Here is a 127,412-nt window from a genome sequence, read left to right as displayed (position 1 = left end):
TTTAAAAAAAAAAAAAAAAAAAAAGAATATTTAAATATTTAGAAAATAAATCATCAAAAACAGTTATTAAGGATAATAAAGGCCAAATTTAATTTTTAAAGAGCTTTATTTTCATGGAGGAAACAAAAAATGAAGAAAAAAATTAGTTTTTGTTGGAAACCACTTTTCTCTTGTAACTCCAAAAGTTAAGTAGTTGTTTCTAATATTAATCCTGCATATTTTTTGATCACTTTCAATTATATTCAAAAGATCAAAAAAGAATGCTATTATGAGCCTAGATGAGGAAAATCAAGTGAAAACAAAGCAGAATATTGGTATCTAAAGTAGTTTTATTCATATTTGGTTATAAATAAGTTTACCTCCCTTACTGGATCTTAAACATTTAAGTTATTTTATCTTGAGATCAGTTATTAATATATACTGTTTTGTTTCCCACTGAATTTTATAATTTTATTTATTATGTTGATGATATTTGGAGGTGAAAGAACAAAAATGATTTTTTAAAAAATTCTAAAATCTACTCACTAATTTAACTGATGGTATAATATTATAAAAATATTAAAAATGTATGGGCTTATAAGTTTTTAAAAATTGATACTATTCCTTTGATACATATCACTTTTTCATCTGTATGTGTGATCAAGCTTACCACAGCTAACTGGCCTATATATTATTATTTTCTAAAGATTTTTATTTATTTATCTGAGAAAGAGACAGAGAGAGCACGTGTACACACAAGTGGGGGGATGGGTAGAAGCAGAGGGAGAGGGAGAAGCAGACTCCCCACTGAGCAGGGAGCCTGACATGGGACTCAATTCCAGGAGCCCAAGATCATGACTGGAGCCAAAGGCAGATGCCTACTTGACTGAGCCACCCAGGCGCCCCTAAATGGCCTACATGTTAAAGAGGTAAGCACATGAATAATGTTTTGGCAGAGAATAGAGGATACAAAAGTAACAAAAAGAATGACATAAATCAAAGAGCTGTCCTCCCACATAGATCACTTCTATTTCATGACATTATACTCTTACTGTTCTTTTACACTTATAAAGGATGTATACCTCACCATCTGGGAGACCAAAAACTCAATTATATACCATTATCAAATCTTCAATATCAGTATAACAAAGAAAACATATCAGAACCAACCCCAAGATCTGTGAAATTATTTCCCCTAGGTATTACAAACTTAGAAGACTTCAGGGACCTGCCACATAACCTAAATGAAGGAGACCAGATAAAAGAAAAATTAACAGGCAGAAACATAATCAACTGTACTTTTACTGAAATAAAATGTGCTAGTTTCCATTTGCCCTTCCAGATCTACTCTACACCTTTCCCTGCTTTGTCATTCTAGAGAATGACTCATGGACAACATCTGCCAGGGTTCTTTGTCTCTCTATCTGGCAGTTGGGTTTAGCCAATGGAAGACACTGGCAGTCTATCAAAGAGAGGAAGAACAATAAAATTTAGGCTTTAGTAGTAACTGTATTCCTTTATAAGGGCCCCAGCTACTCTTAGGCTCTCCTAAAACTCTCTGGATTCTAGCAAACTCCCTCCTCTTACACTTCAGGCCTAAGGCTGTTGCAAATTTGTCATGATTCACCAATGCTGGTCTTTTATAATTCATTACTCATCTGGTTTGGAACTGACACCTGACACCTTTTTCTTCTACAGCAAGATGTTAATGTGAGGTTGGAATTGATTGATTGCAGTATGAAATACAGACTTCAGTTCTGGGAGCCATATTTTTAAATTAGTCTCATGGCCAAAAAAAAAAAAAAAAAAGAAAAGTGTTCACAAATACAAGAACTTTAATTATGGATAAAATCTTTCATAGTAGTTTTTACATATTACTCCGGAATGTCTATAGAATTCTGGTATTCCAATGTCACTTTATTTAATTTTCAATTCACTAAATTCCATTTATAACTATTCATTCTCTTGATGGATGGACATCTGGGCTCTTTCCATAGTTTGGCTATTGTGGACAGATGAATGGATAAAGATGTGATATATACATACAATGGAATATTACTCAGCCATCAAAAAAATGAAATCTTGCCATTTGCAATGACATGGATGGAACTAGAGGGTATTATGCTAAGTGAAATAAATCAATCAGAGAAGGAAAATTATCATATGATCTCACTCATATGTGGAATTTAAGAAACAGGATCATAGGGGAAGAGAGGAAAAAATAAAACAAGACAAAATGAGAGAGGGAGATAAACCATAGAGACTCTTAATTATAAGAAACAAACTGAGGGTTGCCAGAGGGGAGGTGGGTGGGGGAATGGCGTAACTGGGTGATGGACATTAAGGAGGGCACATGATGTAATGAGCACTGAGTATTATATAAGACTGATGAACCACTGAACTCTACCTCTGAAACTAATAATACATTATATCTTAATTGAATTTAAATAAAACATTAAATAAATAAGTATAACCATTCATTCTCATTATCAGTATTAAAAAAACTAACTGCACAATTAGTTCATATTCATAAAGTTTGAAATCATGTAAACATTGAAATCTAGTCTTTTACTCCATATATTTAGAGGTGTCATACAGGCCATCACTTGTTTTTCTGGAAATTAATTTCAGCCTAGGTAAGGGGGCCAGACTACTCCTTGTCAAACTTGCAAAGATAAAATTTCTCTACAATTGAGTAAAGTAAACCATATGTCTGTATAACTACTAGTGGATGTCCTTCCAGAGGAATTTTCAGAGAATTTAGATGTAGTATCAGCCCAAAAGGCTGTCCTTAAACCAATCTTCATTTGTGATCTGAGCCAAGAATTTTGTGGATGATCTGCACAAATCAGTTTTCCTGGTTGAAAAAACTCTCTTCAAAACCGTGCTTGACTAAGCACCAAACCAACTGTGCAGCACAGCAATCTACAGTATTGTGCATCCAGTTCATTTAAGCTCCCAGCCCCACTCCACCCCCAACTCTACTATGGATTTTTTTTCCCCTCGATTGTCGGTAATTTACTATTTTGGACTGAAAGCCTAAAGAATTCTTTTTCTTCATTATTAAATCTTTTTTTTTAAAAGATTTTATTTATTTATTTGAGAGAGAGAATGAGATAGAGACAGAGAGAGCATGAGAGGGGGGAGGGTCAGAGGGAGAAGCAGACTCCCTGCTGAGCAGGGAGCCCAATGCGGGACTCGATCCCGGGACTCCAGGATCATGACCTGAGCTGAAGGCAGTCACTTAACCAACTGAGCCACTCAGCCGCCCTCATTATTAAATCTTATTAACTATAGCCCTACGCCATGCTCCAGAATTTTTCTGTTTCCTTTATTGTCAGCCCGTATTTAAAGTTTATGGTTAGGTCCTTCTCTGTGGTTGTTGATGGTGATTTTTTTAATTGTTTCTGTTGTTGTAGTTGTTAGTTATTTTGTTAGAAATTGGGGGACAGTGATTCATTCACCTATCTAGAAGTTCTTACATGAAGATTTTCATGTCTTTCCTAAACACAAAAAAGTAATTCATGTACAAGTTTAGTGTCTAAAATACTGAGTAAAACTGTACAAATTTAAAGGGAACCTAGTGTATTAAAGATTGGTTTTTATCAAGGTAGGTAGAAATAAAATGAGCTTGATTAGTAAATTCAAGAAGTGTATACATAGAAACTTTGAGGAAAGTTAGACAAAATGGGAAACCCAACAGAAGTAAAGAATGTTTTGCATTTTTTCAACCCAAGGAGTAAGAAAGCTAAGGATACTACCTACCAAGGATTAAGGTTTTGGTAAAGCCTCATGACTACTTTTGGTTGTCCTGGCAATGGGAGCCCCACCATTTGAAAGTGGTATTATAATGAAAACAAAAACAACCAAACTCATGCACATGAAGTACATGAGAATTAAAGGCAAAGTAACTTATGGTCTCACTAGCTCTATCTTGGGAAAATGTCTGGGGATGTTAAGTTTGGGAGCGTTTGTGCTCTATATAATCAGATAATGTAATCAAGTGTGATGTATCCATAGTAAATGATCCATTGTACTTATGGCAGTCACAACCTGGAAGGTTTTTACATTGAGAAAATGAAGGAGCTTATTATCTTCCTGTCAAGTATAAGACGGCTGGGGATTTAGGGAGTTCCAGCTCTTTGTCGTTTACATAGCTTTCCCCATCCTCTGCTATGGACCCAGGTTTATTCTGCACAAAGAGAAAAGTGGGATTAGAACTAAGAGTCAACATAGGAGTTCCTTGCTCCCATCAAGAATCATACTGACCCCACAAATAAATAGAGATAACTGGATTGTACATCTGTGCTCTTCTCTGCAAAAGTAGAAAATGCCACAAATTATTTAACATTTGCACACAGTTTTCCCTGTAACTTTCATAAACATCTCCACCATTTCTTTAACTTACTGATGAAAAGAATTTCTAATCAGGTTCACATTTACAAATCTTCGTTACTAATCAGAGTACATAATTTTCTCCTGCACTCAATAGACTGTGTGGCATAAGAAGAAATCTATTCGGTCTTTATCCCTGGTTTCTGACACAAAGCTCCTAAAACCCTTGGAATTTTCTGAGTGATGAGTATCTTTTGTCATTCATAAGGAGCCCCTTTAAAGCACACCTGAGTTTATGTTAATGAGTTGACAAAGAGTGGGGCTCCTAGATAGCATCAGGATGGAACTGGTCACCAGAAAGACGGAGTGATTAGAGGGTTAGAACTTTCAGCCCCACTCATGACCTCTGGGAAGAGGAAGTGGGGTAGAAGCTGGAGATCACAGCGCTGTAACAACTCTTCATGATGAGCTTCCAGCTGTTACACAATCCGTATGGCAGGATGGTTGGCACACCCCAATTTCATAGGGACAGAAACTCCTGCACTAGGGACCCTTTTGGACCTTGCTCTATGTACCTCTTCTTCATCTCTATCCTTTATATCTTTTATAATAAAATGGCAAACATAAGTAAATGTTTCTCTGAGTTCTGTGAGCCACCCTAGCAAATTAATCTAATCTGAGAAGAGGGTTGTGGGAACCTCCAATTTATAGCCAATTAGTCAGAAGCACAGGTAACAACCTGAACTTGAGGCTGGTATCTGAAATACGGCCAGTCTTGTGAGACTGAACTCTCAACGTATGGGATCTAATGCTATCTCCAGATAGATAGTGTCAGAATTGAGTTAAATTTGTAATACACCTAGTCAATCTACTAAGAATTGGAGAATTGCTTGGGGGTATGGGGAAAAAACACATTGGAACATGTAAAGAATACTGATGATTGTGGCAAAATACCACAGGTAATCGTCTATGAATACTAAAATTAATAGATGGCAGTATAACCAGGATATTAGAATGGCCTCTAAGATTTCCCACAATATATTTTAACTACAAAGAGAAAGATAGTAACTTCACAGTGGGAAAACCTGGTAAATACCACTTTAAGTGATCAGAGTTAACATCACCAATAATAAGATGTATCAATACCCTGATATGATGCACTGATAGTTCTGTGGTATTCTTGCCAAAAATACATAAACTGATCATGAGAAAATATCAGAAAGACCCAAACTAAGGAGCATTCTACACGTAACTGGCCAATAACTCTTCAAAAGGGTCAAGGGCATTGAATAATGAAAACAGAGGAACTATAATAAATTGGAGAAAACTAAGGAGATATAACAACTAAGTGTAATATATGGGATTCTGGATTGGATCTTGGACCAGGAAAAGGACGTGAGTGGGAAAACTGGTAAAATCTGTTAAGGTCTGTAGATTAGTTAACAGTATTTATCAATGTGAAAAGCTCACACAATCAATAGAAAGGCTGGAAAACCAGGCTATATAATGAGCTCCATGGAAAGCTGAGTGGTCATAATTATAGGCAATGTCATGACACAGGAATAATTTAATTATGGCACCACTGCCTTGCAGCTACATGGGTGCTACTGGGCCCTGGATGTTCCTGCTGCCATCAGAATGAATTCTAACTATCCCTGCTTCTTTGCTTCCCATGATTACACTGAAAGCCCCAGGAAGATAGCCAAACTTACACTGCCTGCCAAAACCTTAGTTATAAAAGTTTAAAATAAGCATCAGTATTTGTCAACTGTCCAGGTGGGACCCCGCTTTCCCACTAAGGCTGCCACAGTGGCAAACAAAAGGAAAGGATTCAAATGTTGGGCAACTAAAAGGCAACAAATACGCAGTATGTGAAATAATTTAAACTATTTTAATGGAGTTGAACAGGTACATTGATGTTTAGAATTTTTAAAGTGGCTTCACTATAAAGGGGGTATAGTAAACTATGGAAGTTGTTCTTTTCGTCTGCCCAGACCATTCTCCTACCTTCTTTCTTCAGATTCCTTTGGGAAACTCCTTCTCAACTCTATGTTAGTGTTGGGGCTGCCAATGATAGGGGTAGGCATACAGGACCTGAAATTGAGATATGGACATTGGGAGAGTGATTTATTTCTTCCACTGCAATTGCTTAACTGGGAGGGTGTGAGTGTGAAGCCTTTGAAAGCATTTGTCTGCCACTAGGAGAGAATCTATTTGAAGAATAAAGCAATGCAAACCAAGAGTGGAGAAAGTCCTGACAGCGGTCTTTGAGGCTCTGGATGCAGTCTCAAGATCTACCCTTGGACCTCCCAATTACATGCGCTAATAAATCTTTTGGGGAATTCAATTGCTGTCATTCGTATCCAGAAGTGTTCTGACATAGTGCAATGCATAAGATGTAGAAGATAATATCCTTTCTGTTTTGAGTTCTACAATTAAAGAGTAATGAAGAAATACAATTCCCCCACTTCCCATAGTGGGGGTAGGAAGGATATTTGGTCATCAATTCATATAAAAGTTTTAAAGGTAAAGAAAAATGCAACTTCTCTTAGGATCAAAGGGAACTATGGCCTGGTAAAAGAAAAGCTGGGAAGTTAATTGCTTGAGAAAGTCAAAATCAGGAGTAAAAGACGTATATTAAAGCTATACCATAGGAAATTCATGTTTGTTATAAGACTTTCTTAATAGGAAAGAAATAATTGAATGTTTCATAAGGTTATTTTTTTTTAAAGATTACAATTTGGGGGCGCCTGGGTGGCTCAGCTGTTAAGCGTCTGCCTTCGGCTCAGGTCATGATCCCAGAGTCCTGGGATCGAGCCCCACATCAGGCTCCCTGCTCAGCGGAGAGCCTACTTCTCCCTCTCCCACTCCCCCTGCTTGTGTTCCCTTTCTCGCTGTGTCTCTCTCTCTCTGTCAAATAAATAAAAATAAAATCTTCAAAAAAAAAAAAAAAGATTACAATCTGGCCTGCATGAGGTGGTATACAACTTAAATAATGTTGTAATAAAAGCCAAAGGATGCATTACAGTCAGATTTATCATTACCTACCTATTAAATCCTAACTTCTCTGGACCTCTGGTTTCTCACTTTTAACACAAGCATCTCTTTACACCTCTAAAATTGCGATTGAACATTAAAAGTTCATTTAGTCTGACAATTACATTTTTTTGCTACTACCAACATACATGAGCTTAGACAAGCATGAAGAGTAAGTAGAACAAATTTCAAATCATAAATTTGAACATAATACAATAGAACTTGGTGATACTCAAAATTATTTTTCCAAATGGCACAAAAACAGACACATAGATGAATGGAACAGAACCCTCTTACACTGTTGGTAGGAATGCAAGCTGGTGCAGTCACTCTGGAAAACAGTATGGAGACTCCTCAAAAATTTAAAAATAGAGCTACCCTATGACCCAGCAATTGCACTACTGGGTATTTACACCAAAGATACAAATGTAGTGATCCAAAGGGGTACCTACACCCCAATGTTTATAGCAGCAATGTCCACAATAGCCAAACTGTGGAAAGAGCCCAGATGTCCATCAACAGATGAATGGATAATGAAGATGTGGTATACATATATATATATATATATACACACAATGGAATACTACTCAGCCATCAAAAAAATGAAAGCTTGCCATTTGCAAAAACGTGGATGAACTAGAATATTATGCTAAGCAAAATAAGGCAATCAGAGAAAGACAATTATCATATGATCTCACTCATATGTGGAGTTTAAGAAACAAAACAGTATTATAAGGGAAGGGAGGGAAAAATAAAACAAGACAAAATCAGAGAGGGAGACAAACCACAAGAGACTCTTAATCATAGGAAACAAACTGAGGGTTGCTGGAGGGGAGGTGGGTGGGGGGATGGGGTAACTGGGTGATAGACATCAAGGAGGGCACATGATATAAGGAGCACTGGGTATTATATTAGACTGATGAATCACTGAACTCTACCTCTGAAACTAATAACACATTATATGTTAATTAATTGAATTTAAATAAAAGAATAAAATAAAAATTCTTTTCCCAACTGCTTTATGTATTTCATTTTTTTACTGTACTGTGCTTTTAAATCTATTGACTAGCCCTCTTTTCAACTTGTGATGCATATCTAGAAATCCATCCATTGCTTCAACCACTTAAAAAAACTTTTTATTGTAGTAAAATATACAGAACACAAAATTTACCATTTTAATCTTTCTTTGCTTTTTCAAATGTGGTGGAATACACATAAAATTTACCGTCTGAACCATTTTTAATTGTACAGATGAATGGTATTAGGTACATTCACAGTGTTGGGTTACCATCACCACCATCTATCTCTAGATCTCTTTTCACCTTGCAAAACTGATACTCTGTACCCATTAAACAATAACTCCCTATTCCCTCTTCTCTAAGCCCCTAGCAACCGCCATTTTATTTTCTGTCTCTATGAATCTGATTACTCTCATATAAATGGAACCATACAGGATTTGTCTTTTTGTGACTCGTTTATTTCACTTAGCATTATGCCTTCAAAGTCCATCCATGTCATAGCATGTATCAGAATTTCTTTCCAAGGCTGAATAATATACCATGGTATATACATACCACATTTTGCTTATCCATTCATCCATCAATGGACAGTTGGTTTGCTGCTATTATGAATAAGGCTGCTATGAACATTGGTGTACAAATATCTCTTCAAGTCCCTGCTTTCACTTCTTTGGAGTATATACCCAGAAGTAGAATTTCTGGATTATATGGTAATTCTATCTTTAACTTTTTGAGGAGCCACCATACCATTTTCTACAGCAGTTGCACTACTTTATATTCCCATAGGCAATGCTCAAGGGTTCAGTTGAGAACTACTTTTATACATTAAAATGTTTTATTATTTTTAAATAATATGCATTTCAATAACAATCACTGAAATAATCATCTAACCATGCTAATACAGCTATTATTTTCTAAAACCCAAAAGTTTTCTCATTTGTATAATTTTACAGAACAGTAATATTTTATATAATTTTTTTCTGCATTATACATCTAAGCATTTTCCATGACATTACAACACCCCAAATTATCATTTTAATGTCTGTATCATATTCAACCAAAGGGAAATACTATTGTTTTCTTTTTTTTTTTAATTTTTTTTTTTTAAGATTTTATTTATTTATTTATTTGAGACAGAGAGAATGAGAGAGAGAGAGCACATGAGAGGGGGGAGGGTCAGAGGCAGAAGCAGGCTCCCTGCCGAGCAGGGAGCCCGATGCGGGACTCGATCCAGTGACTCCAGGATCATGACCTGAGCCGAAGGCAGTCGCTTAACCAACTGAGCCACCCAGGCGCCCTATTGTTTTCTTAATCATTGAACCTTTGAACATTCAAGTTGCTTCCAATTTACATCATTAGAAATATACAAAAAACACATATGCTCACATATCCTTTTTTTCTGTTGAATACTTTCCATAGGAAGGTATCAATGTTAAAATGTTTACACATTTTTATATAGTTGTTGACAAATATCACTAAATTTATTTCCAAAGGATAACAATTTGTATTACCCTAGCAGTCTCACCACAGTGACCCATGACTAGAGGGAGTTATCCTTTTATGCATCTCTAATTCCCTAACAAGCTGCCTATCACCTGGTAAACACACAATACATGTTTACTAATTGAATTCAGGAATGAATAAATGAGAATGCCATTTAACTGAATCCTTACCATTACTGAATCTTATTTTTTTGCTAATTTATGATAGCCAGTGCATTTTAGACTGGCTTAAACTATTTTAAAGCAATAAAAATTGGGGCACCTGGGTGCCTCAGTCGGTTGGGTCTTCGGCTTTGGTCATGATCCCAGGGTCCTGGGATCGAGCCCTGCATCAGGCTCCCTGCTCGGCGGGAAGCCTGCTTCTCCCTCTCCCACTCCCCCTCCTTGTGTTCCCTCTCTTGCTGTCTCTCTGTCAAATAAATAAATTAAAAAAAAAAAGGCAATAAAAATTGCAGGCATTGGCCTGCAAATCACAAGGCCCATAAAAAATGAATCTTCTTGCTGGCATAAAAGTCTTTCTTGGTATGTAAACATTTTCCTATACATTGCCAGGTGTAATGTAATTTCACTCAATTATAACCTTTCATTCTAAACATAAAATAGTATTGTGGGGTCACTTTCCTTACTTGCCATCTTTTGTGGTATTGGGTAGATATAATCTCTATTTAGTATTTATGTATTAGCAAACAAAATAGTATCAGCCATTCTTAACTCATCATAACCAAAATGTCATTGGCTCTAGGTTTTCTTTGTCTTGTTTTTTGTTGTGAATTTTCTAGCCATTAAACTGTGAGTTCTTTGACATTAAATAATATTTCTATTTCATCTTTGTACCTGCCAAACTGACAAAACTTTGCATGATAGGAATCAACAAATATTTTTGGTATACATATTATGCTATATATTTTGTTTGATTTAATTGAGAATAATTTTAAAGAATCATGATAAAAATCAATTATATATGTATTAAAAATATACATTATAAGGTACCCTCTTTATGTTAGGGTACTAGAATAAAATTACCAGATAAAAAGGAAGATTTAAACTATCCTGAAATTCAGTGTAGTAATTCTTCTTCAAATTATAATGGGAATGTTACAAAACTGTCAAATTCTTCCCAAAGCAATCTTCAAGTTAATCAACATAGACAATCATTCTTTTCATTTCTATGGCAATAAGAAAATTTTAAGCAGTATCTTTTGATTGGAGTTGTCTTGAAAATTACTTTGTTGGAGGCCTTTATTTTAAAATGCAACAAGACTGAAATATTAAATGTAATTTGTCATGCAGCCTAGAGAAAGAATGAAGCATTTGGTACATTTTTCCTAATTGTTTCTGATTGCTGCCTGGGTAGCTCCAGCACTTCTCCATCTTCAAAATCACCTTCCAGGGCTTCAACATCTTTGACCATTACTTTTAATCAAAGGGGCTAAACATAAAATAAATTTGACTATTATGTAGCAGAAATCTTAACAATACTGGCTTTCACATTTTTATTTAATTGACCTTAAAGAGAGAGGCCTCAGAAACTAAACTGTTAATGAATTCTGATTAAGGTGACAAATTACCTAATGTTAATACTGACAGAAATCACTGTCCCAGGAAAAGTGGTCAATACTAAAGTCAATGGAATTCAGTTTTCCAATGATAATCATGTTTCGTGAGGGCCTGTTTAACAATAAATAAAGCTCATTCGTATGTTTAAAGTGTGATTATTTAGAAAACTTATACACCTTAAAAATTTGCATGAATTTCCTTCACACTAAGAGCACTGTTTTCTTAAATTTCCACATTGTAATCTGATACATATTGTTAAGCAATACATATTGTTAAAAATACATTAACAGGATGAAGCAGGGAGCCGTGATTCCGCGGGCAGATATTGGAGGATAAACGGCAGCGGGAGGGTGCCTGGCGCTGGGGATCCTACACCGCTGGTGAGCGACAGCCTTGCGTGCTGGGGACGGGCACAGACTCTCAGACTGGTAGCAGTGGGGAAAGGACTTTAGGGCAGCCCCCGGGGTGGAAACCCGGAGTGGTGGGGTCACGCACGCGCGAACTGGGAGCGGCTGGCAGTTTTAGAAGCACAAAGGGCAGAGACGTGCCCCGACCTGGAGGCAGGACTGGGAGCACTACGGAGGGGCGCACAACCCAGGACGCTGCAGTTTATAGCAGCATGGACAGAAATGGAGACGGTGTGGCCTGGAGAGCTCACTGAAGAACAGACTGCAGTCTCTCTGCTCTGAGGCAGAGGGTTGGAAATGGTCTCTTCTGCTCTGACTCGCAGAAGAGATGCAGAAAGCCGCCAGGGAAAGCCGCCAGAGAACAAAAGCCCCAAAAACTGATTCCCGCTGAGCCCATCCCCCGCCACAGGGGCACAGGGCAACTCCGCCCAAACAGGGTTGCCTGAGTAACAGCGCCGCAGGCCCCTCCCGCAGAAGACAGGCTGGGAAAACAAGAGGCCAGCAACCCTAAGGTCCCAAGAAAACAGGCGCATCTTGCTTGGGTTCTGGTCAATAATTTGGACTCTATACATTCCCTCAAACACCCATCAACAGAATGACTAGGAGGAGGAGCCCCCAAAAGAGAAAAGACTCAGAGATTATGACTTATGCTGCAGATTTACAAATGGATGCAGATACAACCAAGATGTCGGAGATGGAATTCAGGCTAGCAATTGTGAAGACAATGGTTAGAATGGAGAAATCACTTAATGGCAACATAGAGTCTCTAAGGGCAGAAATGAAAGGTGAATTGGCAGAACTTAAAAATGCTATCAATGAGATCCAATCCAATCTAGATAATCTAACAGCTAGGGTAACTGAGGCAGAAGAGAGAATAAGCAACCTGGAAGACAATATAATAGATAAAAAGGGAAAAGAGGAGGCCAGGGAAAAACAACTCAGAATCCATGAAAATAGAATCAGAGAAATAAGCGACACCATGAAGTGTTCCAATGTCAGAAAAATTGGAATCCCGGAGGGAGTGGAGAGAGAGAGAGGACTAGAAGATGTATTTGAGCAAACTGTAGCTGAGAACTTCCCTAATCTAGGGAATGAAACAAACATTCGTGTCCTAGAGGCAGAGAGGACCCCTCCCAAGATCAAGGAAAACAGGCCAACACCCCGGCATGTAATAGTAAAACTTCCAAATCTTAGAACCAAGGAAACCATCTTAAGGGCAGTTAGGGGGAAGAGATTCCTTACGTACAGAGGGAGGAACATCAGAATAACGTCAGACCTATCCACAGAGACCTGGCAAGCCAGAAGGGGCTGAAAGACATATTCAGGGTACTAAACGAGAAGAACATGCAGCCAAGAACACTTTATCCGGCAAGGCTGTCATTTAGAATGGATGGAGAGATGCAGAGCTTCCACGACCGGCAGAAACTGAAAGAATATGTGACCACTAAGCCGGCCCTGCAAGAAATATTAAGGGGAGTTCTATAAAAGGAGTAAGACCCCAAGAGTGATATACAACAGATATTTACAGGGACAATCTATAACAACAACGTCTTCACAGGCAACATGATAACAATTAATTCATATCTTTCAATAATCACTCTCAATGTGAATGGCCTAAACGCTCCCATAAAACGGCACAGGGTTGCAGACTGGATAAAAAGACAGGATCCATCCATATGCTGCCTACAAGAGATTCATTTTGAACCTAAAGATACATCCAGACTGAAAGTGAAGGGATGGAGATCCATCTTCCATGCCAGCAGATCTCAAAGGAAAGCTGGGATAGCAATTCTTATATCAGACAAATTAGATTTTTTTTTAAATTTTTTATTGTTATGTTAATCACCATATATTACATCATTAGTTTTAGATGTAGTGTTCCATGATTCATTGTTTGTGCATAACACCCAGTGCTCCATGCAGAACGTGCCCTCTTTAATACCCATTACCAGGCTAACCCATCCTCCTACCCCTCTCCCCTCTAGAACCCTCAGTTTGTTTTTCAGAGTCCATCGTCTCTCATGGCTTGTCTCCCCCTCCGATTTCCCCCCCTTCATTCTTCCCCTCCTGCTATCTTTTTTTTTTTTCTTAACATATATTACATTATTTGTTTCAGAGGTACAGATCTGAGATTCAACAGTCTTGCACAATTCACAGCGCTTACCAGAGCACATACCCTCCAAATTAGATTTTAAACTAAAGTCTGTAATTAGAGACACAGAAGGACACTATATCATTCTTAAAGGATCTATCCAACAAGAAGATCTAACAATTGTAAATATCTATGCCCCCAACAAGGGAGCAGCCATCTACATAAGCCAACTGTTAACCAAAATAGTCATATTGATAACAATACGTTAATTGTAGGAGACCTCAATACTCCACTCTCAGCAATGGACAGATCATCTAAGCAGAAAATCAACTAGGAAACAAGAGCTTTGAATGATACATTGGACCAGATGGACCTCATAGATATTGACAGAACATTCCACCCTAAAACAACAGAATACTCATTCTTCTCGAGCGCACATGGAACTTTCTCCAGAATAGACCATATACTGGCTCACAAATCAGGTCTCAACCGATACCAAAAGATTGAGATTATTCCCTGCATATTCTCAGAGCACAATGCTTTAAAACTGGAACTTAATCACAAGAAAAAATTGGCAGAAATTCAAACACTTGGAAGCTAAAGACCACTCTGCTCAAGAATGTTTGGGTCAACCAGGAAATCAAAGAAGAACTTAAACAATTCATGGAAACTAATGAGAATGAAAACACATCGGTCCAAAACCTATGGGATACTGCAAAGGCGGTCCTAAGGGGGAAATACATAGCCATCCAAGCCTCACTCAAAAAAATAGAAAAATCCCGAATTCACCAACTAACTCTACACCTTAAAGAACTAGAGAAAAAGCAACAAACGACGCCTAAGCCATGCATTAGAAGAGAAATAATTAAAATTAGAGCAGAAATCAATGAATTAGAAACCAGAAACACAGTAGATCAGATCAACGAAACTAGAAGTTGGTTCTTTGAAAGAATTAATAAGATCGATAAACCACTGGCCAGACTTATCCAAAAGAAAAGAGAAAGGACCCAAATTAATAAAATTATGAATGAAAGGGGAGAGATCACGACTAACACCAAGGAAATAGAAACAATTCTTAGAAATTCTTATCAACAACTCTATGCCAATAAACTGAGCAATCTGGATGAAATGGAGGCCTTCCTGGAAACCTATAAGCTGCCAAGACTGAAACAGGAAGAAATTGACAACCTGAATAGGCCAATAACCAGTAACGAGATTGAAGCAGTGATCGAAAACCTCCCCAAAAACAAGAGTCCAGGGCCTGATGGATTCCCTGGGGAATTCTACCAAGCATTCAAAGAAAAAATAATACCTATTCTACTGAAGCTGTTTCAAAAAATAGAAACAGAAGGAAAGCTTCCAAACTCATTCTATGAGGCCAGCATTACCTTAATCCCCAAACCAGGCAAAGACCCCTTCAAAAAGGAGAATTTCAGACTGATATCCCTGATGAATATGGATTCCAAAATCCTCAACAAAATCCTAGCTCATAGGATCCAACAATACATTAAAAGGATCATCCACCACGACCAAGTGGGATTTATCCCCGGGATGCAAGGGTGGTTCAACATTTGCAAATCAATCAATGTGATAGAACACATTAATAAGAGGAGGGAGAAGAACCATATGGTCCTCTCAATTGATGCAGAAAAAGCATTTGACAAAATACAACACCCTTTCCTGATTAAAACTCTTCAGAGTATAGGATAGAGGGAACATTCCTCAAGTTAATAAAATCCATCTATGAAAAACCCATAGTGAATATCATCCTCAATGGGGAAAAGCTGAGAGCCTTTCCCTTAAGATCAGGAACACATCAAGGATGCCCACTCTCACCACTATTGTTCAACATAGTATTAGAAGTCCTAGCAACAGCAATCAGACAACAAAAAGAAATGAAAGGTATTCAAATTGGCAAAGAAGAAGTCAAACTCTCTCTTTTCGCAGATGACATGATACTTTATGTGGAAAACCCAAAAGACTCCACCCCCAAATTACTAGAACTCATCCAGCAATTCAGTAATGTGTCAGGATACAAAATCAATGCACAGAAATCAGTTGCTTTCTTATACACTAACAACGCAACTGTAGAAAGAGAAATTAGAGAAACGATTCCATTTACGATAGCACCAAAAACCATAAGATACGTCGGAATAAACCTAACCAAAGAGGTAAAGGATCTATACTCTAGGAACTACAAAACACTCATGAAAGAAATTGAAGAAGACACAAAAAGATGGAAAAATATTCCATGCTCATGGATCGGAAGAATAAACATTGTTAAAATGTCTATGCTACCCAGAGCAATCTATACCTTCAATGCCATCCCGATCAAAATTCCAATGACATTTTTCAAAGTGCTGGAACAAACAATCTTAAAATTTTTATGGAATCAGAAAAGACCCCAAATCGCCAAGGAAATCTTGAAAAAGAAAAACAAACCCGGGGGCATCACGTTGCCCAATTTCAAGCTATATTACAAAGCTGTGATCACCAAGACAGCATGGTACTGGCACAAAAACAGACATATAGACCAATGGAACAGAATAGAGAACCCAGGTATGGACCCTCAACTCTATGGTCAAATAATCTTTGACAAAGCAGGAAAAAACATGGAATGGAAAAAAGACAGTCTCTTCAATAAATGGTGCTGGGAAAATTGGACAGCCACATGCAGAAGAATGAAATTCGACCATTCTCTAACACCATTCACAAAGATAAACTCAAAGTGGATGAAAGATCTCAATGTGAGACAGGAATCCATCAAAATCCTAGAGGAGAACATAGGCAGTAGCCTCTTTGACATCGCCCACAGCAACTTCTTTCAAGATACATCTCCAAAAGCTAGTGAAACAAAAGCAAAAATGAACTTTTGGGACTTCATCAAGATAAAAAGCTTCTGCACAACAAAGGAAACAGTCAACAAAACAAAGAGGCAACCCACAGAATGGGAGAAGATAATTGCAAATGACACTACAGATAAAGACTGGTATCCAAGACCTATAAAGAACTTCTCGAACTCAACACCCAAAAAACAAATAATCAAGTCAAAAAATGGGCAGAAGACATGAAAAGACACTTTTCTGAAGAAGACATACAAATGGCTAACAGACACATGAAAAATGTTCATCATCATTAGCCATCAGGGAAATCCAAATCAAAACCACACTGAGATACCACCTCACACCAGTTAGAATGGCAAAAATGCGATTAAGAATTCCTCGTATCAGTGAGGTCATATGATACATGTCTTTCTCTGTTTGACTTATTTCGCTCAACATAATACCCTCCAGTTCCATCCACGTCGTTGCAAATGGCAAGATCTCATTCCTTTTGATGGCTGCATAATATTCCATTGTATCTATATACCACATCTTCTTTATCCATTCATCTGTCGATGGACATCTTGGCTCTTTCCACAGTTTGGCTATTGTGGACATTGCTGCTATAAACATCAGGGTGCACTGAGGGTTCTAGAGGGGAGGGGGGTGGGAGGATGGGTTAGCCTGGTGATGGGTATTGAGGAGGGCACATTCTGCATGGAGCACTGGATGTTATGCACAAACAATGAATCATGGAACACTACATCTAAAACTAATGATGTAATGTATGGGGATTAACATAAGAATAAAAAAAATTAAAAAAAAAAAAGAATGGCAAAAATGGACAGGGAAAGAAACAACAAATGTTGGAGAGGTTGTGGAGAAAGGGGAACCCTCTTACACTGTTGGTGGGAATGCAAGTTGGTACAGCCACTTTGGAAAACAGTGTGGAGGTGCCTCAAAAATTTAAAAATAGTGCTACCCTATGACCCAGCAATTGCACTACTGGGTATTTACCCCAAAGACACAGATGTAGTGAAAAGAAGGGCCATATGCACCCCAATGTTCATAGCAGCAATGTCCACAATAGCCAAACTGTGGAAAGAGCCGAGATGCCCTTCAATAGATGAATGGATAAAGAAGATGTGGTCCATATATACAATGGAATATCACTCAGCCATCAGAAAGGATGAATACCCAACTTTTACATCAACATGGATGGGACTGGAGGAGATTATGCTAAGTGAAATAAGTCAAGCAGAGAAAGTCAATTATCATATGGTTTCACTTATTTGTGGAACATAAGGAATAGCATGGAGGATATTAGAAGAAGGAAGGGAAAAATGGGGGGGGGGAAGTGGAGAGAGAGATGAACCATGAGAGACTATGGACTCTGAGAAACAAACAGGGTTTTAGAGGGGAGGGGGGAGGGGGGATTGGTTAGCCCAGTGATGGGTATTAAGGAGGGCACATACTGCATGGAGCACTGGGTGTTATACGAAAACAATGGATCGTGGATCACCACATCAAAAACCAATGATGTATTGTATGGTGACTAACATAACACAATAAAATTAAAAATATATATATATATTAACAGCACAAAAGAGTAACATAAAAAGTAAAAGTTCCCCTTCCCATCAAACCCCAATTAACTTTTAGAGGTTAACTTCTATCATAGTTCCTTAGGTATCCTTCAAAAATAAACATATATAAAGCATGCTCATGCATACATCTAGGTTTTAACATTTTTAAATTATACAAATTGTAAATTTTAAATTTTTTACTTTAGACATGTTTGCATAGCAATACACATAGATATTCCTTACTTACCTAACTTATTTAACCTGCTGTCTATTGAAGAATGTTTTGTGTTTTGCTACATTGTAAGTAAATCTTTGCACAAATATCGTTGCATACTTAGGTGAGAAATCTGTAAAGGTGGGATATCTGTAAAGTATATTTCTAGAGATGAAATTTCTCTGTCAAAGGGAACTGCAGAGCCAAGCTAAGTTTCAAAGTGTACCTGCAATCTACTATCCCACCAACATCAATTATTGTTGATATTGTTATTTATATTTTATGTATAAATTTTGTTGTTGATATAGTTTATGTATAAGGTTTTTGTGTTTTGTTTTGTTTTGTTTGCTAAATGTGGTTTAATTTCCCTTACATATTTATCTGTGAATAACCTCCAGTTTTCGTATTTTTAAATATATTAACCTAAAGAGGGCATCACAATGTAAGCTGTAGGAAGTCATTCTAACCATTCTAACCAGGACTTTTCCATTCAACAGCAATAGTATCTTGAATCTGGAAAGATTTTGAGAGGATATATAAACTTTCCTCTACCTTCAGACAAATTACACTAAACTCCCTCTCTACCTTACCCCCCCCACACACATTCAATTACAATTTCAAACAAAAATTTTATCAGGCAATTTGTTCATTGCACTTCCTTATATATTCATTCTAAAGGAAAGTAAATACTATGTTCACATGATCCTAAACAGTTGGTACATTTATAAATAAAGAAGTTAGCAGGTAAATGCCAGAAAAGGACATCTAAAAACTTCAGCTCTAGCTTTACAAATTAGTATTACTAAGACATATCCTTGGTAACAGTTTCAATAGAAGATGTTAATTTATGTCCCAACCTTAGTGTAGGACACTGGGAATAAAGACTATGAAATCTCATCTGCACAGTCAGCTCTTATTTACGTGTGCCAAAATAAGGGGGAACTGTTGTAAGTAATGCAGATCTATGTGTACCTTAATTTTTGTAAAGAGTCAAATTGTGAATATGCATGTGGATATTTAGAGTTTGATCTTTCAGTGAAGGTTACACTCACAAACTCTTACAAAATTTAACATAATTTTAAATATTCTAATTTAGTGATTTTCATTCTATCAATAATTCTACTGTGCTCTTTTATTTTTTTATTTTATTTTAGTTTTAAGATTTTATTTGTTTATTTGACAGAGACACAGAGAGACAGAGCAGCAGGCAGAGGGAGAGGGAGAAGCAGGCTCTCCAAGGACCAGGGAGCCCGACGTGGGGCTTGATCCCAGGACCCTGGGGTCATGACCTGAGCCTAAGGTGGATGCTTAACCAACTGAGCCACCCAGGCGCCTATACTATGCTCTTTCTAAACAAATACCTAAAATAAGTTTCCAGTGGTGACAACTTTCTAAAATAATATTAACTAAAACACTCCTAAAATTAAAAATCTAATCTGTGAAGTTATTGATGTGAAATAATAATGAAATTTAAGAACTACACAAGAAAATTAAAAATTCTTAAAACCAAAATCTGAGAAATTCTACCCTTTTCACCCTACACTCATCAGAAATTAATATAAACTTTTTGGAATTGTAGGGGCGCCTGGGTGGTTGTCGGTTAAGCAGCTGCCTTCGGCTCAGGTCATTATCCCAAGGTCCTGGGATTGAGCCCTGAGTCAGGCTCCCTGCTCAGCGGAGAGCCTGCTTCTCCCTCTCCCTCTGCCTGCTGCCTCTGCCTACTTGTGCTCTCTCTCTGTCAAATAAATGAATAAAATCTTTAAAAAAAGAAAAAAACTTTTCAGAATTGTAATTTAAAATATATATTACAACAAAGTTTAAAACTAATTAATGGCAAGCTATGATTACATTATACGTCGTTTATTTTATAGTCCTACTTATGTTTACCTAGTATGAAATTTTTTTTTTATATTAAAGGAAGTTTCAATGTGAAACTTCATAATTAGCAACTGGTCACTCCTTGTCTTTATTTTATTGAAGTATAGTTGATACACAATGTTACATTAGTTTCAGGTGTACAACAAAGAGACTGGACAAGTTTATAAGTTATACTATGCTCACTATAAGTGCAGCTACCACCTGTCACCATACTACCTTATAACAATACCACTGACTATATTCCCTACGCTGTACCTTTTATCCCTGTGACTTATTCATTCCCTAATTGGAAGCCTAAATCTCTCACTATCTTTCACCCATTTTGCCCATCCTGTCATCCCCCTCCCCTCTGGCAACCATCAATTTGTTCTCTGTATTTATCGGTCTGTTTCACATATTTCACATATAAGTGAAATCATGTGGTATTTGTCTTTCTCTGACTTATTTCACTTACCATAATACCCTACTCCCTGTCTTTAATGTCCTCGTAACTCAATGTCACCCAACCCATATACCTGTGAACATACTAAAGTTGCTACCCACCACATGCCCATTCATATGGTCTTTATATACATTTATATGCATACATTTTGTGACATAAAGAAATTAGATCAATTTCAACAAGCCATGTAAAAAACTGATCATCTCATTTTATAGTCCCTTTTTTCTCTCCCAACGGTTTTCTTCATGTTTACCAATATCCAAACCCTGGCATTCTCTTTTAATCTCATGATTTCAAATAATTTTTTTTTAAATGTAGAATACTTCCAAATCTCTATGTCTTGACCTGTCTCTCCCAAGGTCCAATCCTATATCTGCAACTGGACATACCCCACAAGCCCTTAAAACACATAATGTCTCAAAGTGGTTTATCTTTCCAAACCTATTCTTCCTCCTATGCTTATTTTAAGGGTACCTCAAACTTTGTGGTCACACAGCTCATCTTTTGAAACTTAGCTCATCTTTTTCTTTGGTCTCCTCACCCCCACCCATTCCCCACCCTAATCCAAAGCTTTACAAATTTTAGCTTTTCTATTGCCTTGCCCTGGAAGTTCAGCTTTCAAATTCCCTGAAGCCACTTTTCCACTTTAAATCATCTTACCCCGTGCTGCAGCTCTCTATTATTTTCAGAGCCCTCTAGTCAGTGGCCTGTGGGCAATGGGGCAGAGTGAGGATTTTATAACTGGCTTCTTTTGTTTTTTTACTTTTTGGCAAGAGGACTAACTTGAAAATGGGCAAAACCATTACACAAAAACATGTATGCCGTGATAATGGCTGGGTAAACATTTTCTCTGGCTAAAGAAGCAGCTCCAGATTTTTGGTAATGTTTCACTTTATGTCAATCAGCAGGGTTAACAGAAAAAATGTGGATCTTGAAGACATACAGATATAGGCTCATTTCCAAATCTCATTTGTTTTACTTTTCTGAAGCTCCAGATTCCTTGTATTTGAAATGAGAATAACAATAATCTACCTCCGTAAGGTTAAAATTAAATAAGGCTCATAGGTATCTGACTTATGCTCTAAATATTTGCTAAATGAATGAATTATGGTCTCCATTCTGGAATACCTCTTCTCCTGCATCTTCATCCAGCTAACTTGTACTTATTTTTTATACCTCTGTTGCAGCCATCCTGAATTTCCCTAGAATGACTCCTATGTCCCACTTCTGTGTTTCTATGGCTCCAGTGCCTCTTTATCACATACTCTGTAATTACTTATGTCTCATTATATTTTGGTAAATTCCTTGATGATAGGGATCATGTGTTATTTGACTTTGTATCTGCAGCAAATAGGTGTGGTTCCTGGCAAACATCATCTACTATTTCAATAAATACTGAATGAATACTTTTTTTTTTTTAAAGATTTTATTTATTTATTTGACAGAGAGAGACACAGCGAGAGAGAGAGCACAAGCAGGGGGAGTGGGAGAGGGAGAAGCAGGCTTCCCGTGGAGCAGGGAGCCCGATGCAGGGCTCCATCCCAGGACCCTGGGATCGTGACCTGAGCCGAAGGCAGACGCTTAACGACTGAGCCACCCAGGCGCCCCCTGAATGAATACTTTTTATGTACAAGTAGCCAAAGGCCTTGTACCATAAGCTTTACTAATTTTATTCCAAGTGCAAAGTAACAAACATACTGGAAAAAAAGAAAAATTTAACAACCAAATATCTACAGCAGGTATTACAACAACAAAAATATTAATTCTGATTGAATTATACGTTTAGGGTGACAAAAATACAGCCTCTCTACATGAAGAGAATAGCTCATTCTAAGCACTTAAGCTGTGCCTAACTAAGCGATCTACAGTTATTTAACCCAATCTACCCAACTCCCTGCAGGATAAATTTTGTCTCCATTATTAACCCTATTTTATAAGATTTGGAAACTGAGCACCAGGAAGATTAGGTAACCCCTGTATCACACAGGTAGTGAGCTGTGATGTCAGGGTTCCAACAACTTAGGACTTCCTGACTCCAGAGCCTCAACTCTTAACCACACTACACTGACTTCCTAGCAATTGCAGATGCCTCAAAGATGCTTAATGTGGTACCCTGACCCATGACGACTAAGGTTATGTCTTCCCCCAAAGTATGGGAAACATTAAGTCCATTTCCCCATCAGACCGAACTATGAAAGGTTTACCCACTAATTGTGTCTTCGAAGTATATGTACGTCATTGAAACTCTGCACGAGGTTTTCTTCCACATACTTAATAAACTACATTTTCCCTCTGAATAGAGTAGCATTTATCTATCTATCTAAGCTTTGGATTTCTTTTAATATTAACACACAAAAATTTTTCCTATTATGGCCTGAAAACCTAGATGTTTAAGAACTAAGCCATCAATTCCAGTAAAGCCAGAAAACAAAAAAGGCCGCATTTATAGTCTTGAGGTAAGGAGATCCAAATAAGACAGTCCTTGAACACTCAGGAGGCCCAAGTATGCAGAATTGCTAGAGTGTCAATCACTTAGGGAAACACAAGTACCTGACACAAAATACTGACAAATTGGCTTCGGAGTTCCCTTAAATAGCCTCTAAATCATTTGAGACCAATTACCAATTTAACGCTCTAAGGGGCCGCCTTGTGGACTTCCAACTAGCAATCTGAAAGATGTCCAGAACATGAGGAAGAAATCAAACTTCATGGAAAATGGAGGCGGTGGGCGTCTAACTTTAAACTAGCAAAACTGGGACTCCGTGGCCATCCTGCAGAGATTCCCCGACCTTAAATTGCCTCTAAGTATTAACAGTCCGCTACGGGTTTTTTTTTTTTTCCTCCCAATTAGGATACGTGGACTTTGCCTTATTTTATTAATAAACAGATACCTTCTTAGTAGCATGATTCAATGATGGACATTGTGGTTCCTTGCATTTAAAAATCTCCTCTGGGAGAAAAAATATGCAATAAAGGGCAATAGCTAGCACGTATATTCAGTTCCAAATCTTCCAAGCCGAAGAGGATGTATGAAGTGTTACTTAAAAGCATTTATTACCGTGGGTGTGCTGGGTGGTGATGGCCAAAGTGCTGATACAGTTAACGGAACTTGCGAGACGGCGAGCGGTTGGAGTCACACTACACGCCTGAGGCTGCAGTCAGACCACCCTCAAGCCAAAGCTCGCGAAATGGCGGCCGCACGTCAATCTGCCAGAAAGCACTACCCACTCCCTTGGACACGTCACGTCACCAGGGAAACGGCGCTCTTGCGTAGGGGCGCGGCCCTGGGTGAAAGTTCAGAGCTTGCTGAGATCCTCTCCCCTCGCCTCGGTGGAGGCCCAAAGCGAGCCCAGAGCGGGAGAGACTCCCACGACCCCTAATCAGGGGAGCGTGGGCCCACGCCTGGAGTGAACGAAGCGCGCCTCTTCCCCACCTCCGCCTCGCCTAGCGGGCGGGTGGGGAAGCGCCCCAGGGCGAGCACAAGCTGAGGGGCGGGGCGAGTCGAGCGCCCGAACCGCCCCCGAGCGAGGTCTCGGTTCAGCGGCGGTGGCGCCCGCTAGAGTTGACGTTAGCCATGGAAACGCGGAGAAGGCTCAGGCGCGATCGCGGTGAGCCGGTTACCTGGCCACTAGAGCTTCTCTGCTTCTGCATTCGGGTCGCAGGCAGCCTCCGGGCGGGATCGCCCAACCCGGGTTTACCTGCAAAAATGCAGTTCCCGGGATTCCTTCGCATCGCCTCTTTCCTCGGGTGACTCGAGGTACGTTCCTTCCCCGACACCCACCTGGGGACGTCTTGGTCACCTAAATTTCAAAGCCTATGCAGAGCCACGTTGTTCTGGCAGTTTTAATTGCCACAGATTTCTCGTTCTTCGTTATAAAACCTTCAAGTGCGATTATTGCACTTTAGACGGAAGGTGAACTCAGTGGCTAGAGGAATCAATCCAATGTGACTTTAACTTTCTTTCAAAAGACTGATTTAGCTTGTTGAGTTACAGCATTTTGTTTCTAAGGGACACTTGCGAAATGGAAAACGGTCCATTGAGTCTTGATTTAGTGATGTCCTTGTTACCCCAATAAAGTGTACAAATTGCATCCCTTAGACAGTACTGTACTCTTTCCTTACCTCGAACTAAACCGCGTTTGCCCCAACTTGGTCAACTTCTGGCCCCTGAACATGAATAACTCTTCCCCCGCGCCCCCCATCTGCTGCCTCTTTTCACGACTGTCAAGGACCGATGTTTACATCAATGAATCTACAACATCAGAGGTTATTTATCAAATCTGTGAAATGATTATCTGCTCTTTACCAATCATTTCTCTTTTATTCAGCGATATATAATATTAGGTGGATTCTTGTTGTGTGTGTGTGTGAATCACTCTTACAATTAGGGCAAAGACCATCCTTTATATTATTGAGTGTCCACTACCACCCATGTCAGATCTCCAAACCCTTATAGCATCCAGAGCCAGACTCATGACCAGATATTGCCATTTTAGTAATTTAACTGCGACATTTGTCAGCCACTCTTAAACTTCCTACTAGTTATTAACAGACAGTACCGGGTTAGGGAACTTTTCTGTTTCTTTTTCCTTTGTAAGAACTTTGTTGAAATGGAGTTCACATTCCATACAGTTCACTCATTAAAAGTGTACAATTCAACAACTGAAACTAATACACTGTATGTAACTAACTGGAATTTACATTTAAAATTTTTAAAAATGTATTAAAGATTTTAAAAAGTGTACAGTGGTTTTTAGTATATTCACAGAATTGTGCAACTATTACTATGGTCAATTTTAGAACATTTCATCACCCCTTTAAAAAGCCCTTTATCCTTTAGGAATTACTCCCTCCCACCCTTGTCACTATCCCCACCAGCCTTAGGCAAACATTAAACTGTTTTCTGTCTTTATAGATTTGCATGTTCTGGACATTTCATATAAATGGAAGCATACAAGTTTCATCCATGTTGTAGCATATGTCAGTACTTCATTCTTGTTTATAGCCTAATAATATTCCATCGTATGGATATACCACATTTTATTTCATCTGTTGATGGACATTTTGGGTGTTTTCACTTCTTGGCTATTAATATTTCTGCAATGAATGTTTGTGTACAAATTTTTGTGTAGACTTATGTTCTCATTTCTCTTAGGTAAATACCCAGGAATAGAATTGCTAGGTCATATGGTAACTTTATGTTTAGCCTTTTTAGGAACTGCCAGACTGTTTTTGAAAGCAGCTGCACCATTTTGCCTTACAACTTGGGGGTTCGGTTTTCTCCACAATCTCACCAATACTATTTTGATAACCAGTCAAGTGGATTTGAAGTGATATCTCGTTGTGGTTTTGGTTTGCATTTTTCTAATGAGTGAGTAATGATGTGGGGCATTGTCTTGTGTGATTATTAGCAATTTGTAAATTATCTTTGGAGAAATGTCTATTTTAATCCTTTAAATTGGCTTATTTGTTTTTTTCACTATTGAGTTGTAAGAGTTCTTTATATATTCTGGATGTAAATCCCTTATCATATATATGATTTGCAAAAATTTTTTCCCATTCTGAGTGTTGTTTTCATTTTCTTGATGGTGAGAACCTTTTCTTCTAGACACTTTCCCATTTGTGTTTCTTTATCTCTTATCAAGGAGTCCTACATGCCAGTGCCCTCATGCTGGCTTAGCTAACAAAAGTTTCCCATTTGACATTTTGGAGATTCCTCTCAGGCCCACTTTTCCCTGAAAACTCTCCCAAATTATCCTTCTATTTTTCTAGCCTCAAAAATAAAATTCCCTTTCATTTGGCAGTGGCTTGGTATGATTGAAAAACTCAGTCAGCCACCAACTGACATGGTGTGTTGGTTAAGTCACTTAATTTCACTGGTTCTCAGTTTTCTTTTCTGTAAAGTAAGTTGGTTTATTTCTGGTAATTCATGTGAATGGTAGACTTCATTCACCTGATACTTGATTTTGAAAGAAAAACTTGTTAATTGCTTTGAATTTATAATTGGTAAGATGTATGCAGTGTGGGAAATGTAGATTGGAAGAGAAGTGTTAGCTGGGCCTGCTGCATATTTGTGAGGCGCTGATGTGACTTTTGGCTATTTTCTACCATCTTATTTTTCCAAAAGTAATGGAATGTTAATAATTCATATTCTAGTGTTGTACATTTGAGAAGGGTGAATCATAGAACTGACAACTCATCATTCTACCTATGAAGCTTTCCCAGTATCTGCACTAAATAGATCCTTTGAGCTATCTACTTAGCCTTTCCATCCAGTCAGTTTTCTCTACAAACCAATTCCTGTGAATATACAGAAAACTCTTAGATTCAAAGACCCTCCTAAAATCTTGAATTTGAATAAATACCATTTTGTAGATCAAAGAGATGTTATTGTGCTTGTTCTTTCACTTTAAGACTCTTTTTAGGTGCTTGAGTAGATTTTCCTTTTATTGGTGGGTAGAAGAGACTGCTTACTACATAATTGATAAACTATAACATGAAATATGTTTTTCATGTTTTAGCACTCAATGTCTTTCAAAAGGTTCTTCAAGAATTTAGTTGTTTGTCACTGGTATGGCATTTAGTTAGGATTCATAGAGTATTTTCAGAATTATAGGGTTGGCTATCTTTGCATCTCTAGATTCCTGCTAATATCCTCAACAGTTAGCACTTGGCTATCAAAAAAGTCCATAGATGCTTTTTTGTTAGAACTGCTCTGACAGGAACAGGTCATTTTATCCAGGGTAAATGAGAATAAAGTTGTGTCATAGCATGTTTTTTGAGTACTCAGGTGTAAGCCATTTTGTTTCTTTTCCAGACCTGAAGTTTTTTGTTTTCCAAATTAGTAAAGGTGTGAAAAGTAGAACTTCAGTATATTTCCTTTCAAATTTTTAAAAATACTTTTTAGGAACATGGATGAGGACATTCTATATATTACTGACAGAGTTTGTGTAGACATTTTTTAAACAAGCAGGAATTACTTTTTCTTGACAAGTTAATTTTGTTTAATAATTTTATGTTATTTATAGACTAACTTTGTGTATCGTTTATTCTCTTGATAATGAGAATTAAAATAATTTCGGAGTTTTTACCAGTAATAATTATTTGAGAGGGAAATAATCTGTATCCCACTGGATTATAAACTTCTTTGGATCAGCCTTATTACCATTACCTAGTACATCATGGGTATTCAAAAGCTTAAATGTGTGGAAAGTACTAAATTTTCATTTAGCTATTTCTCTATGAAAGGAAGGTTAACACATTTGTCTATATTAACAGCTGTCAGAATGAACTCTTTAATCTTCACCAGCATCTTCTAACAGTGCTTCAAGAGCAAGTTAACATAGGGGGAGAAAAAAAGATTATAACATATGTCAGAGCTAATATCCTTCATATGTAAAAAGTCCTTTCAAATTAATAAGAGACGTGAACACTTTAAAAGAAAAAGAGACAAAGGACCCAAAAAGGCAATTTACAAAGAAATTAAATGACATTTATCTGCATGTATACACACGTATGTGTAGTGAATATTCTCAGAAAGATAGACCATGCTAATGAAATAATAATAGGATTCTATAAAAAGGAATATCTAGGGGTTAAAGGTGTACTCTTACAAATTAAAAATATGAGAGCAAAGATTTAATAAAATTTGACAAATAGGAGATAGTAAGTTTCCTGAAAGTATAACAAAAATACAGTTGAGGCACAGTGCTGAAGTGTCCAATAAATATGTGTGGATTCAATGTCACCTTATACCTGTTAGGATAGCTATTAGAAAAAAAAGAAAGAAAAATAACAAATGTTCGCAAGGATGTGGAAAAATTAGGACCCATGTAAAGTGTTAATAGGATGCAAAATGTTGCATTTGCTATGGAGAACAGTGTGGAAGGTCCTCAAAAAATTAAAAATAGAGCTACCATATGATCCAGCAATCCCACTTAAGGGTATTTATCCAAAAGAATTGAAATCAGAATCTTGAAGAGGTATTTGCCCTCCTGTGTTCATTGCAGCATTATTCACCATAGCCAAAGAGCAGAAGCAACCCAGTGTCTGTCAACAGATGAATAGATAAAGAAAATGTGTTATATACACGCAATGGAATATTATTTAGCCCTAAAAGGGAAGCAAGTCCTGCCATTTGTGATCACGTGGATAAGCCTTGAAGACATGCTAAGTGAAATAAGCCAGTCAGGAAAAGGACAAATACTGTGTGATTCTACTTGTATGAGGTGTCTAAAATTGTCAGACTTACAGAAACAGGGTAGAATGAAGGTTGCCAGGAGCTTGGGTGAGAAAGAAACAGGAGGAAGATTTGCTATATAAATCTTTAGTTGTACAAGATGAATAAGTTCTAGAGATCTACAGTACAACATTGTATTGCTACTTGACAATACTGTATTATATGCTTAAAAATTTGTGTTAAGTGTTCTTATAAAAAAATATGAATCTAACAGAAAAGAAAAAAGTGTAGGTTCAATGAATGAAATTAACCAATTAATAAAAATAATATGATAGGTTAAAAACAAGTAAACTTCACTAAATAAAAATCAGACAATTGGCTAAACTTCTGTTTTTAAGAATTCTGTTTGCCAAACTAAGAAGACTGTAAATTTATTGTGATCCCCCCAACCTGCTACTTTTTGTTATCTTTTGTTTTGTTTTGTTTTGTTTTTAAGGGATTTTTCAGGTTGATATCTTGCCTGATTCCTGAGTTAAAGTTGAAAACTAAGAATTCCTTCCTGGTACATCATCAAATTGATCTGTTTCTCACCCTTCTGAATAATGCATAAGAAACATGGCTCAAATTCCAAACAAAGCAGTGTTTCTATGGCTACTTTGTTGGCCCACTTTCAGAGTAGCATACAAAGAAAACATATGGCCAAAATCAGTGTTGTGATGCCATCTTTATCCCTTAACCTTTCTTTTCACAGCATTTTTCTTTTCCTAAGCCTTGAGACATTTTTCATTTTACCATGTTGGAGGCAGCAGCCATATAAGTGCATCAGTCTGTTTGGGAATTATCTCTGAGAATGTATGCCAAAATCTCATTCAGGAACTGAGTTTTAATTATTCTGATTTTATTTTCTCTTCTAGTAATCCAGATTAGGATTTAGAAGGTCTTTCTGTATAAATGTTAAGTGTTGCTTCCTATAAAGAAAATATTTTTTAAATATTCCAGGATCTGTAATTAAATTAAAAATCACACAGTACCAGTTTATCATAATTTTTGCTTTAATGAATTTCTAGTATCTGTGCTACAATTTCTTTTATCCTTAAAATGTTAGAAAATACCCATACTAGAAATAACCTTTTCAGGAATCTGATATTCTTGCTACTTGTCAGCTTGCCCTCATAATCTTTTTCCTTGTGTATCTTTGTTTATGACATTCCTACTTGATTGGTGTATCTTTTTAATTCTCCTTGGCTTAGATAAATTTTTAAAATTGTAATTGAAGCTCAGGCCAGTATTTCTCAAAGTAGTTTAAATAGAACACTATATACATGAACTGTTACTAGGTATGTGGGAAAGATGGGCTCCCTGTTCAAGTAAGTTTGGAAAATTCAAATGATACATTTTAAGCAGGTTTGCAGTGGTGGTGTTTTTTTAACTTCAAAGATGTCTCAAAGTCTTCAGTTTGCTGATAGCCACTGTGACTCTTCAAGGTGACAGTCTAGTGGGTTATTTCTCAAACTTCTTTGACCATGGATCCCCTTTTAAGAAACATTATATAAGGCAAATAATTCTGTATCCTTCAGCCTTTCTTTTAATATCACATTAAAATAATTCAAATCACCATCTAAGTGTCCTCCCACATACTTCTAAGGTATCTTGAGGGAATTCAAGTATGAACATTCTTTTCATACTTCTCGATGTGCTTTCACTTCTTTTTTCGATTACTCTTGCCTCATTTTGACTCTTGTACCTGCTATTTTATCTCTGCTTTTCTCTCCTAGTATGAACTAGCTTCTCTTTCCTGATAGTGAAGGAAGTTAAAATGTAGCATAATGCAGGGAGCAAATTAAAGTTGGATTTCTGACTTGTTAAAATTCTCTAATCATTTCCTTTTCTGTTACAGAAACCCAGCCATGTTTCTTCCTCAGGCCCATCCTGTTCCTGTTTTGCTTTGGGACATACTGCTCTAGGCAAAAGTCTTCTCTGAGCCAATAATACTATCAATAAATGCTGTTATTTATTCCATATTTAAAAAAATTTAAGATATTTTCTAAACATTTAAAAACTAAGAATAAAGAGTTTATGAGTTTACTGTTTTGACTGGGGCAGGATATGCAGGAAGAGGTTTTCAAAAACAGTAAATACTCCCAACTTCCCTTTTAAACAGCAGCGTTTAATGTTTTCTTTTAATTTTAATCATCTTATTTAAGCTCTACCATTAATGTATTATATTCCTCTCTATGCCAAGGTATTTTACTAAATATTACGGAGAATTGGAAATGTCTCAAGATTTGGCCCCTGCCCACAAATAACTTATTGGTAGAGAAAAGACATACATATGAAAAAAAATAACACGTGAAGAGGTGAACAATACAAGAAATGCCCTATGTTGATTAATGTTACAAGATGAGTAGTTTGAACAAGCAATGTTTGATATGCAGAGAGAAGAGAGTGTTCTGGGAATTTTCAGAAAGAATTAGACTCAATCTTGAAAGTTGACCAAGAATACCAATTAGGAAAGGGAAGAAAGGACATCCTCGGCAAAGGAGAGGGCATGAGCAGAAGCACCATAAGGAAAAGGGCAGGATGTTTTTGCAAGGCATGGGGCTGAGAATTCTAGAGATTATTTGGTAATTTGAAGAGGTATCAAAATGTTCTATGTACGGGGCGCCTGGGTGGCTCAGTCGTTCAGCGTCTGCCTTCGGCTCAGGTCATGATCCCAGGGTCCTGGGATCGAGCCCCGCGTTGGGCTCCCTGCTCGGCGGGAAGCCTGCTTCTCCCTCTCCTACTCCCCCACTTGTGTTCCTGCTCTCACTAACTCTCTCTCTTTGTCAAATAAATAAATAAAATCTTAAAAAAAAAAAATTACACATAAAAAAAAACGTTCTATGTAAAATACACAGTACTTGCAGGGCTGTCATGTTCAGTAAAACCTATGACTTGTTCTGTGTAGAACTAAGACCAATAGCCGGAAGACAAAAAATGGTAAGTGTTTACCCTAACAGTGTAACAAGAGATGCTCTAAGGTAGTAATTCTTAATGGTGACCCCCAAACCTTTCGTGATGCCTGGAAGCTCTCTCTAGGACTGATATTGGTTGGGTAGAACTGACCTATAGGAAGACTGTTTTAAACTGAAGAAAGAACAGGAAGGAAGGGAGGGAAGGAGGGAGGGGGAGGAAGGGAGGGAAAAAAAGAAAAGAAAGACTTAAGATGGCTTTAAATTTATGCATGTATGGTAAAATACATATAATGTTTACTATCTTAACCATTTTTAAGCATATAGTTCAGTGGTATTAAATACATTCACATTATTGTGCAGTCAACACCATCATTCATCCCTGTGACTCTTTTCATCTTGTGAAACGTTATGCCCATTAAGCAGTAACTCCCATTCTCTTTCCTCAGCCCATGGCAACCACCATTCAACTTTCTATGATTTTGACAACTCTAAGTACCTTGTCTTAGTGAAATTATGCATATTTGTCTTATTGTGACTGAGTTATTTTGCTTAACATAAGTTCTTTAAGGTTCATCCATGTTATAGCATATTGCAGGATTTCCTTCCTTTTTAAGGTTGAAAAAGTATCCATTGTATGCATATACCACATTTTGTTTATCCATACATCCTTTGGTGGACATTTGGGTTGCTTCCATGTTTTAGTTATTGTAAATAATGTTGTTGTGAACATGAATTACAAATATCTTTGATACCCTGCTTTCAGTTCTTTGGGGTGTATAGCCAGAGATAAAAAAACCTAGATCATACAGTAATCTGATTTTTAATTTTTTGAGGAATCACCATACTGTTTTCCACACAGCTATACCATTTGATATTTCCACCAACAGTGCACAAGGGTTCCAGTTTTCCACATCCTCACCAATACTTGTTGTTTTCTGTTTTTTTGATAGTAGCCATCCACATAGGTGTGAAGTGGTATTTTGTTACAGTTTTGATTTGCATTTCTCTAATGATTAGTGGTGTTGAACATCTTTTCATGTGTTTATTGCCATTTGTATATCTTCTTTGGACAAATGTCTATTCGAGTCCTTTGCCAATTTTTGAATTGTTTGTTTGGTTGTTAAGTCTTAGGAGTTCTCTGTATATTATGGATAGCGATCCCTTATCAGATAGATATACGATATGCAGATATTTTCTCCTATTCTGTGAGTTGCCTTTTCACTCTGTTGATAGTGTCTTTGATGCACACAATTTTTAAATTTTCATGAAGTCTAATTTGTCTGTTTTCCTTTTGTAACCCTTGTACCTTTGGTGTCATATCCAAGAAGTCACTGCCAAATCCAGTATTGGAAGCTTTTGTCCTGTGTTTTCTTCTAAGAGCTTTATTGTTTTAGGTCTTACCTTAGACATTTTGAGTTAATTTTTGTGTTTGATGTTAAGGGTCTAATTTCATTCTTTTGCATATGGATACTCAGTTTTTCTGGCACCATTTATTGCAAAGACCATCCTTTCCCCATTGAATGGTCTTGGTACCCTTGTCAAATATTTTACCATACATATGAGGATTTATTTCTAGGTTCTCTATTTCATTGGCCTTTGTGTCTTGCTTTATGAAGATAGCTTTAAACTTAATTTTTCTTTTCCAGCCCAATATATGATCCCTGAGTAATACTTTGTTAGCTATCTTGTGTCAGGCAAATGTGTTTTCAGAATAAACTACTGAGTATATCCCAGGAAAAGGAAAAGTTGAAGAGAAGAGAATCTGTGCTGATATTTAGATTTTTTTTTTAAAGATTTTATTTATTTATTTGACAGAGAGAGACACAGCGAGAGAGGGAACACAAGCAGGGGGAGTGGGAGAGAGAGAAGCAGGCTTCCTGCTGAGCAGGGAGCCCGATGCGGGGCTCGATCCCAGGGCCCTGGGATCATGACCCGAGCTGAAGGCATACACTTAACGACTGAGCCACCCAAGCGCCCCTTGATACTTAGATTTTTAAAAAATATTTTATTTTTTTAAAGTAATCTCTACACCCAAAGTGGGGCTCAAACTCATGACCCTGAGATCAAGAGTCACATGCTCTACTGACTGAGCCAGCCTGGCACCCCAATACTTAGATTTTTGTGGCCCTTAAATGAAAATAATCTAGACTACAGCACATACAGGTCCTATTATTGTTTCATGTTTTCCTAGTTTGGGTAGATTTTGGAAACTGATAACAGGGAAAGTAAAAATTGAATCAAAAAGTGGTTTGCTTATGGTAACATAGCTAATAATAAGCATTTAGTCAGACACCTGGAGTCTTTTGATTTCCAGTTTATTGTTCTTTCTACTGCATATTGAGCTGCCAGTGGCTTTTTACTGAAATGTTACTATTTTAGCAGGATTTGACTTTTAAATTCTTAGAAAACCCTAAGTTTACTCTAATTGCTAAATGGTGTGACTAAGTATTTCTATTTCTTTTTCCACTTCTATTTTCATTCCAAGTCAAGGGAATTAAAGAGAATGTCCTCATTTTATAGAGCAGGGTTTGGCCAGCTATGGCCCACAGGCTGAATCTGGCCCAGAGGTACAGGTAAAAATACCATAAAGCTTTACATGGAACACAATTACTCCTACTATTCATTTATTTATGTATTATCTGTGGCTGCTTTTCTGCTATGACAGCAGAATTGAATCATTGTAGTGAGATCATATTGTCCACAAAGCCTAAAATATTTACTCTTCAGCCCCTATAGAAAAATTTTGCTGACCCTTAATAATAGAGGAAAAATTTAAAAACAAACATCAAAAACTCTTAGAAAACAATTAGTTAAACCACTGGCAGATTTGAGTTGAGAGCACTGGCTTTTTGAACTTTTCTTTGACTTTAAAATCTAAAAGTGTTAGTTAATTTAAGATCTAATCCTAAATATTAAGTTCTAGATAAATTAATAATTAATATGAATCTTTTTCAAGTAAAAAACAACTTCACAACTATTTGTTTAGTGCCACGTGTGCATCAGGCAATGGGGAGGAGCTAGAGATGTGAAGTTCTAAACCCTGCCCTTGAAGGAATTAAGGAGAGAAAAATAGAAATGTGCCCCCTCCCTCCATCTTTTAAGTATGACATTGTCAAGTAATGACTTTTTTCTTTTGCTTAGAGACTGCTATGTTCCAGAAGAGGATGTGACTTTCAGAATAATCCTGAATGAGAAGGATGAGTCCAGATGTGCCTCTGCTGAATGATTACAAACAGGACTTCTTTCTGAAGCGCTTTCCGCAGACTGTTCTTGGAGGCCCTCGATTCAAATTAGGCTATTGCGCCCCTCCTTACATATATGTTAATCAAATTATCCTTTTTCTGATACCATGGGTTTGGGGTGGACTAGGAACACTCTTGTATCAGTTGGGCATTTTGGAAGACTATTACACAGCAGCGCTTTCAGGTGGACTAATGCTTTTTGCTGCATTTATCATCCAGTTCACAAGTTTGTATGCCAGAAACCAATCGGTGACGGTAGAAAGAATGCTAACCACAGATATCTTAGCAGAGGAAGATGAACATGACTTTACAAGTTGTGCTGGTACTGAGACTATCAAATTTCTAATTCCTGGCAAGAAATATATAGCCAGTACAGTTCTTCATTCTTTTCTTGCTGGGTTAATGTGTGGTCTTGGAACATGGTATCTGCTCCCGAAGAGAATATCCCTGCTGTATGGCAGCACAGGAGGCACTGTTCTACTGTTCGTCTTTGGATGGATGACATTATGTATAGGAGAATATTCATTAATTGTAAACACAGCTGCAGAGACTGCGACTTTCCAACCCCAGGATACTTATGAAATCACTCCTCTTACGAGACCTCTTTATATTTTTTCCTTTGTTTCTGTAGATCTTGCACACAGGTAATAAGCTATCAGATACTTTATAACTTGCTTTATTTTTAAGCATTCATAGTATGAGCTCTCCTTAGTATTAAAAAAAGGAATCTATGAATTGAAAGTCATCAAGACCAAACCATTGGATGATAGGTTGTTCTGATTATTAATCTCTTAGGAGTAATCTCTATTAAACATTCATACGAAAGCAGTAATTAAACCTTATTGTAGAGTAAAAAGAAAACCCTTTAAAGGTAAGATAAATAAGCAAAATTTCAGTTCTGTGTTTCACTTTCAATAACGAGCTATGAATCTATAAGCTAGCCTGGCTGAGACCTATGAAAAGAGATGGAACTTTCCTATGAGGGTCTAATGAAGAATTTGAAATTTATACACATAAATATTATGTACAGATTGAGTGAATTTAAGATGAATAACTTATTTCTAATTTTGTAGCAACTATATAGAAGGAATATTAATTTTTTTGATTTGCTATAGTAGAAAAATAGAAAACAGAGTTTTTAAACAAAATTGTTTACCAAACTGTTTACAAAATTGTTGGATAACCCCCTTTGCTTACCTTTTCTAAATCTGACTTTTATTTCTCTGTTTCTATAGATTACAGCTTTCTCTTTCACAGGTTCGTGTCCAGGTAGAAATGTATAGGCATGTAATGAACTGAATATTCATGTCCCCCCTCAAATTCATATGTTAAAGCCCATACCCCAGTGTGTTGGTGTTTGGAGATGGGATCTTTGGGAGGTAATTAGGAAAATGAGTGTGAGACCCTGATCTGATGGGATTAGTGCTCTTCTTCAAGAAGAGACACCAGAGAGCTTGATCTCTCTCTTTCTCCACTATATGAGGATACGGTGAGAAGGCTGCTGTCTGCAAACCAGGAAGAGAGTTTTCAGCAGAACCTGACCATGCTGGCACGCTGATCTTGGACTTCCAGCCTCCAGAATAATTTCTGTTGTATCAGCCACCCAGTCTGGTATTTTATTATGGCAGCCCAAGCTGATTAAGATAGATTTTGATACCAAGAGGTGGGTTGCTCCTGTAACAGATACCTAAAAATGTGGAAGTGGCTTTGAAATTGGGTAATGGATAAAGGCTGGAAGAGTTTTGAGGTGCATGCTAGAAATACGGACTTAAAGGCATTTCTGGTGAGGTCTTAGAAATGAGAACCTGTTATTGAAAACTGGAGGAAAGGTGATTCTTGTTATCAAGTGGCACAAAACTTGGCTGAACCGCTTTCTAATGTTTTGTGGAAAGTAGAACTTGAGAGTGATGTAATTGGATATAGAGGTGAGGAGATTTCTAAGCAAGTGGTTCAAAGAACAGCTTGATTCCTCCTGACTGCTTATACGAAAGGAGAGATGAGTTGAAGAAGGAATTGATAAGCAAAAATGAACCAGAACTTGAAGGTTTCGAACATTTTTGGCCTATCCATATTGCAAAAAAAATGAGAAAGCATGTTCTGAAGTGAGGACCAAGAATGTGACTGGACTACCACTAAATAAAGAGTTTATGGGGTTGTATGACGAAAAATACTGCCAATTTCAACGAAAAGGGTCAGAGACAAGATGAAATGAACTAAGGCTGTTAGACTTTTTAGATTTGACAGGAAAAATGACCCCAAAAGTGATTCAGAGATTGTCAGGGCTACTTCTTTGGTTTCAACAAATTAAAATCTGGAAGACTTGGGGCTGGTATTGCCCTACAGAGCCTTGGGGGTGGGACCCCCACCTAGAGCTGTTTGGGTGATTATTATTGGCCTGGAGGGCAGAGTATGAAACCAAAGAGGATTCTTTCCCAGCCTTGGGATCTAATGGAATTTGCCTTGCTACATTTTGGACTTCTTTGTAGCATGTCACCCTTTCCTTCTTTCCTGTTTCTCCCTTCTGGAATAAGAATGTCCATTCTGGGGCTGCCCCACCATTTTATTTTGGAAGCACATAAATTATCTGATTTCACAGGTTCACAGCTGGAGAGGGATTTTGCCTCCGGATCCGGTGTACCTCGAGTGTCACCTATATCTGATTTAGATGGTAGTTAGATAAACTGGACTTTAGAGTTGATGCTGGAATTTGTTAAGACTGTTGGGATGGGATGCATGTATTTTGCATGTAAGAAGAACATGAATTTGGGAGACTGGGGTAGAATGTTAAGGAATAAATGTATGTGCTCCCTCAAAATTCATATGTTGAGGCCCTAATCCCCAATGTGATGGTATTTGGAGATGGGGGTCTTTGAGAGGTAGTTGGGTCATCAGGGTGGTCCTATTCTAATGGGATTGGTGCCCTTATAAGAAGAGAGACCAGAGAGCTTGATCTCTCTCTTTCTCCACCATGTGAGGATTCAGTGAGAAGTTGACTGTCTGCAAGCCTTGAAGAGTGTTCTCATCAGAACCCAACCACGGTGGCACTCTGATCTTCCTGCCTCTAGAACTATGAGAAATAAATTTCTATTGTTTAAGCCACCTGGTCTGTGGTATTTTGTTATGGCAGCCTAAAATAAGACATTTAAAAATACTTAGCCAGTTTTTGTACTGAAATTGACCTATTCTTTTTTTTTTTTTTAAGATTTTATTTATTTATTTGACAGAGACACAGCAAGAGAGGGAATACAATCAGGGGGAGTGGGAGAGGGAGAAGCAGGCTTCCCACTGAGCAGGGAGCCCGATGTGGGGCTCGATCCCAGGACCCTGGGATCATGACCTGAGCCGAAGGCAGACGCTTAAGGACTGAGCCACCCAGGTGCCCCTGAAACTGACCTATTCTTAAGGGGCCATTTGCTATTCCTTAAATCTTAATTTCTTCTAGTTGTGCTACATTTATGGACCAGAGGACACTATAATATCCTTGTTGTTCTTCACCTAATCAAATATGTAAGGGGAGAATTAGTTTATGGGAAATTCAATTATAATGGGTTTGTTAGTACCACTACCATTTACTAGTCGTAAAATATACTACAGTTAAATACTTGGTTTTGAAAAGTTAGCAGTAAATTTGAGTATATATATATATATATATATATATATATACACACACACATTCATCCCCTTCTAAAAGATTTGAGTTTGTAAGATTATTTTCAGAATTTAGATTCTTGAGTTACTGTCTCACTGTGCTATTTTTGAAATCAGAAATTATATATCTGCTATAATACATCTTTGCATTTAAAATGATGCCCTAGGTTCTTTAATTTTAAAAAAATCTGTTAACTTATAATTTGGTTACCTTGACTTTCTGTATTACTCATTTCTAAATGAAAGAACATTAATTTTTTTTACTGATTCTAGTTGAATTTAATATACAGTTTTAATGTTTACAGTTTGATCATTACAAAGAGTTTTCTTTTTCAACTAAAAGGAGAAGACAAAAGCAAGCCCAAATCTATTTTTATAGAAAAAGATGACATGTTTGTTCAGAACAATTACCTCCCACTTGACTTACGATGTACTATATGTTGGCCAGTTGAATTTAAATTAAAAAAAAATTTGGTCAACAAAATAAGAATCAAGATGATCTTTATATAGTAGGTATGATACTGCAAATATATGTGAAATGTATGCACTGTTTAAGTTTGGACAGTTGTCAAATATATCAAATTGTGTCTTAATTTTATTTCAGAGAACGTAAAAGTTGAAGAGACAAGCCTCACAGTATAATAATTTCTCTTTCCCCATTCTTTATTTTACCCAGTTCACTTGTGTGTTAAGAATTTTAAATGACTTTTCTGTGCATTTTCACTAAAGACAGGCGTTAAACCTATAAGTGCTTAGTTCATAGACTCTCAGGAATTGTTTCAATGAATGATGCATATTTATGTCATCTTAGCCACAATAAACATCTTTTTTTCTGGGCATGTGGATCTTAGTGAGTATACAGATTTGGAATGTTTTTATGGTTGTGAGATTCAAACAAAGTTTTTTTCTTTTTTTTTTTTTTAAAGATTTTATTTATTTATTTGAGAGAGAGAGAGAGTGAGAGACAGAGAGCATGAGAGGGGGGAGGGTCAGAGGGAGAAGCAGACTCCCTACCGAGCAGGGAGCCAGATGCGGGACTCGATCCCGGGACTCCAGGATCATGACCTGAGCCGAAGGCAGTCGCTTAACCAACTGAGCCACCCAGGTGCCCCAAACAAAGTTTTTTTCTTGAGAGCTTAGATATTTTGCCCTAGAAAATTCATGTTACATTATCAGAAATAGAATTCAAACATATTTTCCATATAAAAGACTTAACCACAATAATCATATTATTTGACCCTGAGTCATACAGGAAAGTGATCAAAATGTTTGGTTGCTTAAATTACATAGGCTTGTATTTGTGTGTGATATTCTTGTATATAAATAGATTTTCTATGTCATTACTTAAGAACAAAAAGATTTGGGGAGGTTTAATCGAATTTGGGTAAAATATTTCTTGAGTATACATTATTTTTACACAAATTATACTATCCTTGAATATATTAGAAAGAGAAATGTTAACAGTCTTTAACAAAAATAACTGTAGATCTGCATGTTTTCCTTGACCTTCCTGCAGTTTACTGTGTGTGGTTTGATTTTCCGCTTTGGTGCTTGAGTATTTTCTTCCCAGAATGAAATGTATTTTAAAACTACATTACAAAAAATATTGTCCTCTAATTTAGCATCACATTGTTAACCTTGTATTCATTAATTCTCTGCTTACAAAAATTTGAAGGACATATATTATGAGACAGTGCATTAGCTGACATAGTCCTGATATCTGTATGAGCAAACACATTATGTCATTATTATATCCATAGTTGCTATACATTTGCTTCTGGGCTGTTAACATACACTTAAGTGGGTAATTATTACAGGAGGTGCCTTCTCCTTGACTTTGATTCCTAACAGCTCAGGTATTTAAGTATAATTACGTTACAAGTTTTGAGATTTAGTTTTCTCTTTTGCAAGTTATCTTTGGAACATTGTAAGTATTAGGACATTACTGGTTTCCAGACAAAGTGTGTGGTTAGCTTTATTCAAAAAAAAAAAAAAAGTAATATATTGATATTCCTCTATGCTTTAAGTTTTTATTAAATTATTTAAAACCATATAATACTATATTTAACTGGTAAGTGCTATACCAAGAACCAATTTTTCCACTTTATAGAAGCCATCTCTAATTTATGAGATTGTATTTTACAGGTTTGTATTCTCAAATCCATACCATTATTTATATAAAATAAAAACAATATTAAAAATGGCTAGTTAAGTTCCCAGGCTAACCCACAGAGACATATTCATAACCTAATGTTGCTTACTTCTGATATGAATTATACTGACTTCAAATTCTGGGACCTGGGGTTAAGACAGTATGGGCGGGGAGAGGATATAGTAGGAGAACAAGAAGAGGTCTCTTTGCTAGCTACTAATAGTAAGAACATCAAGAAGGCTTTGGCTTTCCCAGAGTCACTTACAATTTTAAATTAGAAAATTTTAAACTTTAGGGGCGCCTGGGTGGCTCAGCCGTTAAGCGTCTGCCTTCGGCTCAGGTCATGATCCCAGGTCCTGGGATCGAGCCCCGCATTGGGCTCCCTGCTCCACAGGAAGCCTGCTTCTCCCTCTCCCACTCCCCCTGCTTGTGTTCCCTCTCTCACTGTGTCTCTTTCTGTCAAATAAATAAATAAAATCTTTAAAAAAAAAAAGAAAATTATAAACTTTGAAGAATCATTGCTAGAATTTCAGCCAATGTAGTTTAGACAATTAAGGGTGAAATATTTTTACTCTGGGCTCAGTTCAGTTTTACAAATCCCTAAATTCAATTTTATTCAGTAAATTGCTTTTAATTACTTCTTCCTTCTTTCCACATTTGAATCCACATATTTTCTAAGTGCTAATCTCATAGACAATTGAGTAGGGGTAGTTGCTGATAAGAGGGAAAGACAGTGGTCACAATTTATAAATGTTGATCTTTCGCAGTTTGGGACTAGGATCTTTTTGTAAATGTTCCTTTGTTTCAGGGAGTGGGTTGCATGTGTTGTTTTGTTTTCCCTGGGAGGATACTCTTCTGAATATTATTTGGTATGATTTAAATGTTTCCTTTTTCTTACAGGTTTATGGTAAATATACCAGCTCTAGAACAAGTGAATCAGATTTTACACATCTTGTTTATATTTCTACCCTTTCTGTGGGCACTCGGGACTCTGCCCCCACCTGATGCACTTTTCTTATGGGCAATGGAGCAGGTTTTAGAGTTTGGCCTTGGAGGCTCATCTATGTCAACGCACCTACGGTAATTATTTTAAGTATTAAAGTTCTGCATAACTTAAAGTACAATTTTCCTTTTTGAGCAAATCTTTCTTTTTCTCTGCAGGTTATTACTAATGTTCATCATTTCTGCTGGAACAGCTGTAACATCATATTTCATTCCCAGCACTGTTGGTGTGGTTCTTTTCATGACGGGACTTGGGTTCTTACTGAGTCTTAACCTAAGTGACGTGGGTCTTGCCTTCAAACACAGTGTGACTAGACACAGAGTTGGAACCAAATCTAAGCCTTTACCCAGTGATTCAGAAAAACAGTTTACTTGGAAGGAGTGCCTTTTCTACATCATCATATTAGTCTTGGCTCTCATAGAAACTAGTTTGCTGCATCATTTTGCTGGTTTCTCACAGATTTCCAAAAACAGTCCTCAGGCTATTGTTGGCTATGTTTTGATGATACTGCTTATAATACTGTGGATACTTAGAGAAATTCAGAGTGTCTGTATCTTTGGAATTTTCCGAAACCCTTTCTATCCAAAGGATGTGCAAACTGTGACTTTATTCTTAGAGAAGCAAACAAGGCTTGTGAAGATTGGTGTTGTCAGACGGATTTTGCTAAATCTAGGTAAGAACATAAAATCTACTAACTTTGTGTTATATCTAGGACTATGTAAAACTATTGAATTCCCATATTTTTGCAATGTATAGCATACAGGCATTTACTCTTTTATGTTTTGGTTTATTATTTTTTTCAGTTAACTGCTTAAATGTGCTCATAAAAAATCATATTAGCCAAAGTAAAATATGGTAGAAGAGGTTACTTTGCCTTAATTAGTCTATTTTTTGTGTTTGTCCTAGTGTCACCCTTTGCTATGATAGCATTTCTTTCATTGGACAGTTCCTTACAAGGGCTCCCCTCTGTGTCTGTCTCCATTGGATTCACGAGAGCTTTTAGAATGGTAATCCTAATAAGCCCTTAATAGTATTTTTTGTATTGCTAAGTTGAATTGCAGTTTTGCTTATCCTAACAGTTTACTTAAATTTGTCAAATTCTACCTGATAATTTGTGTACTGCAGGTGTGGCAGAATACAGAAAATGCTTTATTGGAGACAGTCATTGTATCAGTAGTACACTTGTTCATCTCTAGTACAGATGTGTGGTGGAACAGAAGCCTGGATACGGGAATCAGACTCTTACTGGTAAGCATATGTTTTATTAGCTTTATTGAGATGTATTTCACATACCATAAAATCATCCACTTACACAGTTCAGTGGTAGACAGAATTTTACTGCCATCACCACAGTCTAATTTTAGACCATTTTCAACATCCCAAAAAGAAACCTCACGCACATCAATGTCCTTCCCTGTTTCCACTCTCCATCCCACCCACCCCCCACTCCAGCCCCAGCAACCATTAATATACTTTTGGTTTCTTTGGTTGATTTATTTATCAGATGATGGGTTTTTAGGTTGCTTTTACTCTTTGATTATTATGAATAATGCTGCTATGAACATTTGTGTACATGTTTTTGGACATTTGTTTTTTGGACATATGGTTTCATTTCTCTTAACTATATCTACCTAGGACTGGAATTTCAGTTCATAGTAAGTCTATGTTAACACCTCAAGGTACTGCCAAACATTTTTCCAAAGTGGTTGTACCATTATACATTCCCACCAACAATGTCTGAGGATTTCTCTACATCATACCAACACTTGTTATTATCTAACTTTTTCATTATACTCATTCTGGTGGGTGTGACCTGCTATCTCATTGTAATTTTGATTTGCATTCCTTAAATGCTAATTAATCATCTTTTCATAAATTTATTGGCCATTTGTGTATGTTTTTTGGAGAAATGTCTATTCAGATCCTTTGTCCATTTTATGTGGCTTGCCCTTTTATTGTTGGTTTAAGAGTTCCTATATATTCTGGATACAAGTTCCTTGACATATATATGATAAACAAAAATTTTCTCCCATTCTGTAGGCTGTCTTTCTCCTTCTTGGTAATATCCTTTGAAGCAAAAACAGTTTTTAATTTTGGTGAAGTTCAATTTATCTCTTTTTTCTTTCACTGCTTGAATTGTTGGGGTCATGTCTAATAAACACTGCCTATTCCCAAATCATAAAGATTTACTGTGTTTTCTTCTAAGAGTTTTACAGTTAAAACTGTAACTACTACATTTGGGTCTATGATCTACTTTGAGTTTATTTTTGTATATGATATGAGGTAGGTTTCCAAATCCATTCTTTTATATATGGATATACAATGGTCTCAACACCATTTATTGAAGGAACTACCCTTCCCTCGATGACTTTTCTTGGCACCCTGTTCAAAAATCAAATGACAGATGTGAGAGTTTATTTCTGGACTCCCAGTTCTTTTCCATTTATCTGTGTGTCTGTCCTTATGCCAGTACTATCCTATCTTTATTACTATACTTTGTAGTAGGTTTTGAAATCGGGAAGTATGTCTTCCAACTTTGTTCTTCTTTTTTAACATTGTTTTGACTCTTTCAGTGCCTCTCTATTACAATGTAAATATTAGTTTTAGCTTTTAAGTTTGTGCAAGAAGGCATCTGAAACTTTGATAGAGATTACCTCAAATGTGTAGATCAATTTGGGGAGTATTGCCATCTTAAAAATGTTAATTGTTCCTATCCATCAATTTGACATGTCTTTATATTTTTTTAAGATCTTTATTTCCATAATGTTTTGTAGTTTTCAGTGTTACAAGTCTTACGCTTTTATTAAATTTTTCCTAAGTATATTATTCTTTTTGATATTATAAATGGAATTGTTTTCTTAATTCACTTTCTGGCTTGTTTATTGCTAGAGTATAGAATACAATTGATTTTTTAAAATAGTAATCTTGTGTCCTAAAACCTCACTTCTATTAGTTCTGGTAGATTATTAGTAGATTTTTTAAAGACATTCTGTGTATAAGATCACATCATCTGCAAATTAGAGATAGTAGAGATATATTTATTTCTTCCTTTTCAATCTAGATGTCTTTCCTCTCTTTTTCTTACCTACTTGCCCTGGCCTGAACCTCCAGTATAATGCTGAATAGAGGAGTGGACATCTTAAAGGGAAGCAGTCAGTCTTTCTCCATTAAGTTGATGTCAGTCTTTTACCATTAGATATGATATCAGCTATTGTAGATGTTCTTTTTTTTTTAAGAAGGTTTTTTATTTATGTATTTGTCAGAGAGAGAGAGAGAGCACAAGCCAGGGGAGCAGCAGGCAGAGGGAGAAGCATGTTCCCCCCTTAGCAGGGAGCCCAGTGTGGGACTCGATCCCAGGACCCTGGGATCATGACCTGAGCCAAAGGCAGAGGCTTAACCGACTGAGCCACCCAGGTGTCCCTATTGTGGATGTTCTTTACCAGGTTGAAGAAGTTCCCTTCTATTTCTGGTTAGTCTTTTTATCATGAAGGGTGTTGGATTTTGTCTGATGTATTTTCTATGTCTATTGAAATGGTCATGTGGTTTTTGTCCTTTAATCTGTTAACATGGTATAATACATTGATTTCTGGTTGTTAAACCAACCTTGCATTCTAGAACTAAATGCCATTTGGTCATGGTGTATGATCCTGCTTATGTGTTACAAGATTTGGCTGGCTGGTATTTTTGTGTGATTGATATTTATATGTATCTGTAGCTTTCTTTTCTTGTCATGTCTTTGGTTTAGATATAAAAATAGCCCTGACCTCATAAAATGAGTTAGGAATTTCATACTAATTATTCTTAAATGTTTGATCATATTTCGTATGTACCTTAAATATTTTGTGGTATGTAGTATTTTGTAATATGGAAGCCATCTGAGCCTCAGCTTTTCTCTGTGAGTAGCTTTTAAATTACAAATTCAGTTTCTTTTTACAGGTCTGTTTAGTTTTTCTCTTTCTTCTTGAGTTGCTTTATGTTTTTCAAGGAACTTGTTGGTTTCATCTAAGTGATCAAATTTATCAGCATACAGTCATATTATTCTCTTACAATCCTTCTAATTTTTTTCTGTTAAGATTGGTGGTATAAAGTTATCTCTTTCATTCCTGACTTTAGTAATTTGAGTCTTCTCTGTTTTATTCTTTGTCATTGTAGCTAGAGGTTTCTCCATTTTATTGATCTCAAAAAAAAACCAGCTTTTGGTTCCATTGATTTTCTCTATTGTTTTTATATTCTCTATTTTATTAATTTCTGCCCTAATCTTTATTATTTCCTTCCTTCTGTGTACTTGAGGTTCAGTTTGTGCTTTGTTTTCTAGTTTCTCTGGTTTCCTGAGGTGGAAGATTAGGTTATTGATTTGAGATCTTTTTTCTATATAGGCATTTAAAGCTAGCTATAAATTGCCCTCTGAGCACTGTTTTAGCTGAATCACAAGTTTTGGTATGTTGTGTTTTTGTTTCATTCATCTCAAAATGTTTTCTCATTTTTTTGTGTGATGTCTTCTTTGACCCATTGGTTATTTAGCAATGTCTTTTAATTTCTTTTTTGGTAAGATTTTATTTTTAAGTAATCTCTACACCTAACATGGAGCTCAAACTTACAACCCCAAGATACTCTACCAACTGAGTCAGCCAGGCACCCCAGCAATGTGTCTTTTAATTTCAAGATTCCTTTATTATTTTTTATTTCTATTGTTGATTTAATTCTGTTTTGGTTAAAGAACATACTTTGCATGATATGTATGAACATACTTATATGATTTCAGTCTATTAAGATCTGTCTTATGACCTCTGTTTCTTAATCTATAAAATACTTTCTAAAATAAGGATGAATTAAGGATAGTTAACTATTTACCACTTCTGGTTCTCATGACCTAACAAGCATATAATGCAAAAGTTAGTCAGCCTTAAGATATCCTAGTACTCTGTTGGTTCTCTGGCATTACTTTTTTTCTAAGAGAGCCCAAACTTTTAAAAATGTAGACTCATTTATTACTTGTGAGGTTGGAGAAAATTATAACAAAGAATCTCATATAAGGGCTATTTCCTCAAAAATATTGCAGCAATAATAATATACAGTTTTTCTTATATGATCTTGAAAATTCATGAAGTCTTTCAAAATAAAAAAAATCATTTTTACATCTCTACAGGTTGGTATCATGCGTGATCGTCTGATTCAGTTCATCTCTAAGCTGCAGTTTGCTGTGACCATACTTTTGGCATCGTTGACTGAGAAAAAACGTCGAAAGTCAACCACCACTTTATGTATACTCAACATTGTCTTCTCTCCATTCGTGCTGGTCTTCATCGTTTTCTCTACGCTGCTCTCCTCTCCCTTACTCCCCCTCTTCACCCTTCCTTTGTTCTTGGTGGGCTTTCCCCGACCTGTTCGGATTTGGCCGGGAGCAGTGGGTGCCACAGCCTGCGTGTGTGCAGACACAGTGTACTACGCCCACATGGTCCCAAGTCTGACCGCTGCGCTGCAGGCTGCAATGGCCACTGGGAGTTTAGGTAAGTAAATGGGTTGTGCTTAAAAAATCCTCACGAATACATTTAAAATACAAAAAAGTGAATATACAGAAGAAGTCTTTTGATCCAACCATTACATAGATTCTACTACTTTGATAGATGGCAGAAGGACTATGAAATAGAAGTATCTCTCTTGCTTCTTATTTTGAGGTAAATAAAGTCATAAAAATAGTAAGGGGAAGTTTCATTAGGGTGATTTGACATTTTTTAAAGAAGATTTTCTTGAATAAAATCAGGTTATAGTCCCACCACTGAACCATGAAAACACCTTATTCTCCCCAAATTTCCATGAATTTATAGTGAGTTCACTGCAAGTAGATGCAATGGCTTAGGTCCATAAATAGTAAAAACTAGCTTTATATAATATCAGATTGAAGGACTTAAGGGAGTTTGTTCGTATCTTATTAGGTACCGTATAGCAACCTAAGCAGTCTGACAAGGGTACAGGGCAAGGTAACAAAAGCTGTGGTCAATGATCAGTAGCCTCCCAAAATGAAGTACTATGCAAGTATCAGCAAGAAAATATATTTTTTTTATGAGGATGAACTAATTTTATAAGTCAATGCTTCCATTGTATGCTAACTACAAATTCAACTATATTGTACTTCTTGAGGTTGGTTTTAAATAATGCCCAAGCTGATGACAGTAGTATGTTGTCTCCTACCATATGCCTTAGCCCTTGAAACGTGTTTTAGAAATACCCAGTGACATCTTGGCAAACCGATTCCAGGTAGAATAGCAATTTCAAATTAGAATTTTAATGAAATGCTTACTTGGATTGAACTTTTCTAATTATCTCTTTGTTATCTAAATGTGTGAGGTAATTTAGGAAAAACTTTGTAGTACAAATTTTTTAATGAATAATCATTTTTCTTTCTCATAGAAAATATTCTACACTTTTAATCTTTTCATCCAGTTCTAATTAATGTTTATTATATAATACTATGTCACTTGTAAAAATACCTGTGAGGTTTGACTTATATCTAAAGTAATAAATACCTGAGGTAGAAATTATACTTTATTATCAAATCAATTACACTCAGCCAAGAAGTGTGTTATGAAGTATCCCTGGGGGGAAAAAAAACAATGAGATAACATTTCACACATATCTGGTTGGCAGAAATGTAAAAGTCTGACATTACCAAGTATTGGCTAGGGTATGAGGAACAGGAACTTTTCACACCCTGCTGGAAGGGAATATAAATTTGTATAATAAATACACCTTGAAGAGTAAACTAATAGGCTGTAGTAAAGGTGTATGTATCCCATGGCCTAGGGATTCAGTTTTAGATTCCATAATTCTAATTAGATTCTAATTCTAGAGAAACTTTTGCACATGTGTTTTGGGGGTCTCCAAGCCCATATCCAGGTTTGATGATTCACTAAGAGGACTTGTAGAGCTCAATATACATTTGTACTTGTGGCTACGATTTATTATAGTGAAAGGACGCAGAACAAAATCAATGAAGAGAAAAATTACGTGGGGTAAAACATGGCGCAAACTTCCAGATGTCCTCTCCCAATGGAATCACACAGAACATGCTTAATTCCCCAGCCACACATTGTCACAACATGTGTGATATGGTGGCTACCAGAGAAGTTTATTTGAGACTCAGTGCCTAGGGCTTTTATTGGGGCATGGTCACGTAGGCACCCTCTGCCTAGCGTGTACCAAGATTCCAGACTCCCAGAAGGAAAGCAGGTGTTCAGTATAAACTGTATTGTTTGTACAAACTGTTCGGACACAATGAGACTTTTATCAGGAAGGGTGGTGAGAATTCTTCCGAAACTCAAGTTCCCAGATGCCAGCCATCAACCAACTTTGCAAACAGGACTTTTAAAGGGTAGCAGTCAGTTCTGCTATGCTAACTCTTTACTGCACAGCATGTTGTCTAAGCAGACTTGCACAGAGGTAATCCCTGCAGTATTATGTAAAACAGAAAAAAAATTGGCACTATATGGAATGTGTTTATTAACGAGAAATGAATATTCAAATTTAGCTGTAATCATACAGTGAATTCTCAATTGTAGGTACGAGTGACTTGAGCTATTTGCAGTCAACATGCTCAGATCTCAGAGATGTAATGTTGAGAGAAAACTAATTTTTTAAAGTTTTTGTATAGTGTGGTAGTAGCATTTTATGTAAATTTTTAGTACACAAAACATTTTTATATGTGTGTTCATAAAAAATGTCCAAAATGCTTTAAATAAATAATTAATTTGAAGTTGGCTTTTATACATTTTTTACATTTAGTACTTTTATACTTTTCCTACTGTATTTAGGATTTTATATAGCAGGTTCTAATTTGTTGTTTCTCTGGAAAATATATCCTTGAATTTTTATGTAGTATTACCTATAGATTTTCTCTTTTAACTGTTCCTATTCCTGTAAAGAGCTTAATTTAATGCCCCCTGATATGCAATGAATAATTGTTTGTATTCTTGACATAGAGAATAAAAGTAGCTATGAGTCAGTTCCAAGTGTCTTATCAGTTTTGAAGATTCACATGGCAAAATAAAACAAGCTTGAATATTACTTACTTTTTCTTTTTTCTAATTTGTTTTAGGTCTCCTCTTACCTGGGTCTCATTACTTGGGCCGTTTTCAGGATCGTTTAATATGGATAATGATTCTAGAATGTGGTTATACTTACTGCTGTATTAACATTAAGGTCAATGTACATTTGAAACCTCTCTGGTATTTTTATAGCACATGTGTAAAATTTTACCTGTTATAGACACATCATACACTTAAGAGCTCAACTTAAGAGTATCAAGTAATTACCTGTGAAAACACCTAGGGATTTTTAAAGTGTATTTCAGTATGCACATATTGATAGGTAGACTAGTGTTGATTGTATAATAGAGCATAGTAACAAAATGTACCTGCCCCCTTTTTGTCCAGGCTTGTTCTTTATATCCTTATCTAGTTGTGCATCTCAAAAGTGTGACTCAGTAATATTTTTTCACTCCTATATCACATAAGCATTCTCAACTTAATAAAAAACCTCTTCTGATCCTTACTACCCTACCTGCTACACCATGTCTTTCTCCTCTTTTTAAAGCAAGATGCCTAAATAGAATTGCTTATAATCAAATCTCAAATTTCATTTCTCTCATTTTCTCTTCAACTTACTCTGTTTTTGACCCTGTTACCTATTACTGTACCAAAACTACTCTTGTCAGCATCTCTAATAACTATCACATTGCCAAATCCAATGATCAGTTCTCAGACCTGGTCTTATTTGACCTGTTTGCAGCATTTGACACAGTGCCTTCTTTTAGCTTGTTTCATGGGTCAGTCCCTGTCAGTCTCCTTTGATGGCTCCCTCTCTTTTCCTTGACCTCTTTTTTTTTCTTTAAGATTTTATTTATTAGAAAGAGAGAGAGCACGATAAAGGGGGAGAGGGAGAAGCAGCCTCCCCACTGAGCAGGGAGCTAGAATCAGGGCTCAATCCCAGGACCCTGGGATCATGACCTGAGCCCAAGGCAGACGCTTAACCGACCGAGCCACCCAGGCGCTCCTTTTTTCCTTGACCTCTTAACATCAGACTACCCCAGAGCCTAGCAGTCCTTGGTGACAACTCCATCCTTCTGGTTGTTCAGCCCCAAAACATTTGGGCTTTAGTTCAGTGATAGTTAACTCCTGTTTACCTTCATACCCCATATGCAGTCCAACAAGAAATCCTGTTGGCTCTGTCTTTAAGCCATATCCTATATCCCACCACTTCTCACCACCCTACTATTAGCTATCTCTATCTCTTTCCTGGGTAATTGCAATACCGCCTAATTGGTCTCCCTGCTTCTTTCTACCTGTGCCTCCCTATAGTCTGTTCTCAACTAGAGTGATCTTTAGTATCTAACTCATTTCATGTCACTTCTCTACTCAAAACCCTACAATGGATCTCTTTTTTAATTCAGAGTAAAAGCCAAGGCCCTAAATGGTCAGGCTCTCTATTTCCTCTTGGCCTCATCTACTGCTTGAATCCTCTCACTCTACTCCAGCCTACTGGCTATTCTCTCTACCTGGAATGCTCTTCCTTCACATAACCACACAGCTAACTCCCTTACCACCTTCAAGTCTTTGCTCAAATGTTACCTCAGTGAAATCTACTATTGCTATCCTATTTAAAATTGTATTCCCACTCCCTTTTTGGCACTCCCAGTCCTCCTTGGCTGGCTTTACTTTTTCTATTTTTCTAGCACTTATACCTTCTAACAAACTATATAATTTACTTATTTTCGTTGTTGAATGTCTGTGTCCCTTTACTCTATAATGTAATTGTCACAAGGGCAGGGATCTCTGAAGGGATATATCCTAAGCCCCTGGAACAGTGTCTGGCACATAATAGGCCCTTGATAAATATTTGTTTAATGAATAGTGGTGAATGAATGAATTTTTTGTCTTAGCACAGATGGGATAAAATTGCTGGTGACTAACAGGCTTTTTCTTTAGCCCAGTGGTTCTCAAAATTCAGTTCTCCAGATTAGGAATATTAACATCTCCTGGAGCTTATTAGAAATGGACAATCTTGGGTACCACCTCAGACCTTCTGAATCAGAAACTAGAGGAGGGCCCAGCAACCTATGTTTTAACTACCCTCCAGTGATTCTGACTCACCTAAAGTTTGAGAACCTGGTCTAACCTGTATAAGTAAGAGAAGGCAAAATCTCATGCAAAATATTGAGGGCATAATAAAAAAAAATGTTTAAAAAATATTGAGGGCATTTTCATTGCTTAATTTAGGCTCTATTTTTTAAATGGTATATTTTATAATGCCTAATAATGTGGGTCCTTTACTGATCTTTTGTGCTCTATTATATGTGTAAAGATACACTTTTTGATGGCAGTCCTTTTTTCTTTTCATTTTTTTGGACACAAGGTGGCTTAGCAGTACCATCTTACCATCATTTATATGTTATGTGCTTTAAAGTTTACAAAGCACTTTTTAAAAATTTATTTATTTATTTTTTAAATTTTATTATGTTATGTTAGTCACCATACAATACATCATTAGTTTTTGATGTGGTGATCCACGATCCATTGTTTATTTATTTTTAGAGAGAGATTGTGAGGGGGAAGGGGCAGAGGGAGAGGTAGAGAGAATGTGAAGCAGGCTCCATGCTCAGTGCAGAGCTGGATGTGGGGCTTGATCTCACAACCCTGGAATCTTGACCTGTGCCAAAATCAAGAGTCCGATACTTAACTGACTGAGCCACCCAGGCACCCCAACAAAGCACTTTTATTACTTAAATCTTCACAACCTTGTGTGCTAGGATTAGTTTTCTTTGAAAGAGAAAAGGAATCTCAGGATAAGTGATCTACTCAAGATTGTGTGCAAACACCTGGTAAAGAAAGCCATGATTTAAAAATGGCTTCTGATGTTCACATTCCATGTTCTTTCTCTGGATCCTAATACAACCTGACAGCAATGTCTTTTATTAAAGACACTGGTAATTTTGTAAAAATGTATAAATAAGTAAACAATGATAGCAATAATAATAGTAAACAGTGATCTGATGCATCCTCTTCAAGTGATTCCTTATAAAGAAGTAATAAAAATGTGTTTAAAATTCACATAAAAACACATTCAGGGGTGCCTGGGTGATGCAGTCGGTTGCGTATCAGACTCTTGGTTTCGTCTCAGGTCATGATCTCAGGGTCATGGGATTGAGCCCCGCATCGGGCTCCGCACTGGGCACAGAGTCTGCTTGGGACTCTCTCCCTCTCCTACCCTTACCCCCCTCAAATGATAAATCTTTAAAAAATAAATAAAAACACATTCATGGTATTCATTCTATCAACATATATTTGTTGCATACCAGTACTGTGTCAAGGACTGGCTTAGGCACTGCAGACATAGTAGTAACCAAAAGAGAGCTGCTTTATGGAATTTACATTATAGTTGGAGGAGACAGACAGTAACCAAATACATAAATCTGTATGATGATAATGTTATTATAATAAAAAAACTGGAACAAGAAAATGATTGAATAAATTATGGCATATCCATACAGTATAATAATGCTGTCATATAAAGTAGGATACAAAACTACTGTATAGGCTACATAATTCCAATTTTGCCTTTGCCCTCCAAAAAAATTTTATATTTAAAACAGTTTTGGGGGACACCAGGGTGGCTCAGTCAGTTAAGCATCTGCCTTCAGCTGGGGTCATGATCTCAGGGTCCTGGGATCAGGCCCTGCCTCAGGCTCCCTGCTCAGCGGGAGCCTGCTTCTCCCTCTCCCTCTGCCACCCTCCCTGCTTGTGCTCTCTCACTCTCTCTCCCTCTGTCTCTGTCAAATAAATAAATAAAACCTAAAAAAAAAAGTTTTTTGTAAGTGTGATTCAACCTTCACTATACATACAGTCTTTCAAAATTATGGTCATAGCCAATTAAATTGTTTTGCCAATTTCTAGTGGCATGTCTATAATTTCTTTTAAGATAGCATAATTTTTCATCTCTGTATGCAGCATCAAGTGTGTTAAAGTGCCAGTAAGTTTGAGTAAAGGTGTAGCTCTTCAGTTAAAGAAACTTTTTTGCATTTTCCATATTTTCATTATGAGAATCCAACCAATGGGAATATACAAAAGTAGTTGCTTTTCTCTGTGTAATAAGGGTCATAAGCTCAAGGACCTCTTATTTCTTCTTTAGGGGCTAGAATTGCAAGAGACATCCTGTCATACTGCTGAAGCTCAAAGAGTTGATGAAGTTTTTCAAAGTGCCTTTGAACAAGAATATTCAAGAATATGTCCTCTGAATGAACACTTTGGAAATGTCTTGACACCCTGTATTGTTTTGCCAGTAAAACTCTATTCTGATGCCAGGAATGTTCTATCTGGCATAATCGATTCTCATGATAGTTTAAAAGAATTTAAAGGTGACCTTATCAAAGTACTTGTGTGGATACTCGTCCAGTACTGCTCCAGAAAGCCCAGCGTGCAGGAGGTTGTTCACAAAACTGAAAATAAAGGGAAAGCATCTCTAATAATCCTGCCTGCTTTGAATGCTTCACCACAAACCCAATCCCCAGAAGACACAGATAGTTTAAATTCAGAAATTTTGGATGATTGGTCTGATGATAATGTTTTTGGTGATGAGCCAACTATCAGAAAAGGAAAAGAAGAAAAAGATCAATTAAAAGTTGTATCAGGTATAAATTTGCCTATTCCAGGATCAGTAGAATCACAGGGGGTTGGTGATCATTCTATAGGCACAGTTCCTGAAAACAGTCTTTACAAGTCAGTTATATTGGGATACCCTGTTGTTGACAAAGGAAAACAAAAAGATGTGGCATATATCCCTCTCGTGGAATTCAGTTGTTCTCATTCTCACTTGTTAAGCTTACCTGAAGAATGGACATCTAACTGTTTGCCTAATTCCAAAATGAGGGAGATGAGCTCATTATTTCCAGAAGAGTGGTACCAATTTGTTTTAAGGCAGTTGGAATGTTTTCATTCAGAACAAAATGCTTCAAATGTACTGGAAGAAATTGCAAAGGACGAAGTTTTAAAAGACTTTTATGTTCATGCAGTAATGACTTGTTATTTTAGTTTATTTGGAGTAGACAATATGGTTCCCAGTCCTGGTCATATATTGAGAGTTTACAGTGGTGTTTTGCCTTGGTCTCTTGCCTTGGATTGGCTCACAGAAAAGCCAGAACTGTTCCAGCTAGCACTAAAAGCTTTCAGGTAATTCATTTTGATTATACATAAACTATGACTGACAGAAAAATATTGATTTTTTTTAACCTAGAAGGAGATACGTCTTCATTTCTAACTACAGAAAATAATCACTTTCCTAAAAATGAAAAAAAAAATGCTTAGTGTGTACTGTGAGTATATCAGGAGTACATTTTAATTTCTACTTCCTTTTTATTTATGTGGAGAACCTATTTTTCATATGGCTTATTGGATTTCTTCACTTTCACTTCACTCCATCATTTCTCCCTGATCTTTTTATCTGAAATATGTATGATTTTAGTGCAATGTCTTACAAATATCGATTGAACAAACTATTCATCTATAAAGTTGATTTTATAAATTTTATTAAAAATTCTAAAGTTCTTTGTTTCTCCATTTTCAAGGTATACTCTGAAACTAATGATTGATAAAGCAAGCTTAGGTCCAATTGAAGACTTTAAAGAGCTGATTAACTGCCTTGAAGAATATGAAACTGACTGGTACATTGGTTTGGTATCTGATGAAAAGTGGAAGGAAGCAATTTTACAAGAAAAACCATACTTGTTTTCTCTGGGATATGACCCTAATATGGTAAGGTTAAAAATGTGTTTTTAAACATTTTCATATATTGACCTTAAAGAACTAAAGTATTTGAACTAAGTGTAAGTGATAGAACATTCTGGATATATTAATCGTATCATTAAGGCATTTTGTGACTTTATGGCCAACAGAGTACAATCCTAGAATGACTGATTATTTACTTTTGCAAACCTAATATGAGCTAATTAAAAATGTGTAGCCATTGTGCAGTAACTGACCTATAAGATAACCAAGTAAACTTAATTTTCTATAACATCTTTGACTGAATGGATTATATTCCTATGCCAAATTTGAGTCATGAATTATCACTTTGGATTTGACTCCTAGAAGAAAAATTGTAAGTGACAAAATACTCCTTTTGCTGATATCAGTGTTTTATCTGAAGCAAATCTGACCTGTGAAAATTCAGAGACTCCAAATAGGGAATAACTTTTTTTTTTTAAAGAAATTAGTAGCTGTTCTCATTACGTTTAAACTGTCATCAGGTGTGCACAATGTGATTCAATGTTACACGCTCATTGTAGGTTTCATATCTGGCATTGCAGCTCCATAGATGTGCTCCCCATCAAAAATAATGAAAGTTGGTTTTAAAAAACAACCATTTAAAGACTTGGAAATGGTCCTAAGGGCATATGCAAATGAAGAAACATTTATTCAAAAGTTTCAACTAAAACCCAGGAAGAATAGTGAGAGACTATTCCTTCCCAACTCAACAAGACAGAAACTCCTCAGACTGATCTAAACAAGAAGGGTCTCCTCTCATTGCAGCTCCTAGTTGGAAGACTGTTTTCCTGGGAGAGTCAGGGCTTCACATTTTTTCTCTTACCTCCAGCTACCTGTTCTGAGGCTGGGTTCTGGGTATGTGTAGTTAAGAGATGAGAATTCCTTTCTGGCCAACCCATCTCTTTGGATAGAGGCTTTACTCTGGAGTTGGTGCCACTGAGAATAATGGGGCCCTGGCCACCCTTACCTCCTTGGAAGGTGGAGGTTCCACACTGGGAGAGGCAAGCCAAGAAGACCTGAGGTTACTGCTCCCCTTCTACCTCCTAAAGCAGAGGTGTCTCTCGGAGAGAAGCATGCCATTGTCTCACCCCCAGATACGGAGCTCTGGCTAAGACATTTTGCCCAGTGGGGGAAGCAGACCATTAAAAACAGAGGGAGAACTCTAAATGTCTCCCAAAGGAAATTATTTTACTTGCAACAGTGTGGATACATTGACACCTAAGATGCTCTCAAAAACAATGGAGCTTGTGGTAAAGAGTAATTAAGGGGCTACTGGTAAATTTGTTAGAGACATAAACTAAACTGTAAGCTGAATAGGTAAATAGAACCAGGGAAAGAAACAGTAGAGAAGAGCCCTCCTGGGGTCAAAAAATGTGCCCACGTTTAATTGGATCAGTCTATGAAACAATTCACTTCCCAGGTCATTGTTGAAAACATAAAGCAACCACCTGGTAATCATTGGAGCTTAGCAGCTGGGTGTGAGCAATTAATAGATGAAGAGAACCCTGCTAAAACCACTGCCATCTCATGGTAACTGTGGACATTCACAAGGCTGCAGTCCCTGAGGAACCAAAATCAAAGGCTTCACACTTGTGGGGGAAGTAGGGATTAACTTCACTAAAGTCATCCAGCCACTTACTAAACTAATAAGCAAATAAATAACAAGCCCTGGGGTGGGGGAGGGCAGGGGTCAATGCTCAGAATTGTGGCGGTGTTATATAAAATGTCCAGTATTGAACACAAATTATAGGACATAAAAAGAAACAGGAAAGTCAGACCCAAACACCAGGGGGGAAAATTGCCTCTGAGTGATTAGATGTCAGGTTTAACAAAGATTTCAAAGTAGCCATTATAAAAATGTTCAAAGGACTGAAAGAAACCATGCTTAGGGGTGCCTGGGTGGCTCAGTCGTTGGGCATCTGCCTTGGGCTTGGGTCATGGTCCCAGGGTCCTGGAATGGAGCCCCACATCAGGCTCCCTGCTCTGCGAGAAGCCTGCTTCTCCCTCTCCCCCTCCCCCTGCTTGTGTTCCCTCTCTCGCTGTGTCTCTCTCTGTCAAATAAATAAATAAAATCTTAAAAAAAAAAAAAGAAAGAAACCATGCTTAAAGAAGAAAACAAAGTGGATATAGAAGGAAAATACCTCAATAATAAGGTCACATATGACAGCCCACAGCTAACATCATACTCAATGGTGAAAAGCTGAAAGCTTTTCCTGTATGATTAGGAACAAGACAAGGATGCCACTCTTGCCACTTTTATTCAACATAGTATTGTAAGTCCTGCCCCAGCAATTAGGCAAGAAAAAGAAATAAAGTCATCCAATTTGGAAAGGAAGAATTAAAACTCTCACTATTTGTAGATGAAATGATATTATATATAAAAAGTCCTAAGTACTCTACCAAAAAACTTAGGAATAATAAGCGAATTTAGTAAAGTTAACAGGATACAAAATCACTACACACAAATCTGTTGTGTTTCTATACACCAATAACAAGCTATCAGAAAAAGAAGTTAAGAAAATAATTTACAATTACATCAAAAAAATAAAATACCTTGGAGTAAGTTTAACCAAGGAAGTGAAAGACCTGTACATTGAAAACTGTAAGACATTGATTCAAGAAATTGAAGAAGACACAAATGGAAAGATGGATTGGAAGAATTAGTACTATTAAAATGTGCATACTACCCAAAGCAGCCTACAGATTCACTGCAATTCCTACCAAAATTCCAGTGGCATTTTTCACAGAAATAAACAGACAATCCTAAAATTTATATGGAACCACAAAAGACCTCTAATATCCAAAGCAATCTTGAGAAAGATCAAAGCTGGAAGCATCATGCTTCCTGATATCAATGTATTGTTAGGCCTGTATCATATAGAAGTGTGATATATTTGCCAATAATTGCAGAATGGAAGTCAGTGGAAACAAAGTTGTATTAAGCAAAAGAAATGATTCCAGATGATAACTTGAATCCATAGGAATAAAGGAGAACCAGAAATGATAAGAAGTTAATGTAGCAAAAGCAATAAATATATACTTGTTCCCTTTCAGTTTCTTTAAAAGACATAAAAGTATGTAAAATGGTAATTATAACAATATACTATTAGGCTTGAAACATTATAGATGTAATATGTATAACAATACCACAAAAAGGGGCAAAAGGAGAATAGAATTATACAGGATTATTGTTTCTTATCTCACCAGAATTAGTGTAAACTAATGCTGATTCTGATAAGTTATTTATGGCAAGCCCTAGAGCAACCACTGAGGAAATAACTTATTTTAAGTGAAAAAAATCATTAAATTAAAATTCTTTATTAGAAGATATACACTCAATGCAAAAGAAAGCAGTGAAAGAGGACTAGAGAGACAAAAAAAAGTTGAGATATAGAAGACAAAAGGAAAATGACAGACTTAAATCCTGCTATATCAATAGTAACATTAAAAGATTAAACAGTTGAAAGGCAGAGATTGTCAGACTGGATAAAAGAACAAACTGAAGGGGCGCCTGGGTGGCTCAGTCATTAAGCGTCTGCCTTCGGCTCAGGTCATGATCCCGCATTGGGCTCCCTGCTCCGTGGAGAAGCCTGCTTCTCCCTCTCCTACTCCCCCTGCTTGTGTTCCCTCTCTTGCTGTGTCTCTCTCTGTCAAATAAATAAATAAAATCTTTAAAAAACAAACAAACTGAAAGTAAAAGGGTGAAAAAGGCATATCAGGCAAGCAGCAACAACAAGAAAGCTGGAGTACCTATACTATTGTCAGAAAATAATAGACTTTGAAATAGAAAATGTTATTAGAGATTAAGAAGGACATTTTATAGTGATAAAAGCATCAGTCCATCAGGGAGCTAGAACAATTATATACGCAGCTAACAATGAACCACCAAAATATATGAAGGAAAATTGACAGAAATGAAGAGAGAAATAGACAATTCAACAATAATAATTTAAGACTTCAAAACCCTACTTTCAGTCATAGATAGAACAAATAGGCAGAAGATCAACAGAAAACAGAATGCTTGAACAACACTATAAACCCAAAACACCAAACAGACATCTATAGAATATTCCACCTAAAAACAATAGGATATACATTCTTCTGAAGTGTACATGGAACATTCTCCAGGATAAATCATATGCTAATACATAAAACAAACAATACATTTCAAAGGATTGAAATACTAAAAAGTTTATCCTCTGACCAGAAGGAAATGAAATTAAAAATCGGTAAGAGAAAGATATTGAGGAAACTAGCAGATATGTGGAAATTAAACAACACATGCCTAAGTCGCTAGTGATCAAAGAAGAAATGAGAATATACATTGAGATGAATGACAAGAAGACACAGTATACCAAAACTTGTGAGATGCAATTAAAGCAGTCTTTAGAGGAAAATTCATAGCTTTAAAATGCCTATTTAAAAAGAAGATTTCAAATCAATGCTTAACCTTCTACCTTATAACACTGGAAAGAGAAGAGTAAACTAAACTTAAAGAAAACAGAAGAAAGAAATTAATAAAGATAAGAAAGGTTATTATGAAATAGAAAATGAAAAAAAGAGAGACATTACTACTGACCTTATAGAAATAAAAATGATTATAAAGGAATACTGTGAATACTTGTATGCCAGTGAATTATATAACTTAGATGAAATGGACAAATTCCTACAAATACAAACTACCAAAACTGACTCAAGAAGAAATAGACAATCTGAACAGATCTATAACAACTAAAGAGATTGAATTAGTAATCAAAATACTAACTGTAAAAAAAATCTGAAATTTGTTTTGTTACACAATTCTACCAAGTATTTTATTTTATTTTATTTTATTTTAAGATTTTATTTATTTGACACAGAGAGACAGCGAGAGAGAGAACACAAGCAGGAGGAGTGGTAGAGGGAGAAGCAGGCTTCCTGCTGAGCAGGGAGCCTGATGCCAGGCTTGATCCCAGGACCCTGGAATCATGACCTGAGCTGAAGGCAGACACTTAATGATTGAGCCACCCAGGCGCACCCCCCCCCACACAAGTATTTTAAAGACTAATACCAGTTCTTCACAAACTCTTCCCAAAAAAATAGAAGTAAAAGCACTAACCAATGCATTTTCTAAAGCCTGTATTACCCTGATACCAAAAGCATATAAAAACATTACAAGGAGGGAAAACTACAGACTAATATCTTTTATCAAGGTGGATGCAGAAATTTGTAACAAAATAATAGCAAACTGAATCCAGCCACGTATAAAAAGAATTATACCCCATGACCAAGTGGTATTTATCCCAGGAATTCAAGGTTTCTTTAACATCGAAAAACCAATTAATGTAATATACCATATCAATTGAATTAAAAAAAAAGAACATGTAATCATCTCAGTAGACACAGAAAAAGCATTTGACAAAATCCAATACCCTTTCATACTAAAAATAATTAAACTAGGAATAGCAAGGAGTTTCATCAATTTGATAAAGGCATCTATGAAAAACCCACAGTTAACATCATACTTATTGGTGAAAAGCTGAATGCTTCCCTTAAGATCAGTAATAAGACAAGGATTTCATTCACCATTTTTATTAAACATCATATTAGAGATTCTAGCCAAGGTAATTAAGCAAGAAAAAAGAGATACTCAGATTAGAAAAGAAGAAGTGAAATTATCTCTGTTCACAGATAGCATGATCTTGCATATAGAAAAATCTAAGGAATCCTCTAAAAAACTTAAAACTAGTAAGTTCAGCATGGTTACAGGATACAAGATAAACATAAAAAAATCTATTGTATTTCCATACGCTAGGAATGAACAATCTAAAAATGAAGTTAAGAAAACAATTCTACTTAATAATAGGAAGAAATTTAACAAGAAAAGCACGAAACATGTTCTCTGAAAACTATGAAACATTGTTGAAAGGAATAATTTAAGATTTAATAAAATGAAAAAACATCCCATGTTCATGGCTCAAAATGATACAACAATACTCCCCAGTTGATTCACAGATTCAGTACAATCCCTATCAGAATCTCAGCTGGCTTTTTTGTGATATTGGCAAGCTGATTCTAAAATTTGTATGGAATTTCAAAGGACCCTGAATATACAGAACAATCTTTTTTTTTTTTTTTAAGATTTTATTTATTTGACAGAGAGAGACATCGAGAGAGGGAACACAAGCAGGGGCAGAGGGAGAGGGAGAAGCAGGCTTCCCGCGGAGCAGGGAGTCCGATGCCGGACTCGATCCCAGGACCCTGGGATCATGACCTGAGCCGAAGGCAGACACTTAACAACTGAGCCACCCAGGCACCCCTATACAGAACAATCTTAAACAAAACTATCAGACTAACACAAATTTCGTAACTTTTTACAAACCAACAGTAATTAAGACAGTATGGCAATAGCATAAAGATAGAGATAAAAATCAATGAAATTGAATCAAAATCTAGAAATAAATCCATATGGCTATGATCAACTGATTTTAACAAGGGTGCCAAGACCATTCTAAGGGGAAAGAATAGTCTTTTCAACAAATGGTGTTGAGACAGATAGCCACATTCAAAAGAAGGTCATTGGACCCTGTATTAGTTTTCAGAGCTGCTGCAACAAATTACTGCAAACTGGGTGGCTTAAAACAATACAAATTTATTCTCTCACAGTTCTGGAGGCCAAAAGCTTGAAATCAAGATGCCAGCAGGGCCAATCTCTGTACAGAGGCTTTAGGGGAGAATCTTGCCTCTTCCAGCGGCTGGTGACTCCTGGTATTCCTTGGCTTGTGACAGCATAACTCCAATCTCTATTTCTGTCTTCACATGGACACCTTTCCTATATCCCCCTATGTCAGTTCTCCCGTCCCTTTCTAAGGACACCAACCACTGTATTTAGGGCCACCTAAATTGAGGATGATCTCATCTCAAGATTCTTAATTACACCTGCAAAGACATATTTCGAACAAGATTTACAGGTACCATGGATTGAGGCTGAGATATATCTTCTTTGAGGGATACCATTCAACCAACTGCAGGCCGTTACTTCATACTATATACAAAAATGAACTCAAAATAAATCAAAAACCTAAATATAAGAGCTAACACCGTAAAAATCATAGAAGAGAACATAAGAGTGAATCTGTATGATTTCATATATGGAAGTGGATTCTGAGATATAACACCAAAAACATGAAAAGAAAACAAAACAAAAATAGATAGGACTTAATCAAAAGTAAAAACTTTTGTGCTTCAAAAGATATAATCAAGAAAGTAAAAAGACAACTCACAGAATGGGAAAAATATTTGCATATATCTGATAAGGGACTTGTTGCTAGGATATTTAAAGAACCCTTACAATGCAATAATAAAAAAGACATTTTTATTTAAAATATGAGCAAAGGATCTCTATAGATATTTCTTCAAAGGAGATATACAAATGGCACAATAAATAAGCCCATGAAAAGATGTTCAATATCATTTGTCATGAGAGCAATGCAAACCAAAACCACAATGAGATAACACTTCATACAAGGACATATACTACAATGGCTGAAATCAAAAAGTCAAATAAGTATTGGTGGGGATATGGAGAATTAGAACTCTAATACAGTGCTGGCAGAAATGTAAAATGGTACAACCATTTGGAAAATATTTTGGCAGTTTCTTAAATGATTAAAGTTAGAGTTACCATGTGACTCAGTAATTCCACTCCTAGGTATATACCCAAGAGAAATGAAAGCATAGATCCACATAGAAACTTGTACATGGATGTTTATAGCAGCATTATTCATAACTGACAAAAGGTGGAAACAACCAAACTATCCATCAACTGATGAATCAATAAGCAAATTGTGGTTTATCCATACAATGGAATATGTATGGAATATCCATACATACAATGTGGCTTATCCACCATAAAAAGGAATAAAATATTGATATATGCTACAACATTAATGAGCCTTGAAAATATTATGTTAAGTTAAAAAAGCCAGTCACAAAAGACCATTATGATTCCATTCATATGATAATTCCATCAAAGGCAAAACTATAGAGATAGAAAGTACATTAGTGGTTGCTTATGACTGGGAGAATGAAGGGATAGAGTAATAGCTAAAGAGCACAAGTTTCTTTTTGAGATCATGAAAATGTTCTAAAATTGTGGAGATATATATATTTGAATATACTAAAAAAACTATTGAATTATATACTTTACATGAGTAAATTGTATGGAATGTGAATTATATCTCAATAAAACTTTTAAAAAGAGCCTATTGTATGATTGTCCACTGTCTACTATTTATGACTTATGCATTGTTGAGGCCAGATGGGGTGAAGGAATAGAGAAGGAAAGAGAAGTAGATGAGATTTTGCTGTTTGGGTTATTGAATGAATGGCTGTCATTTCAAGCTTATTCAGAGAGCTACCGAATAGAGGTGATTCTTGATTCTGAAGACAAGTAACTCATGTGTATATTTTAATACACCATTTTCTGTTTAAGTTTGCCTAACTACAATGGAATTTTTCTCTAAGTTTATAAATAAAATGTGAAGGCCTGAATATAACTTTTTCTTCTCCTCCCCCACCCCCCTTTTATACTTTAAAGGGAGTTTACACTGGGAGAGTACTTACCCTTCAAGAATTGTTGATCCAAGTTGGGAAGTTAAATGCTGAAGCTGTTAGAGGTCAGTGGGCCAATCTGTCATGGGAATTGCTTTATGCCACAAACGATGATGAGGAGCGATATAGTATACAAGCTCATCCACTACTTTTAAGAAACCTTACAGTACAAGCAGCTGATCCTCCCCTGGGTTATCCAATTTATTCTTCAAAACCTCTTCCCATACATTTGTATTAGAGCCCATTTTGACTTGTAAGTGTATTGTCATCAAATGAGATGTTTTTATTTTTTCATTTTAGAAAAGTAACAGCGTGATTCCTCATAACTTCACTGGACTTCTCTTTCTCCTCCTACAAGTCAGATACCTGAGAAAAGCTAAGCTCTGTAAAGTTGATTCTCTCAGCTATCTTAATGTTTAAAAAACAAACTGTCTAACATAAAAGAAGTAGTTGGCCAACATTTGCACCCTATGCATTGTGGTAGGCTTTAGCAAATATAAAACATTTGTATAAGATTAGGTAATGAATTTATTAATGCTTTCTTAAATATGTGATAGGTGGCTTGCCTTTTAGAAGTCAACAACTATGTAATTTTTACATTCCTAGAAGATATACACACATATCAGTGTTTTTATGTAATGATAATGGATCCTACTGAAGGTTGCATAATGTATATTTATTTATTTGAAATATTAAATTTTATAGTATTTTCAAAACTTTGTGCTGTTTTGTTTTGACATTTAATATGGTCTGAGTGTTTTCATATAATCTATTCATTTTCTTTTCATATACTTCAATTCAGAAACCTTAAAAACTTTTTTTTTAAAGATTTTTTATTTATTTGACAGAGAGAGACATAGCAAGAGGGGGAACACAAGCAGCAGGGGAATGGGAGAGGGAGAAGCAGGCTTCCCACAGAGCAGGGAGCCTGATACGGGGCTCGATCCCAGGACCCTGGAATTATGACCTGAGCCAAAGTCAGACGCTTAACTACTGAGCCACCCAGGCGCCCCAAACCTTAAAAACTTATAATAAAACCTCTTCCAGTAAAATCTTTTTCCTTCCTTTCCCAGTATCCTTTTGATATATGTGAAAGGAAATGGGTTTATCTTGTTCATCAGGATTAACAATGTTTGGATACAACATAATGAGTGACTATTAGAGGCCATTCCGTAGATCTGGCTCCTTAAGCATTTCTTTTCAGTTGAATATACTGCTTCTGAAGAATGATTTAACCCAAATGACTAGTGGTTACTAGTGTCTTAGGTATCTAAAGGCGGAAAGAAATGGGAGAAAAATTTTCATAACACAATAAGGACTTTCATTCTTTTGCTGTTTATAGATACAGAGGAGATTGGTGGTTGCATGAGGAGGAGGGTAAGGGTGGATGAAATGGATGAAGGGGATCAAAAGGTACAAAGTTCCAGTTATAAATAAGTCATGGGGATATCATGTAATGGGGATATAATGTAAAGCATGGTGACTATATCTGAAAGTTACTAAGAGTAGATCTTAAAAGTTCTCATCACAAGAAAAAAAATTTTATAACTGTGTGGTGACAGATGTTAACTAGACTTTGGTGATCATTTCACAATAATATATATAAATATTCAAGCATTATATACACCTAAAACTAATATGTTATCTGTCAGTGATACCTTAATTTTAAAAAAATTAGCATTTTCTGAATTCCATGTTCAGTGTAGCCAATAAAAATATTAAAACATGGCTGCTTACAGGTTAAGCATCTGGCTCTTGATTTTGACACAGGTTATGATCTCAGGGTCATGGGATGGAGCCCTGCATTGGGCTCCATGCTCAGCAGGGGGTCTGCTTGAGATTCTCTCTCTCCCTCTCCCTCTGCCCATCCCTGCCCCCACTCAAATAATAAATATAAATCTTTTATTTTTTTAAAGATTTTATTTATTTATTTATTTGACAGAGACACAGCGAGAGAGGAAACACAAGCAGGGGGAGTGGGAGAGGGAGAAGCAAGCTGTCCGCGGAGCAGGGAGCCCGATGCGGGGCTCGATCCCAGGACTCCGGGATCATGACCTGACCTTTTAAAAAATCATTATAAGGGGCACCTGGGTGGCTCAGTCGTTAAGCATCTGCCTTTGGCTCAGTTCATGATCCCAGGGTCCTGGTATCGAGCCCTGCATTGGGCTCTCTGCTCAGCGGTGAGCCTGCTTCTCCCTCTCCCACTCCCCCTGCTTGTGTTCCTGCTCTCGCTGTGTCTCTCTCTGTCAAATAAGTAAATAAATAATAAATCATTATAAGATTTTATTTGTTTTATGCTTTTTTTTTTTTCCTAAAGAGTATACTTACCGACTTTTATGAGGCAATGGCAAATAATATTAGAATGAACAGTTGGGATGCTAAGAAGGAAGACATAGATGTTTATTAGAATATGGTTATAAAAAAAGATTAAGAGAGGTCTCAACATAATAACCTAAGTTCCTACCTCAAGAAGCTAGAAAAAGAAGAACAAAATAAACCAAAAGTGAGCAAAAGGAGGATAAGAATAAAGAACAGAGATCAATGAAATTGAAAATAGGAAAACAATAGAGAAAATTTTAAAAGCAGTGGTTCTTTGAAAAAGAAAAAAAAATTTGATAGAATGAAAGAACTCACTAGAAATCAAGCAGCCATTAAAAAGATAATGAGAGGCAAGATGGCAGAAGAGTAGGGGACCTTGTTTCATCTGGTTCCTTGAATTTAGATAACTATCAAATCATTCTGAACACCTATGAATTCAACCTGAGATGTAAGAAAAGAATTGGTGGAATTCTACACGTAGAAAAGCAACCACTTTTTGCAAGGTAGGAGGTGCGGAGAAGTGAATCAGAGGGGATATATCGGAAGATAAATGGCGGAGGGGGGCGAGGGAGCTCCCCTAAACCAGCTACCAGAAAGTGATATAGCTCCGGAACACAAAATAGGAACTTTTAGAAGTCTGCTCCAATTAGAGACGTCCCTGCCTGAAAGGCGCTCAGGTGGTGAAGCAGGACAAAATCTTAGGTGAGACCATGTGGTCTCAGGATCTCCAGGGTCACAGAAAGAACGGGGATGCCTGAGCCAGCAGAGTTCCCAAGCATCAGAGTGGGGAAACCAGCTACGGTCAGCAATCCTGGGAAGGGGCTCTCAGCTCGGTTTGCCATAAACCGCAAACCAGGGCACAATCCAGCGACTGCACTCCATGTAGGGGACCTGCAAAAGGCAGAAACATGGTGACCCTCCGCCTTCCCCACAATAGGCCCATGGCAATCCTCCTCCTTCCTCCTCCTGGAGGAATGGCACAAGTCACACCACAGAAGTCTGAAGAGTTTGATGCACACAAAGACTGCTTTTCCCTGAGGGTGTACTGAACAGCAAGGGTAATGATCTTTTAGCTCCGGGGCTGGAGATTGGGATGCCACCATGTTTATTTTCATCCTCTAAAGTGGCCCAGAAAGGCTTCAGGGAACAAAAGCAACATAGAACAACCCAAGCAGCTTACACAGAGCCCTGCCCCCTGGCAAGGGTGGTGCCACTCCACCTAGGCAAAGACACCTGAGAATTAGCCCCTTCCCCAGAGGACCAGCTGGAACATCAGGGGAATACCAACTTTACCAAGCACACAGAACTGCAAAACTCCAGCAATATTCTAATAGTATATAGAATTTGAGGGTTTTCTTCTCATGATTCTTTTATCTTTCAGTTTAAAATTTTCCTTTTCTTTTTTTCCTTTTCAACTAGTTTCTTACTTTATCAACTCTTTGTTTTTAAGTCTTTTTTTAACTTTCATTTTTACATTTACATTTTATATTCTTCATTTTTGTCTTCCTTTCCCTGTATTCAATTTATTTTTGTATATATATGTATGAGTTTTGCTTTCTTTACAATTTTGGGATTTAGTGTCTTCTAACAAACAGACCAAAATACACCCAGGACCAAGTGGATCACCCTGTTTTGTCCACCTGGAAGATTATATTCTCTCTTTTCTCCTCCCCCCCTTTTTTTTTCCTTTTATTTTTTGGTTTCTGACCTCTTTGGATTTGTCTGGTGTGTATTTCGCTTGGGTTCTGGTTGATATTTTTTATTTTGTTCTCTCATTTGTCCATTCTTCCCTGGCCAAAATGACTAGAAGGAGGAATTCACAACAAAGGAAAGAACCAGAGGTAATAGTGTCTGCCACAGATCTAATGATATGGATATAAGTAAAATGTCAGAGCTGGAATTCAGGATAACTATGATAAAGCTGGGCTTGAAAAAAGCATAAAAGACACTACAGAAACGCTTAGTGCAGAAATAAATCTAATCAGGCCAAAATTAAAAATGCTTTAACTGAGATGCTGTCTAAATTGGATGCTCCAACAGCTAGGGTAAATGAGGCTGAAGAGTCAGTGACATAGAAGACAAGATGCTGGAAAGGAAGGAAGCTGAGGAAAAGAGAAAAACTAATGGACCGTGAGGGGAGACTTCAGAAATCAGCACTACCATAAAGTGAAACAATATTAGAATTATTGGGGTCCCAGAGGAAGAAGAAAGAGAGACGGACAGAAGGTATATTTGAGCAAATCATAACTGAGAACTTCCCTAATCTGGGGAAGGGAGCAGGTATTCAAGTCCAAAAGGTAGAGAGAACCCTCCTCAAAAATAATAATAGACCAACATGCTGACATATACTAGTGAAGCTTGCAAATTTCAGAGATAAAAGGAAAATCCTGAAAGCAACTCGAGGCAAAAGCTTCTTAACCTACAATGGTAGAAACATTAGGCTGGCAGCAGACCTATCCAGAGACCTGGCAGGCCAGAAAGGACTGGCATGATATATTCAGGGTACTAAATGAGAAAAACATGCAGCCAAGAATACTTTATCCAGCAAGGCTGTCATTCAGAATGGAAGGAGAGATAAAGATGTTCCAGGACAAACAGAAACTAAACTAAAAGAATTTGTGATCACTAAACCAGCCCTGCAAGAAATATTAAAAGGGATCCTGTAAGTGAAGAGAGAGCCCAAAAGTAACAGACTAAAAAGGGGAACAGAGACAATATACAGAAATAATGATTTTACAGGTAATACAATGGCACTAAATTCCTATCTTTCCATAGTTACTCTGAATGTAATTTACATTCATAAATTTGATAACTTAGAAAATTAATCAATTCTTGAAAGCCACACACTCCTAAAACTCAACCAAAACTAAAAAAAGATGAAACAGACTATCTTGATATACTATAACCATTAAAGAAATTGAATTTTTAATTTAAAATCTCCTAAAAAAGAAAGAATCTAAATTCCGATGCTCTGGTTTCTTTATTTTTAGATTCATCCATGTTGTTGCATGTATCAATAGATCATTCCTTTTAGTTGCTGAGTAATACTCCATTATGTGGAATATTCTACATTTTGTTTATTTCATTCATCTGTTGTGGACATTTGGGTTTTTTACAGTTTGGCACTATTATGTAAAAGCTTTTATGAACATTCATTTACAAGTCCTTGTATGGACATATGTTTTCATTTCTCTTGGGAACATACCTAGGACTAGAATGGCTGGATCATATGGTAGGTGCATGTTTAACTTTTAAGAAATTGCCGAACTGTTTTTCAAATCAGTTGTATAGATTATTTTACATTCCCACCAGCAGCATCTGTATATAAACTATGAATTTCATTTGTATAAACCCTAGAAAATGCAAACAAATCTATAGTAACAGAAAGTACATCATTGGTTGCCTGGGCCGGGGTAGGCAGGGCAAGTAATTACAAGGGGCACAAAGGAACTTTGGGGACTGATGGATATGTTTGCTCTATTGTCTAATGGTTTCGCAAGTGTGGCCATATATGTCAAAATGTATCAAATTGTATACTTTAAATATGTGCAGACCACAGTACATCAACTATACTTCAGTGTTAAAATAATAATAGGTGTTAAAAATAATAGGATGTTTATTTTGTTTACTTAGTAGGATATGTTATTTAGCCCTGGAATAACAGATTGTGACTGAAGTCTCATGTGCCTTACTGGTGCACCCAGTAGTTGAACAGACTAAGCCTAAAGCCATAGCTTCTCCTACTAACTCTTCTAACCATCTCACCAGCTGTCACCTTGCACAACCCCATCTCTGCCTCACTTTCAGCATTGATAGAATGAGCACACCATTTCCTTCCTATTTCCAAGGGCCGTTTGAGATAATGGTTAGGAAATGAGAGGTCAGGGCAAAATAATAAACTTTTTAAAAACTCAGTATGTGAACACTTGGTTTCACAGCTCTTGACTATCTTTGACAAAATGAACTTTGACAGAAAGCTGCCTTTCCATCTTGGGTTGCTCACAAAAAAGATCAAGGAAGAGGGGGTTTATACACATAAAAGTATATGATTGTACATGTCATAGAAAAACACCATACGGGTGAGTTTTTAAAGATCACTTTATTTGTGCCTCTTCTACCCTTCATTGGCAGGAGTAATTGAGCAAACTAAACTCATTTTTCCTTCATCCTCAAACCACGCTAATTTCAGTCTCTATGAGTTTTCATTCATGACATTCTGGAAGGCTGGCATACTCTCAACAAACCCTAAACACCGGCAAGCACAATGACAAGGTCTAGAGATTTTGTGACAAAACAAAACTGACCTGCACTCCAATCTCTTGAAACCTTTGTCTAAATTCCACCCTTTCAAGGCTCAGTGCAAATCATCTCCACAAAGGATTTCCACACTATTCTATATGCTACAGAGGGGTTTCCATAGTGCAGTGGTTAGCATATTCACCTCGCACTATTCTATATTCAAATCTCTCCCTTTTCTGAATTATTTGTGCTGACAGTCTATACCATGCCACATGACAATGCTATTTTGTAGCATTCTAGAATTGTTCCAACAATTCACCTTTTTAATTTTTACCCCAGGTGCAAGTGTATTCAATTAGTCATAATGCCCATTTTCATCACTGGTTGTGCAAGAGCCCTCTTGTGTATTTTATTTTATCCCCATACTGCACCCTCTTTATTCCGTTGCTGCTGTACCCCATGGTCTACCTCTGTCACCTTCCCCCTTTTGTAAGGATAGCCACCCGAGGGCCTCCAACTTACCCAACAACTATTCCAGTTCTTTTATGTATGTTGACTATAGCTAAACTAACTGCTTATATAACAGGAACATGTTTTTCTTCTGTTACACTCCTCTTGACAGTAGACAGGCAAGGAATATTTGCTGGTTTTCTGTTGTGGCCTATGTATGTTTTCTACTGTCAAGTGGTAAAGATTAAAGTAATACTACTAGTGGGGCGCCTGGGTGGCTCAGTCGTTAAGCATCTGCCCTCGGCTCAGGTCATGATCCCGGGGTCCTGGGATCAAGCCCTGCATCGGGCTCCCTGCTTCACGGGAAGCCTGCTTCTCCCTCTCCCACTCCCCCTGCTGGTGTCCCCTCTCTCGCTGTGTCTCTCTCTGTCAAATAAATAAATACAGTCTTAAAGTAATACTACTAGTAAAAAAAAAGTAAAATTAATAACTAGAGTAAAGCGTTGTCAATGGGGTCTTCCTGAGCTGAGTTTAATCCTGGCTTTACCCCTTACTAGCTCTGTGACTTTGGGAAAGTAATACCTACTTGCTTTGAGCATCTCTTTCTTCCTCTATAAAGATGGATAATACCACATACCTTAGTGGGCTATTATGAGGAATAAATAAATTAACTCACACAAAGCACCTTAGTACAGCAAACGGCATATGACAGGGGTCTAATAATGGCTGCTATGAGCCCTATCTACTGCTTCAAATTATAGTCATTTGTACCTGTCAGCTCTTCTAAGAGTGTGAGTACCTCAGGGGCAGGTCCATTTCAGATACTTCTTTATTATCTGCTCATTATTCTGCACTCTGCTTCGTGTAATGTTCCATACATTTATGTTTACTATAATTCTTTGGTTAGCATTCTACTAACCTAGATTTTAAGAATATATGCTAGAGTATTTCAAAATGCTTTCTTGCAGGAGGGGAGGTGGGTGGGGGGAAGGGGTAACTGGGTGATGGGCATTAAGGAGGGCACTTGATGTAATTAGCACTGGGTGTTATATGCAACTGATGAATCACTAAACTCTACCTCTGAAATTAATTTAAAAAAATACAAAAAATGCTTTTTTTATCCAAGAATGCAGTATGTGTTAATATCTTTATTGCAAGATTCATGGCAATCTTTTATTAATTATTACATGTTGAAAGAAAAGTTGTATCTACTGAAAAGTAAAATCAGAAGTTAGTCTTCAGTGTATAAGAAGATTGCTGTTTTCATTTCTACCTCCAGTGGCTTAAAAAATACAAGTACTCCTCCTTCAGTCATGTTTTGTCTTCCAGGTTTTAAAGTAAGAGATATCTGCATCCTGTAATAAAGTGACAGTAACATGAATCAGAACCTCCTTATAGTTACCCTAGTTTTTTTTTTTTTTCCTACAAATTCCTTCTGTTTTCAGGAGCTATATCATTATGATTCACCGTTAAGAATCCTTATAAAACCTGGGCAAATGCTTAAATTAGAATAAAAGTCATAGCCAGAATTCTAGATCTCCACAAAAATATCTCTGTAGGACTCAGCATCATTATGTCCCTCTATCAGATATAAATATCATTGATTAGCATCTGCCCACAGCATTTCTTAAATGCTGACATTTCTACTAATATGCTGGACCAGCATATTATGCCTATAATAAATACAAAGAATTGGGGCACTGGGTAGCTCAGTCAGTTAAGCCTCCAACTCTTGATTTCAGCTCAGGTTATGATCTCAGGGTTGTGAGATCGAGCCCCACATTGGGGCCACATTCAGCAGGGGTCTGCTTGAGATTCTCTCCCTTTTTTCTCTCAAAAATAATAGTAATAATAAAAAAATAAATCCTTAGAAAAACAAAATAAATACAAAGAATAGGTCAGGGTATTTAAAATTGAAGTATCTGACAGATAACTCTAAAATGATTTGTGAACTTCTAGTACATTGCTTAAAGCGTAAACCAAGGCAACTCGATAATCCTTAAGATGTGACATTTCATTTGGGAAGATACGCATTTACCACTTCTAAGAATGTGCACTAAGACAAAATAATAAATAACACAATTTGGTGCAGCTCTTGTTCTTGATCCTGAAAAATAACATATATTCATAAAAACAAAGTTCCAGATATAATGTTCCTAGCCTAAACAACAGAAATAAATTCAAGTATTATCAATAAGTACATTTAGCTTGATAAGCTATACTGGCATTATCTTAATGTAGATGCCTTATAAGTAAATTTCAATGAGGAGATGGAGATATATATATATATATATATGTATATATATACATATATATATACATAATTGAAAATAATGGAAGAAAAAAAGCAGGGAGGAGAAAACGGAGTAAAAAAATTGAGGAACAATTTTTTCAGTTCATATGGTTTTGCGTAAAGAATGAGGTATTTTATCTCAGAAATGTTCTTGGGAAATGAAAGGATGCCCAGTTTATCATAAAAAAGTTATTAGCAATAAGACCATGTACTAAGCGGGGGCACCTGGGTGGCTCGGTTGGTTAAGCATCTGCCTTTGGCTCAGGTCATGATCTCAAGGTCCCGGAATTAAGCCCCACATCGGGCTCCTTGCTCAGTGGGGAGCCTGCTTCTCCTCTCCCTCTGTCCCTCCCCTCTGCTCATGCTCTCTCTCTCAAATAAATAAAATCTTTAAAAAAAAAAAAGACCATGTAATAAGCAATATATTAAAGATGGTAGTTGGAAGAGAAGGGCCATCATTTTAGGAAAAACTTAAAAACCAAATTTTAGGAAAATTTGATGTAATCAAATGCTTGATTTACTGAGTAATGTTTATATTTTACAGTTAGATAATCTATAAACAAAACAAAATAACGTTTGTGGACATTCCAAAAAGCACTACTGCTATAGTGGCACCAGAACTCTAGCCCCTGGTCCCCTCTTTCCTTGAACCCAATCATTTCTAGAATGTATTCTCTCTCCGCCCTCTTGCTGAACTCTTTCATCTTTATCTGTTAGCTAAATATCCTGCTACCATCCAAACAAAAGCATTAAGAGCTAATAATTAACAAGCATAACACTCCAAGACATGTCTTAAGAGTTTTCCATATACTCACTCACTCCCCATGACAATCCTATGACTAAGTGCATCATTAATCTCCATTTTGTAGATGGGGAGATTGACTTACAGAGAAAAATTTGCCTGAGATTGAGGGATGAGGTCACAGGATAGAGCTGGGATTTCAACTCAGGGAACCTGGTAAGAGGCTCCATGCTCTTAACCAGGACACTATGTCACCTCCTTAGTATGGAGCCCTTTCCTTCTCAACTCTTATCCATCACTGGACACAATACCACTCTATCAGCTATCCTCTGAGTTTAAAATTCAGATGTAAATCTTTGATGAAGCTCTACCTTTGGAACCATCCCACACTACTACATCCCAACATTACCAAAACACATATAAATCGTCCACATTACAACTTGGTAGCCAATGAATAGCCTCCTTCAGGATTTTTCAAGCTGGGGACTTGTTTAGTGCATCATGTTAGTTTTATAACCTTTAAGTCTCTTTAGTCATTTTGGTTGTTTGCTTTTTTTTACAGATTCATTTCACTGTCCTGCAAAAACTGGGAACAAATTAAGTACCTAACAAATTGTGGATTGCTTAAATAGTGGTAGGTTATATAATGATACATATAGTATGCTTCCACTGAATAATTCTCTTTATAGATCAATCCCTGCTACCTTTTTTCTAAAAGAAGGTAGTAGTCATTGAAAAAATACTTTAACAATAAAAACCATCTACAGAAATGGCCTTTCTTTGCATTATCATACCCATAATTTTTAGCTTTAACTCATTACATTTTCTGTGATCTTTATACATTACAGATGGTCACAATTTTCTCAGAAATAGCTCATAATATTCCTCACTTTTCTGTAAGAATGAATGCCAAAAGAATGAATAATCACCGTATTTTTTCAGACATGGGCTTTTGGCACATATCATATGTGCACAGTGCTTCCAGAATGAGGCCAAAGGAACCAGCACTACACAGGGAATGTGCATGAGTTTTAACAGCATGGTAAGTCTTTGACAGAGTTAAGCATGGGCCTGAGATATACCTCATCCTGGGGGAAATGGGAAGGGAGGCCAGGTATCAACCCAAGGAGACCATACCAGGTAGGAACTTGTGGTGAAAAGCAGTGGAAAAAGAGTATTTTGATCCATACACTGATCAATCAGGAAGTGCAGAACAGAAAATGGCAATCCTTGATTTGATTTTACCTTGGAGAAACTTCTTTCTCCAAGACCAGTGGTCATTTATAGTAAACCAACAGATATGCACAGGGAACACAATTCTTTTTATCTCTTTTGTATTTACATCATGAGGTTGGTGGAGGGTTAGTAAGACAAGTTTTCAAGTACTAGAAGATTTCATACTTTCCTACAAGACTGATATATATTAAGAAGTGCATAAATGGGTCTTACCAAACCATTCTTAAAGTTCTCAATTCTTCTCTTCCCTAACTTGTTGGTTAGCCACAAGGCCCAGGTTGGCATATATTGCCAAAAATATGTTATTAACAAAAAAGGGTGATCCGAGATCCAAACTTCTTTCAAATCATTGGCCATGCTGATTAACATCAGCCGCACACAACGACTGGTCGCCATCTTGTGGGACTGGGCTGTATCAACGCCAATAGTCTAAGAAAATGTTAAAAAAAGAATTAAGTGAATGCTGTGTATTTATCCAAGTAATTTAACAGAACTTTTAAGCTGGAAAGGACGTAGAGGTCATCTAGTGGAGTGACCTTTCAGTGGGACCTCATGACCCTTTGTATCCCCATAGCTACTAATGGGTGTCTATAAGCTATTTGTAGTATTTCCAAAAGCCTAAGAGAAATCATACACTTACCAGATAAGATTGTGCAGGCTCAACAAAAGAGAAGGTTCTTTGCTTTTTCCTTAGATCACCTTTAATGTCTTTACTGATAATTATATGTCATTTTAGCAATAAAAGTTTTTAAACAAATTACTAATCCATTTAGCAAGAGAAGTTCTAGAAGATGTAGACTCCATGGGGATAAAATGGAGGAAGAAGATAAAAGCAGTTTCTGGTAGTGAACAAATCTGGTACTGCTCACCTAGTTAACCCCCGACCATTCTACAAATAAATAAACAGGCCCAGAAAGGTAGTGACTCGGCTGTGCTCACACAGATCATTAGCAGCAAACAGTTCTGCAGTCCAAGTCACCTGATTCCTAGAATAGCACGCTCATTCTGTTTTACCCCAGAGCCTCCACAGAAAATGTGAAAATATAAATGGTATCTGTAAACTTTTACACACAAGCAGAAATAGATTTATGTCTCAGTAGAAATCGATCCTCATGGAGAAGAAGGAAAATTTCACGGTCTTTAGGGGGATTTTGGATGATTGAGTGAGACTGGATTCTTCACAAGACATTTGTCATCCACTGGGTAACTCACTATGTATAACCCATGAGCTGAGGGAGCACAGGCCTGTGCTCAGCACAGGTGAAGCTAACCTAAAATTATCTTAGTTCGGCAAGGCTTTTCCTAAGCTCCTTCACCATAGCCCCTCTTGAAAATCCCAGGAAGATTTAAAGTACTAAAATTCAGCCACACAGAACCTTTCAATGTTGCTATAATTTGTGAATTGACAGAAGCTGGGCTTTAAGAATACTGACAGCCCACATAATAGTGGATTCCTTATAACCAGAATCTTCTCAATTTCTTTAGTCTTTATTAAAACTGAATGCCAAAGCACCATCAGCTAACCTTAACAGTGTTCCCAGTGCCATGAGGTAAGTTTTGTAAATAATTCATAACATGGTAACATGTTAGTCTAACATGTTAGAAAAAATTCTAAACCCTGAGACATAGTGATACAATACCAATATATAACTACTAAGGCATTCAAATTATTCTCAAACTAGACATTTTTACCTTTTGGACGTCTTCAAATAGGGAATTCTTCACAATATTTGATTGCACAGGTCCTGGACAAATGTTAGAAATTACTATACCTGGGTATGTAGCAAGTTCAGCTCGGAGGCAATTAAAAAAACCCTAATGGAAAAAAAAAAAAAAGGCAACAAATAAAATTAAATACACACATCTCATATTTGCTCTTAGCATGAAATTACTTTTCTTCAACTTTTTATGGGGGACAATAGTGGCACATAATCAAAATATGTTTTGAAATGCCAAGTAAAGGATGGGAAATATAACTGGGCAAGCTTATTAAACATTTTTAGCTGTAAGACTGGGGGCAATCTAGAACAGGCATCCTCAGGCATCCTCATCTTCTGGTAGGAAGAGTTCACCCCTTTTGGCAGTGGTGGCTCATGCCATCAAGTGATTTTTTATGGTAGGTGCTGGACAAGTGGAAAACTCTCCCTGGAGATTATTCCGAGACACCCTCCTCACACCAGTCCCCAGCTCCCCACTCCAAAAGAGGTGCGTGTTCTCCACTGAGAATCACTGAGGTTGGGCCTCTCTTATCCCTCCTAGTGGTCTAAAGTGCCAGTGCTGACAGCAGAGGGAGCGAGAAGGGTTAGTAATACTTAACGGAAATTATCAGAGAGTAAGAATTCAATGTTTTCTATTTATATTACTATTTTAACAGACAATTCATTTCAGCAAACATTTATTTTTAGGGTTAGCAAGAGACTGCATGGCTGGTTAAAAAAAAATAATACGACTGCTTACTTGATGGCTTTTGTAAAAACAAGCTAAACCTTCTAGACTTAAAGATATTGGCCATTTCTAAACCAAATAGGGAATAAACATCTACTTCCCCCCTCATCTCTTTTCTAAATTAGGAAATGTTCCAAGACTACATTGGTATAAGCTGAGTTAACCACTGAAGAGTCTAAATAGCTAACCCAGAGTGTGTTCATTCATGGTCCAACACTAAACAGTTCCCAGCTCCTAATGCTGACCACTAATAAACAGGGGCGGTGAGGGTTCACGCTATCAGAGATTAATAAAGTGGCTGACTCAGATGGACAGGAAAAAAGGCTTTGTAAATTCAAGAACTCTCATACCCTTAACCTTTTGCCTCTCTATAACAAAAGAGTATGAGGACACCATGAAAGCCAATCCATCAGATGCTAATACATCTCCTTGTCTGAAATCACATCTGGTATAGAGTGTGAACTTTTCAATGATAAACAAATTCACTCTAGAGCTTGTTGGGAATCAGGGAAGAAGTGTTCTTCGAAAAGTGCTTCCTGGTCCCAGGGTTCAGCTACTGGTTTAACTAACTGGAGTCTCAACCTGCCATGTTGTATCAGAGGACATCCAGTAAGAAAACAGTGAGTCCTGGCAGGCAGGCCAGATAACTCAGGTTGTGTTTTACTGAAAGCACTCTCCATGTCATGAGAAACTTGGCTGCCTTCCCTCACCTGCCTGCCTGAGACTTGCCCAACTGCTCTGCAGGAAGTGACTACTACCCAGCACCACATATGGGGACATCATCAGTGTCGCATCCGGCTCACCACTTTGCAACTATCTGCTCTCCCCAGCAGAAAGAGGATACCCTAAAGAACCAGCTTCAGATCTTCATGAAACTGTGAGCACCATTCAGCTGTTCCATCTCATTATCCCAACGGTACAATATTCTACTCACACTGACCTTCAGCAGCATTAATTATAAATTATGTGTCTCCTATTGGCCTTAGGATCTAATCTGTTCCACATTACAGTTTAATAATATTTCTTCATATCTACTCTTAAGCCAACATTAAAACTTCATTTCTTTTCAATATTTACCTCTAGTAACTTATGCAACCCAAATCAAGCATTTCTCCTAGCCTCTGCCATGACTAGCTTTTCTTCTTTCAGTGAAGCCACGGTCAACAGAGTCAAGCCTAGTCCCAGTAAGGATATGAAGCCCAGGGCTACTCATCCAGTGGGGAGCTCCTATTTCTGACATGCATATATATTTAGACCAGGTAAAACAAATACCAACCACAACGGGGAAGGAAAAAGAAGCCACAGAATGAGAACGACAAGTACAACCTCAAGTATGTGTGGAAGAAGTGAGGGGTAGATCCCAAATTTGCCATGAAGATATGGTAGAGATGAGGATAAGGGTGACAGGTTGACTAGACTGAACACTTCTTGAGGGTAGGGACCGTTTCTTATCTTTATACCCCCAAGATCTGTTGCAGGGCATGGCATGGCACAGTGTAGATACTCAATACATGTTCGCTGAATTAGGAAGAGGCCTGTGAGATTCAAGTCTTTTTTAGCATCTTCTGGGGATGTCCTCTACCAAAGGTCTCTTTGGGTCTCTTCTGCTGTCTCCCTACATCACTGCCCAGTTCCCATGACCTCTGGCAGTGATGGTCATATCCCCCATATACATATTTAGATCAGTACCATCAGAGTTGAGTTTGAGCAGCCTTACCCGCAGAGCATGTTTGCTGGCACAATATCCACTAGAAAGGGGCGCAGATAAGATACCCAGGAGGCTATTCACAATAACAATCTTTCCTTGCTTCCTCTCGATCATGTGAGGCAGAACACACATTGTCAAGGACACCGTCCCTAAGTAGTTAAGTTCTATTAGCTCCTTGAAGACATCCAGGCTGGTGTCCATGCACAGAGAACGCTGGGATCTTCCAGCATTGTTGACCAGAATGTCGATCTAGTTAAAAAAATCAGAAAAGGGGCACTCTGGGGATGACTTGTAAATGGACTGATGCAATTCTTAGGGATGGTTGGTTTTATCATTAACTTGAAAAAAATCAATGGAATGGTGAATTTTCAGAAGTCAGCAATGAAGAGAGAAAATGAAAACCAGAATTCACCTGTGCAATTAATTTCCCATCTTAAGTGACTTTTTTTAAGTGTCACAAAAATAAAAGACACAGTGAATTTTTACCTTCTTTTGTTCCACATTGAGTAATTAGTACTTGTCAAGGTATGGAAAGTGCGAACTACATAACGCCAAGAATTCGAGTATAAGAGACTCGTGGGCACTGATCCCACTACACAGACCCATTTACCTAAAGCCCTTTCAGTGATCGCACAAAGATGGGAATCTCTTTTGTGGCTGTGTCAAAGCAAGACTTATTGATTCAAAATGGCTCCTTACTTTACCAAACTCCTGGAGAACCACTTTGGTAGCTGCTTCGTGGGAACTTCTATCAGTCAGGTCAAGCGGCAAAACCAGTATATCTTTTTCTTTTAAATTGCCATTCTCTAGATAAAGACATTTAAAAATTAGTGCAGAAGTCATAAGATAGTTTGATCAGGCTTCTCGCTACTTGCATTAAGTTTAACACCCACCCTACAACTAGACTTGGCAACAAACTCATTTCTGGGGGGCCTTGTGGAAGAATTTCTCTCAGTGACCGAGAGCACTGGTGGTAATGAGGCAACATCTTATCAGACAAAATGCTGGCTGGGTCCACAGGAAGAAGGATGGCTCTCTTCAACGTGAATATATACAATCTAACATTGGAACAGACTCTAAAAGAAATCAAGATTATACTACAAGCTAAAAAAAAAAAAGCAGAAATTTTAGAGCTATTTCTTTAGAAGAACAGAGGAACATTTGTCTTATGATAGGTGCACAAAATATAGTTGCTCTTTTACACACATTAAAAAATAAAAACAATTTATGCCTTATACTAGTAAAACATTCAGAGTTCCCCAGTCACATGACACATAGAAGCTTCCTTCCAGAGAAAAGGATTCCAGGAAGCAAACAAGCAAAAGGACACAATCCTGAAATTCCCAATCAAGAAACACATGGAGCTAGACTGGCCCTTTCTATTAGTGTTCATCAAAAGAATAAGGCTCTAACCTTGAAATACAACAAGTAATGCCAATACGAAAAACAAGCAAGGAGAGAAAATAAAAGAGGTAGAAAGGTTTTACAGGCAAAGTCTAAACTGTGAAACATGAACTGTCTTAAAGAGATGGAAATGCTTGCACCAATGATCGGACAGAAGAAAGGAAAACAATCAGCCTCACTCCAGCCAAGAAATGCTGACATGGTTCGTTTCTGCCAGTACAGGACTTGCAAGTCTCCACAGCTGGAGGAACAACTACCAGAGGGAGTGTCCCCGTGCAAAACACGAGAGGCCTCTGTAAGCGATGTCCTGAAAGAGGCCTTCTGGCCTTGGCTGCGGACTCCTCTTTTTTGGGTGGTTAATGTTTAAAGAATGACAGGTAGAGAGATCACCAAAAAAATGGTCTGCTTGAAAATGCAAAATTATCTCATTTTAGGTACTAAATGTCCCACGAGAAATAATCACTTTATTACTTAGGACTGCTTTCATGTGAACATAACTACACTAAAACCCAGGCCAAAAAAATTAAAAATTAGCATTGTTGCTCTAATATGAATATGAATATTACCTCAAGCTGCATTTTACAACCTAATTCAATTCCCATTCTTTCATTTTTATAACAAAAATTTTATAGCATCCCATATGACTTTAATATCTGACATGTTAGCAAAATGAAGGATCATAATTCAACTTCTATGATTACATACATGTATGCCATAACAACCAAACTGTTCTTTCTCTAAGACAAAAATATAAGATACGTGGTCACTGAAAACCCACCAGCATTTGAAAGAATTGGTGGTCACTCCCTAATACCAAGAGTCAGTGCAAAAGAAAAGTAGAAAGGCACACATGGATCAATGGAGCAGAATAGAACATCCAGAAATAAACCCACAATTATATGGTCAATTACTCTTTTACAAAGCAGGAAAGAATGCCCAATGGGAAAAAGACAACAATCTTCAACAAATGGTGTGGGGAAAACTGGACAGGGATATGAAAAGAATGAAACCTGGACTACTTTCTTAGACCATACACAAAAATAAATTCAAAATGGATTAAAGACTTAAATGTGAGACAGGAAACCATCAAAATCCTAGAAGGGAGGGGTGCCTGGGTGGCTTAGTTGGCTAAGCATCCAACTCTTGATCTCAGCTCAGGTCTTGATCTCAGGGTTGCTTGAGTTCAAGCCCCGTGCTGGGCTCCAGGCTGGGCGTGCAGCCTACTTAAAAAGGAAAAAAAAAAAATCCTAAAAAGGAACACAGGCAGTAACTTCTTTGACATTAGCTGTAGTAACTTCTTCCTAGCTCTGTCTCCTGAGGCAAGAGAAACAAAAGCTATTGGGCCTACATCAAAATAAAAAGCTTCTGCACAGTCAAGGAAACAATCAACAAAACTAAAAGGCAGGGCGCCTGGGTGGCTCAGTTGGTTAAGCGACTGCCTTCGGCTCAGGTCATGATCCCGGAGTCCCTGGATCGAGTCCCGCATCGGGCTCCCTGCTCGGCAGGGAGTCTGCTTCTCCCTCTGACCCTCCTCCCTCTCATGCTCTCTGTATCTCATTCTCTCTGTCTCAAATAAATAAATAAAATCTTTAAAAAAAAAAAAACTAAAAGGCAACGTACTGGATGGGAGAAGATATTTGCAAATGACATTTCTAGTAAAAGCCTAGTATCCAAAATATATAAACAACTTACAAAAACTCAACCCCCCCAAAAACAACCCAATTTAAAAATGGGCAGAATTTGCTATGACGTGGGTGGAGCTAGAGTATTACGCTAAGTGAAGTCAGTCAGTCAGAGAGGGACAAATACCACATGATTTCACTCATATGTGGAATTTAAGAAACAAAACAATTTTAGTATATGTGCTGCTGAAGCGAGCACTAAGAAACAGGTATAGGGGGCGCCTGGGTGGCTCAGTCGGTTAAGCGACTGCCTTTGGCTCGGGTCATGGTCCTGGAGTCCCGGGATCGAGTCCCACATCAGGCTCCCTGCTCGGCGGGGAGTCTGCTTCTCCCTCCCCCCCTCCCCCTGCTTGTGTTCCCTCTCTCGCTATGTCTCTCTCTGTCAAATAAATAAATAAAATCTTTAAAAAAAAAAAAAAAGAAACAGGTATAGGGAAAAAAGAGAGAGAAGCAAACCAAGAAGCAGAATTTTAACTATAGAGAACAAACTGACGGCTACCAGAGGTGAGGTGAGGGGGGTGGGGGGAGTTGAATAGGTGATGGGGATTAAGGAGGGCACGTTTTGTGATGAGCTCCAGGTGTTTATATAAGTGTTGAATCAGTAAATTGTACACCTGAAACTAATAATACATTGCATGTTAACTGGAGTTTAAATAAAAACCTAAAAAAAAAGGGGCAGAAAAAGATGAACAGACATTTCTCCAAAGAAAACATTCAGGTAGCCAACAGACACATGAAAAGATGCTCATCATCACTTATCATGAGGGAAATGCAAATCAAAACCACAATGAGATATCACCTCACACCTGTCAGAACGGCTAAAATCAACAACACAAGAAACAACACATATTAGTGAGGATGTGGAGAAAAAAGGATACTCGTGCACTGTTGGGAATGCAAACTGGTGCAGCCATTGTGGAAAACAGTGTGAAGGTTCCTCAAAAGTTAAAAACAGAACTACCTTCAATCCAGTAATTGCACTACTGGGTATTTAACCAAAGAATACAAAAACACTAATTCAAAGGGATACATGCACCCCTATGTTTATAGCAGCATTATTTACAATAGCTAATATATGGAAGCAACCTGTGTCCAGTGATTAATGAATGGATCAAGAAGATGTGAGATATATATATATATGTGTGTGTATATATATATCTCTCTCTAGCTCAGCCATTAATGGAATACTACTCAGCCATTAAAAAGAATGAAATCTTGTCATTTGCAATGACATGGATAGAGCTACAGAGTATAATGCTAAGCTAGATAAGTCAGTCAGAGAAAGACAAATACCACATTCCACTCATATGTGGAATTTAAGAAACAAACAAGCAAAGGGAAAAAATAGAGAGAGAAAGACAAATCAGGAAACAGACTCTTAACTCTAGACAACAAACTAATGGTTACCAGAGAGGAGGTGGCTGGGGGAGGGGCTGAAATAGGGGATGGGATTAAGGAGTACACTCATCTTGATGAGCACCGGGGAATGTATGGAAGCATTGAAACACTATATTGTACACCTGAAACTAATATGACACTGTATGTTAACTAGCTGGAAATAAAACTAAAACTTAAAAAAAAAAAAAGTGAATTAGAAAGGCATCAGAAAAAGAGAAGAATAAGCCAAGGGCAGCTAATGAAGAGATGCCCAAAGGAAGAGGATTTGGATCTGAGCGCTTGGAACATTTGGAACCAGAGTTGACTGCCTGGGAAAATCCCACGCTTCCCTCTAAAATTCTCAAAATTGTATTTGAATTTGGATTCTGGTTTATTTCTAGGAAGCACTGCGGCCATTTTAGATTTACTCACCAAGGCACCTTGTTTTCACCCTTTCCAGCTCCTGCACTCTTCTGGCTGACAGCACAAGGGAGACTCCCAGTTTAGACAGCTGGCAAGCCAGCTCCTCGCCGATCCCACTCGATGCTCCAGTCACCCAGACCACCATATCAGTCAGCTCCCATTCTAGTGGGAAACAAGTGTGGAGTGAGCAGGAAATGAGCTATGGATTACACCCCATAATTAAAGATTACCAAAAAGATAGTCTTAAACCATACCACTAAATATGAAGACATCATGTGTAGAGTTTAAAATTTGCAATATCTTATATTTATGGCCTTGATTCTGGTGATGCTCACACATATACTTAACTCAAACTCACTGAGTTGTATACGTTAAATATGTACAGTTTTTTTAACATGCTAATCATAGCTCAATAAAGTGATTTAAAATTTTTTTAATTAAATATCCTCAGAAACACCTCCTACCTAATTTTTTTTTTTAAAGCATGAATAAAAGGATGCCTGGGTGGCTCAGTCGGTTAAGCATCTGACTTCGGCTCAGGTCATGATCCCAGGGTCCTGGGATGGAGCCCTGCATCGGGCTGCCTGCTCAGCTCTCTCCCTCTGCCCCTCTCCCCAGCCCCTGCTCTCGCTCTCTCTCTCAAATAGATAAATAAAATCTTAAAAACAAAACAAAACAAAAAAAACTGTAAAAATGTTACAACACTAAAGCAATGAGGAGTGATTGGTTCTCCTTTTCTCCACTGAAAAACTCACTTGCACTACAAGACATGATAGCCACCGTCTATCTGAATTCCTAGAGAGTCACTGTGGTACAACACTCCTGTGTGCTTTCTTTATTAAAATATGTGTTATTCATCAAAAACAGTAGGGGCCCCTGGGTGGCTCAGTTAAACATCTGACTTCGGCTCAGGTCATAATCTCAGGGTCCTGGCATCAAGCCCCAGATCAGGCTCCTCTCGCCCCCTGCTCATGAGGAGTCGGCTTGTCGCTCCGGCCCTACCCCTGCTCATGCTTACTCTCTCTCTCTCAAATAAGTAAATAAAATCTTTAAAAAAAAAAAGTAAAAAAGGAATCACAACACACATTTCTGATTTGAGATCATAAAAATTAAAATTGGGAAATCAGTTTACTGTTTTAGTCAAACCATTCTAAAACCTAATTGTCGGGGGTAACAGTATGAGCTCTGCAGACTGCCAGGGTTCAAATCCTGGCTCCATCACACACAGCAAGGAAATGCCCTGTGAAAACTTGGTGCCTTAACGTTCCACAACTGGAAAATTGGGTTAATAATAAAACCTCCCTCATAGCACTGTTGAGAAAAATGAGTTAAAATAAGTATCCAGAGCAGTGTCTGACACATACTCAGTGCTCAAGAAAATGTCAACTACTTATTGCTAAAAGTGTTTAACAAATAGACTTTTCAGCAGCAACACATAGAATATTCACCCACTAACTTGTGTGTTCTAATTTCTCCAGCCAGGGGCAATGGGGTTCCTAACTATAATGGCTTAATATTTTTTATTACTTCCTACGTGCTTAAACACATTATCTCATTAGAACCCTCCCAAGAAACTTAGGAAATAAGAACTATCTTAATTTTATAAAAAAAGGAAACAGGATTACAGGCATTAATTTACCGAACTAGACTATAAATTCCCTTAAGGCTGGGACCCTATCTGCCTTGTTCATTGTCCAGTGCCTAGCACAGAGACCGGAATATAGAAAGAACTCCATCAGTAACTTGAGTAAGCACCCCACAACCCTAGCAGAGCTGGGATATAAGCTCCAAAGCCACACTCTGACCACTAGCCTATGGTGCCCACATTTTAATATGATCAATCTTTTAAAATCCAACTATTTCTTAGCCATTCAAGAAAATACAACTTGTCTTCAGGAAAGAGGTTTCATGTAAGTATCTGAACTAAGGTGGGAAACATCCCAAATACTGGCTTCTAGGCTACAATGCCTTCCTATCATATGATGTACTTCTATGGAAATGCACAACAGAGGACTCCCATCAGGAAGAGCAGAATGTATATTCAGATAATCACGTATTCACTCATCGACAGCTCATTGTTCCAAAGTTCTGCAATACTCAGACTACAGACTGAATATAATTGTTTGTAACTATTTACTAACTAGTATACAGCTCACAAAAATCTCTTCACGTTTACACCACTAAGCAAATATGACTTAAAACCAACAATGAAGGGGCGCCTGGGTGGCTCAGTCGTTAAGCGTCTGCCTTCGGCTCAGGTCATGATCCCAGATCCTCTCATCTCTTGCTTCTCTAAGGCTAAATAAACACCTCCAATGTCTGTGACCTTCCCTCATATGACATGGCTTAAGGTTTCCTCACTCTTTGTCTCACACCCCTCTGCACAAACTCTAGCTGGCCAATGCTTCTGCTGAAGAGAACTGGCCAGAGAAGGATCCAGGACTCCCGTGGGGTCTGGACAATGGCTGCCTCGGCCACTGGGGTGTCCCAGGGTCCAGCACAGAGGCCGACACATACGAGCAGCCATTCAGAAGACATCGGTTGTGGACTGCCATGTTTGCTTCACACACTACATGCCTCCCAGGCTTGCCAAATCTTTTCTGGCAGTCATTTCAGAGTCCACTCACACTGAGGTTACTGCCAACTAAAACCCGAGTTTTCCTCTGGTGTGCTGCTGCTGGAGTCTTCCTCCTCTGGACTTGTGCCATGGACTTTTCTGGATCTATGTTCAGTATCTGAAGTTAGTCGCCCTTCAATTTCACCATGTGATATATATCCTTAGAAACACATAGAATTTCTCTAGAAGGATACATAAAAGGTGGGAAATGTTGGTTGCCTCCAGAGAGGCGTACTTGGTGGCTGGGGGCAGCTTTTCACCACATATCCTTTTGTGTCATTGAGTTTTGTAGCATGTGAGTATATTGTCTATTTTCTAAGGTGACAAAAATAATAAACCTATGGAGAAGACAAGGAGGATTTACTTATTTATAAAATATATATATTTTTTACCTTAATAGAGTCTGCTCGTCTTTCCAGTCTAAACTGTTCTGGGAACCTGAGTGTATCTCCATGTGGCTTTAACTTTGTTTTATTATCACCCTCCCAACCCCCAGTGGTCTTTCTAGTGATTTTTTCCCTAAAAATTCCCCCAAGAAATTTTAACACCAGATATACTGTATATCCATTTATGTGCTGCATATATATATGTATATCTGTGCTTTATACATAAAAAAAGAGTTCTAGAAAGCTTACTCTACAGTCAATACAGGTTTAAGAATGACTAAATTTAAAAATTAAAACTTAAATTAAAATTTAAAAGCCATTGCCATTTAACTTTATAACTGTTTTGGGGGAATAACTTTTAATGTAATTTATTTACTTAGATAAATGATAAGGTATCAAATTAGTATGCAAATTAGCCTATTCTAGTTCATAATAATAATAGCAATGTAATTAAATGTATCTTAAAATCCTTCAAAACTATTTTTCCAGCAAAACACTGAAAAGATTAAGTGAATTTCTTAAGAACTATTTTTATTTTTTGCTTGATATGTGATAATAACTTTAACTAGCTGTGAGACACTGTCAACATTTTTCTTCTTCAGCACTTGACATAACTAATGGACTGAATAACTTTTGCAGAATTAAATTTAAAAAAAAACGATTTTTAGGTAATCTCAAGTCCAAGTTAACACAAAAGCACTCAGGATCAAATGGAAATATCCACAAAGTAGCCACAAGGCAGCCATCAGACAAAAGAAGGACTGATCCAGAGAAGGTCTGACAATCACAGCCATCTATTTGCCATAGTTTTGTAGTGTTGACCTTGCAGAGGTGTATTTTCCACCAACTCAATAATGTCAGCACTCCAGATGTTATCCCCCAGAAAAATGCAACGAGACAAATCAAATATTAAGGAATAAGATTTTGTGCAGTAGGGTTGAGCTTTGGAGGGATACAAAACACTGTACCATCTAAGATTTTTCTTTGGTCCTCAAGACCAGTTTTGATACCCTTGGGAGCCATACGGCTGCCCTGCCTCCCAGGCCCGTTTGGAAAGCGGAGTCTATCTTCTCCACTGCTAGCTATCACTTCCAAGTAAACTTCCTCACATGCTTTGGGTATTTTCACACAGGAAACTAGGTCCAGGGAAACCCCACTTCCCCTAGCGCTTATGGATCCAAAGCCTAGCTCTGGGTAGGTCATTTAATGTCTGCACACTGGTTCCCTATCGGGCAAATAAGATTAACAACGCCTACTTTTAAGTCTCTGTAAAGGCTAGAGGTCGTGTCACATCGCTTGAGCACAAAGAATGTGTTTAGGAAACGACCACCGAATTTTAACCAGGGTACCGATGAAAGTGGGAGAGGCAGAATGCCCCTCAGTATGCCAGGAATGATCTCGCCCCAGGCAAAATCCAGTTCTTTCTAGGGTGATACTTTTATCCCAGGACGTGAGTAGGGAGGGGGGTAAGTCTGGACACTCCTTTTATTTCACCACTCGGGAAGAGGGAACAACTTCTGGAAGTAAATAAACCGGGCTCCAATTCTGAAAAGGAGGCTTCCTTACAGACTCAGGGGACGGGCACTGTTTGTCCAAGTGGTGTCCTCCATGGACGCAGCAGCTGAACCCCTGGGACGCAGGGTAAGAGTCCCGAGGGCGCCCCGCCCGTTCCAGCGCCCTCCTAGTTTGGCGAGCGGGCAAGTCCTCCGCTGACCCCACCAGAGACCAAGGAGCAGGACAGCCTCCTTGGCCCCGGCTTTTTCCTCCCCGACAGGGAGCCCCAGCGAAAGGCGCGGAAGCCCCACGCCACCCGGAGGGATGCGGCGACAGCGGGGACGGCCGCACGGAGCCCGGCCTCCCCCTCAGGAGGCGCGGCTGCCGGTCCTCACCTGGACGTCGCCCCTGCCACTCGGCCCACAGCAGGGTCAGGTCGCCATCCGCCCGCAGGAAGCGCAGCAGCTGCACCACGAGCGCGAGGAGCACGCACAGCACCAGCAGCCACAGCAGCAACTCCCAGCTCATCGCGGCCGCGCGCGCCCGGCTCCGAGGGGGGAAAAACTGACCGCGTCGTAGCCGCCGAGCAGCGCGCAGCACTCAGCGCGGCCACCTCCCCCAAGGCCGGAGAGCCTCCCGGCCCCGGCTCCGCCCAGATGGTGGGCAGGCGGGAGGGGCGGCCCGGGCGCGCCTAGTTTCGCACCGCCCCCCTCAACCCCGCCCTCCACCACCCGGCGGCGGGAGCCGCGCCCTGGGCTGCGCGGAGGATGTTGGGAATCTCCGCACGCCGCGGTCAGTGTTCAGAACCCCGCAACTGCTACGCTCGCTTCGCCTGCGTCTGCGCCTACTGAAGGGTTGCTGTAGGGACAGAAGGCATGGAGGACTTTAAGATTGGCGGGACTGCTGTTAGTACAGTAGCCACAAGGTTTGTCACATCACGAACAGTTCTTTTAACAGTTGTTTTGAGGACATATAGTTTCAAAGCTCGGGTTGTGTCAAAAGGAAGAGCACAGATATTCCGACCTATGATCGCGTTCTTTCCTTCTTTAAATGAAGGGAACAGACTATCAATTTTCCACCCACGCCATGCTCTCACCCACACCCACACCCAGTGAACCCCGACTGAGTTAGCACCTTGTTTTAGATTTGGAAAGCAGTTGCAAAAGACACTTGCCTGGTTCCTGGACGGGAAAGTGCAGTTTCAGTCCAGATGGTCCATGAGTACCAGCTCGAGGATCAGGATTGGAGACCTGAGCCCAGCTGGTGCGCCCTCAGCAACCTGAGTAAATTATTTATCTTTAGGTACCCACAAAGAATAGGGAGGTTTAAATAAGAAGATGCCTGTGAAGGGCACAGTAGCTCATACACAGTAATTATATTCATTCTTTTATAATTATGAGAATTGTCATTTTTAATTGTTATTTATTGTTTCCTTTATAATGATCACTTCTTAGAGCCCAACCTGAAAGACAGGGACTTTGTTCATAAACTTCTATATTCTGGGCCTATAGAATTACCCTTGCATGGAGAGCAGTAAGACTGTTTCAGTTGTGATGCATCAGGTACTGTTGTGATATGGGTCTGGTTCTCCAAGGAAGACCTACACTAGCTAAACTTTGATTCTGACCGATTGTTTACCTCAATTGCAACTTGGTATAATACTGCTCAAGAGTTGCCCTCTTTGGTTTGTGACCTTTGCAATAGGGGTTTTCTTTTTCTGATGATAAATGACTTTTAAACTATGGTGCTTAAAGATACCACACTGAGTCTCATTCCATTGATAAAATTCCAAGAGTTTCCTCTGAGCCTGTTTCTGTAAAATTTGAGGATTGAATTAGATTTAGTGTCCCAAGACAGACCATACCATGGATGTGTACCTGGCTTCTCCATCAGAAACTCCACCTCTGGGGAGGGTAAAAGGGGAACAGAGCTGTTTTTATGGAGAACTGGGACTAATACACAAACTATAATAAAATCACAGGGTCATTTCTCTTCACTAGCGATTCTTGCACTGGAAAATGAAAACAGTTGAAAATGAAAACACTACAAATTACAACATCATGAATTTCCTTTTACCTGAATAGAAGCATACTTTATTTTGGAATTTAATTATATGTTTAAAGAATCAGTCACTATGATCAGAAAAACAACTGTTATAGCAAATATCTTTGCAGTGCCTAATTGTCCTCATTTGTTCTATTCACTAGTGAGAAAAAGCCAGCCTCAGAATCTGCTCCCTTTGGTGAAGATACTCAGCAAGTTCTTGTCACAGTAGCATCCATCAGGATTGCCTCTTCAAAACTGAATCCAAAGTGTGCAAAGCAAAGAAAAGATGAATAAATGAAGGGATTCCCACAATAGGCAGAACAGTGGAGCCCCGGCCTCTCCTGGATTCGTCCGTTCAGGAATGGACAGAATATCAACCATTTATAAAAGTCCAAACGTTTTAAAAAGTGGATTCAAATATAAGCTACATTATTTCCAGTATGAATAGAGAAACTTAAACAACTGCCAGAGTCAAGGAGGGAAACACTCTCCATTCAGGCCCTTCTTCATTCCCATTTGGAAAGAGCATCAGCTGCTCCCTCTACTCACGTCTCTGTATCTTTTCATGAAGCCAGGACGGTGCTGAAGTCAAGTGGCCGTCACACAAGTCCCCACAAGTCAAGGCAATGGTCCCTCGAGACAGGGTCCTTTCACAATTAGAGAAAAAGACTAACACCATATGCTCCATTTCAACACCTTACAATGTGCTTCTGACAGCACACAAACTTACTCTTAGCTGACTATCTGTTTTGGCAAAACAAATCTTAGTTCGGTGCTAAACATCCTTGTTCCCAAGCCATGATTTACCACCTAAAGTAAACGACACAATAAAAACAGAATACAATCAAAGCACAAATTTGTCTATATAATTGCACAAAATGTCGATGCTATTCTTGATTCATTTCCACTAGAAATGAGCTTCAAAACATTTCATTGCTTCCTTCTAAACACCTATGTGTGTTAAAAATTAAGAATTTAAAAATGAAGGTTTTTGATCCACAAGCCTCTTAGAGACCCAGTTAAAGTGCATAGAAATTAGGTCATGGCTGAGAACAATGGAGAGTCTAATGGGGAACATTCTAGGCATTGTTGCAATACAACTTCCATCCTCTATAATACCTGGTATATATAACATACAAGGTATGTTCTGATGTCAAAGGCTGTTCCTTGGCATAAGCCAAATATAACTTTAAAACACTGATGAAAGTGAGACATCAGCTCCCCTCCTCATCATTTTATTTTCCAGTCTGCATACCAAGCTTCCCCTTTCTTTTGTCTTGAAATGCATTGAAGAATATTACTTGCAATAATTAAGTTTCCTTAACAGCTCTACCTTCTCCCTTTCCAATCCTATTGCAAACCTCCTCCCCAGCTCCCCACTCCCATCCTTCTCCAGAAAGATGTTTGTGGCTCTCTGGAGCCATAATCACCTCTTCCCTAGTCTCATCTCTTTTATAATTACTTCTGATGGGAACTATATCTGATATCTCTAATTATTTTCAGGGTTAACATATTATTACCCCAATGAAACTTTAAGCTCCTTGAAATCAAGTAGCAAAGCTAATGCTTCTTTTGAAGAGTCTGCCGTACTTAGCTTAGTGTTAATACAACAAACGATAAGCCCACATTGAATTGCATTTTCCTTTCCTTGAAAGTTAAACCTCCTTGAAGATTTTATTTATTTATTTGAGAGAGGGGGAGAGAGAGAGAGAGCACCAACAGGAGGGGCGTATAGAGGGAAAAGCAGACTCCTCACTTAGCAGAGAGCCCGATGCAGGACTCGATCCCAGGACCCTGAGATCATGACCTGAGTCAAGGCAGATGCTTCACCAACTGAGCCACCCGGGTGCCCCCTAAAGTTCTTAAGTTGATAGAAAAAGAGTTACTAGATTTTAACAAATCAATCTTCCCTGAGTGTCATTAAAATGCTTTGAATAAAGTCCCAGCCAAGGCCTTTTGTATAATTGGTACCCTTAGTTTTAAATTTCAGCTGTGATAGAATGGTACCCCCTTCTCTCCTTTTGGTAATGGTCACTTTTGATGGTATGGGCTCAGGCCTACTCAGGGTAGATCAGCCAGAATGGAAGGCAGTCATGTGTAAGAAAACTCACTTTCCATAATAAAAGCACATATGAAAATAACTTTAAAAATCCAGAGTGTCTATTATTGGCAGTCTCTGGAGAAAAAAACAAAAAGCCCCAGTGAGTAGAAACAGGGACTGAGGAAGTCAGGGAGAAGAATATTCTTCCTGTAGAAGAGGAAGGCTTTTGTGGTATTTGATTGGGGATATTGTCACAACCCCTAGATACTTTTGGAAATTTGTTGGATATGCTTTGTTTTCATAGTGCCAGGTGGCCATGGGCCAGGAGTGCTAAAGATCTGGGCCGCATATAAAGGCATACCCAACAGAGACTTGTCTGGCCCTAAAAGCCCACAGTGCCCCTGTACAGAAATCTTACAGCCTGGCCATGGTGGACACGTGCTCCCTGATCTATTCCCTGCTTAAGGGAAGCATTCCTGCATTCCTCTGCATCTGTTTGCCTGTACTCATTATAGAAGCATTCGGGTTATTGTTTACTCTTCTCATATTCTGCAGGCAGACATGGTCTTACTTGGATAGTCTTGTGTCTCATATAAATTATTTCCTTATCTTAAGTAATCTTACAGGATTCCTCACTAGAAAAATTTCACTGCCCTGTTGGCCACATGTAGTTCTGCATATCATTGAATTGATCGTCTCTTTAGATAGCTGATTTCCACATTATCTTGAGTCTCTTAGACATGAACAATTCACTATATGATTCTCTTCTCTCTCCCTCTCTCTGTCTCCTTATCTGTCTCTGTCCCTGCCCCCTTCTCTCTCATTAAATGCCTCATTTCAGACTCCCCCTTACATATAGCAATAAACGTTCTAGTCAGTGGTGGTGGTTACTCAAATCTACACACGTGATAAAATTGCATAGAACTACACACACATGCACACACACAGATACATATATGTGAAACTGGTGAAATTTTAATAAGGTCTATGAATTGTGCTAATAACAATTTCCTGGTTCTGTTATTGTTCTAAAGTTATGTAAAATGTTACCAGTGGGGAAAATGGAGTGAAGAGTACACAGAACCTCTTTGTACCGTTCTTGCAACTTCCTGTAAATCTGTAATTATTTTAAAGTAGGAATAATTTGGTATTATAAGATGGTTGCACTACCTGTGAAGCAAAATAGTGTTATTTGAAAGCAAACTTGGATTAATTATAAATGTATATTGCAAATTCTAGAGCAACCACTTAAAAAAGTTTTTTAAAAAGTAGTGACTATGGACTCTGAGAAACAAACTGAGGGTTCTAGAGGGGAGGGGGTGGGGGGATGGGTTAGCCTGGTGCTGGGTATTAAAGAGGGCACGTATTGAATGGAGCACTGGGTGTTATATGCAAACAATGAATCATGGAGCACTACATCAAAAACTAATGATGTAATGTATGGTGACTAACATAACATAATTTTTTTAAAAAGTATAATTGAGGGCACCTGTGTGGCTCAGTTGGTTGAGCGTCTGCTTCAACTCAGGTCATGATCTCAGGGTCCTGGGATCGAGTCCTGCATCGGGCTCCCTGCTAACCAGGGAGTCTGCTTCTTCCTCTCCTCCTGCTCCTCCCCCTCTGCTCATGCTCTCTCTCTCTCTCAAATAAATGAAATCTTTTTTAAAAAGTATAATGATATGCTAAGAAAGAAGGGTGTGTTAGGGCTCCAGAGAAACAGAACCAATAAGTTATGGGTGTGTGTGTAACAGGTCTATTATAGGAATTGGGTCATACAATTATAGAGACCACGAAGTCCCATGATCTGCCATCTGTAAGCTGGAGAACCAGATAAACCAGTGGTGTAATTCGCTCCAAGTCTGAACATTTTTGAGAACCAGAGGAGCTGATGGTGTAAGTCACTGCCCAAGACCAAATACCCAAGAACAGGAGCACTGATGTCTGAGGGGCAGGAGAAGATGGATGTCCCAGCCCAAGTGTAGAACAAATTTGCCCTCCTTCTGCTTTTTGAATGAATTGGATGATGCCTGCCCATAATGGTGAGGGTGACCTTTACACAGTCTACTGATTCAAATACTAATCTCTTCCAGAAACACCCTCAGCGAGGTGTCAATTCTTCCCAACTGATCTATAGATTCAATGTAATTCCAATAAAAATTCCAGCAAGTTATTTTGTGGAAATTAACAAACTGAGTCTAAGTTAATATGGAGAGGCAAAAGCCCAGAATAGACAGCACGATATTGAAGAACAAAGCTGGAGGACTGATACTACTTGACTTTAAGTCTTACTGTAAAGCCACAGAATTCAAGATAGTGTGGCATTGAAAGAATAGACAAATAGATTAATGAAGCAGAATAGAGAGCTTATAAATAGACCCACACAAAAATAGTCAACTGATCTTTAAGCAAAGGAGCAAAGGCAATATAATGGAGCAAAAACAATCTTTTCAAAAGATGGTATAGAACAACTGGACATTCATATGCAAAAAAATGAATCTAGACACACACCTTATACCCTTCACAAAAATTAACTCAAAATGGATCATAGACCAAATGTAAATGTGAAACTATAAAACTACTAGGAGATAACAAAGAACAAAACATAAATGACCTTGAGTAGGGTAATGACTTTTTAGATACAACACCAAAGGTATAATCCATGAAAGAAATATTTGATAAGCTGGAATTCATTAAAATTGAAAATACCTGCTCTGCAAAAGACTGGGTCAAGAGAATGAAAAGACAAGCCACAGACAAGGAGAAAGTATTATAAAAGACACATCTGATAAAGGACTGTTATCCAAAATATACAAAGAACCCTTAAAGCTCAACAATACAAAAACAAACAGCCCAATTTAAAAATGGGCAGAAGACCAGAACTGATGGGTATGGAGAAGGTATGTAGATGACAAGCATATGAAAAGATGTTCAACATCATATGCCATTAGAGAATTGCAAATTGAGACAGAAATAAGATACAACTACATACCTATTAGAATGACCAAAATCTAAAACACAAGCGATACCAAATGCAGACAAGGATGTGGAGCAAAAGGAAAACTTATTCATTAGCAGGGGGAGTGCAAAATGGTATTGTCATTCTTGGAAAGCAGTTTGGCAATTTCTTACAAAATGTAACACACTCTTACCATATGGTCCAGCAATCATGCTCTTTGGTATTTACTCAAATGAATCAAAAATGTATGTCCATACAAAAACTTTTACATGGATGTTTATAGCAGCTTTATTCATGATTGCTAAAACTTGGAAGCAACCAAGAGGTCCTTCAGTAGGTGAATGGATAAACAAACTATGGTATATCCAGAGTATGGAATATTATTCAGTACTAAAGAAAAGTGAGCTATCAAACCATGAAAAGGCATGGAGGAAACTTACATGCATATTATTAAGTGAAAGAAGCCAATCTGAAAGGGTTGCATATTATATAATTCCAACTATATGACATTCTGGAAAAGGCAAAACTATAAGTAAAAAGATCATTGGTTGTCTGGATTTGAGGGTGTGGGGGGAGGTAAGAGCAGGCAGAACATAGAATTTTTAGGACAGTGAAAATAATCTGTATGATATCATAATCATAGATATATGCTGTTATACATTTGTCAAAACCTATAGAATATACAATGACAAAGTAAACCCTAAAGCAAACTATGAACTTGGGGTGATAATGATGTGATTAGTGTAGGTTCATTGATTGTAACAAATGTAGCCTCTGGTGCAAGATGTCGTGGGGGGGATGTTGTGCATGTGTAGGGACGGGGTATATGGGAACTCTCTATATATTCTGCTCAATTTTGTTGTGAGCCTAAAACTTTTCTAAAAAATAAAGCTTATTAATGTTTTAAAATTGCGAATTTCACCTCCTTGGAAAAAAAGATAAGAGTTTGGATTTTCCCCCAAGTTTTTGTTCGCCAACCCCTGACACAGATTCTTTGGCTGTTGTCTCTCTGATGCCTGGTGTCTATTGTGGTATAACAAACATCTAAGTGATATTTGTTTAGTGCCAGTCTTTGTGACCAGCTCCAACAGCCTTACGTCTTTTAGGCTTCTGTTCCTAATCTGTTATAAACTACACAAGAATTTTGTTCGTTTTGACTGTTTTAGCTATTCCAGGCAACTCACAATTTATATAAATTTAAGGATCAGCTTTTCCTTTCTGTAAAACAGGCCATTTGAAGACTGATAGGGAATGTATTAAATGTTAGATTATGCTGGGTAGTACTGTCATCTTGACAACATTAAGATTTAGTCTATAGACATGGGATGTCTTTCCATTTATGTTGTCTTTAATTTCTTAATGTTTTGTAGTTTTCTGTCTTTTACCTATTTGAGTAAAGATATTCCTAGTTATTTTATTCTCTTTGATGCTATTGCAAATTGAACTGTTTCTTAATTTCCTTTTTGTATTATTCATCGCTGTTGTGTAAAAACACACCGATTTTTGCATGTTGATCTTGTATCCCAAAATTTTGTTGAATTTATTAGCACTAATAGTATTTTTGTGGATTCTTAGTATATAGGATCATATCATCTGTGAATAGAGAGAGTTTTACTTTTCCCTTTCCAATCTGGATGGCTCTTGTCTCTTTTTCTTGTTTAATGGCTCTGGCTACCAATTCCAATTCAAAATTAAATAGTAGTAGTAAAAGCAGTCTTTCTTGTCTTGGTCCTAATGTTAGAAGGAAGACTTGCGATATTTCAGCATGGGTTATGATGTTAGCCACAGATTTTTCATAAGTGCTCTTTATTATGTTGAGGAAGTTTCTTTTTAATCCCAGTTTTCTGGATGTTTTATTGTGAAATGATGTTGAATTTGTTAAATGTTTTTTTCTGCATCAATTGAGATGATCCTGGTTTTTTTCCCCTTTCATTTTATTAATGCAGTGTGTTACATTGATTTGTTTTCTTATGTTAAATCACCCTTGCATTCTTGGGATAAACCTCACTTGATGATGGCATATAATCCTCATAATATGCTGTTGGATTTGGTTTGCTAGTATTTTGTTAAGGATTTTTGCATCAGTATTCATAAAAAATATTGGCCTATGGTTTCTTTTCTTATGGTTTCTTCCTCTAGCTTTGGTCTAGATGCTACTGGCCCTATAAAATGAGTTAGGAAGTATTCTCTCCTTTTCATTTTTTTGGGAAAAGCTTGAGAAGGATTGGTGTTAATTCTTCTTTAAATTTTTAGTAGAATTTCCTTATCAAAATTGCAATGCCATTTTTTCACAGAAATAGAACAAACAGTCCTAAAATTTGTATGGAACCACAAGAGACTCCAAATAGTCAAAGCATTTTTGAGGAAAAGAACAAAGCTGGAGGCATCATGCTTCCTGATTTCAAAGTGTATTACAAAGCCATTTTAAACAAAACAGTATGGTAGTGGCATAGAAACAGACACATAGATCAATAGAACAGAATAGAGAGCCCAGAAAAAACCTCATACAGATATGATCAATTAATTTAGACAAAAGAGCCAAGAATATACAACAGGGAAAGGGCAGTCCCTTCAATTAATGTCATGAAAATTGGACAGCTACATGCAAAAGAATAAAACTGAACCACTATCTTACACCATACACAAAAGTTAACTCAAAATGAATTAAAGACTTGGATGTAAGACCTGAAATCATAAAACTTCAAGAACAAAACAGCCAGTAAGCTCCTTGGCATGGGCCTTGGCAATGATTTTTTGGATTTGACACTAGAAGCAAAGGCAACGAAAGCAGAAATAAACAAGTGAGACTATATCAAACTGAAATTCTTTTGCACAGCAAAGAAAACCGTTAACAAATGAAAGACAACATACTGAATAGGAAAAAAGATTTCCCGATCATATTATCTGATAAGGGGACAATATGCAAAATATACAAAGAGCTCATTCAGCTCAATAGCAACAAAACAAAACAAATAATCCAATTAAAAATGGGCAGAGGATCTAAATAGACATTTCCAAAGAAGACTGAGAGATGGCTAACAGGTATATGAAAAAGTGCACAACATCACTAATCATCAGGGAAATACAAATCAAACCACAATGAGCTATCACCTCACACCTATTAGAATGGCTATTATCAATAACACAAAAAATAACAAGTGTTGATAAGAATGTAGAGAAAAGGAAACTCTTGTGCACTGTTGGTTGTAGGTAAGTCAGTGTAGCCAATATGGAAAACAATATGGAGATTCATTAAAAAAAAAATAGAACTACCTTATGTCCAGCAATTCCACTTCTGAGTATTTATCCAAAGGAAACAAAAACACTAACTTGAAAACATACATGCATTCCCATGTTCATTGCAGCATTATTTATAATAGCCAAGACTGGGAAGCAACCTAAGTGTCCATTGATGAATAAATGGATCAAGAAAATGTAGTATACACATACAATGGAATATTATTCGGCCATGAAAAGAATGAAATCTTGCCATTTGTGACAACATGGATGGAACTTGAGGGCGTTAGCTAAGTGAAAAAAGAGAAAGACAAATACCATGTGATCTTACTTATATGTGGAATCTTAAAAAATAAAATCCAATTCATAGATACAGAGAACGGATTGGTGATGCCAGAGGCATGGGGTGTGAGGTGGGCAAAATGGGTGGAAGTAGTCAAAAGGTACAAACTTCCAGTTACAAAATAAAGGTTAATGGAGTTGTAACGTATAGCATAGTGACTATAGTTAATAATACTGTATTGTGTATCTGAAAGTTGGTAAGAGAGTAGATCTTAAATGTTCTTATCCCCCAAAAAAAATTGTAACCTTATATGGTATTAGACGTTAACTAGGCTTACTGCAGTGATCATTTTGCAATATATACAAATATCTAATCATTATGTTGTGCACTTGAAACTAATATGTCAGTTATATCTCAATTTAAAAAATATGACGAGGTTCTTATAAAAAAAGTGATGTCTCCCATCTATAGTTGAGTGGCCCCAAAGAGGAAATTCACATGTAATGCTTTGACATTACAAAGCAGAATGTCAGCAACAACCTCAACTCATCTCTCCTAATCTTTTGCCTCTACTCCCACTTGTTCATGACTGACTCCTACAGAATCAGCTGTCGAAACCTCACTGCTTCCACCCACTATTGCAAGAACATCAAGTCTCGTGTCAAGGCTTCTTTCTCCAAGGTTGCCATTCTGTAGGGTAGTCACTGGTTTCCCAAGGAAGGGAGGAAAGAGTCTCCTCCCTCCCCCATGCCTTATGTATTGTTCTCTTGGCTCGGTCACACAAAGCCTTGTTTAACTCCACCAGATCCTACCAACCTCAAACCCTTCTCTTCGTAGGAGCCACAGACCAGCCTGAGGGCCAGTTAGGGACAACAGGCACGACTGACACGGTGAACCACCTTCCCCAGCACAAGCCTCATGCCGAAGTCTATAAAGGAACACTGATGGGGATTGGGCCTGGGAGAGTGGGACACAGTGTCTAGCCTACCTTAGTCTTGGCTCAGCACTCAGAAAGGTACCTTTTCATCAGTACCTAGGCTGCGGCAGTCCAGAAACTTGGGTGTTCAGACAGCAAAGCTAATGACCATGCTTCTCCTTTTTAACAAAGGCACTTCTGCTGAATTCAAAGCATCGTAGATAACACTACCTATTGTCTGTCAGAGGCTTCCTTTAAAAAATTAAAAAAAAAAAACTAAAATAAAAAATGAATAAACAAAGAACAAAAAGCAGAAACAGACACATAAATACAGAGAACAAAGTGGTGGTTGCCAGCGGTGGGGGTGGGGTGGCAGAGGATGGACAAAATAGGTGAAGGGGAGTGGGGGGTACAGACTTCCAGTTATGGAGTGAATAAGTCATGGGTAAAAGGCAAAGGTTAGGGAATATAGTCAATGATACTGTAATAGCACTGGGGACAGATGACAGCTACACTTGTGGTGAGCACAGCATAAGGGATAGATTGATCCAATCACTATGTTGTACACTTGGAATTAATATAATATTGTGTCTTAACTCTACTTCAATTAAAAACATTTTTAAGGCTTTTAATTTGTACTAAATTTTGCATCTTCTATTGAAGGCATCCATGAATAAGCCAGCACTGCCCTCTACTGGATGATGCCCTCTACTATTACTCGATAAATTGTGCACAAGATGATTTAAATAGGATTTTTGATATTTTTTCTTAATTTCAATGAGAAACGAAAGGAAACAAGGACATCCGAGCTGTCTGGATATTCCTCCATGCCTAGTAATATGGTCAGATAAAAAGTTCCTCAAAAAAAGGTTTCATATTCCAGTTTTGAGAATTATAAGTTTAAAAAATGAATGCAAATATGTTAACAAAGAAAGAAAATATGAGAGAGACAAAAAGGTAGAGGGGAGAGAGAGAAAATGAATTCTCATCAGAATAAGTGGGGACTGGTTTCCTACTTTGGCAACCTCAAAAATAAACTCAAGTAAATGCTTTCTTTGTGACATAACCAGCTGCAGTTCTTCTAAAGTGTATGCTAATTCTAACTCCTGGGATAAAGTTTTTATCTTCTTGAGACAAAATGTTTAGTCAGCTGTAATGATCGGTTCTCCTGCTATGAAAATGTTATGTTCCTGTCAGGGAGATTAAATTGTGGTTGGTTGGGAGTCAGCCAGCAAACTGTTATACCTGACATAGTAGTAGCATTAAAACCGACTGAAATCTAGCCCGAATTTTGACTTATAAGATAAGAAAAAAATAAACAGTCATTAAAAGATATTATGACTTGGGGAAGCTGGGTGGCTCAGCCGGTTAAGCATCTGACTCATGATCTCAACTCAGGTTTTGATCTCAGGATCGTGAGTTCAAGCCCTGCATTGGGCTCCACTTATATTAAAAAAAAAAAAAAAAAAAGATATTACTTGAGTAGCACTTACAAAAAAAGAAAAAGGAAAAAGAGGAATACCTAATATAAATTAAACTATATGCCATAAATTACCGTGAGAAGAACACCTGGATGCAGTCTTAAGAAGACAAATGTGGATGCAGAATGAGCCATCATTTCTGGGTTAGAGACTCCCAACCCCCACCTCCACCTTCTCTCTCCCAGAGATCCTAGAAAGAACACAGGCTTTGGCCTAGACAGCCCGGATTCAAGCTGCAGCTCTGACATTATGTGGCTTTGAAAAGACCTTGCTTTCCTTGTCTGTAAGGTGGAGCCAGTAATACATAACTCACAGAGCCTGACAAAAATGGGTGAAATAAAGCATGTAAATCACTTAACACAGTATCTGGCATATATTAGGTTTTCAGTAAAAACATGCTTTTCTCTGTTTCTCTTCCTTCCAAACTCCTATATCCACCCAGTTACTAGACAACCTCCAGGTGACACACAGGCCATTATTTCCAAGCAACATGTCTAAAACTTTTCTCCTTCTCTCTCCTCTCTCCTGATTATGGCCACCATTATTCACCTCGCTGTCCAAGCCAGACACTTGAACATCACCCTAGATGCCCTTCTCCTGCTCACCTCCTCATGTACTTGAAAGACTCCTTCTCTGCCTTCAAGACTCAGTTTAGATGTCACTTCTCCTGAGAAGAGCCTGGATTTTTCTCCTCCTCTCAGGCTGAGTTAAGTTCTTGATCTGGTCCCATGTTTCCAAAGTGCCCCATATATACCTTTATTAAAGAATTAGTTACACCATGTTGTTGTGACTTGTTTCTCTTCCCCACTGAGCTATGGGTACTTTTAGAGCAGAAATTGTGTCTTCTTCAAAGTTATACCCCCAAGTTCTAGCATTGCACCTGCCATATGAATGTGCTGAAAAACATCTGTGTGATAAATGCAAAGATAGATTCATGGATTAATAATATGTTGTTGGAGTTTCTGAAATGCTAATCTTACCTCTTTCTTCTACAGAGTAATAGAGTTAGGAGCCAGAGAGAGGCATTCATGTGGCCTGAGAGCCAAAATCAGGCTTCCTATTCCTTCCCCTCAAGATTAGATTTCTAGACCCTGGAAGTTAGGCAAGATTTGCTGAGCAGCCACCTGCTTCATACCTGTCAAACATGGAGATGAGACAGGCCTGCCTCTGGAAGCCCATCCTTCGACCTTGACCCAGCTGTGTTTGCTCATAGAATCAGGGGCAAAGGAAAATGTGTGCTCTTTGCAGTCAGGGGAGTTCTAAAAAGGAGACTGTATTCAATAGTTTAAGTTGTGCCCTGCACAGGGTGCCAACTGAGGGGCGAGTGGGGCCTGAAACCCAGGCCACACTTCATTAGCCAAGCGGGGCATGCCGGTTTGAGTCTGTGTTGCATAAAGATACTGTCTGCTCCTCAAGCCCTGCGGTCACCCCCTGAGGTCCGCGTCTACCATAGGGGACACAAAGCTCCATGTGAAATGGGTGCTCATTTCATTCTGATGAGCTAGGAGAGGAAGGGAAGAGTTCTCCCTAAGAAAAATAGGTAGGGAGAAGAGAATCAGCATTCACTGAACATCTACTACGTACTCAGACACTGGAACACATGATTTGGATAAACTCATGTCATTCAAACAAATCTCTGCAAGTTGGTATCTTCAGATGAATATACTGAGAATTAGAGCCAGGAAGACCACAAAGGTGATGACACTTGGCCCCAAAGCCCATCATCATACCACCACTGCTTGACACTTTGTACTCTGCCAACAGAACATCCTACTCTGTGACTTATTTAATACTCCCAGGAGCTAGAGGGCATGAAGTTGAACAACACAGACACAACTGTTATCCCAATGATGTGAACTCAGGAATGTGATCGAGGCAGTAGCCAGTTTTCTAGCAGATACATTCTGAAAGTTCATTCCAAGACTAGAACTTCGCAAATTTTTTTTTTCTAAGCTATACATGAAAGTGAGCCTCTTGGGCAAGCTTGCAAAATTGTTTTTAGTGCAGTTTGGAAGCTTAAGCCCTGAAATAGTGCTTCTCTGACCCTCTGGGAAGATGGGGTTTCTGATGGTCCTGGGCACCCATCACAAGCTGGAAATTTCTGAGATGGACTGACCAGCTGTGGATACGGGGGGCTTATAAGGCAAGCAACGTAAAACGAAGGGTCTATGTAAAAAGTCCTACAAATAAGGTTTGGAAAATCTCTATTGCAGGATTTCTCTATCTCAGCACTATTAACACTGTGGTCTCGATATTCTTTGTTGTAGGGAACTGCCTGGTGCATTGTAGGATCTTTAGCAGCACTCTACCCACAACCCACTAAATGCCTGTAAAAACATCCCTGTTCTCTGTTTACAGCCAAAGAAACGTCCCCTGGGGGACCAAAATCACTCTCCATTGAGACGTTGGAATGCAATGATCTCTGAACAATGGCTTTACAACCACCTCAGTCTTCTGTAGCTTTCAAAGGCCAGAAACCCAGGTTTCTGTGGATAAACTTCTGTGATAAAAATATGCAAAAACATAATATTTTAAAAAGTAAAACACAAATTTTGAGGGTCGTGGAGGATTATTTGTAATCCTACAAAGATTTAACACATTTAAATATCTAGGTCGTTTTAAAACCCAGAAAGATTTAACACTATTTTCTTAAGTAAAGGATGATTGAAAATTGCTTTCCAGCATCAAATAAAATCCACTGTTCCCCAGAACAGTCTAAGATATTTTAGGTGGATTATGATATGCTTGTTTCAGGTAGTGATTTGGCATCAACAATGGGCCTTTTCTTTGGTTGTAAACAGAAAAGTGTGGGTGTGGACATAATGAAGCAATTGTACGGTTGGAAATAGTGAATAACTCACCTCCATCTTAGAGAGGGGGTCATGCCACCTTCACAGCACAGACCAAGACAATCCCCATGATGCTAAGAGAAGTTTCAGATTCCACAAAATAGTTCGAATCCTCTTTTTTTTTTTCTCCCATCCCACTATTCTCTGCTTTCAAATGAACAAAAAGTAGTTTCCTTCACAGGCTATCAAGCTGATGCCCAATTGCCTCCTGGGGGAGTTCAAACTCTCTTTTTTATGAAAATTAGAATTCTTATCTGATCAACATCAAAATCTCCATTCAAAGATGAATACAGAGGCAGGAGTTGCTGTAGCTCTCTAAATGTTACACAAAGCAGACTAAGTCTCCTGAGACTTCCGTAAACATTATACATTCTCCACCTGAAAGCTCAATTCTGGGGGCTAGCTGTTCCATTAAACTGACCTCTCTCCTCATCCACATCGCCAATACCAAAGCTTTCCAAGAGAGTTGAAAAATTCTGGGGTTTGTATATGAGTAGCGTGGAGTGGGTCAGAGTGGGTACTCTGGAGCCATACCTGGACCTGGATCCAAAATCTCAGCTCTCTGCTTGGGGACCCTTGGGACCCTCAAGGTGTATGCCTGTTTCTTCATCTTTCCACTGGAAATAATCAAAAGTGCCTACTTTTTAAGGTAGTCATGAGGAACAAATGAGCTAGATTTGTAAAATGCACAGAATGGTGTCTAAGATCTAGCAGGCACTACACGGGTATTTGTTAAATAAAATGGTATAATAAACAAAGCCTCCCGAGGTTTTTGTCCCATTTTGGAAATCAAGCAATGCCCTCAGGGAAAATTAAGAAATCGGCATTTTGTCTTTCCTACCTGCACTTCTTTCTTCTATGTTCATCTTGAGCCCCCTTTGCAAGTTCCTACCAGGGTGTTAGCAGATCACAACTGGTGATGTTTAAGGTGCCAGTCTCAGCAAGCTTCTCCAAAGGGCCTATGAACTCCCCCTGGAGACTCTGGAAGGCCGAAAAGTCACCAGAGCTTAAAGAAATGAATCTGCGATGCTGACATGTCAATGAGGAGTTATATTTTCAGATGGCGGGGGGAGGGAGGATATCTTTCTGTGCCTGGTCTGCACACTCCTAAGGCTGGCGTGGGGAGAATAATGCAGATTCATACCTTTGAGTCTAAAAATTAAATTAAAAAAACAAGCAGCCTCAAATTTCTGTGTTCTAGCATATGGAAATTGTGGCACTTTCTCGAAATGAGTCATCCCAAGCCCAAGTTAGAAGCAGACATAATTTCCAGATGTCAAAAAATTTTTATTTTTCACCAAATAAAAAAGCAAGCAAGATGGCGTATGGTTTTTAATACTGCTTCTCTTACTAGCTGTTAATGTTTAGTCGCTTCTGATTTTCCTAAGATTATCCCCTTGTAAGCTATGGTCTAAATGCATTTAAATTGCCTTTGAATATCCCAAGCAGTCCTTACTACCATGGAAACAGAACCAAGGATATGCAAGATGACTCCTCAGGGGCATAATTTGGTGCTTTAGATACTTTTGATTGGTTGCTCCCTGCTCTACCACCCCTTCTCTGAAATGCAGTCATGTTAGTTGTATTTATTTTTATTATCCATGGGAGCACACAATTCACCAAGTAGTGGAAAGTACCAATTCATCCATAAAAGCGCTTCCACAGACATTTATAATCACAGGCAGCATTAACAAGGGCAAATCCCTATGCATCAGAGAGCATGAAGATTGATCCAGAAGGATTTAGGTATTTGCCCAATGGTCTATGAGGTAACCTGTACTTTTTGTACTTTTATTGGTGGAGGAGAAAAGAGCATGGCCTACTGCCCCAAAGAATGCTGCCTAATGCCCTGGCTCTTGAAAATGTGACTTGGTGGTTGCACAATTCTGTATAAAGGGCATATGAGATAGTAACAATAAGGGGCCAAAACTGAGAAATATCCAATTTATGACTCTGGTGGTAAAGTATTTATAACCTTAATAAAATACCTTAGCTGTTTATCCCGCATATATAAAATGGCCATTTCTAGAGTGTGGAATTAGGGCTTTGGTTCAACTTGAGGTCAATGTTTGTAAACTAACGATCCTTTGGATGAAAGATTAGACATAAAGAATAAATATTTCCCTTGCCTGTTTCATCAATCCATGATGAAGACAGGAGAAAAATGTCAAGGTCATGTCTGTCTCTCTTGTTCAAAAAATACCACCTGAAACACAAGTCTCTCAGCCACTTATAGGCATAATGTTCTCATGCTTCCTAAAGTAACTAGAATTGTGACATGTACAAAGGCACAAAAGAAATATTGGTGTTTCAGATTCATTTTTTCTTCCCTTTTTTGAGTTACTTGGAATTCTCTGGGCATAGGTCAAGAGACCAGCCACCTCTTAGAATAAATGATATCATGGCAATGAAGGAGCACCAAGACCAGACAGACAGCCTACCTGACCTTCACCCAGCATAGAAATGATTATGACATTGAGATATTGAAAGATGAAAACGTTGACAACTAAGTTTAATCTCTACGGTATAACAAAGTTTCTACACAGCTATGGGAAATACATTAATAAATACACTCACAGATATTTCGGATAGAAATATTTCTAATATTTCTAATAGATGAAGAAGATGGACTGATAGTTTCTATGAGTGGGTATAAAACAGGTACACAGAAACTTGAAAGGAAATTTAAATAGTAATCAGATAAATAAAAAAAGGAACTATTTTATAACTAACTAGCAAAAGCAATTTAATTACCTAAGGTTCACAGCTATGGAAGGTGAGGCAGACATATCTCATGTTGGTGGCCGCCAGTATCTTTTGAACAAACTTCTAATATTTGGGGAAGTTGTCAAATTATGAATCATGTCTCTGAAGGAAAAATACAAAACTCATTTTCCCAAGTTCCTTTGTAACAGGGATGTTGACATGTAACCTACAAATATACCTGATTAAGAGTCTGATATAGAAGAGGGAATTAGGAGGAAGCAGATGATGCACAGAATTCACTTCCTGATGGTGGTAATAGCAGAGGGTGTCCAGTTCTGAGGGCAGCAGAGTTTCTGGCCTCAACTACTGCCCAGACTCAGCCGATGAGCTGCGGTGCTATCTCCTGTTGGCAATAACACAGTTTTCTCTGGAACAGCCCTATAGTGTGGTATGGGTATCCTTCATGGCTGTGGAGCCTTACAAGACTTACTCTCTGCACCAATAAATTCCTCAGTTTATGACTAAGAATCCTGATTAATGTAGTCTGTACATATACAGAATAGTATATATGTTCATACATCCTTAGTGCAAATATGAACTGAAACATCACTTCTGTAAAGTGTTTTAGTGTTATATATCAAGATCCAGAAAAAAACCATTCATCTCTGACTCATTAACCCTCTTCTTCTTCTTCTTTTTTTTTTTTTTAAGATTTTATTTATTTGAGATAGAGAGAGTGAGAGAGAGAGCGCACGAGAGGGGTCGGGTCAGAGGGAGAAGCAGACTCCCCACTGAGCAGGGAGTCCAATGCCGGACTGGATCCCCGGACTCGAGGATCATGACCTGAGCCGAAGGCAGTCGATTAACCAACTGAGCCCCCCAGGCACGCTTTTTTTTTTTTTTAAGATTTATTTATTTATTTGAGAGGGGGAGGGAGAGAGAGAGAGAGAGAGAGAGAGAGAGAGAGAGCCCAAGTGGGGGGGGGGGCAGAGGGAGAGGGAGAATCCTCAAGCAGACTCACTGCTGAGCTCGAGCCCGACATGGGGCTCAATCCCAGGACCCCACAATCATGACCTGAGCCAAAATCAGGAGTTGGACGCTTAACCGACTGAACCACCCAGGTGCCCCTCATTAGCCCTTTTCTAAGAATTTATGCTAAGAAAATAATCTAAAGGAAGGAAAATGGCTATGTGAATGGCATGATTTAAAATTTCAAAGCATCAGAAACAATCTGAAGGCTCCTCCCAGGGGAACAATGAAGTCAGTAATGGTATATGCCCTTGGCAGTCAGGAGAACCACAGCATTTCCACATGGTAAGGGATTAGGATACAATTTTGTTGGAGGGAGGCCAGGGGGCTCAAAGCTGCATTCAGACAGAGTACATGTTTTTTTTCCTTAGACAGAATATTTATTTGGGGTTGCTTGTGGGGAATGAAGAATGGGGTTGGGGGCACTAAAACCCAGCTCTCTCCCCTACACCTGTGACTATCGGCAGAAAATTGCACAGTGAATAAAATAATTATTAGGAAGCTTAGGAAGCCAGGTAGGGGGAAAATGTTTATGCTATCTCGTTTCGGGGATGAGCAAAAGACAAAATATACCCATGTAGTGACTACGTTATGTAAAAAATTGAAGTAGTAAATTGAGCTGGGTCTGGAAGCAAACAGAAAAACAGTGTGATTTATTGAATGGCAGAATTGTCAATAAATATCTTGTTCTTGTTTTGTGCTGATGGCATTCAATGCAACAGATATTTTTATGCTTCACAAAATTATCTTGTGGTCAAAATAATATCCTTTCTTTGGCAATGTTTCAGTGATATTATGGTAAATACAGCCACCTGCTCAGTGAAGATGACTTTGATACCGACTGTCCTTTGGAGTTAGACTCAATCTGGACTTCAGGTAACCTGGCTCCTTTAGTGTGCATGGATCCGCAGGACCAAAGGAAAACGGCATCACTGTATGAAATCACCAACTGCATAGGCCTTTCCACCAGAACTCTAAAAATACACCTGCTCACATGGAGCAATGGGGACTGCCGGTAAGGGTAAATTAGCAAACATCTTTGGCTTTATAAAGTCAGAGGTATCCACACACTATGACGCACAAATTCCACTCCTAGGTATTTTACCCCGGCAAATGTATTGGCACATTTGCACCAGGAAAATACACACAAGAATGTTTATAGTTGCACTATTCCTATTCACCAAAAACTGAAAACAATTTAAGTGTTCATATTTTTAAAAGATTTTATTTATTTATTTGAGAGAGAGAGAGCACGAGTGAGCACGGGGTGGGGGGGGGGCAAAGGGAGAGAGAGAGAGTTAAGCGGACTCCGCCTTGAGCACAGAGACCAACAAGGGGCTCCATCTCACGACCCCAAGATCACGACCTGAGCTGAAACAAAGAGTCGGAAGCTTAACTGACTGTGCCACCCACGTGCCCCTCAATTTAAGCATTCATTACCAGTAGAATGGATTTTAAAAAAGGTAAACATATGGTTAATCACACAATACTATTTAACAGTGAATGTATACAAACTACTTTTAGACTCAACAAAAGCTCATAAACATGACAATGAATGAAAGAAGCAAGATACATGGTATGACTCCATTCATAAAAAGTTTAAAAGCAGACAAAATTAAACTATGCCACTTAGGGATGCTTACAAAATTGGTAAAACTATAAAGTAAAGTAAGGGGGCGCTTGGGTGGTGCAGTCGGTTAAGCGCCTGACTTCAGCTCAGGTCATGATCTCAGAGTCCTGGGATCGAGCCCCTGCTTCTCCATCTCGCTCTGCCGTTCCCCCTGCTCATTCTCTCTCTCTCTCTCTCTCTCTCTCTCTCTCTGTCAAATGAATAAGTAAAATCTTAAAAAAAAAAATAAAGTAAGGAAATGATTAACTCAGATGTCAAGATGGTAGCTACCTCTGGGGAGGGAAGGGAAGAAGAAGTTTGTTTAGAAAGGGGCACACTGGGGCTTCTGGCCTGCAAGTTGTGCTTCTTGATTAGATGGTGTTTTGCAGATGTTCACTTCATAATTTTGCTTTAAATAGTAGTACATTTGTGTTTTACATTCCTTTCTTTGTGTATGTTGTAGTTTATATTTTTAAAAATAAAAGAGAGAAGACCCTAACATAAAGGTCTATGTGTCAGGAATGAAGAGGTGGAGAAATCACCTTTTCTAGAAACAGAAACCACTTTCAGGTCACAGAAGTAGGAGTGAAGGGTAGAGAAGTTAGTTGAGACGTTGATTAATGAAACCGAACCACCTTCAGGATTTGGTTGTATGGTTCAGAAGCACTACTTAGTAAATAAATGTGATCTTTTGAATTCCTCAAAGCAAGGTATTAGACCAGCAAGAATTGTGCCTTTGAAAGGCTCCCGACAGTGGAAACGAGAGTTCTCTGCAGGTCCTGGAGGCTCGTGCGCTGGGAGGAGACTTCTTTTAGTTCAGGCCGGCACCTTCTCCCGCCAACACAGAAGCTGAGGCTGCAGCTTCTGGATCTGAATTCGGGTTGTTCGTCACTGTCATGAAGAGTCATGAACACAGGCATGTTTACTAAATTGGTCAATCCTTATAGGGCTTTGTGGTCCATGGAAGTTCTCTGAGATGAAAGGGAAAGCGTTTTAAGGACAGTTAGCCTGGAAGCAGGACTCCAACAATTTTAAGTGGAACCTAGAATGAGAGAGTAATGAGGAGCAGAGAGCTGTCACTACATTTTGCCACGACAGTGAGACCCTCTGACTCACTCCCTGGTTATGAACCGCTGCCCAAGAAGATATAAGTTAAGCCTATGGAGCCTTTCTCAAACTGACTTGAAAATCAAAATACCTAGCAATTTGCTCCATTGATTGGTCAGTGCGGATGGTCCTGCCCCAAACTAAACATTCTACTAAGAACCAGAAGTTTGCATTGATTACTTGTGCATTTGAAGTCTATCATTTAAAACTCAAACCTAAAGATTCTCACTGGCTCTAGTGTAATTTTGTGTTCCTGACACACTATTAAACTTAGGCAGAAGCAAAAAAGGTTACTCAATGCTCTTGCACTGTAATGCTGAGCTTGACATTCTATTGTCTGGGGAATTTACAACTGTAGGAGTGGAGGTGAACTTATAGATTCTGGTCTGGTAGAAATGCAAATAATTTCTCTCTGGTGGATCAGGTAACCCCAAATATTATAGTGTGGCCCTTTGGACATTAACCGGTTTTGTATATAACCCAGCAATCTTATGTTAGCACTATCAAAAATACCTAGTGTTTCAAATACTCTTTATATAGGTTTTATTTATTTATTTATTTTGTTTGTTTGTTTTTTGAGAGATAGAGAGAGAAGAGGCAGAGCAAGAGGGGGAAAGAGAATCCCAAGCAGGCTCCACACCCAGCATGGATCCCAAAATGGGGCTCCATCTCACAACCCTGAGATCATGACCTGAGCCGAAATCAGGAGTCAGATGCTTAACTGACTGAGCCACCCAGGTGCCCCTCTTTAGACAGGTTTTAAAACCAATTGGACAATCATAGGCAGGAAGGAAGGAAGGAAGGAAGGAAGGAAGACAAAAACCTTTGCTGTGTTAAAGACCACGTGAATAGGATAAACAGACAAGCTACTGACTCAGAAAATATTTGCAAACCACATATCCAACAAAAGAGTGGTACCTAGAATATATATAAAATTAAAACTCAACACTAAAAGAAAAAAACGAACAGCACTCCAAATCATCCAAGAAGATGGTCAAAATCATGAACAGATATTTCACTGAAAATGGTAAATTAGCACATGAAAAGGTGTTCACCATCAGTAGCTACCAGGAAAATTCGAATTAAAACCACAATAAGATATCACTATCCATCTATCAGAAGGGTGAAAAAGAAAGTTAGTGACAACACTAAATGCTGGCAAGGAATGTGCGGAAACTAAATCACTCTTACATCACTGGTGAGAATGTAAAATGGAACAGCTATTCTGGAAAACAGTTTGGTAGTTTCTCAGAAAACTAAACACACAAATACCATACAATGTAGCAATTGCACTCTGGGCATTTATCCCAGAAAAATGAAAACTTATGTCCAAATGAAAACCCGTACACAAATGTTCATAGTTGACAAATGTTCATCACAAATGTTCCTCATAATAGCCCCGAAGTGGAAACAGCCCAGAGGTCCTTCAACAGATGAATTGTTAAACGAACTGTAACACAGCCATACCATAAATACTACTCAGCAGAAAAAGAGAGAGAGAGAGAGAGAGAGGGGGGGGGGGGGAAACTATTGGTACACACAACAATTTAATCTCCAGGAAATTACGCTGAGTAAAAAAAAAAGTCAGTCCTAAAAGGTTATATACTGCATTTTTCTATTTATTTAACGTTTAAATGTTAACAATTAACATTCCAATATTTAATACACTTTAACATTTTGAACATTTAACATTCCATAGTTCAAATTATTTAACAAATAAAAACATTTATTTATCCTATTTAATATGAAATTTGAGAAACAGAGAACAGATCAGTGGTTTCCAGGGCTGGGATCCAGAGGGAGGGTGGGAGAAGAGGGAGGTAGGTGTGGGTATAAAAGACAACAGGAGGGATGCTTCTTTTTTTTTTTAAGATTTTATTTATTTAATTGATACAGAAAGAGAGAGAGAGACAGCATGAGAGGGAACACAAGCAGGGGGAGAGGGGGAGGGAGAAGCAGGCTTCTGGCTGAGCAGGGAGCCTGATGCGGGGCTCGATCCCAACACCCTGGGATCATGACCTGAGCCAAAGGCAGTCGCTTAACCAATTGAGGCACCCAGGCACCCCAGGAGGGATGCTTCTTAGTCTAAAGGAACGATTCTGTAACTTGCCTGTGATGGTGGACACACGAACCTACAGATGTGATAAAATTGTGTAGAACCCCCCCCAACACATATACACAAGTACAATGAAATAAGAAATCTGTACAAGATCAGTGGATTGCATCATTGTCAATATTTCTGCTTGTGATACTGTATTTTTTGTGAGATGTTACCATTGGGGGAACTGTATAAAGGGTACCTGGGATCTCCTTGTATTATTTCTTACAATTGCATGTGAGCATACAATTATCTCAATTAACACTTCAACTAAAACAATAGTACACACTCTCTGTAGGTAATATAGAGAATAAAGAAAAAGTATAAAGAGGACAAATAAAAGAATGCTCAATTTTATCACCTAGAAATGAACAACTGTTAATACTTTAAAGTGTATCCTTTCAGACTTTTAAAAATTCACATTAAAAATATTGGTATCATACTGTTTTATAAGCTAGTGTTTTCCCTTAATATACTGTGAGCAGTTTTTCATATCATTATGTAGTCTCCTATAACATTATTTCTAATGCCTGCATATAATTCCTTTATATGGAAAAACCATAATCTATTTACCCAATCCCTTGTTTTTTTCCCTTTTTCTCTATTATGAGAAATGTTCATTGAATATCTTTGCAGATAAACCTTTGGTCACATTCCTGATTATTTCCCTCAGGTAAATTTTAAGAAGTGGAATTACTGCTCAAAGAGTATAAGCATGTTTAAGACCTTTAACACTTACCACTAAAATCCAGAGAAAGGTTGTAGCAAAATACACTCCTAAAACAGTATAATTTATCAAAAGTTGGTAATTTTTAATAAAATTTTATAAGAGAAATATAGTATCTCATTTTGAAACTTTGTTTCCTTTAAATATTAGTCCAATTAAATTTTTTAATGTACTATCCATTAAGATTCTGCTTTTGGGAATTGACTTCCCATGTCCTTTATCCATTTTCTGTTTCAGTGGGTACTGTATGTTCTTATTGATTTGTAAGTGAACTTTGTATATTAAGGTTCTTAACCTCATATGCAACTTTTTCCCCCAAATCTTTAATTTTTATAATATACAGAACTTTCATATTTTTGCATATTCAAATTAAGCTGTTTCTTAGTAGCTTATTCCTTTTAATTTCAATATATAAAGTCCTTTCTCACCTTAAAGGCTGATTAATAGTTACCTTTATCAACTACACTTGTTTTTTATCTTTTTATTTTGTTTTTATGTTTGACTTTTTAATCCACCTGGATTTTGGTGTAAATTATAAAAAATATATGTGACAACTTTTTTTTTAGTTTTCTTAAATATTTTTTAAAGATTTATTTATTTTCTTTAGAAAAAGAGAGAGAGAGTACACGCAAGCGGAGGGAGACTCAGAGGGAGAGAATCTTTAAGCAGACTCCCCGCTAAGTGTGGAACCCGGCTGTGGGGCTCAATCCCACAGCTCTGAGATCATGACCTAAGCCAAAACCAAGAGTGGGACACTTAACTGACTGACCCACCCAGGCGCCCCTATGACAGCTTTTCTTGATTGTTCACCATTTGTCTCACCACTATTTATTGGGTAGCTTAACTTTTCTTCAGATTCATATTTTAAATGTCATTTTTGTCAGATACTAAATTTTTGTGTGTTTGGGATTGCTTTCAAAAACTTCTGTAGTGTTCCATTGTTCTGTTTACTGTTGGAATAGTCTCACTTCGTTTTATTGATTGTGTTGATTGATTGTATTTGTATATTGTAATGCCTGGAAATGCAAGCATTCATTTTATTATTGTTCTTTAAAAGTTTTCCTGACTATTCCCAGCAATATATTTGACAAATTTTTTGCTTACTTGAGCATCCAACTAAACGTATATGTAGATTATGCTCTGTACTTCCATTTCTCCAACTGCTAAATTATGATCGAGAGCATCTATTGAGTGCTTTGTGCCAGACGCTCAAGTATTTTTACATGCATCAACTCATTTAATGTTAGCAGTGACCCTATATGGTAGGTATGTTCACTGGCTGTTTTACAGAGAGGAAATGGAAGCATGGGATGTTAAGTAAACTTGCCCAAGGTCACATAGCTAGCGTGTGGCAGAGCTAGCTACTGCATGTAACATGCTCACTAAATCCAGGCAGTCCGGCTCCAGAGCTAACTATCTGTCAAACAGTATAGCGAGGGTTAATAATATCTTGATGTTTGGGGTTTTTGTTTGTTTGTTTGTTTGTTTTGTTATGGGTTTTTTTTTTTTTTTGCTTTAAACTGGAAATACTACGAAATAATAAGCCTGAGATACCACAATGATTAAAAACATTGTTCAAATCAGCTTCATATGCATATTCTATAGCAATATATTTTTTCCTTTAAAGTGATGAAGGGTGGAATTTTCTTTACGTTATAACATAGCGCTAAGAGTTCTGAATCTCAACAAAGGAGAAAACAAGAGGCAGCAAACTATGGCTGGAAGGACCCTGGACTGGGTAACAGGAAAACAAGGGTTCTAGTACTTCCATTGGTGCTAACTAGCTTAACTACCACTAAAAATAGCTTCCTTATTAGTTTGTAACTCTGACTAAGATTCCACTGTGACAGATTCCTTACTCTAGGCTAACTCTCTAAGGTGTAACTAGCCCTGGTGACGTAATACTTGTCAGGATATTTGTTATCTATACTATGGTGTGATTTCAATTCCTCCTAACTAAGAAATTAGCCCTGACATAATAGAAGTTGTCATAGTCCAAAGGGGAGATGGAAATAGAAGGTAATGTTATTCTGGAGCCTGGAGAGGAGGAAGGCTTTAAGAGTATGGTATGCATGGTGGGAGACCACACTTAAAACCAGCCAGTTGGTCATTAGCCTCAAGTGACAGAAGTGAAAGAGGAGATTGGAAGGAGCAAGAGGGTCCCATGGAGAGGAAGGAGGTGGGGAGAGGCTTCTGTACTTAAAGTTTTCCCAGGACTGAGCGTTCTAAAAGGAGGACTTCCTCTGGGGATATGGGAGGGAGGAAGGGAATGTGAAAGGAGTCCACGCCCTTGACATTCACTCAGAGGCTCTGAGGTTCATTGGAAATGCTGCCTGAGAAGCTATGTCTGGGGGCATGCAAGCATACACATGCAGCACCATAAAAGGAGACAGTGTTTTAGACTTTCCTCAAATCCTCCCAGCTGTGAACTTCTTCAACAAAGTTCTTGGAACATCATGCCTCTACCAAACCTTCCCCTATTTGTCACTGCCATAGTGATGCTGACCTTGAAATCCCATACCAGGGAAAAAAATGTGGGGGGTTCAATAGCATTACCTTATATATAAATTCTTACTAACTCACACAAATATTGTTCATTTCTTTGTGTTTTATGGGAGGTGTGAGTGGAATAGTTTTAGTGGTTATGCTGATTATAAAAGCAATGGATGCTTAGTGTAAAAAATCAATGGCAGAGAAGGAAGAAAGTGAGCTTCTCCTCTCACCCTTCCACACTGTAGTATGTCTCTTCCAAACTTTTCAAAATGGTAGCTCACTGTTCTGCCATTGACAGTTTTACTTAACCTAATATTGTGAACATCTCTATGTGTCAATAAACGTAGCACCCCATCATTTTTATCAATGGCTCCATAGTATCCTGTAGTATTTGCTGCTGTATATGAGTTATTCAGCAAACCCAATTGATGGACATTTAGATCATGGCAATCTCTTTTTATTCTACATTATCCTTGTACTAATTGTTCCTAAGGCATTAATTTTCTAAGAAAAGAATTGCTAAGCTAAATGACACTATAGTGTGTGTGTGTGTGTGTGTGTGTGTATCGGGGAGGGAGGGAGTATATATATATTACACATATAGTACATATATATTACATAAATATATATACACACACACACATATACATACACATATATATACATATATATACATATTAAATTTTACTGTACCTTTTATATCTCCACCAGTTGCTTACATCCTTTGCCATGTCTCTTGGTGGTGTTCAGCTTTTTTCAGAAATCATTTTAAAACTTGCCCTATTGTTTCTTATTCCATTTCACAATTGATAGAATGTGGGTTAGGTTAATGGGGAACTCACAGATTCTCATATTTGGGGCATCTTTTATTCTTTAGGTCTTAAAGAAATCTTTCTAGGGGCATCAGACATCAAGCTGCTGGCAAATGAAAAGTCTACATGAAAAGACAGGCACAACAAAGGAGTGATGCCATATGTTCTTGGTGTTCATTCTCATGTAACTCAATCTTCCTTATGAACATTTTGGCGAAAATGAGTTGGGTAGAAAAAGTGCACTTTTTTAGACTTGATTATCTTGGATTGCATGAGAGATTCTGGCAAGGAGCTACTGACACCCATTGACTTTCCTTTCTCTTTGTGCTGAGCACTGTATAAAGAGATCAAAGTCTTGGATGTAATCTCTTCCAGGGCCACTTAGCTGCATTTTCTTCCTCAGTGCCTACTGAACCTCTAAACCTTGCCAGACGTAATAAATGAGAGCTGGAGATTTTGAGAAGCCCAACCAACACCATATAAATGGCTCCAGGGCGGATCTGTTGGCCCCACTCAAAGAGAAGCAACATAACATCAGAACAAACTAGAAGGCATTATGCTTAGTTCGTGGACTGCAGGCTGAGCTGAACCAGGCTAGAATCGGGGCATGGTGCCTATTGTAAAATCAGTGGGAGAAGAAAAAAGAAAGAGAAATAGAAAATGTGCTGAGTCAGGGCCATGGTTATCCATGACAATGTTGGGATATGGCTGCTAAAGAAAAGTCACAAATTAGATTGATGGGAACCCAACAAATATGTGCCTAGCATCAACTGGATCTTCTCTCCTCCCCAGCAGACTTTGTATATCTGTACATCTTTGTTTTATTGCATCTCTCTCTTTCTCTCTCCTTCCTTCCTCCTTTTCCTTCCTTCATTCTTCCTATCCTAGGTGCTGAAAATCCAGTGACCGATGAGACTTGTATCATTTCTCTGTCTCTAATGAATGCTTTCTCCCTTACCTACAAATTGTCCCGGTCTTTCCCATTCTAAAGGGTTTCTTCCTTCAACTATGTTCTCCATTTTGGGGAATAGTTTATACTATAGCTAAAACTTCCTTAGTATCCATTCATTCTTTAACAAATCGTTGCCACTAAACCATTTTCTGCCATCCTGGTTTTAAATATCCCAAGTGATGTGATGACCATTTAGGGATATCCAGCAAAAAACACCTTCATATGTGAGAACTCTCCCATTCATGAGGCTTAGTGGACACAGACTTCTTTCACCCTTTATGCAAGTTGAAGAGGATCAGACTTGTCCTTTTCCCTGTGAGAGTGTGAGTACATGATCTAGGTCTGGCCAATGGGATTGGCCAAAAAGGCAAAAGGAACTTTGATTTCGGAGAGAATGAAGCAAAGACACAGAGTCAGTTAGAAATTATTCACAGAAGCAGGGGTGAGGTTGAACTTTCTGGTTAAATACAGTGAACACGTCAGAGGGGTGGACCCCACAGCAATTCTTCACCAGACAGTTCCTTGGGCAAAACCCTAACTATGTTCCCTAATTTCAGCTTCTCTGGTTCCTGCCAATGTTCTTAGTATGGTTCTCCATTCTTACTGTTTTGAGTTATTCAATATTCTTCAATATTCAATATTCAATATTCTTGAGTTATTCACCCTTTTCTGAAGATAGCCAGAGTTGGTTTGTATTGTTTGCCACCACAAACCTTGACTGATAAAGATGTCCTCCTCACCGTGCAAAGGCCCCTTCTCAGTTGCATCCTCCCTTAGCTCTTTGTAGCATTTGAAACTGAATCCTCTCCCTCCTGAAACTTCTCTTATTTTTTTTTTTAAAGATTTTATTTATTTATTTGACAGAGAGAGACACAGCGAGAGAGGGAGGGGGAGTGGGAGAGGGAGAAGCAGGCCTCCTGCAGAGCAGGGAACCCGATGCGGGGCTCAATCCCAGGACCCTGGGACCATGACCTGAGCCGAAGGCAGACACTTAATGACTGAGCCACCCAGGCATCCCTGAAACTTCTCTTATGTTGTCTTTAGTTACCCTATGCTCTCTGAAAGTCCTCCTATCTCTCTTACTATTGCTTCCTTATATTTTTTATGGATTATTTTATTTCTCTCATTGTCTCTCATTCTGTCCTGACTTTCATTTCTCTATTTAAGGTCTCTCCAATGAACTCACCCTCTCCTATGTCTTCAGCCCAATCTTTAAACTTAACCTATGGTTTGTGAGACATCTCCATCTTTATTTCCATAGTACCTCAAACTCAGCATCTCTATTTGCCCCTACCTCTATTCTCTTGGTCATCTCAATTGAAACCTCAGAAGTATTGTTGATTCTTCCTTCCCCCTTCTCCTCGACATTAATTTCCATGTTAAGTCTTGGCTTGTAGCCCGGTGAGCTCACAGAAGAAGAAGTGTTCTCCTTTCAGGGTCTCGAAGTGTTGTCCATAGAAAGCTTATGGTACTAAATGGTCTCTAAGATCTGTTTCCACTCTACCATTCCACGATTGTATACATGTTAGTGCTGCAGTGGATTCTGCCTCCTGCCATCATCCCCTTCTTTCCATGCCCGTTGTCACCATTGCCAAAAGGCTCTCACTTTGCCATCTGGGAAGCATAGAGTACTGGCTCAAAGCAGAGGTTCTGAAATCAGGTATATTAAGTTCAGGCTCTGGTTCTGCCTCCACTGCTATAAGCCATAACCTTGGGCAAATTGCTTAACTTGTCTGAGCCTCATTTCCCATTTCAAATGGGAATACCAGTAGTGTTTACCTAATAGGGTTATTGTTAGCATTAAATGAAATAATACCTGTCAAGTACTACGCCTGCAATCTAATAAATGCTAGATAAATGCTAGTTGTTATTATTAATTTTTCCTTAGACCGTCAAAGTAACCTCCCATTTGTCCTGCCATCAGGATGCACAATGGTCAAAGTTGCGAAGGTAGGACTATGCCCAAATTGGATGCTTAATAAATGTTTGCTGAGAAATAGATGAATGGACAAATGATGGATAAATCAATGTATGGATGGATAAATAAATTAATTAATGAGGTATCTAATGGCAATCTATACTATCTTTCTTTTTAGATTAATTTTCTTGGAGGGGAAAAGGACTATATTCTTTTTAACCATTGACTCCGTACCTGGCATAGTGCCTGACACTCACCATGTAAGTACAAGGAAAAGTAGATACAGGCCACAGAATTCAAAATTATTCTCTTGGTAGAATTTGAAAAAAATATATTGTATTTTAAAATCTTCCCATAGAGTAAGAAGGCCTACATCTTACCTAAATACCAAAGAAGTGGCTGAAAATTGAAAAATGTTGGCAACTTCTCATTTTTTTTCTATAAAATAGGTATTCGTGCATTTGGAAAGTATGAATTTTTAAATATAGTCAACTCTTCAACAACACAGGGGTTAAGGGCTCTGATCCCTGCACAGCAGAAAATCCACATATAACTTTGGACTCCCGCAAAACATAACTACTAATAGCCTACTGTTGATTGGAAGACTTACCAATAACATAAACAGTCAATTAACACATATTTTGTATGTTATGTACTATATTCTTACAATAAAGTATGCTAGAGAAAAGAAAATGGTATTAAGAAAAGCATAAGGAAGAGAAAATACATTTACAGTACTGTACATATATTTACTGAAAAATGTCTGCAAATAAGTGGACACTACAGTTCAAGGTCCCATGTTTTTCAAGGGTCAACCGCATCTTTTCCACTTTGATTTTTTTTCTCAGTGTTGGGTATGCGAAGTTTCAGGGTTAACCCCATGAGAGCACCCAGGAGAAGTATAAACAATCACGATGTTACCTCAACCGTAGGAAGGCAAGTAGAATTCTGTTTCAGGTACAAAGAGCTCACAAAGTCTGATAAGCACCAGACCCCTCAGAGTTGGGAAGTGGGAGTGTTCTTACTCTCCAGAGACACTTTTAGTTCCTCTTCACCCTGCGCTCTTCTCTTTGGTTCACACAGTACAGATTCCACCATGCCTTACCCACCTTGGAATAACAGTCTGCTGATCGCCTCTGCTTCCTCCTCCCACCGACGGAAGGACCTTCCTCTCTACTTGGCTCCCCCCATTACTTTTGAAGATCTCATTATGCAAGGGCATCACATCCCAACATCTCAGTTCCTTAACCTCCTGATTCCTAATGATCTCCATTCCTCCACAGCCACCCATGTTACATGCTGTACTTGTTACCATCAGAAATTCATCACCTCACAAATCACAACTTCAAACATTCCACTTCTCATCCGTGACCTCCCCTTTCCAGTTTTCCTGCTTGGCCTCATTGAGCTTTTAGATCCATGGATCCTTCCACCTTGGTTCTTTTGGGGTTTGTTTTTGTTTGTACTTTTGTCCTCCCTTCCCCCATACCAGCTTAGATTCCTGGGTGCATCATTCTAATTGTCCTGTTGCAAACATGCTGGGCTTACCTGGCCTCTCCTTTCACAGCATCTACTTACAGGACCCCAGCCCTGGATGAACTCCACCATCCACCTCCCCCGTGTCCGGGCCTGAGCAGCTGAGTGTTGTTATAAAAGTCACAGAACCAATCCAGGTTAGTATCACAATAAAAATCTCAATTACACATTTCAGTGGGTGGTCTACATGGCCCAGCAATCTTACTTTTGTTCTCTAGAAAGTTTGAGTTTCCATTCTTCCCAACTACTATTTGCCCCTCACTCTCAGAAGACCACCTGTTGCAGACATTGTAGGTTTGTCCTTGTTGATGAAATCCTGATTTTATTTCAGTGATATGGAATCCCATTTGGGCTAAGCCAGTAGTTTTTAACCTGTGTTATGTGAATCTTCAAGGGAACACAAAGACTTTCCAAGGGAATATGAGTAAATTTTTCTGCACAGATCCACCTGAAAATGCCCTACTGGTCTTCTACTCTCACCTCCCTCTGGCAATTACCCTTTTTTGGCTTCATAGAAGAAATTCATGCATTTCCTTTTTAAAAATCTTACTGTGGGGAATTGTACAGTGCTGTAAGCTCTGATGCAGTAAATCAAGGGATATTTAAAAATATTATCAGAGAAGATTTCTTTAATTAAGGCACCATAAACTCATGATGGGAATTCATGTCTTTATAACATATTTCCATTAGAAGTGAAGTATAGTTTTAGAAATGGGGCATTTGGTCTATATTGGGATATTTTGAACTATGATATAGAGTGTAGCAGTGGGAGGGATGACAACTTTCGTTTAATGACTTAGAAGAAATGTTGAAGGTGATGTGCCTTGTTTTATCCTTGGCAAGATTCCAGGACTTCTCTCTTCATCTTGGAATCCACTTATTCAAGATTGTAAAAAGCGTGCTGGCCAGTACCGATCTGCATGAACGCTACTCTCTGAATCTTCACCATGCACAGGAATGAAAAGGCATCAAGTGAGTACTTTTATCTGTGTCTCTGATTGCACCTCAGTTGCATATTTTGTTGGATTTCGAGGAGGAAGAGGTGAAAAGTTCTCTGCTGACTTCCCACAGGTAAACAATACAGCTTAGAGTACAAAACTGTGAATCAAAGTTAATGTTTTATGTATTTGTTCAGACTAGTAGGATAACATTTTCACTATTATTTACCAAAAGATTCTTGAATATTGTAAATCCACATTCATTTTTCCTTAAGCGAACATCTTCAGCTGGCTGTCAGCATCAAATACTCCCTTGTTAGTTTATTTATACCAACCATCCTTGCACGTGGTTTGGACTCTCCCAACAGAAATATGCAGTGGATTCTACTGTGCATTTAACAGCTGGTGCTACAACATTGTACAGCCCCAGGGCGCACCATTCCCAGGCTGTCCCGTTAACAACAGTCCTTGATCCTTTTGTGAGCCTGAATTGACAAGGGCCCATTATCTTCTGCCCCTCTTTCTCTCTTATTTTCTGTAACTTTGCACAGAGTAGATTTAACTGTACTATGAAAAGTAGAATTTCTATTTAGGTATAAGTTTAGGACAATAAGTTCACTAAAGGCAAACCAGTATGTAAAGCTATCTTCATCCTCTCAGATGAAGATATTCAATTCTAACAATTCTAACTGCTTAGCCCTGGGCTTTATGTTAAGGGAGAAAACTAAACCTTTATTTGTTTAAGCAGCTTTTGGTTGGATATTCTGTTACTTGCAGCCAAAGCATCCCAAACTGACTCATCTTCTTAATTCATTTCTCACAGAGAATATTGCATTCATCAGACCATGCCTCCCAACCACCAATCCCACAGAATTTCCTAGACCCCCACACACTCTTTCTCTCCTTTTTCCACAATAGAGGAGACATCTTTCCTCTGATTGAAAGCCATTTAGCCACATGTGGTTTGCCTTCCAACTGAGGCTCTTGCTGTAGTAGTCATCCTCTCTGTTTTGCGTCTTCAGCCTTTTATTCTCCACCAAACTTTCCAACAATATACAAAGCCTCTTATATATTCCACCCTCAAACAAACAACAAACAAAAATATCTCCCTTGATGATATATTTCCCTCTGCCTGTATTCCTATTGTTCTTCTCTCATTTCCAGCCAAGGCTCACAAGCCTTATCCTCATTCACCATCTCTATGTCCTTTCCTTCTTCTATGCCACCAATCTATAAAAAGGGCTATTACTGAGGTTATTGTGACAGTTATGTAACTAAATCCAACAGACATTTCTCAGTCTTATCATACGGAATTTCTTAGCAGCATTTGACACTATTGACTACTGACCAGTTTTTAAACCATTCTCATTTGTCTCCTATCAGACCGCACACTCCTGGCTAACTACCACCCCCATGGCCCTGGCATGTCAGACTCCTGTTCTGATTCCTCCTTCTCAAGCCACTTCTGAACGTTGGCTCTCTTCAGGGCTCTCTCTTGGCCTTTCTCTTCCTCTTTTGCTCTGTTCTGTAATTCTAGAATGATCTTATCTCTGTAGGCACCTGACTCTCAAATGTGTTTCTCCAGTCTAATCTTTTTGGGAGCTCCACCTTTGCATAGGTGATTGCTTTTTGTTTTTGTTTTCTATTTTATTTTATTTTATTATGTTATGTTAGTCACCATAAAATACATCATTAGTTTTTGATGTAGTGATCCACGATTCATTGTTTTTGTATAACACCCTGTGCTCCATGCAGTACGTGCTCTCCTTAATACCCATCACCGGGATAGCCCATCCCCCCACCCCCTTCCCCTCTAAAACCCTCAGTTTGTTTCTCAGAGTCCATCGTCTCTCATTGCATAGGTGATTGTTAACTTGACTCTCTACTTGGATGGCTCACAGGCACCTCAGACATAAGATTGATAAAACCAAATTCTTTTTTTTTTTTTTTAAGATTATTTATTTATTTATTTGACAGAGACAGAGACAGCGAGAGCAGGAACACAAGCAGGGGGAGTGGGAGAGGGAGAAGCAGGCTTCCCTTGGAGCAGGGAGCCCGATGCGGGACTCGATCCCAGGACCCTGGGATCATGACCCGAGCCGAAGGCAGACGCTTAACGACTGAGCCACCCAGGAGCCCGATAAAACCAAATTCTTAATCTTTACCCACTCAAAAGTGCTTCGCCCTTTGGTCTTCTACATCAATAAATGACATCTCCATTTTTCCAGATGCTCTTGCTAGAATACTGGGTGCATCATCCTTGACATAGCCCCCCTTTTTAAAAAATTTTTATTTTATTTAATTTAAATTCAAATTAGTTAACGTATAGTGTATTATTAGTTTCAGGGGTAAAATTTAGTGAGTCATCAATTGCATATAACACCCAGTGCTCATTTCATCAAGTGCCCCCCTTAATGCCCATCACCCAGTTACCCCATCCCCCCATCCACCTCCCCTCCAGCAACCCTCAGTTAGTTTCCTATAGTTAGGAGTCTCTTATGGTTTGTCTCCCTCTCTGATTTCATCTTATTTTATTTTTCCCTCCCTTCCCCATGATCATCTGTTTTGGTTCTTAAATTCCACATATGAATTAAATCATATGATAATTGTCTTTCTCTGATTGACTAATTTCACTTAGTGTAATAGCCTCTAGCTCCATCCACATCATTGTAAATGGTAAGATTTCATTTTTTGATGGCTTAGTTATATATATATATATATATATCACATCTTCTTCATCCATTCATCTGCCGAAGGACATCTGAGCTCTTTCCATATTTTGGCTATTGTGGACCTTGCTGCTATAAACATTGGGGTGTAGGTACCCCTTTGAATCACTATTCCTGTATCCTTTGGAGAAATATGTAGTAGTGCAATTGTGTTTTTCCATTTTTTGTGCTTGACATAGCCCTTACCTTCTATCTCACCTCCCTTCTTCAACCTCAACTTCAGTTCCAAATAAGACATCACCAAGTCCTATAAATTTTACCTCTAAAATATCCCCTGTATCAATCCACTTGTAGTTGTTTCCACCCTAGCAATAATCCAAACCACCACAGACTTTCACCATAGCTTCTTAACTGGTTTTCCTCCATACTTTCTCTAATCCATTCTTCACATAAGAGCCAGGCAATGATTGAAAAGATAAAGTTAATCATGCCATTTCCCATCATAAAATAGCCCTTCAATGGCTACCCATTGCACTTGGATAAAACCCTGCTATCTTTATTTTTTTTCTTTATTTTTTTGTCAAGTATAATTAATATACAGTGTTATATTAATCTCAAGTGTACAATAAATCCTATATAATTACTCAGGGCTCATCATTATAAGTGTATTCTTTTTTTTAAAATATAGTTGACACACAATGTTACATTAGTTTGGGGTGCACAACTTAGTGATTTGACAAGTTTATACATTATGCTCTGTTCACCACAAGTGTAGTTACCATTTGTCCCATTATATTGCTATTACAATATCATTGACTGTATTTCTTATGTAGTGACTTTTATTCCCGTGACTTATTCATTCCGTAACTGGAGGCCTATATTTCCCTTTCCCCTTCACCCATTTTGCCCAACTTCCCACCCCCCTCTCCTTTGGCAACCATCGGTTTGTTCTCTGTAAAAAAAAGTCTGCTACCTTTGATGTTGCCTTTCAAGCATTGCATAATTAATCTCCCTCTTAGCAGCCCAATCTCATCACGTGTCTCTCCTGTTGGCTCACTGTGACCCAACCACATTAGCCTCGTTCAGTTCCTGGAGAGTGCCAAGTTCTTTGCTTATTCAAGACCTGCTCAGTATATAATGCTATTTTCCAGGCTTTGCCTTCTAGTCTAAATTTAAATGTTATTTCCTCAAAAAGTCCTTTCCTAACACCCCAATCCAAGTTTTCCCGGTGACATTACTCTATACACAATGTTTATCATTGGCTGGATGCAGTTTTCCCACTTTTTTTTCCTATTTCCAACTGTGCTCCTACAAACATTTTTACATATGTGGGCAAGAGTTTCCCTAAGGCGGTGTTTTTCAAACTGGGGATTCTAATCCTTTTTTTTTTCAAGAAGAAAGAAAATAGAGGAGACTAGAATAAAAATACTAGAGTGCATTGCATGTAATAAGTGTAAGCTTAGTTTTATGAAACTTTTATTTCAGTTGTGTGTGTGTGTGTGTGTGTTAGATTCCAAGCTAAAATAGATTTATTACTGCAGGTCAAAGTAAAAAATGGTTGGAAAGCCACTATTCCAGGGTACATTTTAGGAATGTGTATCTTGGGTCATAGTGTCCAATTATAATTTTAAACACAAATATAGGAAATCAGAAACTCCAGTGGGGGGGAAATTTTATATATAACATTATATATATATTTACATATATATATAAGATATATTTGTATATATATCCTTCAGATATT

At 38.0% G+C, this 127,412-nt stretch overlaps 2 protein-coding genes across 3 annotated transcripts; one reads left to right on the top strand and one right to left on the bottom strand.

Annotated features, from left to right (window-relative positions):
* Nucleotides 1-24,524: 24,524 nt before the first annotated feature.
* PCNX4 (pecanex 4) lies at nt 24,525-65,220 on the top strand. Its single transcript, XM_044917930.1, has 11 exons — nt 24,525-24,626; nt 35,144-35,888; nt 41,945-42,124; nt 42,206-42,720; nt 42,954-43,054; nt 43,173-43,295; nt 47,194-47,554; nt 50,140-50,243; nt 54,228-55,264; nt 55,660-55,846; nt 64,437-65,220. Exons 2-11 carry the CDS (start codon nt 35,191-35,193, stop codon nt 64,686-64,688), a joined length of 3,558 nt encoding a protein of 1,185 aa, XP_044773865.1. The 5' UTR covers nt 24,525-24,626; nt 35,144-35,190; the 3' UTR covers nt 64,689-65,220.
* Nucleotides 65,221-72,570: 7,350 nt separating this feature from the next.
* DHRS7 (dehydrogenase/reductase 7) lies at nt 72,571-89,921 on the bottom strand. 2 transcript variants are annotated; one of them, XM_021701323.2, is made up of 7 exons: nt 89,661-89,921; nt 84,778-84,930; nt 80,582-80,688; nt 79,892-80,131; nt 77,422-77,544; nt 75,943-76,158; nt 72,571-72,813 (listed from the first exon to the last, which is right to left on the bottom strand). In XM_021701323.2, exons 1-7 carry the CDS (start codon nt 89,791-89,793, stop codon nt 72,766-72,768), a joined length of 1,020 nt encoding a protein of 339 aa, XP_021556998.1. In that variant the 5' UTR covers nt 89,794-89,921; the 3' UTR covers nt 72,571-72,765. The 2 variants fall into 2 exon arrangements, with proteins under 2 accessions (XP_021556998.1, XP_044773704.1); XM_044917769.1 differs by lacking the exon at nt 79,892-80,131 and having other exon boundaries at nt 72,577-72,813.
* Nucleotides 89,922-127,412: the final 37,491 nt, after the last annotated feature.

Source organism: Neomonachus schauinslandi, chromosome 9 (assembly GCF_002201575.2).
Source record: "Neomonachus schauinslandi chromosome 9, ASM220157v2, whole genome shotgun sequence".
In the NCBI taxonomy this organism is placed as follows: Eukaryota; Metazoa; Chordata; class Mammalia; order Carnivora; family Phocidae; genus Neomonachus; species Neomonachus schauinslandi.
This window is presented reverse-complemented; position numbering and strand designations above follow the sequence as displayed.

Bases quoted from the DNA above. Each gene is read 5' to 3' on its own strand.
- PCNX4 (XM_044917930.1), top strand. From the start codon at position 35,191: ATGAGAAGGATGAGTCCAGATGTGCCTCTGCTGAATGATTACAAACAG. The intron at 50,244-54,227 runs GTCAATGTACAT...TTTCTTCTTTAG, and splicing joins ACTGCTGTATTAACATTAAG to GGGCTAGAATTGCAAGAGAC. The intron at 55,265-55,659 runs GTAATTCATTTT...TCCATTTTCAAG, and splicing joins CTAGCACTAAAAGCTTTCAG to GTATACTCTGAAACTAATGA.
- DHRS7 (XM_021701323.2), bottom strand. From the start codon at position 89,793: ATGAGCTGGGAGTTGCTGCTGTGGCTGCTGGTGCTGTGCGTGCTCCTC. The intron at 84,931-89,660 runs GTGAGGACCGGC...GTTTCCCACTAG, and splicing joins GTGGCAGGGGCGACGTCCAG to AATGGGAGCTGACTGATATG. The intron at 80,689-84,777 runs GTGAGTAAATCT...GTCTTTATCTAG, and splicing joins GGTGAAAACAAGGTGCCTTG to AGAATGGCAATTTAAAAGAA.